At 57.9% G+C, this 126017-nt stretch overlaps 1 protein-coding gene across 1 annotated transcript; it reads right to left on the reverse strand.

The window, feature by feature from the left end:
• Positions 1-18998: 18998 nt before the first annotated feature.
• On the reverse strand, positions 18999-89869 carry PPM1H (protein phosphatase, Mg2+/Mn2+ dependent 1H; the record flags this gene model as incomplete). The annotated part of the gene is made up of 10 exons (XM_084256190.1): positions 18999-19146; positions 24812-24963; positions 31499-31606; positions 32370-32433; positions 34952-35070; positions 36593-36677; positions 41613-41725; positions 45947-46288; positions 54557-54722; positions 89637-89869. 10 exons carry the CDS (start codon positions 89867-89869, stop codon positions 18999-19001), a joined length of 1530 nt encoding a protein of 509 aa, XP_084112316.1.
• Between the last annotated feature and the right edge of the window lie 36148 nt (positions 89870-126017).

The raw sequence follows: 126017 nt of genomic DNA on the forward strand, positions 1-126017 counted from the left end.
GTGTGTATAATAAATGGTACAGTTCTGTATAAAATAGTTGCATTTGTTATTTAAATTTTAAAAATATTGATAATGTTAAATGCTTGAAGCTGTATTTATCATTAATACAAAATTGTTTGCTTACATTTTTATTTATAATTTGACTTCAGTGGCACATATGCTCACCATATGATCGTGCAGTTGGCTAATTGCTTAGCTAAATGTGTTTACTAGTGACTACTCTACATCTGCTCAGAAAAGTCATGTGAGCACAGCAGCAGGAGTTTATGATTTCCTTATTTTGCAACTTCGAAATATAAGTTATTAATACGTTGAGATCTAGTGTAGCACTATGATTCCATCATACCTCATTTCTTTAAATCTCTTCCCCAACTTTCACAAAAGTCTGTCTGTTTTTATATTTGCTGTCTGGATTTTAAAGACTTTTCATATTTTATATTTCTACTGATTTTTTTCTCCATTGACTAACCATATTTATCGCTGTCTTTGAATTATGACCTGGGCAAGGTGATTTTGGATTTCCTAAAATTTTGCCTGTGAGGATTTATTCATTTCAGTGCTTCATTTTGTAATGTTTTCTGAAGAAGAAACAATAACTATGCTAGCCCACTAATATAAAACATGTGTATTCTAAAACAATGAGAATTGTATTTTTGAAGATAGTGAAACATTTAGTGGTGCAGTGAACTTTCTGTCATGGAGTAAAATGCTAATTTTGTTCCACTTTCATATTCTAGTGAAGAAGAAACGTGCTCTTGAGTCCGTTAACTTAATTGTTTCTTAAAAAACTGACTCGCCTGGCTTACTGTATCTTTTATTTAATGGATTATGGTATTATATTTTTCTTCTGAGTTACATTTTTCATAATTATGTGAAGACTAAAAGATGTTTAAAACAATAATTATTCATAAGAAATCATAATGGTCTCAGTATTATTTCAGTGTGCTCTAAGGTCTTTGATTTTAGTAGAATTTATAAATTTCAGTCTCTCCAGAATAACTCGAATAACTAAGAAAAGGTAGTTGAATTGAATAATGAATGAGATACAATGTTGAGGCTATTGTAATTGTAAAATTATTTTGTTTGCACTATTATCTGTAAACATGTACGGTCTTTTTTGAGGGGACATTATTTTTATTTATACAGATTAATGAATTTCTATTTTATAATTCACATAAAATTAAGGTAAAATATAACATTACCCAGAGTCTATCTTCACCATTTTCCTTTAAAGAAATACGTGGAAAAAATCAATCAAGCTGTGTATTCGGTGTATTTTCTATGTTTGGATATGTTATATTGGTATTAGAAAAATCTGTATGTCACTAAAAAGTGTTACCTAGAATAACAAGGGTAGTGCTCAAGAACCATGTTAAAAATATGGCTGTGAATTTACATGATGTAAAAAATATTTCTGCTCATGAGAAGTAATATAGGTCAGTTACAGTCGATCTCCAGTGAAAGTTAGCTGAGTCAGGGGTATGCAGGGCATGTTTTTAGAAACTAAGTTGTTTTAGCTAACACTGTATTAGCTGTCACTACCGGGGCCAGGCCCCACAGGCCAAAAGATAAATGTAGTCAGTGAGTTAATGCCATGCAGTGTGGTCTTCAGTGCCGGGCTCAGTGAAAGGCGACTTGGACTGCTCCCTTGGGCGTCCTTTTTTTTTTTTTTTTTTTTTTTTTTTTTTTTTTTTAAAGATTTATTTATTTATTTATACAAGCACTGGCTACAGTCAGAGGCACGGGAGCCAGAGCGGGGAGCAGAACAGGCAGAGGGACCGAGGTACACTGCTGGGGGGAACAGCGGGCACAGCAGGAGAGGTCTGCGCGCCATGTGGGACCCTCGCCAGCGATCAGGGATCGAACCGGCACTGCAGAGGCTGTGGGCAGCTTCACAGCCCAGGGCTCAACCACTGCACCACCGGGGAGGCCCTTGGGTGTCCGTTTTGACAGGGTTTTCCTCCCATAATATCTCTTCCCACCCTGAGGAGGTAATTCGTTTCCCGGAGTCAAACATTCCTTAAGGATCGTCCCTGGGGAGGTTGACACATTGCTTGCCAGTATGAATTGGGTTCTTCAGTGGCTATTGGGGTGGCTGTTGAGGTGACTGTTGAGACGGCTGTTGAAGTGGCTATTGAGACGGCTATTGAGACGGCTGTTGAGGGGGCTGTTGAGACGGCTGCTGAGGTGGATGTTGAGATGACTACATGTAAGGAGATTCAGAAAGGAACCTCCCAGAGCCAAGATCATTTTACAGCACGACTGAGACTGGAGCTAGTCTTTGAACTGCCCTTTAGGATGTATATGGCCAGTGCATGAGCCTCACATCGTCCGCCTGTTTCCGCTCACTGCCAGCACCTCCCGTCTAGGCGGCGGGAAACGAGGCCTGTGCTAACAGTGGGATAAAGTCCTTCCTGATGGTCTTTTCCCCAGTGTAATAGCTTACACCTCAGTTCTTGTAATGCTGGTGCTGCCAAAGAGGAAAAGAGAGATGATACCACTTCTTAGGAGAAGTTTAGTGTTTCTCTGTAAGTAGTGTTAACGTTTTGTTAGTTTTATCATACACATCTGTGTGTAACATTTACTAGGTGCCAAAGGGGGGAAAAATAGCAAAAAAGTTTGGTTTGGAGAGAACCTCTTTTTACTCGCTTTCATTTTAAATTTCATTTTCTTAACAGCTATGTTCTTATCTTAACTGTTTTTCCCCTAAATGATTACTGATTAATCGTGCTGTATTCCGTTAGGTGATGTGTAGCACTAGAAGGAAGAGATGAACCATTTAGCTTACATGTTTTATTCAGAAGAACCACATTCACTTAAAATCAATTCTTTAGCAGGCAAATGGCAAGGTTATTTGCCCTTTCCCATGGTAGCCTTAGAGTATTTCATTATATTGTTCATCCTTTGGTACCACTAGTGCTGGGCAATCACTGGGCCAAAGGGGCCGTTAAGAAACTTAGGACAATAAGACATAAATGATTGAACAGTGTTAGCAAACAGCTCAAGTATCAAAGAGGTTGTCTTTATTACATTCATGTTAATAAAAGACCGGTGTAGTTATTATGTAATCATGAACCTAGTCTTCCCAAATGTAGAATAATTTCAGTTGGGCAACTAGATCTTTAAGAGACTGGCATAGGTGAAATCTGTCTAGCTAAGGCAGAATACTTTTCAGGAACCCACCTACCTGTGATTACTACAGACATTAATAGTTGTGGTTTAGAAGCCCCAGGGATGAATCAATGTCCAGGTCTAAGCTATTTGTCCAGATTGTGGCCCACTCTTTTTTATAGGAAACTACCACCGATTTGGACAACTATGGTCAGCAGCCTCGTGGTTCTTTAGATTTCTACATATTAGACGTGGTGTTTTGGAAGACATGCAGGTCTAGATAAGTATCGAATTTCACTATGCTTGTGTTTCTGGGTTGTATTTACCTGCATCATTAGCGTGGATTCAGCTTTGTTTTTAATTACCATCCAAGAGAGAATGGGAGTTCATAACACATGGCATTTTGTCAATTTATATATTACGGGAAAACAATTTTTAATAATTTAAAGTCACTTGAATTAAAAGTTTTCTAACTTTGGCAAGTAGAGTAGTGCTTTCAATATGAAATGAGAAGTTTTTTGTAGACTGGGGAAGAAAGTTTTATCTTTTTATCCTGATTTATATAAAACTATTTCAGAGAAGTTAGATAAATGTCAATTTCTTGTAAATCTCTGGATTTTGAATGCACTAGCAGTGTTGGTTCTCTTTAAAGGACCATGCAGTGAATCCTTTTGTGAATATCAATAAACTTAGTCATCTTGACTGATTGTGAGACAGGAGTAGAGGCTCTACCTCTTATTTAATTTGAGGCATGTTAACTTCTCAGCCTTTGTTTCCTTATCTCTAAAATATGATAATAAATTACTGATTATTAGAGAAAAAATACATAAATACTTTGAATTTGGAGTTGATTTCATATTGGCATTCAAGTAATGTATGTAATTACTCAAGCTGTTTGGTAAATGTCTTGTTATATCCAAATTGAGACTTTATGCATACATACAAGAACTGGGGTACAGGCCAGAGGTGTGGGGGGGGCGGGGTGAGAGGATTCACCAGAGACAGAGTAGGGAGCAGAACAGGTGGATCTACTGAAATCCACTGCTGAGCGGAGCAGCAGGCTAGTCAGTCAGGAGAGGTCTGCTGCGCCATGTGGGTTGCTCCCTGGCTGGGGATCGAACTTGTGCTACAGAGGCTGCCGATAGCTTCATAGGTTGCATCTTAACCCCTTGTGCCACCAGGGAGGCTCCAGATTGAGACTTTTAAACTATATTTTTCTCCTGCATCACTTTCTTCCCTTCCCTCCCTTTTTTTAATACTAGGTTTACCTATTTTTTTTTTTATAATTAATCATGACTTTTCTCTTTTTATTCCTATTTCCGTCTGTGTCTGCTTTTTCTCCATTAGTTCCTCCTCTTTTCTCACCTGTGGCCATAGTTGTTTTTTTGAAAAGGTGAAATATCCCTGCTGTTTCAAAATAGCTAAAAAATTTAAGTTACTGTAACTATGGCTTCAACTATCTTTCTGAATTCACAGGACTCAGCAGCCAGGATGTTCACAATGGGATAGCGATAAATAAGATGAGTTCAGCAGCTAAACTTAGAAAAGTCTACGTGACAGAGAGATTTTACTTAAGAGTCCTTAAAATCTGTTTACATAGATTTGTTTGTTTTCATTTTGTTCTCTTTGGGGGGAGGGTGTCTTTTTCTTTTGGAGCCAGATGGTTTGAACTATTATAGATTTATGTTATATAAATATTTATTGATTTATATAATATTGGTACTGTCTAGGAACCAGTTGAAACAGCACATCTACTTCAGCTGTCTCTCTCTTTCTGTTGCAAAGGAGCATTTTTTTGGTGTGTTACAGTTCTCGCCACCACATCTTCCTAGGGCCTCTTTGCTATCCGTGTACGTGGCTCAGTGATGCGGAAGTCAGTCAAAACATTCCTGATTACTCCATGAGATTGAGAAAAAGAAAAAGGAAGGTATCATACCCTTGAACTTTTAAGACTATTTTCTGCTTATGCAAATTTAGCTACAATTAACTTTTCTCTTAAACTAACATAAATAATGCAACCAAGGATGATCTGACAATCCATGCCACTACTTGGGAAACTCTCGCGATAGCTAACAGTTGCTTCTTTATATGAACTGTTACTGGATGGGAGAAAAATTCCAAATCTGTAATGTTGTAATCTTATTTTTTTTTTTATCTAGAAAAATAAAAAAAAAAAATACTAGGTTTCAGACCCAACTGTGCAAATTGCATTTGCTTTCCAGCTTTGACTACCTCTGTGTCTTAATTTTAACACGTAACATATAACTCCCATATCCTCAGGCAGTTACCATATGGTGTTTGTCAGACTGGATATATATATCTAATTTTGTGAGATTATTTTTTAGCTCCCAACACAGTTCTTGAAAATAATATCATCGTTGTTACACTCTCCTTACAATTTTTATGTTCTTGAGATGTATCAGCTATGCACTATAATCTTGAGTCTCTTGGCCTCAAACCTAAATTTTTTTTGTGGCCTAGGACAGCTTTTTTGCAAAAACTGCAAACTTAACAGCTGTGACTGCATCAATCCTTAATTTCCTGACAGTTACCACTCAGCATGATGTTAGGTTTTTAATTATGTTCCTGCAGCTCTTGTTTTCTTAGAATAATTAAAAATCATAACCACTTTAAGAACTTACAAGGCCATAAGTGATTTTTTTTTTCTTTCCTATACTTTGTGCTTCCTCTCATTCTCGTGGGTTCAGCCCATCAGTGACACCCCCCAACGGTGACTTTGTTAAAGACTTCTTAAGGTAGGACTTCATACTCTTGTGTTTAGGACGGTCAGTTTAGAAAAACTTCTATAAAGTAGAATAATGGAGATGTGTTTTTAAGAACTTTGTTGAAACAATACACAGAATGAAGAAAGTGCACAGTCCAGAGGATATTATGAAATACATCTCAGCAGTTTGTAGAGAAAATAGATTTAGAATTGTATGTAAAAATTTTGGATCTCGTAAAAAAAAGTCTTCATATGGAGTAGACTCAATCATTTCTTCTGTTTTACAAGTATTATTCCATTTTTTTTAAAGATTTATTTATTTATTTACATAAGCACTGGGCACAGTCAGAGGTGTGGGAGGGTGAGAGGATCCACCAGAGCCAGAGCGGGGAGCAGAGCAGGCAGAAGGACCGAAGGACACTGCTGAGGGGAGCAGCGGGCGGCAAGAGAAGTCTGCGCGCCATGTGGGACCCTCGCCTGCCGGGATCGAACCCGCGCTGCAGAGGCTGCGGGCAGCTTCACAGCCCAGCGCTCAACTGCTGCGCCACCGGGGAGGCCCTATTATTCCATTTTTAATTTTGTGAAACCACTTTTGAAACTGACTATAGTAAAGCCAGACTGTCCCTCCACCTCTCAGAGAAAAGTAGTTTAAAATTTTCTTTTTGAGAACCCAAGTTGGGTAATAAATGTATGATGCTGAAAAATTCTGATGTAGAACCTATAGCCGTCGGGGATAGTTGTAAAATTTCCAATTTTAATAATTTCTGGAATACCCAGTGTCTGTTACCAGCCGGGGCTTTGCCGATACTGCCCCTTTCACGCCTCGCAGTCGTGGAGCCGGGAGGTGTCGCCGCACTTGCTTCACCGAGGACGCGAGCCGGGCTCAGCGGTTGAAGGAGCTTGTCTGAGCTCCCTGGCGCCCGTCTCGTTACAATGCTTTGCCTCAAAAGCAGCTCTTCCATTATAACATGCTAGTTTCATGTTTTACAAAAAGGATTCTCACTCTAAAACCCAAACCTCACCAAAATAAATTGGAAATACGTTTAGATAATCACCGTTTCTATGGCTCGGCGTTGGACGGATACATTTGAGCACAGGAAAGAACGTCAGGTACCGTGGAGAGATCAGCGGGCGCCGCGCTGTGTTTATCGCGGGGCCGTGGGAGCCGCGCGGCTGGCGGCAGGTGAGGCAGGTGAGGCAGGTGAGGCCGGGGCCGCATCACGAGGAGCGGCGCGGCGGCGGCGGCGGGAGCGGGAGTCGGGCCGGGCTCCCCAGACCCCAACCCCGGCCGCCCCTGACCCGAGTCACCGAGTCACCGAGCCCGCTTCGTCTCCTGCGCCGTGGCCTGGGCGGGTCGCGCTTTGCCTCGCGGGGTGGTCGGGCCTAGAGGGACGCGGCGACCCGGGCGCGCCTCCCGCGGGGTCGGGGGAGGCAGCTTCGCGCGAGTCGTCAGGCCAGGGGCGGAGCCCGCGCCTCCCCGAGGCCGCCCTTCCCGGGGCCGCGGCGGGCGGGCGGGCGGGCGGCGGCTCCCCGCGCTCCTGCTCGGCGCCACCGACGTGACGCGTCGCGGGGAACAAGCGGTGCCCGCGGCCTCGCCTCGCGCCGCGCGGCGCCCGACGGGGGGGGGGCGGGGGGGCGGGGCGGGTCTCGCGGGGGCGTTTCCCGGGGACCGCGGCCCGGCCGGCCGCGGGGGGTGGGCGTGACCGGGCAGCCGCCCGCTCGCTTGGCCGGGCGCTTCCGCTGGGCGCGGGGCCCCGGGCGCGGGCTCTCGGCGGGCCGTGGGCCGCACGTCGGGGAGCCGGCGGGGCGGGGCGGGGCGGCCGGGCGCGGGCGCGGGGCGTCGCGAGCGGGTCCAGCAGGGCCGCGGGCGGGTGCGGGCGCCGGAGAGGAGAGGCCGGGGCCGCGGGGAGGACGCCCGCCCGCCGCGCCCCCGTCCCGCCGCCTGCGCGCGGGCGCACCTGCGGCGGGCGCACCTGCGGCGGGCGCACCTGCGGCGGGCGCACCTGCGGCGGGCGCACCTGCGGCGGGCGCACCTGCGGCGGGCGCACCTGCGGCGGGCGCACCTGCGGCGGGCGCACCTGCGGCGGGCGCGGGGACGTCGCGCTGTGCATTTGCTTATATCCGTGATTTCGAGCACCCAGACACGAGACCTCGCACGCGACAACGCGCCCGGGACGGCGTGGGGGGCGGCTCTGGGCGCCCGGGACGGAGTGGGGGGGCTGGCGCCCGGGACGGAGTGGGGGGCTGGCGCCCGGGACGGAGTGGGGGGCTGGCGCCCGGGACGGTGTGGGGGGCTCTGGGCGCCCGGGACGGAGTGGGGGGGCTGGCGCCCGGGACGGAGTGGGGGGGCTGGCGCCCGGGACGGAGTGGGGGGGCTGGCGCCCGGGACGGAGTGGGGGGCTGGCGCCCGGGACGGTGTGGGGGGCTCTGGGCGCCCGGGACGGCGTGGGGGGCTCTGGGCGCCCGGGACGGCGTGGGGGGCTGGGCGCCGAGACTGTGGTTTTGGAGGGAAGACGCCCCGAGGCGGCGCAGAGCTCGGCCCACGCCCCGCCGCGCGCTCCGGAGTCCGGGGGGCACGAGCGGGGCGCCCAGGGACATCGGGATTTCACACGGGGTTTGGGTTTTAAATTTATTCAGGCACATTAGAGCCGGGGTGGGCGGGCGAGAGGGCGCCCCAGAGACAGAGCGGGGGGCAGCGCGGGCGGCTCCACCGAAACCCGCCGCCGAGGGGGCGCTCCCGGCCGGGATCGAACTCGGGCCGCAGGGGCCGCGCCTGCCTGCGCGCCCGGCCCGCCCCCGCGCGCCCCGTCCCGCAGCGCAGGGCACCCGCGGCGCGCAGAGCCTGCCGGGAGCGCCGAGTCCGCGGGGCGCCCCGGCTCCCGCTTCCCCCGGACGCGCGGCGCCGCCCGGCCCCGCCCCGCCCCGGCCTCCGGCCCGCCCCGCGCCGCCGCGCCGCCGCGCCGCCGCGCCTGCGCCACAAAGCGGGCCTGCGCAATAAAGCGGGCGGCGGCCCCCCGGCTTCCGCGGGCTGGCGGCGGCGCGGCGGGCGGAGCCTGGACGGCGGCCCCGCGGGCGGGTCGGAGCCGCCGGAACTCGACGCCGGCCGGGACGACGTGTCCGCTGACTCGGCGGTAGGCGCCGCCATCTTCTCGCGGGCCGGGGCCGGGGCCGGCTGGGGGCGCCCCGCTCGGCTGCGAGGGCCGGGGCGCGCGGCCTCCGCGCGCGGGCGGGACGCGGGGCCCCCGAGCGGGTGTCGGGGCGCGCGGGGCGGTCGGGACGCGCGGGGCGGGCGGGGCGCGCGGGGCGGGGGCGCCGCGGCCCCGGATGTAAGATGGCGGCGGGCGCCTGCGCGGTCGCGGGCGGGAGGCGCGCGCCTGCCGGGGCCGGGGCGCGCGGGGCGCGGCGGGGCCGGGGTCCGCGGCGGGGCGGGCCCGTGGGTGCGGCGCGGGCCCCGGGGCTCCCGGCCGGCGCCCGCCGCAGCCGCCGCCCGCCCGCCGGGGAGCGCCCGGGGGCCGCCGGGGAGCGGGCGGGGGCGCGGCCGGAGACGCGGGAGCCGCTCGCCGCGGGGCGCCGGCCCCCCACTCGGGCCGCCCGCCGGGCCCGCGCCGCCGCCGGGGCGCGCCGGCCGAGGACGCGGCGGGCGGGCGGGCGGGCGGCGGAGGACGAGGACGAAGCGGCGCCCACGCCGGCCCTGGCTGAGGTAGTAGTTTGTGCTGTTGGTCGGGCCGCGACGCCGCCCGCTGTGGAGATAACTGCGCAAGCTACTGCCTTGCCGGTGCCGGAGACGCGCAGCGCCGAGGACAATGGGCTTTGTGCGGCCGGACCGCCGCCCGCGCGCCGCCCGCCCGCCCGGGCCCGGCGCGGGGTTCACGCGCGAACTTCGGGCGCCTGAAGTTTCCTGGGAACTTCGCTCGCGCGCGGGAGACGGGCCGGCGCGGGCACCGGGGACCCCGCGGCCGGCGGCTCCTGGCGGGGGCGGCCTCGGGGGAGCGACGTGGCCTCTGGGAACTCGGGGTTCGCGCCGCGCGCCCGTGTGGAAGGGGAGGCCGAGGTGGCGGCTGCTCTGAGGAGCTGGTCGGAGTCGGGGCGCGGCTGCGGGGGCCGCGGGGGGCCCCTGAGGGCCGGCGCGGGTGAGTCAGGTTCGGTCTCGCGCAGCGCTCGGGCGCCTGGTTCACAGCTTGCTTAGGGGAGTCGCACCCCGACATCCCCACTGCGCTCCGGCCGGCCGTCTCCGCCCGCCGCGCCCGGGCGGGGTGAGTCCCCGCGGGGCATGTGGGGGTCAGCGGCGGGTGCTCGCGCCCCAGGCGCCGCCCGGCCGGGCCTTCTTCCCGCTGAGGGGGCTGCGGGCGGGAGGCTGCTCCGCGCTCGGGCGCCCCGGCTCCCCCGAGCTGCCTGCCCGCCGCGGGGCCCCGGGCCCGGGAGGTGGGGTGCGCGCCCCCCGCCGGCGCCTCCTGGGCTGGGGCTGTCCGCGGCGGGGGGCGGGGGGGAGAGGGGCGGGGGGCGCGGGGTGGTCTGCGCTGGGAAAGGCCGCGGGCGGCGCGGGCGCTCCCGGGAGGGGCGGGCTGGGCGCGGCCTCCGCGGCGGGAATGCGGGGCGGGTGCGCGGGGGAGTGGGGGAGCTGCTGGGCGCCCCGGGGTCCCCGCGCGTCCTGCGCCTCACGACTTGGGTGGTCAGTGGCTTGGGGAGAAGGTCGTCCCGGGCGGGCGAGGCCCCGAGCGGGGCGCGGTCGGGACGCTCCTGGCGGAGCCCCCAGCGGAAGTCCCGGGGAGCCCCGGGCGGGCGTGCGGAGGGGCCCCAGGACTGACCCCCCCTGCGCTGGGCCGCGCCCCCGCCGGAGCCCCGGCAGAAGAACTGCTCACGAGGGCGTCGCCCCAAAGGAAAGTGCAGTGAGAACCCGTGAAAGAGCCGGAGCCCCACTGAGACCCCAGCGCGGGCCTGTGGGGGGCGGCTGGGGGGGCGGGGGGGCCTGAGTCCTGAGCCCGCGGGTGGCCCCGGGCGCTCAACGGTGGGACTGAGGTCTCGGGGCGACCCGCGCCGCCGCTGGTGCGGCATCTCCGACGCCGGGGAGCCCGGGGCGCGGGCCGGCGGGTTGGGGCGGGGGGCGCGGAGCCGCCCTCCTCCCGCGGCTCAGAGCCCCTTTGCACCCCCATGGCCGCACCCACCGTGCGGATTCGGGCTTCGGGCTGACCCCGAGGGGACGCGCGCCGGTCCGGGCTCCGGGCTCGGGTTCTGCCTGTCCAGTAGAGCCGAGTCGGGGTGTCCCGGGGCGGGCCTCGGGAGACTGGGCAGCACCGGCGTCGCGGAGGGGAAGCTGGGGCTGAGGTGCCCGCGGCCGCCGGCAGCGCGGCCCAAGCTGGTACCGTCGTCGCAGGGGAAGCCCCGCGGCGCTCGCCGGGCCCAGTGTCCGCGCCCTTGGCCGGCGCCTTTACACGGACGCGGCCGGGAGCCCCCGGTGCGCCCTGAGCCGTGACAGACAGAACCGGGAAAACTCTTGAAAACAAACAGTGACGTGCCCTTCCCGGCCCGCTGACACCGGGAGTACGGACGCCGCGGCCCGTCCCTCCTCCTCCGGGAGTGACCTGGGTGCAGGACACGCGCGTCCACGGGCGCCAGAGCCGCGCACTGGGTTTTTTTTTTGATTTTGTGTATGCTACAAGAAGTGGGGTGCAGGCCAGAGGTGCGGGGGTGAGAGGACTCCCCAGCAACACAGCGGGGAGCGGAACAGGTGGATCCACCGCCGAGGGGAGCAGGGGAGACAGGAGGGGTCCGCCGCGCCGTGGGGGTAGCCCTGGCGGGAGGGAAATCGCGCTGCAGAGGCGGCGGCAGCTTCGCGGTGCTGAGACTCAACCCCTGCGCCCCGGGGAGGCCCCTGGCGACTTTCCACCTTAAATGTTGTTGTGCAGAACCCGGGGTCGGCCTTAGAGCCACTTCACCCCCGTGTACTTCTGACAAAATTCTGAGCGGCGCGTTCTGTCCCGCCCGGAGGGTGCGCGGGCGAGACGCGGGCGCCGGGCGGGCCCGTGAGCGTCGCTGTTTGAAAATGGCCTCAAAAGCCGCTTCCAGGTGTTCCCGGGCCCGCGCAGCACCCGCGGGGCAGCCTTGGGACGCGGGGCTTGGGGGGAGGCGGCCACGCCGGACCCGGCCGTGTCCCGAGGACCCTCTGTCCTCGCGGCGCCCGGGGCTCGGCCCCGCGCCGTCTCTGGGGCGTCCTCCGACCCCGCACCCCCGGCCTGCGCCCCGGCTCTGGGTGCGTCGACCCTGTAGCAGGTGTCAGCGAGGAAGGGGGTGTGCTGCGCCCCGAGCGCACGGGGTGGGGAGGCCCCCGCGGGGGCGGCGGGCAGCGGCGGGCGGGCCTGGCGAGAACCTGTCCTTGAGCCGCGGGGCCGAGGCGCGGGCGCGACCTGCCGCCTGCCCTGGGCCCGAGGCGGGGCTGTTCTTGGGGGGCCGCGCCCTGAGCCGGGGTCCCGCTCGGAGCCCGCGCGCCCGCTCTTCTGGCCGCCTCTGGGGGCGCCCCCCGGCCGCGGGCACCAGGGCGGGCGCCCCGGGGGACGGCGGGAGCCGGGCGGAGCGTCCCGGTGTGGTCCCTCGCCCGCCCCTCCGGGGGCCGCGGCCGGGAACGGGTGGGCTCGCGCCGGCGGGCGGACCCCGAGCTGATGCCGCGCCGCTTCTCCGCACCCCGCGTGTCCGCTCCCCGTCCCCGCCCGTGGGGTCCGACCCCGGGGTGCGGGCGGCGTCCCCTCCTCCCGGGACGGTTCCTCTCCTCGGCCTGGCTCGCGAGCGGCCCCCGCGCCCCGAGGCGAGGCCGCGCCAGCACGGACGTGGCCGTGGAGAGCGGCCCGAGCGGCCCGAGCCTGCGGGGGGAGGCGGCTGCGGGGACACGGACCCGGGGGGGAGGCCGCGCGCGTGGCCGGTCCGGCCCTCGGCGCGCCCGGGCGGTGGGTGGGTGACCGCGGCTCCCCGCGAGGAGCCTCCTGCCCCTGCGGCGGGTGCAGGCTGTGACCCTGACCTCGACCCCCGGAGCACGCGCCGCTCTGCTCGGTGTCCTTGGACTGGGCTGCGGCTCGTTGTTTCTCCAGCGGGGGAAACTGTTCCACAGCCACAGCGACAGGCTAGGGCCGCGCAGGTCCCTCCGCACACGCGGGAACACGCGGCATTGCCACAGGCGTCCTTCTCAGGGCTCTGGAGGTTAACCAAAGCGCTATGATGTTTTTTTTTTTCCTCAAAGATGTATTTTTATTTATGCATACAAAAGTGGGGTGCAGGCCAGAGGTGGGGTGAGAGGACTCACCAGAGAGCGAGCGGGGAGCAAAGCAGGCGGAGCCACTGAGATCCACTGCTGAGGGGAGCAGCGGGGAGTCTGGAAAGGTCCCCTGCGCCCTGTGGGTGGCTCCCTGCGGGGATCTGCAGGCTGCTGCTAGCTTCGTAGTGCTGAGGCTTAACCCCTGCACCCCCAGGGAGGACCCTGTAAAATGCTTTTCTTCCTCTGGAGAAGGCGAGGTCTGCCTCTTCCCGCGGGCTGCAGACAGGGACGGGTCCTGCGTGAGCACTTTCCCTTCAGGTCTTCCCGGCTCCCTTGGACTTGAGGGTCCCTTTGTCCATTTCACAGTCTCCCTTTTGGCCTCAGGTCTTTCCTTGAAAGTGTCCTTGGTCAGAGGTCACCTTGAACGGTGCTCCTGGGTGCCAGGCGCAGCCCTCCCGGCTGTGCTAGTTCAGGTGGAAGGGAACGCGCGCAGGTTGGACTGTTGAGGCCACGTTTTCGGAGCGAGGGAGAGGCAGAGGCAGACTGCTCGGCGTCTCCCATCCGAAACGCGTGTCTTGCTGAGGTCAAGGCATTGCAGATCATCTTGAAACAAGCCGCCATCGCTTTGGCGGCATTCGTTCCTGCAGGGATGTGTCAGGACAGAGGCAAAGCTTAAAGATAATTATGTCAAACAATTCAAAGCAGCCCAATGCCCAGTTGTAAACTGGTCCTCGCCCAGCAGCCCACCTGCAGGGAACTGCAGAGGCCCTGGGCTGTTAGCTGAAGTTTGGGGTGACCAACGTGTTTGTTCTCTGAAGCGCGCGTTTCTCCCTGGCCAGGGGTGGTATTTGCTGTTGCACAAGCACCCACGTGCCGGGCGTGTCGGTAATGGAGGGTTATACGATGACCCCGATGCTGTAGCTGGAGAAGCGGGTGGTTTGGACCAGGCTGCTATAGCTCTGGCTGCGGAGTTGACTCGCTCTCCTGATGTTAGGAGACGTTTCTGATCTTGTCTTCAGAGGCGCTGACTCTTCCCCACGGGAGAAAGCCCTCCCTGCAGAGATACCTGGCTTCATGCACGGTGCCTGGAAATCCGCATTTTAAAAAAAGATTTGTGCAAACAAGAGCTGGGGTACCAGCCAGAGATGCGGGGGGAGGGGGGTGAAAGGATTCACCAGAGACAGAGCAGGGAGCAGAACTGGCAGACGGATCGAAAAGCACTGCTGAGGGGAGCAGCGGGGAGGCAGGAGGGGTCTGCCGCGCCCTGTGGGGAGCTCCCTGGCCGGGGGGTCACACTCGTGCTGCAGAGGCTGTGGAAAGTTCACAGTGCTGTGCTTAACCCCTTGCGCCACCAGGGAGGCTCCCAAACAATTACTTGCTTGATGGGTTCTTGCAATTGCTTTTGACTGAATCCAAAGCTCTTTGGCCTCGTTCACATGAGACAGGTAGGGCAGTCACGGGTAGTGACTTCATGACTCCATTTTTGAAATGGCTTCACAGGTGTCACCTTCGTCTTTTTTGTTCATTTCACATCAGACAAGATCAGGCCACATTTTCATCAATTAATTGCTCTGATCAACACATAAAGGTTGACTTTAAAAAAAAACAAACTGTAGAACAAGTCCTCGTTCAGACTCTGTGGCAGTAATCATGGAGTTGAGCGTTGGTGACAGAGTCCAGATGGCCCATAAAGTCTAAAATATTTACCCTCGGGTGGGTCTGAGTGTGTTGGGCCTCAGTATTAACTAACCCTCGGGTGGGCCTGGCAGGTGATAGTGCAGGAAAGACGCTGACAAAACGTGCCGTCGGCCCCTGAGTCCAGGTGTGCGTCGCGCTCTTCACGGCCAGTCCGGTTTCATCCGTTTGCCCATGAACTCCCCGCTTCATTCTTTGACACCGTTCCTGGAGATACATTATGAATTCCGTCTGCAGATATTTGCATGTATTTTGAGGCACAGAATAGGAATGATAATACTCCTTCTCATGTGCGGCAGCCACGTTGCTAATTTCCTTGGGGTTCCGTCGCGCCGCGGATGGGTTGGTCAGGTTCCCCTGACTTGTGTTAGGACTTAGTCTCCAGGACTTAGGAATTTTATTTTTTTCACCTAAAGCAACGAGAGTAGAGATTTCACAATTCTCCAGACTCTTCCCCCCTACTCCACCCCAACGCCTTTTCTCATTGACCAACTCAACAGGGAGGCAGTGTCTGGGTCAGAACCGCTGCGGCCACTAGTTTCAGGCTCCATAAATTCTCTAGGTCGAGTCAGGTGTCTGCTGACTAACACACTCACATTTAAGGGTGTGAAATGACTTGGTTGGGGACGCTTTGCTGCTGTGACTTCACTTTTCCTGAACTCCCCCTCCCGCCCCGCGGCAGGGCCTTCTGAATGGGCTCATTTATTTTTTCTTTTTAGTGACTAGATCTGCAAAGTAAATTTTTTTAAAGGGTCAAAGAGAAAGCTCAGATTTGTACACAGATTGAGAGGAATGCAGCTCTCCAGTCTGCACTCAGGCCTTCCAGAATCCTGGCTTTTTGTCCCCTCAGACCAGCAAACTAAGCAGGTCCGCTCCCTGGAAGACAGGCACGGTGTTCAGTCCCCGCCTGGCGCCCAGTCACGCTCTCCTCCAGGCAGCCTCCCGGAGTCAGTCCCGCAAAGGCAGCTCGCTCGCGGGAGAATCCCACCCCGCACCCCGCACCCCCACCCCGCCGCAGAGCCGAGAGGCCGGAAAGGTGCGTGTCCTGTTTCAGGGCTCCGCCGGCGGGAGCGGCGAGGAAGGCGGATTGACTGCAAGGCTGTATTTTTCAGTCTGTCCTGTCATTCACGCAAGGGAAAACTGATATTGCAGTAAGGTTGAAATATTATGGAGAGAAGGGATTTTTTTAAAAAAGATTTTATTTATGCACACAAGAGCTGGGGTACAGGCCAGAGGTGTGGGGAGGGGGGAGTGGGGAGAGCGGGGAGCAGAGCAGGCAGACTGACTGAAACCCACTGCGGAGGGGAGCAGGGGGAGACAGGAGGGGTCTGCGGCGCCCTGTGGGGAGCTCCCTGGCCGGCCGGGGACGGAACTCGTGCTGCAGAGGCCGCGGATGGCCCCACAGTGCGGTGCTCAACCCCTTGCGCCACCAGGGAGGCCCAGATGAGGATTGTGAAATGACACACATTTTTACAAATACGCACGCACACAATTTAAAGACCGTCTTCTTTTCCCCCGTCACAGCCTCCAACTCTCCAGCAACGGTCTTGGGAGCCTGCGACTCCCTGGACTGTGTGGGGCCCCTCCGGGGCGCACGGGAGAGAGGACCATAAAGTGAACCTCCCCTCCCGGTGCGCGGCCGGGGCGTCTGGCCAGGTCCCGAGGAAGCGGGGGGGGGGGGGGGTGGGGGGGTGGGGGGGGGTGGGGGGGTGGGGGGGGGATGCCCGTCCCCGCGCGTCTCGGCGGGCCGGGGGAGAGTCTCCCAGTTAGGGACGCGCCTTCGCCGCCGCTGCCCCGTCAGCTCCGGCTCGGAGCCGTCTCCGCCAGGTCCTCCCGGGCCGCGGCCCTCGCGCCTCGGTCTGGCCGCCCGGCTCCGGGGAAGGCGCCCGTCGGCGGCTGCGGACAAGAGGCGCCCCCGCTCCGCGGCCTCCCGGGGCAGGAGCGGGCGTGAGGGCGCGAGAGCCGGGCGCGGAGTCACTCCCGGGCGGGCTCCGAGGGCCGGGGACGGCGGAGAGGCCGGTGCCGGCCGGCGGCGCCCGGGACCTGGAGCTCGTGAGCGGGGCCCGGGGCCTCCCGGTCCGCAGGGGAGGGGGCGCCGCCCTCAGGTCCCCGCGCCGGGGCGGCCCCAGGTTTCCGCCCGCGGCGGGGAGGGGACCGTGGCCCGGGGCGCGAGCGGTGGTGAGGGGCGGGGGCTCTGCGGCGAGGAGGCGCGTCTTCTCCGCGCGCCGCTCCTGGCGAGCCCGGGAAGCCGCGGCCGGGCGTGTCTCTCCCGCGCGGGCGGACCCGGGTTATTTTCAGCTTCTGGCCGCGGGAGCCACGCGGGACGGCCGGTTCCCATGTGCCTCCCCGCCGGGGCCACCCGGGAGACGCGCGCCTGGCGAGCCGGCGGGGCCGAGCGGGCGGCCCCAGGAGACTCGGCTCCCCCGCGGGACCGGGACGCGCCTCTGCGAGCTCCTGGCGCCGGTCGTGCGGCTCCGGGCGGCCGGGGCACCGCGTCCCTGTCCCTGGCGGGCCTTGGGGTCGGCTCCCGCCCTCCCGCGCCCTCGGGGCTGCCCGCGCGCCCGGCGCCCCCCCCAGGAGTGTCGCAGCGACGCCAAAGCAGGGCACGCGCGGCGGAGAGGCCTTGCACACGCGTGTGCGTTTATTTTAAACGTCTTGAGCAGATACATTTCTTCAGCTTTTCCAGGGAGCATCGCGCCTAAGTTGCAAAACAGAAAACAGAGCCCCGCGCGCGACCGTGCCCCGCGGGTCCCCAAGTCCGGTCACCGTGTCAGTCACGGCGCCCCGCGGGCCCAGGCGCGGCCCCTCTGACAGGGGAGCCCTGCCCGGCTCCGTGGGCTCCCGGGAGAAGCAAAGCAGAGCGGGAGTAAGAGTGACCTCGGCGCTCCCCACACACACGCGCACACGCGCACACACACGCGCGCACACACGGCGCCCTGGGGCGGACAGCAGGGTCCCCGCAGCCTCGCCCGGTCACTGCGGGCAGAAAACCTCCCCTGAGATGCGGCGGCAAAGTTAAAGCTATTTACACAGACACCCGGCGGGCGGGCGGGCGGGCGGGCGGGCGGGCGGGGAGGGCGGCGCGGCGGCCGCGCGCGTGTCCTGTGGCCGGAGCGTCCCCGCCTGCTCCGCCCGGGTCCGCGAGGCGCAGGCTCCCGCCGCTTCCTCCGCGTCTCAGAAGCTCTCACCCCGGAGAGACGCTCCGGCCCGCACGTCGCCCGAAGCAGGCCCGCTGGAGCCCGGGAGGGGCGGTCCTCGGGCGCGCGGGGACCGCGCCGGGCCTCGCGGGCGAAGTCCGCTGGCAAAGGAAGAGGGTGACCGCGGGGCGAAGAGGCCAGGACTTGAGGAGCGCGGGGTGGGCCTGGGCGTGCCGTGCGCTGCCGCGTGGCCAAGACCTGAGCCCAGCCCGTCCGGGTCTCCGCCTGCCCCGGGCCTGCCTGCAGCGGACGCTGAGCCGGGCCGGGCGGGCGCGGGAGCTGCTCCACGCTGGGGCCCCCCGCGCCGAGTACTGCAGAAAACCCCTCTTTTTTGGCTTTGCCCTATTAGTGAATACCTGGTCTGGGGTGTTCCCCCTCCCCCCCCAGAACGCTAGGCGGGCACCTCCGTCTGCGCCGGGTGGGAGGGGCGGCCCGAGGGGCTGCGCCCGCTGGGCGGCCCCCGCAGGGGGGCGTGGTGCCCGGTGTTCCCACGACGACGACGGGCCTCTCCCGAGAGAGCGGCCGCGCCCCGGGGTAGCGCGCGGGCCGGCGGGGGCGCAGAGCCACACTCTGGTCCCGAGAGGCCTGAGCGCCCCGAAGGCGCGGCCACTGCCCCTCACAAAAGGGCGGGTTCCGCCTGCTCCCGGATCGTGCCAGGACGGAGGAGCGCGGGGGCTCCGGGGTTTCCCTGAGGCTGCCGCGCCCGGCTCCAGCCCTGCGGCCCCGCCGTGCGCCCAGAGAAGGGCCGGTGTCCGGGTGTCGGGGGGCGGCTCTCCAGGGGCTCCCCCGCCCCGCTGCGGGGTGCGTCGGTCCTGAGGGGCGGCCACGCCCGGCGCCTCGGGCCGTGCCCTTGTTCTTCCCGGCGGGGAGGGCGGTTCCGTCCGCGCAGCGGGCTCGGGAGGGGCCGCCTGGGGCGGGCGCTGGCTCCAGAAATGAGGTCCGGTCCTCGCGGGGCCTGCGGTGCGCCGCGGGGGGAGCCGGGGGGGCTCGGAAGGGAGACCCCGCGGGCCCCCGCCCGGACACGAGCGCCTCACGACGGCGCGTTCCCGGGGGCCAGGGGGATGACGTAGACGGAGATGTCGTCGCCCGAGCCCAGCCGGTCGTGCGCGATGCGCCAGCCGCGGTCCTTGAGCACGCCCCGCGCGCGCATCACCAGGTCCTGCGCCGCCAGCGTGTACCTGCGCGGGGGGGCGTCAGGCGCGCGGGGGCCCCCCCGCCCCCCAGCCCGGGCCCCCCGCCCCCCAGCCCGGGCCCCCCGCCCCCCAGCCCGGGCCCCCCGCCCCCAGCCCGGGCCCCCCGCCCGCCCCCGGGACGAGCCTGAAGCGCTGCGGGCAAATCTGCTCTGAAAAAGGGAACTGGGGCGCGGGGGGTGGGGGGGTGGGGGGGGTTGAGCCCCGCCCTGCGGAGCTGCCCGCCGCCTCCCCAGCCCGAGCTCGTCCCGGCCGGGAGCCGCCCACGGGGCGCGGCGGACTCGCCTGGTGCCGCTGCCCTCAGCGGTGGGGTCAGGGGATCCCCTGTCCTGCTCCCCGCTCTCCCTGGGGTCCTCTCACCCCCCGCATCCCTGCACCCCAGCTCTTGTGTGCACGAATAAATCTTTAACAATAAAAGGTGACCTGGCGTAACGCTGACGCTGCACGATCACAGGGCGAGGAGGATGTGAGGGTTTCGGGAAACACACGCCTCGGCCGCGTGGGGGGGTGCCCCCCCCCAGCAGGCCGGGAGGGCCGCGTCCCCCCGGAGCACCCGCCGGCTTCCCCCGGGGCGCAAGGGGGGAGCAGACGTCAGCGCCCCCACGCCCACGCTCCCCTGTGCCCCAGCGCGTCTCCCGCATCCCCGGCGGCGCTGCCCCCCCAGGGTGTTGGGGCGCAGGTCCCGAGGGCTGCGCGGCCCGTGGAGCCTCATCTCTCGGGCCGCGGAGAGGAGCCCCCCACCCCCCTGCGCCTCCAGCCTCCACCACGCTCCACGCGGCCCCCCACCCCACGACGGCCCGGGGCGCAGCCGAGCGCCGCGCAGCGCCGGGCTGTGCGCCCCGACTCCGGGTCGGGCCTCCGGGGGCTCATGCGGGCCCCGGCGTGAAGGCGAAGCCAGAGGCGGCGGGCGGTGGGGCGGGGGCGCCCGGGCCGGCCGCGCGGGGAGCTGTCCGCGCCTCGGGGTGAGCGGCGGCGGGGGGGGGGGGGGGGGGGGGTGCGGGGCGCAGCGCCCGCGGGGCGGCCCCTGGGCGGGGCGGGGCGGCGCTCCGGGGACTCTGGCTTCTCCGCAGGCGCCTCCCCGGTGTCCCCCACGGGAGCTGCCCGGCCGGGCCCTGCGGCCTGGGTGCGGGGGCGCACGCGGGGCGCACACAGCTTGGGGGTGCAGGGAGCAAGTTAGGGCGGCGCTAGGCGCAGCGGAGGGGGGCGGAGGGCTGGGCCCCGCAGGGCGGGGGTCGGGGGTGCCGGCGCTGCGGGGAGCTGGGTGTGGCGCGGCCGTGTGAGCTCGCCCCTCGCGGGGGCTCCCTGGGCACAGTCTGGCTCCGGGGGCGCAGCTCCCTCCCCGGCCCGAGCTCCGGCTGGCTGGCCGTGGGTGGGGGTACGGGCGAGTCTCCAGCTGCGGAGGGTGGGGATGGGGGGGGGGAAGAGGGCGTGGGGGGAGGTGGGGCGGGGCCGGGGGTTGGGTGGGGGGCTGGGGGGCCAGGACCGGCCGTACCCGAGGGCAGGAGGCTGCGGCCAGGACAGGCGGGTCCCTGCGCAGGGAGAGTCGGGGCCGGAGACGGGCCCCGCGGGGCCTCTGCCCGCTCGGGTTCCGCGGTGACCCCAAGCGGCCGCCGCTCAGGGACCCCCACGTCCCCGCCGCGGGGAGCCCCGCCTGGGGGCCCCGGACCCCAGAAACGACACCACCGCCACTGCCCACGGATGCGGGGGTGCCTTCGCCCCCCCCTCCTCCCCGCCAGCCGAGCCGGGCAGCGCGCAGCCCCCCAGGACTCGGCTCTCCCCAGAAGACGCGGCCAGGCGGACTCAGGCGGCCACGGCTAGTGTCGGGGGATGCGGGGGCGGCGCAGCCGGGTCCCCAAACACTTGCGCATGAAGGGGGCCCCCGCGGGACAGCGATGCCGGGTGGAGCCGCGCCCCGGGGCACCCCTGAGGGGCCGTGAGGCCGAGGAAGGAGCCCCGGGGCTGACCCAGCGGCCTCTAGGCTCCCAGCGCTGGGTGCCGCGCCGGGGCGTGCGGGAACAGACAGAAGGGGGAACCCCACACCCTACACCCCACACCCCCACAGGCAGCGCTGGCCTCCAGCCCTCCTGTCCCCCGTGGCGGCCTCGCCCTCAGGGTGGGTGTCCGGCCTCCCCCAGCGCCACGGCGGGCTGGGTCTGGGGCCCTGAGAGGCGGCCTGGCTGCGCCCGGGGAGCGACCTGCTCTCCCTGCAGAACAGGAGGCGGCTCCCCAGGGTCCCCACGCGGCCTCCATCCAGGCAGCCCCACACCACAGTCACCTCCCCTCTCACCTCAGGGCCCTCCGGCCTCCCCGAGCAGCCCTGCGCCTGCCGCAGGGTCTCGGCCGCCCGGACACTCTCCCGGCGCTGACCGCGGGTGACAGAACCCGCGGCCCGGTTTGTGGGGCTGCCGGGACAAGAGCAGATCAGCTCGCGGGCGGGAGGGCGCTGCCGGGACAAGAGCAGATCAGCTCGCGGGCGGGAGGGCGCCGCCAGGCAGCCCCGCCGGGACTTGGGGACCGAGTCCCGTGCCTGGGGGCCCCGTGGAGACCGCGGAGCCTCCTGCCAAGTGACACGCAAATACGCGGAACTGCCACACGCGAGGCCGCGGCCGCCGGCTCCCCAAACACGCGTCTCAGACGGTGTCTCTGCCCTCCCGGCAGGACGAGCCGGGCCGGGCCGCCGGGTGGGACAGGAGGGTCCCGTCGCGGAGCGGGTGACGCGCGCCGCTTCGGCCCCGCATCCGGCGACCGGGTGTCCTGGAGCCGAGGACCCCGCCGCTCGCCTCCTGCGCCCGTCTCGGCAGGACGCCCGCCCGCTGTGCTGGCTCGTGGGGCCCCGCGGCCCGGCTCAGGCTCCGCCTCCGGATCCACGCGGGACACCCGGGGACGGGGCCTCTCCCGGAGGACTGTCCTGCCGCTTCCTCTGCCTCCGCAAAGCCCGCAGCCCACGAAGGCGGGGCCGGCTGCGCTTTCCAGAGTCCCTCCCAGCGGACAGCCCTGGGCGCGGAAAGCCCCGCTGCCAGGCCCTGCGCACTCCCTGCGGCTCGGAACGGGCCATCCCGCAAAGAAGGAAACTTCCCCCCCTAAGTTCTGCTTGTCTGAGATTCCACACACCGACCAGAATCTTCCTCCTCTGGATCCGGTGCTCCACCTTCACCAAGAACGCAGCCCCGCCGCGGGACGCCCTCACCCGCCTCACCGGCCTCGTGCGCGGGCTTTGGTCCAAGGCTTTGGCCTGACCTCTCCCCGGGAAGACAAACTTTCTCTTTCCCATGCAGAGCCCGGGAGGCCCTGGAGCTCCGAGGCAGCAGCTCTCCGGGACCCAGGGAGGACACCCCCAGGTCGCTCCCTGGAGGGCAGGCCTGTTGCCATGGAGACAGACTGGCTAAGCCAGGCCCCACGGGTCCCTCCCTCGGGCAGGGCCGCCAGCCGGCTCTGCAAGACGTGGCCCGAGGCATCACAGTGAAGACTGGCGAGGAGACGTAAACACAGAGCAGGGCTAAAAGCTCAACAGGAGGCAAATACATCCACATTCAAGTGACAGAATAACCCCATCAGTGCCTGTGCGTGTCCGCAACATCCGAACAAGCCTAGGCAGAGCGAGAGGTCTTGCTTCACGTTTTTCCAGAAGGAATCCTCTTGGTGTAAAATACACAAAACACGCAAGATGGCAACAAACACAGCGATAGCCACGGGCACGCGCAGGGCCAGGCGCCATGGCTGTCCCCAGAGAGAAGCCACAATCACGAGGCAGCTGAGCGCTCAGAGCAGCACCCGGGCGCTCGGCCGCCAGTGCGCGGAGCCAGCCTGGCTCGGGACGGCACCCTCCCCGGGGAGCGGAGGCTGGAGGAGCCCCGGAGCGGACACCGCGGGGCGATGCCACCCCCGAAGCCCGTCCTGGAAACTGGGCAGCGGCTGTGAGCCGCACCTGTGACTGGGGATGTTTCCGACGGAGGGTGGGTTTATGCTCCACCGAGGACCGGATGTGGGGCTCCGTGCTAGCAGGACCCCGTGTTACAGACGAGGAATCTCTGGCACTGGGAGGTCAGCAACTTCCCAAGGTCACAAGCCAGAGGCCACAGCACTGGGATTAGAACTCAGTTCTGACCAGATTCCCCGTCAGACTACGCGGCCTCCGGGCTTTACAGCCCACGGTGCACAGCAGGTGGCAGCGTGAGGAGGACGGGACAGGCGCCTCGACCAGGCGTCTGTCACCAGCTGAAGGGCCCAGGGTGCGGCCAGTCCTGTGGGAAGCTCTCCGGGGGCCTTGGCCTTCTCCCCAGGTTCATTCCCTTGCTCTTGGTTGTAACTAATAGCTCTATCCCTAAATAGTGTATTATTAGCTTTTTACCTTAAATAAACAGAACCGTGTATTCCTCTGTGACTCGCTTGTTCAGTTTATCGCTGTTTTGAGAGCTGCCCCGCTAGCGAGCCCAGCTTCGGTCCATTCCCTTTCTCTGGTCTTTGCTTACTCGTGCTAGGATCGCAGGGCTCCCAGATTTTTATTTATTTTTTAAAAAGATTTACTTATTTATGCACACAAGAGCTGGGGTGCAGGCCAGAGGTGTCGGGGGGTGAGAGGACTCACCAGAGACACAGTGGGCAGCAGAACAGGCAGATGGTCCAAAAACACTGCTGAGGGGAGCAGAGGCCGCGGACAGCTTCACGGTGCGGCGCTTAACCCCTTGCGCCACCAGGGAGGCCCTCCCAGTTTTTTAATAAAAGCAATTCTGTGGGTCTCTTTTACACACCTCAGATCTGACTAGCGTCAGAATCACCTGGAAGATTTGTCTAAACAAGCTCCTGGGTCCTCCCCCTGGGGCTGTCGTGGCCGATCCAGGGTGGAGCCTGAGAATTCTCTGGGCCGTGGTCGGGACTCACAGGTCAGCTCTCCAGCTCACAGTGTTCCCTGCACCACTGCTGACGGGAGCGGTCCCCTCAATTCTAATCCCCAGTTTGAAAATTCTCACCTCCCAAACGTCCAGTTCCTTATTTTAAAAAACTGCAGTCATTACAATGGCCTCTCGTCTTTGTTCGTGTTTCCAGCGCTTTTAAAACATCTCTGCAATGTGCTGTCGTACCTATGTATGTCTTGCTGACAGGGAGATCCAAGAACAAAGTATTTAAACACCCAGCTCTGCTGGCTGTCTGTCTGTCTGTCTGTCCGCTGCGTGTGCTCATGGTGACTCGCTGTCCTGTGTCTAAGTGAGAGCTGCTTTCCGCAGAGGGGAGTTCTGTTTGTCCTGAGTCACCGAGGTCTGGCAGGATGCTCTAAGAGACACTCAATTTAATCTTTTTCTCTCTCTGCAATGTGTCTCGAAAGTAACCATTTCCCAATAAATGAAAGCGTGAGGGGAGCATGTGCTGTCGCTCTCAGGAGGCTCACAAACCGGCTGAGGATATGGAGCAGCGCCACGACAGACGCAGCTGAGCTAGTTCACCCAGCAAACCCTTCACCCCCGAGCCGGGAGTCAACTTAAGGGCGTCTGACGGCGCAAGCACCTGGGTCAGAACCGTGGTCCCCTCCGCACCTCGGGCGCTGACCCGCCCCTACCAGCTCGACGGAGCCCGGGATGTGGACAGCGCGTGACCGCTAACGGGGTCACCACATCCCAAGGCGTGCCGGCGAGCAGCCCCGGCCTCGACGCGCACCAACCTGTGAGGGTCGTCGGGGTCGCAGTTGGGCAGGAACTGGGCGATCGCTTCCGCCACCTCCTCGTTGGACAGGACGTCCCAGAGCCCGTCGGTGGCCAGGATCAGCACGTCGTCCGCTCCGTGCTCGTATTTGGCGAGGTCATAAATTCTCACCTGGAAAGAACACACGACCCCGTGCTTAGGAAGGTGGGGGCACATGACCCCCCAACAAGTCTCCTCTGGTCCCCGCTCTTCCCCTGCCTGGCCGCGAGGCCCTCGGAGCCCAGTGGGGTGCTCAGGGGCGCAGTGAACCCCGGGGCCGGCGGGGCCGCCTGTGCAGCAAGGCAGGTGCAGACGGGGCAGCTGGAGGCCCGGCGCACACCCTGGCTGCGCTCAGGAGGCGGCCCTGGGAGCCGACGAGGAGGAATTACATGAAAACTTGAAGCCTGAGATGGAGCTGGGAGGGCGAGTGGCAGTGGACACCGAGCTAGAGAGGGGAGAAGCCGGAGGCGCCCTCTGCACATCCAGACCTTCCGCACGGACGCTCGGTGAGGGCCCGCGCCGTGCCGGGCGCCGGCAGCCGGACAGCCCCAGATCCCTGCCGAGGAACAGCCCGTGGGCCGGGAGCCGCAGCTGCCGACCTGCCGGGTGACGCACCTTCCCTGTGCACGCGCTCGGCTGCCTCTGGCTTCCCCGCTCTGAGGAGCGAGGGCTGGATCCACCCTCCTGAGGTCGGCCTGGTGCTGTCCGGGGCCCGGGAGCCGCAGTCCAGCCCAGATCCCACAGGACACGCTGAGCCACGCCCGAGGCCTCTCCCCTCTCCAGCACCTGGAGCCACGCGGACACCTCGACACCCCCAGACACCGAAGACAGCAGAGCACCTGCCGGGGAATGAGCGTCCGAGCTCCTTGGCCTCCAGCCCCTGCCGCCAGCCCCCGCGGCCTCAGCCTGCAGCGCCCAAGGCGGTGGGCGTGCGTGTGGCGTGAGCACACCTGGGCCCGGGGGCGGGCGGCGGGAGGCACGGCCTCTCCTGGGCACTCCTCACGCCTGTGAGACGCCACCGAGGCTCCCAAATCCTCTTGGAGGCTGTGACCTGGCCGGCCCGGAGCGTCACGCGGCCCACGAGGGGGAGTGAAAACCCAGCCTTGCTGGGCTGACTCTGCGCTCATCCCGCCCCGAGAGCCGGCGGCGGGCGGGGAGTTCCGCGGCTCCTCACTGCCCGGCACTGCACCCCCCCTCCGCTGCACCCCCCCTCCCCGTCCTGACCTGAGGGCTCCGCGGCCCAGGCCCTCAGCCCAGCCCTGCAGCTCACGGGACTCCCCTCCCTTCTGGAAGCCCGAGTGAGGCTGTAGGCGGGAGGGGTGGGGGGAGCTGCCACCCCGCCCGACCCCTTCCCGTCCCCCCATTTCTAAGCGCCCGCGGCCACTCAGACCCGCCCCAGTGGACGCCACACTCACGTCTCTGCGAGGCCTGCCCAGGCCGGGACGCTCGGCCTCCTGCCGGCCTGTGCACACGGCCTCCACCCCGGCAGGCGCAGCAGGCGCCCGTCCGCCCCCGGGGCTTCGGGGACATGCGCTCAGGGACAAGCAGCCGCAGTGTGCACGCTGCCGGCTGCCCCCAGAGGCCGACGCGGCCAGCAGCCGCCTCGGCAGGCCCTCGGGTCACCCTGGAGGGGTCTGCACGCCAGGACAGGACGCGCTGGCACGCGGGGAAGGGCGTGGCTGTGCCCTCCGGGGTCAGAGGGGGCAGCGGGGCCTTAGTTCACCACAGACCGAAGGCCCCGGGGGCCGGGATCCGCCCTCAGCCCCGGGCGCCTGCCATTCGGTTTACTCTGCAGAAGCAACGGGTCCTGCCCGACTTGCTTCCTGGGCCCGGCGGGCCCCTCTGGACAGGCCTTCCCGGGCGTGAGCGCGCGGGGCCAGCCGGGTCCGCTGGGTCGGCTGAGGTGCAGAGTCTCAGTCCCGGCGGCGTCTGCGCCCTAACCGCGCCCTCGCGAGGCTCAGCCCTCGGCCATGCACGGCTCCCCGGCCAGGGATCCCCCGCAGGCCGTGAGGAGGACGGCAGGGTCACTCGCGGGCTGCCGCTGGCAGGGCCGCGGTGCATGTTGGTGGTACTTGGGCCCCAAAGGGCAGAGAACAGCAGAGGCGGCGAGCACGTGGCGCTCGGGTCAGGCGGGAGACGCGGCGGCCAACGGGAGACTCGTCCGCCGTCCAGGCCCCTGTCAGGGGCATCTAGGTGCGACCCGCATCCCGCGTGACTGCGGGGCCCCCTGGAGCCGGCGGCCAGACTCCCAGGGCGGCCGCTGCCCCCTCGCCGCGGAGGTTTGGGTCGTTCAGCGGGAGCCGCCGGCCCAGAGCGGCCCGGGGGCCGCACAGAAGCAGGCCCGGCGCTCCTGTCCCGCCGCCGGTGACCCTGCCCGACCCCGCCGCCCGCGTCTCGCGCACCCGTGGACGCGGCCGTCCACTCCCCAAGTGGCCGTCATTAGCTGATAAGGAGCCGGTGGCGGCCCCATCCCCGGAACCTCTCAGGGTCTCTCCTGCCAGCCTCGTCCCGCCCTCCCGCCACCCTCCGAGGGACTCGGCCAACCCCGCGCTCACAACTGGACTCGCGCGCTGACCCGAGGCGCAGGGCGGTGCCGAGGACACGCTTCCAGAAAGGCCGGGCTGGGCGCGGCCGCGAGCGCCTCCCACGGGCCAGGGGCTTCGGGGAGTCCAGGCCTCCGCCCTGGAGCTGCCCCGGGTCAGACCACAGGCCCCTCCCGGAAGCCTCCTGCTCCCCGCCGGGCCCAGCCTCAGGCCCAGGAAGCCTCCGCGGCGCCCAGGACCGAGGCCTCCGGCGAGCCTCCGTGGATGGGAGACGAGACGTGTGCCAGACACGCCTGTCTGCAAGGAGGGGGCGCGCTCAGGGCTCCCCGCGGCTCCACCCCACACCCCGCCTGCCGGGAGCGGGGACGCCAGGCAGGAGCAGCCACGCGTTACGCGCCTGTGTGGGGGGAGCCGCGGACCACGCCTGGCTTGGCGGCTCCACACGGTCGCGGCCATGGAGCTGGGCGTCCCCTGGGCGGCGTGAGGGGCGCGGCGTGACTGGCCACAGCCTCAGTGTCTCCCTTGAGGTGACCGTTAGGACGAGGGGCCTGGGGCTGCGCGGGGCCTCCCGCCCGACAGGTCCTCCCAGGGCGGTCACACCCGAGGCCCCACGCGGGGCGCCTGCCGCGCGGCACCGGACGCCTGCTGTCCCGGAGGCGGTGGCCGTCCACGCCCCCACCCGGAGCCGGCTGCCGGGCCGCGCGCAGCAGTGCACGCGCAGACACGCCACGGGAGGTTCTTTCGGCGTCTGCAGACGAGATAAACTGACCCTGGCGAGTGAAACCGCCGACAGCCTTCGAGAAAGGCTTTAGAGCAAGTGCGGTATCAGGGCCCAGGCCGAGAGCGCACCCCGCGCCTGCCGCTCGCCGCCCTCCCGCCAGCGGCTCCCTCCGGAGCTCCCACGGCTTGTTCACCAGAGTCGCGGGGGCACTGGCCGCACGGGCTTCGTCCACCCGCGAGGGCCCCGAGAGTCTGCCGTCACTCAGCTGCCTTGCTGTGGAGAAGAAGAAATCCCGTTCGGCGCCAGGCCCGGGGTGCAGTGTAGACGCTCTGAGTCGTGTCCGTCTGCTCAGGAAGCAGGTGCAGCGAGGCCTGGCGGGACCACGTCCCCCCGGAGCCTGCGGTCACGGGGGGGCTCCGTCTGCGCCCCACAGCAGGGCTAGCATGTCCCCGTGAGTCTCCAGAACGCCCTGGTCGCCTGACTCGCGGGTAAGGACATGGCGGCTTCGCTCCTTTGTCTTCGGAAGCCGCCCGCTCCGGCCACCGGGAGAGGAAACAAGCGCCGTGCGCGTCTACCTTGTGGGGCTTTTCACAGCGACATGTTTTCAGGGGTCCCGGGCAGCCGGGTGCGGGGGCTGGAGTTCAGGAACTGAGTCTGGGGTCTTCATTTTTTGCCTCCGGGGAGTCTGGTTCCAATGCCAGGAGAAACGGTCTCCAGAGAAAGCAAACCGCGGGGGAGCCGCGCAGTCTGAGGTCAGAGGCCAGACAGGACTGCGGAGGCCACAGCAGAGGCGGCGGGAAGACCTGCGGCCGGTGGCGCAGCTGGCAGGGGCTCGATTTCCACCCTGGCCCCAGACAGAAGACGACCTCGTTCCTGGAAGAGCCCAGGGGCTGCAGGCAACAGCACGGCCTTGGGGCGGGGCCTGGCGAGGCCCGTTCAGCGGAGCCCGGGCTGGAGGACGGGCCTGCTGGGCGCAGAGGGGCCAGGCTGAGCCCCGCGAGGCGGCAGAGAGGCGCAGCTGGACGGGACGGCCCGGACGCGCGCGCGTGTGTCCCCGCAGGAGACGCTGGAGTCCCGAGCGGGTGGGCCGGCTGCGCCCCTGCACGGCGGAGGCAGCGTCTTCGGCTGTTACAGAGCCAAGGCCGAGGCCCGGGGGGCCTCTGCCGGGGCCGCGTTCTTGGCCAGAAACTCGGCCCGAGCCCCGGGAGACGGGGGGCGCCTGGCGAGCTGGCGGCCGCTCCTCGGGCCTGGCAAACGCGGGGTTTTTCCAGCGCCTGGTGTGCAGCGAAACCAAACCTGGGTTTGGCCAGAAACCCTTCCCTAATCTTCCGGCCCCTGTGCACTGTCCGTGTAAATCGGATCCACATGTGTCTGATTTATTTTTATTGAACTCATCAAAGTGAATTAGGAGCAACAGTGGCGCACGGAGCCGATGCTGGTTTCCAAGAAGATCCTGGAGCCCGTTTTCTCAGAACTGAACCATCGCTCTCCCCCAAGCGTCAAAACCGCCAGGCTGAGCTGGGCCTGACGTGCAGAGCCCGTGGGAAGCGACCCCTGCCTGGCGCGCTCAGAGGGGAGCAGGGCACGTGCCCAGCGAGGCTCCGTCCGACGCGCTGGGCCGGCTGGCGGGGAGCAGGGCCAGGACAGGGAGGGCGCCGCTGTGCACGTCCTTAGGTGCTTGAAAAAGCACCCCGACTTCTGGGCGCCCGAAAGTGCCCGCGGCCTCTTGTCAGCGCACAGCTCCAGCGCTGCCACCGTGAAACGCATTTCTTCCTCCGCTGCCGTCCCCCAGGGGGGCAACCCGTCCCCGCTCCTCTCCGCCCCCACCCCCTTCCCGGCCCCGGCTGAGTTCTCTCCACCGGGAAGCGTTTAATGTACAACAGTTTCACTCCCCTGCAGAAGAAGGGCCTCGGGATCCACCCTGGATGGCATTAGGCTGAGCGAGAGGTGGACAATCTCGTTTCGCGCGATTCCGCCTGGCCGAGGTTGCACACGCCGCAGCCAGCACGGCCTCTCCCAGATCTCGGGCCCAGGCCGCCAGAGCCCTCGACGCCGAATTCACGGGCCCTTGGGCGCTCTCCAGAGAGTTACCTGGAGCGGAGTCCGTGTCTTCCACAGGCCTGACTGAGACTCGGGCGCAGACGCCGCGCTGCTGCTGGACAGCCGTACCCCGTGGGGCCTCGTTCCCTTGCCCGGGTCTCACTTCCCAATTTGTCCGACGAGCATAACCACCACCTTACCCACAGCGACTGCGAGGGCCGTCGGGGCCGTGTGTGAGGAAACCGCGCTGTCTGGTCCAGGCGAAGCAGCCACCAAGCGTTGTTACTCTTAGAAAAGCTCCACACTTGACTCAGTTCTGCTGGTTTCCTGGGAAAGTGCCTCCGGGCCCCCCCTGGGGCGCAGGGTTACGTCCCAGCACTATGAAGCTGTCGGCAGCCTCTGCAGCACGAGTTCCATCCCCGGCCAGGGAGCTCCCCACAGGGTGCAGCAGACCTCTCCTGTCTCCCCGCTGCCCCCCTCCACAGTGTGTTTCGTCAGTCTGGCTGTTCTGCTCCCCACTCTGTCTCTGGGGGATCCTCTCACCCCCCCATATTTGGCCTGCACCCCAGTTCTTGTATGCAGAAATAAATAAATCTTTAAAAAAGAAAATCTGCCTCTAAACTACTATTAGTTAAACTTTTCTGTGACGTAGGAGCAAAATCTTTTCCACCTGGTCTGTCATGAAATCACAGCGGGTTTCTCTTTCTAGCCGGCAGACACTGCTGCCTGTTTTACAAGGAATCTGATTTTTTTAACCCAATAAGGCGTTCACATGTTCTCAGTTCACTTCTCCCAACAGCAACGGAGCGAGACCCGCCGTCTGGGTCCCTAAGTCTAACGAGGGGGCAAGTCGACACAGGACAGCAGCCCAGAGCAGGACGTGACCACGCCAGGGACTCCCCGGCAGGGGCCAGGAGGGGGTGGCGTGTGGTGGGGGAGGACCCAGGACGTCTCCATGGCTGAAGCGTTTGAATTAAACCCTAGCAGGGAAGAAGCTGGAAGGTCACAGCTGGGGGGGGAGGGCATCGTGTGGGGTCACCCAGGCACATTCGGGAGGCGGACAGTCCCGGGAGGACAGCAGGTGCCTGTGATACGCAGGGGCGCGGCCCGCTGGAAGGCCAGGCCCAGCAGCACCGGCCTTAGGGGCCCCGCGGAGGCTCCGGCGTGATCCACTGAGGCCGGGGTGCAGGGGGAGGGTCAGCGCGGCTGCTGGGGTGCACCTGCCGGCCAGGGATGTGGGCAGGGGCAGGGCAGGGCCTGGGGCAGAAGCTACACAGCGGACACACGCGTGGCGCCAGCTGGCTGCTGCCTGGAGGTGGGATGGAGGTCAGGGAGGAACAATCTAGAACAAGCCCCTCGGTACCTCCGGCGCCGAGGACAGGAACGGCTTGATGCAGATGTTGGAGTCGTGCACCTTGAGGTCGTGGTCCCCAAGCCCCCTGGTCACGCCGATGGTCGCCATCACCCGGGCCTAGGGCGGAGCAGAGCCGTTAGTCGCACAGAGGCAGCCCCGCCGCAGCTGCCGCCACAGGCCAGGGGAGGAGACGCCCCTGGGCCCGCCCGTGCCTGCCTCTGCCCCGACTGACTGACGGGGGAGCCGGCGCCAGGACCGAGGTCACTGACCGCAGGGGAGGGGTCCCCGCCCACGAGCTTAAGGCGACGGGCGGCCGCCTCTTGTCAGCTGCGTCAGAGGCTGAGGGAGCTGGGTCTGCACGCCCGGTCGGACGCCGACGCCCGCGCTCCTGAGTCAGAGCAATCGACTCCAGCGACATCGTCCGTCTATCCCGTGACACCCCGATCTGTATTCACCTCAACCAGCTCTGACGCTGCCCCCACGACAGGCATAAAACATAAAGTCGGGGGCAGCCCCCGCGCGGCGGCGCTCACCTACCACGCTTAGAGGCTGCAGAGGGAGCCGCGCGGCCCGCAGCCTCCCCTCCTGCACGCGCCTGAGGGCAGGAACAAAATGTCACTTGGCTCCAAGGACACAGACCCCAGGGGCTGAGCCGCCCCCACAGGCTCTCTCTCACCCGCCAGCGCTCTGAGACAACAGTGTCATTACACGAGCGCTCACAGTCAGCCTAACCGATCTCCTGGAGTATCAAAGAGGGAATTTGTTCAAACAGCTACTGAGCACCTACTATGTGCAGGTGCCACGCAGGGGAGGGCGGGGAACGCACAGATGCCGCGGCGACCCAGACGGGCCTGCTCTCGCGGTGGGGGGCAGAGCCTACCTTCTTGCCTTCGCCATATATGAGGGGGAACTTCAAGTCATCGTCCTCAATGGTTTTGTAAGCCCTGCGGGGGAGAAACAACATGTTTTGACAAGGTTTGCTCTCCATGAGTGACCCGCCGCCCGGACGCGGCTGCCGGAGGCATGACTGTCCCGAAACGCCACCCGCCCTCGGCGCTGCCGGTCTCTCTACGGACTCTCTCCTCAGGTGTGTCTGTGCGCACGTATATTTTAGACACCACCAAGGCTTTCTATGCTTGGAGACACGGAAAATAAGCTGGCGTGTTCACAATTAGCAAGACGGGGAGCTGGGAGTCTGTCCTAAGCCGTCGGTGTCTGTCCTAAGCCGTCGGTGTCTGCCCTAAGCCGTCGGTGTCTGCCCTAAGCCGTCGGTGTCTGTGTGCTAAGGACGCACCCGGCAGTGCTGCGGGGCCCTTGTCGTTAATCAGAAACTGTGAGGCGCAGCCGAGCCCCGAGCCGGATGGCGTGTGACACGGCTCGGAGAGCTGGGTCTCACCTCCAGGGGGTGTTTGCACCAGAGCAGCCTCAGGTGGGGCTGGCTGGGAGGGGTACCTAGAGCACGTCTGACCTCAGTGTGACACTCAAGGCTGGCCGAAACCTCTTTGTCTCAGAACAAAGTGAGACGTGGCCGTTCGACACAGAGAGAGAATATCCCGCGTGTGCTTCATGGTTGAGTGCAGACGCGGCTGCCAGGCCCCACGGCCTACACAGCGGGGCGGGCCAGTGCAGCCAGCGCAGCCCGTGTCTCGCGGTTCTGCGAAGGGAGTTAAGAAATCGACCTACGCGGCGCCCAGTTACTAGCCAGGCCTCCCGGGACGGAAGCCTTCCCGGGCCGACTCCTCGTCTGCAGAGCAAAGATAATGGCGCGGGATGTCAAGAGCTCGGCACAGGGCTTGGCGGGAAGCTCTCAGCGAGGGACGGCGACCAGGAACACGGAGTCGACCATGCACATTCGACAACCTGTTCTCCCGGCGAACACAGGGCCAGCACCGCCGATTCGCCGCTTGAAAGGAGTGTTTGGAAGACCAAGGGAAAGATGGGCGGATTCCGCCAGGGCAGGGGCGAGCAGCAAGACGCTTTTCTAAAACAGGGTCTCCTGCGTGCAGGAACAGCTCATCTGCGCAATGCCTGCCCCCGTCCCAGCCCTGGAGAGAGCGGGGCCGCTGGGGAGAAACCTGACATCACATTTATGGAAGCTCTTGACATGCAGAAGAACGAACCCCAACTTCAAAAGAGAACAACCCCCAAACGAAAGCAGGTCAATCCTTATTATCTGGGACAATGTTCTGAGGACATTCCTTGCCGGGGTGCAGACGCAGGGCTGCCGCGAGGGGGAACGGCGTTAGGGAACGGATGTCTGGCACTGCGCCTGCACAGGCCGAGGGTCGAGAAACTCGTGCTCGTGTCAAGGCAGTTACTCGGGGATGGAATTAAAAAAAAAAAGCTATATTACCTCTTTCCCCCAATTAAAACGAAGTACAGCTGCCTGAACTGCGGGGTTTCGGTGTAACAGCAGCGCAGCTGGGCGCTCACACGGGCGCTACACAATGTGGGACACCTTCGCACGAGTCCCTTGCAGGAATCCCCATGACGAACACGCTCAGTCTGATGAGTCTGGGGCTCAATAGTTGTCAACTTTGGATGCATATTCATCATTAATCACCCGGGAGGGTTTCTGTGGTGGTTGTTTAAAGCCCCGATTCACAGAGCGACTGGACAACCGAAACGAAAGGAATCCCATTTTGAAAAGAAGAGAAATTACCATCACGGTCAGACACGATTTCTCTGCCTGTGACTACAGAGAGCGGAATTCCTACACGCAGAAATGAAAAAAAAGAAACTAGGAAGGGGTGGAGTGGCGGGAGAAGCTGTTGTGTTTGGCTTTAGTTTTCTCTTAAAATGAAATCCTGGGGCCGGGTCGTAGCCCACAACGATGACCGCCGGCCGCCTGCCTGGCGCGGGGCCGGGCACCACGGGCTCCGGGAAGCGTCCTGGGCCGCGTCGAGCGCGGGCATCGCCTCTCCCGGGCATCGCCTCTCCCGGGCATCGCCTCTCCCGGGCATCGCCTCTCCCGGGCATCGCCTCTCCCGGGCGCTGGCGCGGAGCCCGCCGGACGCGGCCTGGTGCGTCTGAAACGCGTCTGGGGAAGCAGGATGGTCCCGGCCGAGATTTTTCATTCCGCTTTGGGTGCGATGAAGTGAGGGTCCCCCTGACGGCCCTCCCCGGGGTCCTCGAGAGGATCCCGTTTCCCGCTTCACCCTCGGAGAGCGGGTGTGCCCCACGTAGGCCACGTGGAAGCGGAGTCGGGACTGGGCGAGCCCGGCTGGCTGCACAGCCTCCGGCCCACCTGGCCCACCCCGCGCTTCCGCGTGACCCTGACCTCAAAAACCCCGTTTAATGTGTTCGAAAGTCCCCGACTGCTCCTCTGTGGGGGAGGGGGGGTCGCCCGGCTGCAGGGGGATGGGGGGGCCTGAGACACAGCGGCAAGGCCCGGCCTCGGCAGGCCCCTCTGTGGCTCTCCGGGGCGCGGGCCCCCCGCGGGCGGGCCGGGCGCGTCCTTACCAGCCGGTCATGTTGAAGTCCCGGTACAGCATCTTCTTCCCGAGCTCCTTCCTCTGCACGCGCCGCGGGAACTCCAGGTGCGTGAACTCGTTCCCCAGCAGGTGCGGCTGCATGAACGCCTGGCAGCAAAGGGAGCGAGAGAAACACGTAGGCAGAGGGCGGGGCGGGGCTCCAGGGGCCCCGCAAGCCCCCCCGGCCGCATGATCTCGAAATCCAGACACGCGGCTCTTCTTTGAGGACAGACTGAGGCTCTCAACACAGCGGCAAACACAGCCCAGGGCTGCGGCTCACGCAGGGCGCGGCCCGCCCTTCGGGGCGAGGATCCCCGGTGGCCAAAGACACGCTCCCACCGCGCGGGCGCAGGCGAGCCACCCCAGGCGGCTTCCAAGTTCACATCCCAGATGCTTCCACTTTCCCGAAGGGCGCGCTGGGCGGGCAGGAGCAGGCGCCTGCTCACACCCCCACCCCTGGCCTGGCCCTGGCAGCGCATTTAACAGAAGCAGACGGCCTCCCCCTCCCCGAATCCCCGTGCACACGCGTCCAGCGTCCCGAGCAAACAGCCCTGTCGGGAATTGCCTGGAAACTACGAACAGCCTCGTCGCCACCTTCCAAATGCAAATCCAGCTCTTTAAGGACGCAAGGTCCTTCGCGAGCTTCTCTCTCGTCCCCAGGAGTGAAGAGGCCTCGTGGGATGACCCAGACGAGGCTCCCGCGACACGAGGTCTAAGGCCGCGCGTGGCAGGAGACGAAGCGCGCGGGCCCCGTCGGGGCGCCCAGGAGCGGCCAGCCGGGGCAGCTCTTAGGAGCCAGGCCTGGCGGCCCGAGCTCCCGCGCAGGAACCGGATGTTCGGGTTTGAAAAAATGAAGCAAAAATGTGAAGTGGCTGAGACCTAAGCACGCGTGGGTTGGAATCACTCGTGAAGATTTCTCTGTCTCCGTCTGTCCCGAGACTCTCGGAGCAACGAGACCCGGACTGCGCAAGGCGGCGCCCGCTGCGGGGCGGGGGGCTGCCCAGGCTCTGTCTGGTCAGCGGCCGCCAGGAGAGGCTCACCCCGAAACACGGGGCCAAGCCGTGGCCCGGAGAGCAGGAGCCCCGGGAACCACCTCACGGCCGTGAACAGGCGTCTCCTGACAAGGGCGGCGCAGAGACACGCGCGCAAACGCTGGAGTCGGCCAAGCCGGCTCGTCGTGCCCCCCCCCCCCGCCACGGCTCAGCACCCGGGAAGAGCGGGGGGGGCAGGCCCGGGAGCACGGGCTCTGCGCCCGCAACACCGCACGCATCCCACACACCCCACACCGCGCGCACCCCGCACGCCCCACACCGCACTCACCCCGCACGCCCCGACACCGCGCTCACCCCACACACCCCACACCGCGTGTACCCCGCACGCCCCGACACCGCGCTCACCCCGCACGCCCCAAGCCGTGAAAGGCCACAGCCCGCCCCGTCTCAGGCGGCCGCAGAGGGAGTTACAATCCACGGCACGCAGAGTCAAGACAGCGCCGGGCCGTGTGACGGGGGTGTGGGGGCGTCAGCACCACGAGCTGTGGGGCCGCTCCCGAGCCAAGAGCAAAACGTTCCTCCTCCAGGCAGCCCCAGCGCCTCTCCCAGCGCCCCAAGCCGGCCCGCGGGCCCCTTACCAGGTACTGCAGCCGCTGGCGCTCCGTCTCGGGGGTGAACTCGGAGGACATGGGGATGATCTCTCCGTTTCTGATGATGATGGCCCTGGGGGTGGGGCACTGTCAGCTGGGGGCTCCGCAGCCCCGACTCCGACTCGCGTCAGCTCCCCGGACCGGCTCCACACACACGCGCGGAGCGCCCGGGGGACACGACGCCTCTCTCCGCAGCGGCACGCGGCTCTGGACCCGCACCGCGCCGGGGTGTCGCCCTCCTAGGCCAGCGCCCTCCAGCCGGCGCGTGGACTCTGGACTCGAGGCCTGGCTTGTCTGGCGTGGCGGCCTCCAGAACCGTCAGCTCCCCAGCCCGGCATCCGGCGACTGTGGATTCCCTTGACTTTAATCTCCATAGACGTCACCTTTCCTGCTGAGGCTGCGGGAGAGGGAGGGGCCCCCTGCCCTCCCCACACACTCTTTCTGCTGCGGACGCAGCAGCAGGCCAGCGGCAGGGCTATGGCCGGCGCTGACGCCCCTGGGCAAGCGCCATGATTCCTCCCTCCCCCGCTGGCGGCGACTCCCCGTGACAATGCGGAGGCGCAGATTTGAGGGCTCAGCGTCTGCACAGTCCGACCGGAGCAGATGCCTGCAGCTGCTCGGAGCTGGCCGTCGGGGCCTTTGCTCCTGCGCACGTGGGTTCATCCCCCGCGTCCAGCTCTCGCGCCCCCGGGCAGCAGACAGCAGGGGTGTGCCCGGAGCTGCTGGGCCCCAGGCGTGTCCCTCCCTGAGCTGCCTCCATCTCGTGGCAGTGGCAGCCCCCACTGCCACGGCTCCAGGTTCCCGGCACCCCAGTGTTGGTGGCCAAGAACACGGGCCTGGCCTGGGAGGCTGCTCACGCCTGGGGTCGGAGTCCAGACCAGCTGCATCACTGTCTCTGGGGGTCTTTCCCCTGCAGCGGGAGCCGCTGGCCCGCGGAGCAAAGTGCTCTGGGCCTGGTGTCTTAAAGAGTCCTGATGGCTCCGAGCTCCACCCTCAGCCCGCAGCCGAGCAGCACGGCTGGGAAACGCACACAAATGCACAACGCAAACATGTAGGAGGCAGGTTCTCCAGTGTCCACCCTTTCTGGCAGCTCCCCCTCAGGTTATAACCTGAGCGCCCAACACCAGGTGTAAACACGGGGTTAAAGGCTGATGCTCCAGCCCCCCCCCCCTCCCGGCTCAGGAGACCCAGCGGTGCTCAGTGATGAGCTCTCGCCTGGCCTGGGAGTCAGTGCTGACCCTGTCTCTGGGCCTCGCCTGCAGAAAGAAGGGGTAGGATCAGATTCCTGTGCAGTCTTTCAGGTCTAAATTTAAATGATTCTGGAAATAACGCACACGCACAGGTGCACATGCACATGCACACGCACACGCACACGCACACGCGGGGGGGGGGGTGCACAGGCAGCGACTGCAATGACTACTTTTCTCAGGAGCTGGGAATCATTCTGTAGCGTCAGCACAGAAGTGCCAGGACAGCAGCAGACACGGTCAGTGCTTCTCTGAGATCATCCAGGACAGCGAGGCCGGGACCGAGCAGGCCCCGACGCAGCCCCGCGGCTGGCACCAGCCTGCGCGCGGCGGGCACGTCTGGCGCTGCGGGCGAGTATTCATGAGAGGCCCCGGGTCCCCTGCACCCGTCTTCAGCTGAAAGGGATTTGAAACGCAGCGTGTAACCGTGCATCTCCAGAATGGAGGAGGAAATCCTGCGCACGGTGACAGCGAGGAGCCGTTTGGAAAACCTTTTCTGACGGGGTGTATCAAGCCCAGCGCCCAGGGTGCGGCCCGCGGTGTCGCCAGGCGTCAGGCCTTGCGAACTCCGTTCGGATGCAGCAGCGGCTCCTTCAAAAGCATCAGCGACGCGTCCAGGGAAGGAAAACAGGCCGGCCAACAGGAAAGGCCGGGTCGGCACTGCCAGAGCACAAGGGGTGCCGGTACCACCCACAGGCGTCACAGACAGCTCAGGGCAGCCTGGGGTTGGTCTCAGCCCCGACAGCCCTTTTCCGGTCCAGGTAAAAGAAACGCTAAAGGCAAAGTTTCTATGTGACCTTGAGGAATCGACAAACCGTTCCATGACCATTTAGCTGACAGTGAAGAGCAGGAACCAACATACGGAAACACGAGCAAGATAAAAATGTCTGCAATGTCCACAAAACTCAGCCCTCGGCCTGCGGTCGGCCTGCGCGTGGCCGCCGGCGGGGACAGTGGCGGTGGCTGCTCCTTGGAGGGGGTGACCATCCACTTGCACCCCGGGGCCAATTCCAACCTCAGCCGGGCCGGGTGCCCACAGGGGAGTCGCAGGGACGGGCCTGAAGCACCAGGGCTCACCCTCGCGCGCCAGAGCCGTGAGCCGCCCAGGGGGTCTGCTCCGGAGAGGAGGCTTGTGGGGGACGACGAGCAGGTGCTTCTCAGTACCTCAGGGACTGTCACGTGGCAGAGCGACCCCGTCTGGGTGGGAGGGATGACCTTCATCCTGTTTGTCTGTTCTCCGCTACGCAAGAGCACACGGCGCGTGCGACAGCGGCCAGGTAGTGAACAAATGCTTCATGAAGAAACGGGCACAAAGTCACCCCGCAGGGAGCGCTGCCTCACACCAGAGCAGGTGCAGGGCTCGTGGAGGCCCAGCTGGGCTGGCCACGGCGAAGGCGGCTGAGAAAAGGCGAGGCGGGTTGACTGAGAAACACGAGAGCCACACAGAACACGCCATGGGGGGGGCTCTGTAAACTCTGACACGGAGAACGAGGAGACACGCGAGTCGGTGTGAAAACTAAATGCATGAGCCCGGTGTCCGCAGGCGGTCCCGGCGGCCCCGGCGGGGAGAGTCTCCTGACCCGCAACTTCCAAAGCCCCTTTACTGCCTGGAAGCCGCCGGGAGAGCAAAGGGCGCCGGCCGGGCGCTCACAGGCCTGGCGCGGGGTCCAGGCTGCTGGGCAGCAGCGACTGCGGGCCTCTTGTGCAGCGGAACCTCCCAGAAGCAGTGACCCGGACTCCACAGCTGAATCTTGCAAGAAAGAAAAAAAAAAGACCCGGATGTTTGTCCTCGGCCGGGGAGCCGGGAGGTTTCGGAGAGGGCTTTGCTGGAAGGGGCTTTGTGGCTCCTCAGCGACGACCACGGCTTGCCACGGTATCAGGTTGGAAACAAGTCACAAAACTCGAGAGCTGAGGGAAGATGACAGGCTGCCCAGCCCATCCCAGCACACCTGAGTGTAACTGTAAACGCCGTGGTGTGTGAGGGCGCGGCCACACACACACACACATGCACACGCCCGCGCACGCACACGCGCACACACGCACACGCGCACAGGCTTACAGAGCACGCTGACTTGAATCCAGCATCTGGACGGACTCGATCTGGGGAGAGAACATTCCAGGCTGCGCGGGAGGCGCTGAGCCGGGCCTGCTCCAGCCGCACCGAGGGCTGACCTGAGGAGCCTCCCCTCCGCGCCGTCGCTGACCTCGCGGGCTGAGACCGCCGCGTCTCGTCTGAAGTGACGAAGAGGCAGCGGGTGGGCTTGGAGAGAGAGCGGCCTCCGAACCGCAGCCTCACCGGCTCAGGGAGGAGACGCAGGAGTGGCAGCCAGAGACACGAAGGCTCCCTGAGCCTCAGGCGACTCCCTCGGCGCCCCAAGTGGCTGAGACAGTCCACGTCCATCAGAGCAAAACCCGGGGCTGACACGCCCTGGACTCTGAGGGCCCCGCCCGCCCGCCCTCAGGGTGGCCCCGAGCCCGCGTCCTCCCGAAGGACCCAGCCGGGAGCCTCCCGCGGCTCCAACCACAAAACCCTCCTCGGGGCCGCCCCGCTGTCTCCCCGCAGACCTGGGGCTCCCCAAGAGTCAGCGGGAGCTGGGCCAAGGAGACCCTCCCACAGGAGGCTCTGACGCCAAGTCCACTCTCGGACAAAGGGGCAGAGGCCCGGAGCGCCGGACTGGCCGCCGAGAGCCCACAGCCCGCGGGACCTCCCAGACCCCCGCGCTGCTGGGACGTCGCTCGGCTCTCCGCCCTCTCTGTCCGCTGCTCTTTAGAGCCGGGAGGGGTGCCCGCTGGGAGGGGTGCCCGCTGGGAGGGGTGCCCGCTGGGAGGGGTGCCCGCTGGGAGGGGTGCCCGCTGGGAGGGGTGCCCGCTGGGAGGGGTGCCCGCTGGGAGGGGTGCCCGCTGAGAGGGGTGCCCGCTGGGGAAGAGGCTCCTGCGAGCTGCAGTCTCTTCCTCGGTCAACGGAGGTGAAATGAAGGGGAAATCCCTGACGGCCTCCCAGGGACAGAGCGGAGCAGGGCGGGCAGGAGCGGGATGGGGCGGAGGAGCAGGTGCCCAGGCCGAGGAGGACGGAGGCAGAATCCCGAGACCCCGGCGCCGGGGAGCTGCTCATCCCCCGGGACCCGCCGGGCGAGGCCAGTCCTCTGACAGCGGAAAAGGCCCCGCCGTGCGGACAGCCCGCCCCGCCTGTGAGGCCGCGGTACGACACTTTCACACAAAGCCTCATTTTAAAATCCCCTTCCCCGCCAGCGAGGAAGCGTCCGCTCTGCGAAGTGAAAGCGAACACACGCCGGGGCTGGGGAGAGTGAGCTCAGCCGCGGTCTTTGGCCCAAAGTCCACCCCGAGGCGCCCAGAGGGGAGGCGGCTGCGGCCTCTAGGGGAGGGACACGAAAGGAGAAACTTCTGGGCTCCGGGGAGGGGCTTGTGCAAGTCACTGAGCAGAAGTGGAGCCCGCTGGGGTGTCCTCCTGGGCCCCCATTCAGCCCCCCACTCTCATGTTATGCCTCTGCCACGTCTGCATGAGAAACCGGTTCAATGTCAAAGCCGCGCGCGCCGACCGGCCTAGGCCAGTCCCAGCAGGAGGCGCCGGTGTGGACGGGTGGGGGGGGGTCACCTCCGCCTGCAGCTCAGCCGGATTCTGCTGCCTCAACTTCTCTCCGGATGTAGCGGAAGACCCAGCCCCACGCACGGGTATTTTATGGCTCATCGGGAAGAAAGCGACCAGCAGGCGCCAGAAGACCCGCCGCCCAGGGCCCGCTCACCTGCTGTCCCCGGCGTTGGCCACGTACAGCTTGCCCAGGAGGCAGACCACGATGAGCGCCGTGCAGCCGCCCGAGATGTTGTACGAGCTCCGCTCCCGCTCGATCTGCAGGTCCTGCGGGGGAAGGGGAGGCCGCATGGAGGGCGCGGGCCCCGGCATCAGACGCCCCCGCGGCCTGGCTCGGGCTGGGGGCGCCCCAACGCAAGGACTCGACAGCCCTCGGCCCTCAACGGACAGCAGCACTCGCGGCACCCCCAGAGGGCGCGGGGCTCTGCGGGACGAGCCGCGGCCGCAGAGGCAGCCAAGCCCGTGGCCCCGGCCCGTGTCTTCGGCCCCAAGTCTCCGAGGAGGGCCCGGCGGGCTGGGCCAGAGACCGTGTCCTCCCGCCGCCGTCAGCAGCCAACGCCCCGCCTTGCTGACCAGGAGCCGCCCCCCGCCCCGGCTGACCCGTCTTCCTCCTGCCTGGACCGTGCCGGGCGCCTCCGCCGGAAAGGCCGACACCGGGGCTCCGCCTGGGCCCAGCAGCTGACACCGAGCCTCACGGGGCCTCCGTCCCTCGGTCGCGTCGCCGACCTCGCTGCTGGGACGCGGGGCGAGGGGCCGCCCGCAGTTAGCCGGCTGGGGGCCCGGCTCCCACCCAGCGCCGCCCCCCCCAAGGCTGCGCTCCCCCCGGCCGGGGGACGAGAGCGACAGAGGCCTGGACTCCTGTGAGCCCCGGGACACAGACCCGCAGGACCGAGGACGAGCGGCAGCCGGTGTCGTGACAGCGCCGCGGCCGCCAGGAAACCTGAGCTGGTCCGTAAGCGTCAGGGGGTGAGGTCAGCGAACCCGCCCCTGTCGCTAGTTCCAGCGCGCCCCCCGCCCGGCTCCTCCGTTTCTCCTCAGATGCGGCACACAGCCCGCCCCGCCGGGGCTGCCTCGCGGCTCACCGTGGTTTTCCAGGACGGAAGTGACCAGCAGACCCCAGACGTCTGCCCCCCGGGCAGGGGGTCCTTTTTAAAAGTCAATGAAATTATGGGGACAACTGCCAAATGCTCTACCAGTAGCACCAATTTGGAATGTTCCCCATTTTCATTGCCAGGGAACCCCAAGACAGGAGTCCAGGATGACCTGCTAGCAACACGCACGGACGCCACCGCCTTTCCACGTGTGACCCCTTAAGAGACGCAAATGCCCGGGCCCAGGGCGGGGCCACGGAAGCCTCTGCTCCCCCAAGAGCCGGGCGGTTCTCCAGGCCGCGCCCCGCCGAGCAGGACGGCGTCGCCCGGAGCTATGGCTGCCAATTCTGCATCTAAGCCGGGCTTATCTTTAAGGCGGAAACAGGTCCAATTTTCATAACTTGGGGCTCGGGGGCTCCCCTCTGCCGCGGGTGGACGCCGTGACGGAAAGAGACGCGAGCGAGCAGAGACGCCGGCAGGAAACAACTTCGGCCGAGGAGACCTCGCTCGGGAGGGCTGCGGTCGGGCCGAAGCCGCAGAGAGGCCGCCCCGGCAGGCCCCGGGGTCGCTCCCGCCCAGGCCAGGCTGCGGGGCGCGGGCGTCGCACGGCGGGGGGGAGCCAGGGCCGGGTGGTTTCGGCGGGACCCGGCGGCCCCCTGGTCGAATCACCACGGGCCTGAGCGCGGCTGGCGGGGTCGGCCACAGATCCTGACTGTGCGGGCTCCGGCGGGGGGGGGGGGGCTGATCCGGCTGGCCCCGAGCACGAGCCAGTCCCGCGTCGCGACGGGGAGGACGCGCTGGGCGCTGCCCGCGGGCTCGGGCGCAGGTCGGGGCCACGCCGGCCCCAGCCCACTGTAAACGCGGTCGCGCCCGCAGCCGTCGGGGCTCGCAAGCCGCACCGAGCTCCCCGGGCAGCCTGTTCCCCACCACCGGGGGGTGAACCGCCCAAGGCTCGTGCCAAGCCGAGGACAGTCCCCACCGAGGACGCGATGAAAGGAAGACACGTGGCCGCCGCAGGGGTGAGAGCATCGCCACGCACCTCCCTTCGCGACACGCGAGCTCCCACGACAGTCCGCACGGCGGTGAGGCCGTGGACAGTCACGCTGCCCGGGGAGGGACCCCTCGGGCCGGTGGGCGAGACGCCAGCTCCGCGGCCGGCTGCGGGGAGGTTCCTCACCGAGGCTCGGCTCAAATTCCCGCTGACCCCGACGTGCCGGCGCCCAACGCGGCCTCAGGGAGGGGGAGCGGCGGGGAGACCCCGCCGGGACGCAGGGACGCAGGGACACTCCTCTCAGCCACATCCACGGCCGCGGGCCGCACGGCACAGAGTCACGACAGGTGGCCGAGCGGCTGCGCGCGAGCCGGGTCCCAGGGCGCTGGGGGGAGGCAAGGCCTCAGGCCGGCGTCCCTGAGATTCTGCTCCTTGCGGCGGCCCTGGCTCACTTCCCACCGGGGACGCGGAGGACGGGCTCACGGTCTCGACACGATGAAGACAGACCCGAGAGGAGACGCGATGAGGAGCCGCCGCGTGAGCCTGCACCCGCCCGCGGGCACGGGGCCTACGGGGGGCTGGCGGGCAGGGGTCACCCCCGCCCTGGCCGCGCCGCGCCGGGCAGCCCCAGGTCAGAGCGGGCGGGGAAGGCCGAGCTCGCCCAGACGCCCGCGGGGTGAGATGGACTGTGCTCTCCCTCGCGCCCAGAACCCCCACCCTGCCTCTGTCAGGGTGGATCTCACCACTGGGACGTACTTTTCCCCCAGAAATGGGTAATGTTTATTCTGGGTGGAGTTTTTGAGTCTTTTTAACCCGTAGTGATATTTCACTACCCCTACTTAATGCTATTTAAAAATCTTTTAAAAAGAGAGAGACTGGGCCTCCCCGGTGGCGCAGCGGTTGAGCGCTGGGTTGCGAAGCTGCGGAAGCCTCTGTGACGCTGGTTCGATCCCCGGCTGCTCCCCGGCCACCGGAGGAGGGTCCCACATGGCGCGCAGACCTCTCCTGCCGCCCGCTGCTCCCCTCAGCAGTGTCCTTCGGTCCTTCTGCCTGCTCTGCTCCCCGCTCTGGCTCTGGTGAATTCTCTCACCCTCCCGCGCTTCTGACTGTGCCCAGTGCTTGTGTAAATAAATAAATTAATCTTAAAAAATAAAAAATAAAAAATAAAGAGAGCGAGAGACCGCATACGTCCATATTGATATCACACCTGACACAAACATCCCAGAGAGACCTGATCTTCCGCGTGTGGGCCCGGGGGGCCAGAAGATGCCGCCTCGGGACGGCAGCCCGACGACCGAGCAGGCGCTGCGGAGAGACACGGGGCGGGAGAGGCAGCTCCGCTCCCCCCGCTGAACGCCACCAAGGGCAAAGCCCAAACGAAAGGCAACGTTGCCTTTAAAGACGCTGGGAGTCCCGCTCTGGACGTGAAGGGGCAGCTGCGGGCGGCTGGCGAGGCAAGCTTGGAGCCGGGTCGGGGACCGGGTCTGCGCCGGGGCTGGGCAGCGGAAGAGAGAGCCGCAGGGCCACGCTGCGGACGCGACTCATCTCCTTCCATCCCGAGTCCCGTGCGGGTGACAGGAACGGCCAGACGGGCAGCCCCGGGCACACAGGGCGGGGGCGGAGGCGGGCCGGCCGCCGGCAACCGTGAGAGGGAAACCCCAGGAGTGGCCGGGAAACCCGACTCTTGCCTCTGCACGGCGGGAGCGGGTCGGGTCGGGGGCAAGACGGGGTCAGGAGCACTCGGGGCCTTCCAGGAGCCGAAGCGTAGCTGGAAACCCTCCCTGCCCAGCAGCTCGCGTGGGGGAAGGAGAGAGGAGGCGGCGGGAGCCGGCAAAGTCCTTCCAGAAACTGAAACCGAGAGCAACCGCAGTGGTTCTGTGCCGGCCCGAGACTCCCGCGGGGCCAGAGACTCCCCCGGGGCCAGAGACTCCCGCGGGCCAGAGACTCCCCCGGGGCCCGAGACTCCCGCGGGGCCAGAGACTACCCGGGGCCAGAGACTCCCCCGGGGCCAGAGACTCCCGCGGGCCAGAGACGAGGCGGGCGACGCGACGCGGCGGGGCAGGTGCAGGCTGGGCGGCTGCTGGGACAAGCGCGAGGCTCGCAGCAGAGGCCTCGCAGGGTCAGGTCCGGCGGGTGGCCCGTGCGGGCGCGAGGGCCGCAGAGGTGGCGCCGGCAGGTAACCAGGTAACCGTCCCCGGCCCTTCCATGAAGCCACCCCGGACGGCGCTGGGGGTCAGGAAGCCGCCGGGACTCCCGCCTCCAGTGTGGTCTCCCCTCTGCTGCCTCCCGCATCTGTCGGCCTGACCCCCCCCCCGCACCACCTGCCCCGAACCCCCGTCGGCCTGACCCCCAGCACCACCTGCCCGACCCCGGCCCCTCCGCGGCGGCCCCCCGCCCGGCACCTACCATCTCCTTGAAGGCGCTCTCCAGGGCGCCGACCACCAGGCACTCGTGCGGGATCTTCTTCTCGGTGAAGAAGCGGGACGGGGGGGCGCCGGGGGAGCCGGGGGCGCCCACACCTGCGCGCAGGGACGCGGCCCGGGTCAGCGTGCGCCCGGCCGGCGCGCCCTCCCGCTCCTCGCCCAGGCAGGCGGGCGGCAGCGCGGCCACGTTGCGCAGGATGTCCACCACGTCGCGCAGCTGCTCCGCCACGTGCCGCTGCAGCAGGCGCGACGCCACCACGGCCGCCCCCGAGCCCGCGTGCCCGTCGAACAGCGACCAGTAGTGGCAGGACACGCCCTCGGACTCCTGCGGGGAGAGGCACGGTGAGAGGCCCGTCGGGGCGCCCCCGGGAGGGGGCCCGGGGCTCTGTCTGCGCAAAGGGGGGTCACGACGTGGCAGGAGGACCCTGGGGCGGCACCCCAACGTGTCACTGCTGGTGGCCCCCCCAAAGCCGTCCTCGCTGACCTCAGCTCCCTGACTTCCCCACGCAGACAGGAGTGCCCCCTCCCAGCCGTGACCCCAGCGCTGCGCCTCCTGTGAGCCACCCCGGGGAGGTCCCTGGCGTCTTGAAGGACAGGTCAGCCCACTGTGTGGGTTCCTCGAGGGAAGGGCGTAGCCCCGCTCCCCCCGCGGGCTCCCGGGTAAGCCCACGGGGTAATTCTCGGGTGACGCCCTGTTTTCTCCATCCCGAGCGCCTGAGGCCGTGTTTTCCCGGGGACGCCCAGGGGCCACCGGGACACGGGGCTCCTGCTCCTGCCCTCTCCGCTTTCGGGCCCAGCCTTCCCGGTGTCCTGGCACCCCCAAGCCCAAGACCTGCCCACCCTGCGCAGCGCCTGCCGAGGGGCTTCCAGACTGGGACGAACCACGCCACGTTCCCGGTTGCGGGAGAGGGAGCGGCCCGGCCTGACCCGGACGCAGCGTGGGGGACGACACCGAGTCCTGGCGGAGCCGGCGCCGCACCGGCCACCCGGCCTCCCTCCCCAGCTGCCCGCGGCATCCGACCCCAGCATCCGACCCCAGCATCCGCCGGCGCCGAGGTCGCCCCGGGAGTGCCGTGGCCTCAGGGCCGGGCCCCGCGCCGACCCGCCCACACCAGCGCCCACGCGACGCGGAGCCGAGGGCCCACGGCCTCCCGCTGCCGGACTCGCCCGTCCTCGCTGGGGCCCACGGCCCGGGCGTCCGGCGCCAACACTCCGTGCAGCTGGGCCCGTTCCCCCCGGGACGGCCCCAAGTGGGGCGCAGGGCGCGCGTGTCTCGCCGCGGCTCCTGTCGTCAGCGCCCGGCCCTGGCCCCGCCCGGGGCTGCAGAGGGGGGTCTTTCTCTCTTATGTTGGACAGCGCCGAGCGGCCCCTCCGGTGCACACACCAGCCTCCTGCCCTGCTGCCCGCGCGGCCGCCGCCGGCTCGTGTCACGATGCTGCAGGGGGACCGGCCGCCACCGGCCCGCGAGCTGCCGCGCCAGCCAAGCACCATCCTCGCCAGCGGCGCGGCCGCAGAAGGGAGGGTTTCTGGCTCCCGGCTCTGACGCCCCAAAGGCCCAGAGGCCGCCCGAGTGCGTCTCCCCAGCACGTGCTCCCGTCCCTGACTTTCCCTAAACCCAGGCACGTCTCTAAGGAAGCCGCCGCGGGGCAGGGAGGGAACCGGACCAGCCTGGCCGGGCCTGGGCCCAGATCCCCGTGCGCCCGGTGCCGCCACACTTGGCCGTCGGGCTTCCGGAGTCACCGCCCGAGCCACGCGGCGCCCCAGGCTGGAGCCTCTGCGGTTGTGAAGGCCCCTCCGAGAGCTTCCCAGCAGGAACGCGGCATTTCCCGCAACAAGGCCAAGCGGTCAGTAGCCGCCACGGCCACAGCCACTTGACAAAGCAGCCGAGGAACGTTTAGCCCGACAAGAGGAAACTCGGCTGGAGGAATTCCAGGGCCGACGCCAGGCGGCCCCAACATTCTCCTTCTCAGAACACCGCTGCTACATAAACCCTCTTTAAAGGGGTGCAGGCCGGAGGTATGGGAGGTGAGAGGACTCCCCGGAGACAGAGTGGGGAGCAGAGCAGGCAGATCCACTGAAACCCACTGCTGAGGGGACCAGCGGGGAGACAGGAGAGTCTGCTGCGCCCTGTGGGTTGCTCCCTGGCCGGGGATGGAACTCGCGCTGCAGAGGCTGCGGACAGCTTCACGGTGCTGAGACTCAACCCCTGCACCACCAGGGAGGCCCCTGCACAGCTGATTTTTTTGATGGGAAAATAATTTTCACAGCTAGAACTGGTAAAACAAAGAAAGTGTGCTTCTTAAAGCTGGAATAATCCGGCACTGCTTGATGCAGGAGGCCAGGCCGTACCTGTAAAGCCACCACCTCTGCAGACGGGGCCCAGCCTGCGCGTTGTCCAGTTCCCGGGGGTCCTGGGGAGCAGAGAACGGACCCCCGGGAGTGACGGCAGGGGCTGCCCGGCAGTCAAGAGACCCACCTTCTCGCTGCAGCTGCTGCGGGCTCACTGTGCGGCCAAGGAGGCGGCATCACAGCTCCCCCACAGCCCAGCCCGCTGCGAGCCGCGCTCCTGCTGCTAAAATGGCACCTTCGGGATAACAGCCTGTGGTTTCACTCCCGTGGGAGTCAGAGACACAGAAAAAACCTCTAGATGCTGACGACAAGCGGTTACCCGGGGGCGGGCGGGCGGGCGGGGTCCTCCGCCGGTGGTGGATGCAAACCCGCCCTTGGTGGCAGGGGCGGTGCACACAGCCCTCAAGGGGTGAAGCGGCACCTGCCGCGCGGCGTGGCCACCAGCGCCCTCGGCCGGGAGGCGGCGAGCGCACCCTCTCGCGGTGGCTCACGGAGAGGGCGCCTCCAGGCCCACGCGGGGAGCTGCGAGGCAAGAGGCGGCCTGGCACGTCTGTGCAGCCCACGGAATGCGGGCAGGGCCGGGCTTCCCCTTCGTGCCTGCAGCTCCGTCTGCAAAGCCCTCCCCCTCGCCCCTCCCAGGTGGCCACCCCCCAGCGGGGCACACGGAGCTCAGGGGGGTCAGAAACAAGAAGAAAATTAGAAATTCATTCCTATTTTGTCACCGAAAGCCAAGAAGCTAAGCTGGGCTTGCCTTCCTGCTCCAGACAGACACTGGGCCCTCGTGGGTGAGGCCCCGTCCCGGTCACCACCCACCTGGAGCTCTGCCGCGCCCGAGCTCTGCCGCACCCGAGCTCTGCCACGTGGGGAGCCGCTGCTGGCCTTGGGGGTTACGTGACTAAGTTTTTAACTAAACTACCCCTCATGGAGTAGACAACAGGCTTTTATAAAATCCCTGCAAAGACACCGCTGACAAAAACACGAGCCACGAGGGCGTGCTGCAGCGGCGGTGCTCCCCAGGGACGGCCGGCTGGTCCTCCCTGACAGCCTCATCTCCAGCCGGAGGACCCAGGCGCCCCAGGAGACTCTGAGGCACAGAAGGACACTTGCCGCCGCCACGGCTGCTGACTGTGCCTTGAGGTGTCAGCTCACGGCGGCAGAGTCTGCTCAGGAGACAGTGAGTGAGCCGCTGCGCACACGCAGGACGCCGCCGGACAGCAGCCTCCGCCTGGCAGCTGCTGCTATTTACGAAATTGCCTGTGATCCTTTTTGCCTTGACATTGTTTTCCAAGTTTAAAAAATGCTTGGTGATTTAGGCCCATGACTGTGACGGGTCTGCGGCGGCATGGCTGTCTCCCGGGAAAGGAGCTAACCGCGGGGAGACTCGCTCGGGAAGCTGCCCACGACCGAGGCCGTCGAGCAGTTATGCAGCTTCTCAGTCAACAGGGACGACTGCTAAATAGCTCTTAAATAGGAAATCGTAACAAAAAGAAGAAAAGATTTAGTCTCACATTATGTCGACATTAGATGTGTCAACATTCGGCATGTTGAGTCCTTCACTCCTGACTTTTCCAGAGAGTTTGACCCGCCGCCTGGCCTCCATCCAAGCGCCACCTTCCAGCTCTGCACCTCGGTCTGCGCATCAGTAAAACAGACAACACTGCGCACCCCGACATGCGCTACGAGGAAAAGGAATTACTACTGCAAAGCACTGGCATTGGTGCCTGGCAGCTGAATACGTTTTGTTTTTATTTTTCAAAATTTTTTAAAGGTTTATTTATGCACACAAGAGCTGGGGTGCAGGCCAGAGGTGTGGGGGGGAGTGAGAGGATTCACCAGAGACAGTGTGGGGAGCAGAACAGGCAGACTGACCAAAGTACACTGCTGAGGGGAGCCGCGGGGAGACAGGAGGGGTCTGCTGCGCCCTGTGGGTAGCTCCCTGGCCGGCCAGGACTCGAACCCGCGCTGCAGAGGCTGCGGACAACTTCACAGGTTGTGTCTTAACCCTTGTGCCATCAGGGAGGCCCCATTTTGTTTTTCTTTAAAAAGAAGCAAATCTCAAGAGTTCGCCTCCCTTGCCAACGCTCCTCTCTCACGAGCTGCGGGGAGATCGTACAAGTAAAATAAGAAATTTCTGCCTCGGCACCATTTATTTTCCTTTCGCCTTAACATTTGCCACGGCGGGGAATCAACGATGGGAGCGAGTCTGGGCTGCTCTCTCCGCTACACCTCGGTCAAATCTGGTCTTCGGAGGAAGCCAACACCCACCGAGGAGAGACCTGGAAGGTTCCTCTCCCCATATTAACCTGGACGATTCCTGGATGTGGCGTCGCCCGTCCTCATCACCGGCCGGAGTTCTAGACCTTCGAGCAAAGAGGCAGCGTCTCGACAGGTACCCTTGCACCCCCGCTTCAAAGACTGAGGAGACAAATAGAAATGCCATGTTTTCTTGCCATGCGGGGGACAGCGGTCTTGACTACGAGGGAGAATTCAGAGTAATAATCACGATGAGAGGCACTAAGGGCCACCCTTACTGTTGTTACAGCCGCACGGCAGGAGCAGCCGCCAAGGAGGGCCAGAGTCCAGGAGGGAGGCCACTGTGGAGCCTGAAGCAGCCTTTGCTTAACATTCTGGGTGCGAGCATCCTTCTAGAGAGAACCGATGGAAAGAGGTGCAATTCTGCAGCTCAGGGAACGCAACCAGTCCCTTCTCATTGCGATTCACCTCTCCTGCCCCACGTGATCCTTTTGCCTCGAACCCCCCCAGTGCTGCCCTGTCCCCCGCTGAGAAAGATAATCAGCTTTCCTCGCCCCTGCTGATGAGCCTGGCGTGGACACAGCCCTCTCCTGTTTCTGTAATTAGCCCTGAGCGGACGCGCGGCGCGCGCACCTGTGTGTTCTGACAGCAACATACGGGCGCCCCGGAGGAAGCGGACTCGGATGCAGGAGGCGCAAGATCGCCTCAGCTGGACACAGCCTGCTCCACGGGGAGTCGGATGTGGGGGAAACGTGCCTGGTGATTGCCACGAGGCCCTGTCCCCCACCCGCTCACCTGAAGTCAGGCTAGGCACCGAACCCCAAGGTTGCAAGGTGCCCCCCTTAGCCATGGGCTCCTCCCTCCTCAGAGAAGTCAGCTCGTGTCCCCGCATCTCTCTCCTAGATGACCCAGTGCTTGAGAGCTGAGAGCGAAAGCTCGGGGAAAAGCCGTGTTCTCCTGGAACGGCAACCAGGGCAACAGACTTTGCAGAACCCAGCTCGCCGAAGGAAAGAAAACCCAGCCATGGAGGCTAATTCCCGTACATCGTGACCGGGTTTATTAAAAAAGGCTTCGGTCTGCGTGTCCTTTGGAAAGACGAATGCTCTGGAGCCCCTTCTCCCCAGCCACCCACTCTCTGCCCAAACAACTAGAACCACGGGAGCGCTGACAGCTTGCACACTGCCCTGGGGGGGCCATGCCGAGCTGCCCAGCGACGGGCTCACGATGCTTTTCCCACGAATTCCCCGATGTGGGACACACACAAGAAAAGTTCCCCCTAACTTGCCATAGAACGCATCCTCCCCGCTGCAGAGACACCCATCAGAGACTCAAACTCCTCTTTCCCAGTCCTCGAAAGAAGAGCTTATTAGGGGCCTCCCTGGGGGCACAGGGGTGAAGTGTCAGCACCAGGAAGCCGTTGGCAGCCTCTGCAGCGCGAGTTCCATCCCCAGCCAGGGGGCTACCCACAGGGCGCAGCAGACCCCTCCTGTCTCCCCGCTGCTCCCCTCAGCAGTGGATTTGGGTCAGGCTACCTGTTCTGCTCCCCACTCTGTCTCTGGGGAGTCCTTTCACCCCCCCGCATCTCTGGCCTGCACCCCAGTTCTTGTATGCATAAATAAATCTTTTTTTTTTTTTTAGTCTAGATCCATCACCAGATGTTCTGCAGGAGCGACTACCATGTTCTCCGGCACGTCTTCGGGCTACAGTGCCCCCGTGCAGAATCCTGTGAGATGCTGACAGCCGGGTCTTCTCTAAGTTCCGTGACTTCTTTCAAACAATGCTTCGTAAGCGCCTGACTTTTTTTTCACTTTACATAAAGATGGAAACTGACATTCCTCTTCTGTTTCTTTCTTATTCTTGTAAGTAAGGGACGCTTGTCAAGAGCTCAGCCTCACACTGTTGAGCTCAGCCTCAACAGTCCTTGAGCGAACGCCTCACGCGAGCCCGAGAAGCGGAACGCGGCCCGGCATTACTCCAACCACCTCAGAAAGTTGTCATTCGTTTTAAAACAGGAGATAAAACAGACTTCTCTGACGACAAGATCGCCGGCACTAGTCGGGGGAAACGGATCTCTAAGAGCTGGCATGAGGACTGGCTCCACGTTGACTTAAAATCTTTACAACAATTCACAATCATCCACAGTAAGGAAAAATCATCTCATCGCTCCCCACACACCCACCGTCACTCAGCAGAACTATCATCAGACATAAAGCTCCACCTCCACGGGGTTCCCGGCCATCCTAGGACTCCTCGTATACACAATATTCTCAGGCTAATTCCTCTTCTCATTGGGAGGTTCATGTCACCGAGCTCGGTAGCCGAGGCGGCAGGTGGGAGCAGGTGTCTCCACACAGGGGCCTCCCAGGCCCAGCACCGGCCGGGCGGAGTCCGGCTCCATCCTGAAGGGCTCGTCGTCGTGTTCGGCCTCGCTGACCTCCAGGAAGGGATGTTTAGAGGTTGCTCCTGCCTCCATTTCCAGGAGGAACTTAGCAACGGGAAAACTGTCATCACCACCCGGGCCTGGGCCTGGGCCGAATGTCAGCGCTGAGACTTTACGTCCCCGTGCGGGGGAGAAACGCCCCGAGAGCCACGGGACGTCCCCGGCCCCTGGATCCACGCATCTGGGCTGTCGTGACTTTCTGAGCCTGTCCTCAGCACAACTCACTCTTCAAAGCAGGTCTGCCACGCGGGCATGACGAGAGGGGCGCCGCGCCCGCCAGCGCACAGAGGGACACGCACCACACCCGTGGCTGTGTCCACGGAAGCGAGCAGAAGCGAGACTTCCGAGTGGCCACTGTGGGCAGGCAGCAGGGATGAACACAGCGGCTCCACGTCCCCCGCGGGCGGCTGGACCGCACACCCCCAGCAGCCGCCTCCCGGGCACGGGCGGTGACCGCTACTAGGAATCGTCTTTGCAGGAGGAAAGCGAAGTTCAAAGAAAAACTACCCTAAAGTGAAGTCGCCCGGAGCTGGGCTGCTCTGTGATGTCTGACTCCGGAGCCACCTTTATTCCCCCTCCCTTCTCGTCCTCCACCCCTCAGCTCTTCGGGAGAGGCCAACGCAATGTTTCTTTCAGTCTCGAAAACAAGAATAACAACCCACGTGGCGGGACAGACCTCTCCCGTCTCGCCCGCTGCTCCCTCCCCTCAGCAGTGGATTTCGGTCAAGTCTGCCCGCTCTGTCTCTGGTGAATCCTCTCACCCCCACACCTCTGACCTGCACCCCAGCTCTTGTGTGCATAAGTAAATAGATCTTTAAAAAAGACAAAGCAAGAATAACGCATGAGCATCTGCAGGCCGCTGTGGTGTTCTGAGTCCAAACTGAAACTAACAAAACCAATCCGTCCTCTGAGTCCCTCAGCCTAATGCAACGAGACATCATTTCTCAGCCTATGAAGAAATTCCTAGAAGTTTTATCACCTTATAAAAACCCGTCTATAAAAGTAGCCTCGGATTATTACCAAACGGGCACGTTTAGGTCACCCTGCCCCAGATTCCCTCTCTGTGGAGCTAATTAACCCGCCGCCAGCAGACGGGCCAGCGTGCCCGAGCCTCCTCTGCGTGTCTCTTCAGAGCTCCAGGGCTGCCAGGCCTTGTTCTTCAGAAACGAGGCAGCGAGAACCGCTCTGAGGCTTCTCAGCAGCCTCTCGTCTGCGGGGTGGCCCCGGGGCGCGGGGCTTGGGCCAACGGCGAGCGGGCCGGGCCCAGCCCCAGGGCAGGCGGGCGGTGAGGAGGGGGCCCGGCGGGCAGCGCCCCACGGCCGGAGCCCCAGGGGTCCCAGAGACCATCTCCACAAAACCTCCAGCGGCTTTTTACAGCCTGGACGGCGCACGCACCAGCTCCTGCAACAAAACCCCCGCGCTGGGCGTCACGAAGGCCCAAACGCCAGCTCCTCGCGCGCGGTCAGCTCCCATGGACCCCCGCAGCTGCTCCCAGACGGGCCCGGACTCAGCCCCACGCCTCGCCGCGGGCCGGCAGGGAGGGGGCCTCACCGCGTTCTCCTTCAGCTGCAGCCCCTCCCCGTTGGGGAGCGAGGACCTCCTGCGGGACGAGTGTCTGTTTGGGGTTGGGGGGGCCGCCCCGGCTTTCCTCTTCACCGTGAGCACCTCGCAGCTGGCCTGGTCTTCGTTGTGCGTGCTCTTCCCCGCGTTGATGACCCTGGAAGAGAAGCCAGGAGAGCCGGTCAGCGACCCCGAGGGCTGACCGCTCAGGCCCAGGGCCGGCCGGCGTCTCCCACTGACCCGAACTAAAGCTGCACCTGCTGTGAGGACGCGTGGCCTCCAGACGTGATGTCTGAGCAAACTGACTTTAAAAAAATGCAGTTCCTCTAGCACACACTAAGACACGCACGAACGCGCCGCTGCGCGCAGTTCACCTTCGCACGGACAGGTGCTCTGGCGGGTGTGCGACGCCCTGCGGGAGTCAGTCGCTCTTTTAGCAAGAGCAACAGAGACAGAGCCGCTGGCTCGGCCGCCTCTGCTGCTCTTCTCGGAGTGATGAAGCGCAAAAGCACCGCCGTGCCCTCACAGAGCAAGGCAGGAATTGATAGCGCAATGCAAACCCCAAGGGGACGGAGGCCAGAGCGCACGGCTGCCACGCCCCTCTCGCTTCACACACGGGACTGAGTGCACCAGGCTTGCTCTTTTCCAATGATCTTGGATCCTCTGTCTTTCCTCCTGCGCAGGAAGACTCATCCCTCCGCATCCCCGTCTGAGCTGACAAGGCTCTGATTTGGCCACATGATGATATCACAGTATGTTACACTGCTTTGGCCTAAATGCTACACTTAAAGTGGTTTTTTTGAATTTATTTTTTTTTTATTTGTGCATATAAGAGCTGGGGTGCAGGCCAAAGGTGTGGGGAGGGGTGAGAGGACCCCCCAGAGACAGAGCGGGGAGCAGAACAGGCGGATCTACTGAAACCCACTGCTGAGGGAACAGCGGGGAGACAGGAGAGGTCTGCTGGGCCATGTGGGCAGCTACCTGGCCGGGGAGGGAACTCGTGCTGCAGAGGCTGCAGACAGCTTCACAGTGCTGAGACTTCACCCCTGCACCACCAGGCAGGCCCTACACTTAGAGTGTTTTTAGCACAGGAATGCTTCAGGAAGACATGCTGCCTGCCTCCGACACCTGCTTCTGGATCAGGACTGAACTGGGGGGGGGGGGGTGTTTCAGCACCACTTTCTTTTTTAAGTAATTAAGCAGCAGCTAACAGGGATTTCCCAGCAGAGAGCTCTGCTTGATTTCCCATTGGCTGTGTTTTCTTTCCAAAGCATCAACAGTGTCACAGCAGGTGGTGGAGAGTGTGAAGGAGGCAAAACTCAGTGGTGAAGGGGGGGAGGTGCCTTTTTAAGGTCAGGGAAGTGGAAATCACCCCATTTGCTTTAATCTGGTTGTGCACCTTCGTAACAGTTAAAGGCATTTTCCAGACCTTTTAAGTTAAACTCTTATGTTCTGAAACAATTATAGATTCAGGGTTAACTGTGAAGGCAGAGTCCCAAGCATCCTTCGGCCATCAACCCCCTCCCCCCCGCCCCCAGGACACCCCAGGACACCGCATATAACTAAGCACAGCATCAAAAGAAGCAACAGTCAGCCGCCTGCAGGCGTATTCAGGTTCCATCATTTTTTCCACATCCAACAGGCTTTTAGAATTGGGAACTGCAAAGGCCAAACTATCATCGCACAACACCTGCTCTTGCTTCACAAAATTACATGTCCAGAGTTAAACTGAGACCACAATTTCCATAAAAGTCTTGCTCAAACACACGTTTATAAAAACTACAGCTTACGGCACAGCTCCTCCAGCTCCGATCCCTCCTTTTATAGCACAGGGAGTTTAAGCTCCTGTTGGCTGAACCGGCTCCTCCCGCGGCCACGTGGTGGTAAAGCCTGAACTGAAACTCACTTCGCCCAACAGCTCGCTCCCGGCCTTCACGCTCTCTGCCAAGGACGTGAAAGGACCATCTTCCCTGTACCTCAGCCTGCTTGTCAGAGGTTTTTTCCTTTTCAAAATTAAAATAAAATGAATTAAAAAATCCCATATAGCTCTCCATTAGCCAACACATTTGACCACAACCGAGCAAAAACGGAGCCGTGGCTGCTGCAGCGTTTCTAGAGCCCTCAGGTGGGCTCCTGTGTGGAGACTGTGAGGCCACATCTACTCTGGTGTTGATCAGACTCTCTGGGGCGGAGGGACGCAGGCAGGCAGAGCTCAAGTTCTCACTTTTTGCCCCACCGCCAGGCTGCCCTCTGGGGAAGCGAAGGCCATCTCACGCGGTTTCGGCATAAAGGCAGTTCTTGAGGTCAGAACAAGGTTACCTACTCGCCCCCTGTACCACTTCCACATCTGCTCCCCGAGTGAGGAGTGAGGTGATTTCCCCAGGTTTCCAGCCAGGGAGGGGCTCAGGGTGCGGCTCGCTTGACCCCCAGCCCAGCCTCTGGCTACACAGACGCAGAGGACGGTGAGGGCCAGGCGGGAGGAGGAGTCGGGCAAGTCTGCGCAGGCCTGGATTCCCTCCCTGCCTCAACGGCCACTGCACGGCCCCACAGGGAGCCTGGAAGGAGGCTGAGGCTCAGCTCTGCCATCTCTGCACAGGCCCAGGCTGAGCCCCGAGGTTCGCGGCCGGCGCTTGCCAGGCAGAACATGCTTGCCGGCAGCGCTCCCGCACACCCGTCCCGCACACCCGTCCTGGGGACCAGCGCGGCTGGAGGGGGAGGCTGGACGCACCGCAGGCCTCTTCTCAGGCACCCGGGTTGCTACGGAGCAACCCCGATATTGTATGGAGTTAGCTTTAGGACAGCCTTCTCCCCCAACAGGGTGACTTCCCAGGCCCCGCGTCTGCAGCGGACAGCTGGCCAGAGAGACGCCATGACCCGGGGCCCCTCCGAGCGCTGCCCCGGGGAGCTGAGCAGGAGAGTCGGGCAGAGAAGCCGGCTCCTGCCGACCGCCCCTCCACGCTGTCCTCTGTGCCGATCCTGGCTGCTATTTCTGGAATTTGGCATCATCCTGACCACCGGCACCTCGATTTGTGCTGCAGTCAGGTCTTTTTTTAACAACAGAAAAGCATCACTGCTCTTCCACAGCCACACGCCGGGCTGACTCATCTGCCTCTGCTGTTCGCAGAGTCCACGAAGCTATATAATCACAGACATCACGAACAGGGCCCCTGAAAGGGCTTTATCTTCTCTGCCTTTTAGTGGCTATTAAACCCCAAAGCTGACTTGACTGCATCAAGAGACCCTAAACACTATTTTCTACATAAGAAGCCCAGGGCCCGAGGTCACGCGGCGAAACATGGCAGAGCTGTGGACACACTTCGCGCTTCTGGTTCTTTCTGCCCCAGCTCTCGGGCTTATTTTCCTGTCGTGGATCTATTCTTATCAGCGCTTGGCTCAGAGGCCGGACGCACTGACTCATCCGAGCTGGAGAGCCGGCTCTTGCGCGGCCACTTCATCTTGAATACCGTGTGAAAGGCACTAAGGAAAGAGAACATCAGAAATGTCAACCCAGTCAGAAGAGGCAGCAGCAGCCCTGTCAGCCTGGGTGGTCCGATCTCCGGTCATCCGTCATCGTCCAGAAGAGAAAGCCCTGTTGGTCTAGAGTCGCGGCCTTTTCAGGAAGCCCAGCTCTTCCCCCGCATCTGAACGGGTTTTGCATTCCTTGCCCCGTGCGGAGTTGGGAGAAAGACCTGATCCTCCGCAATTGACTTTGGCTTTAAAAAGCTTGACCTCAAGTAACTTATTTTTCCCCTTCCAAGGCAAATGCTTTATTTATTAAAAGTAAATGAAACCTTTCGTTCCTCTAAGAGTAAGCTGAGAAAAACTTTGTTTCTGACAATAAAGTCAGTAATTTTTTTCAATGTAAACCAGTAGCCGCATCATTCCCTGCTTGTCTTACACGTCATTTAGCGCGAAGCTGAGATCAAAAAGAACAGCTATGAGATGTGCTTCTTTATCTAAACAATACCCACCCCAGAGGCCCTTTTCAAAGACTTAAAAAGAAATGCTGGCAAACCACTGAGCCCTCTCTTTGCTGACATTATTTTCCCAATTCCTATGGCGTAAAATATTTTCGCTGACGTGACATTGGAGGTAATAATTCCGAGTGGTTAAGAACACAGGCTACCCCCCCAGAGGGAGCACAGTCAGTGTTGACAGATGTTTGTTGAATGAATGAATGACAGAAATCAAAGCTGCTGCTTCCTAAACGTGAAGAAATAATGTAACATCCCTGCCCTGCAACAGTGACAGTCTCTTACACTTAAAATCTATGTGCCTAGACTGTTTTTAGCATTTTACACGGGATTAACTCACTTAATCCTCTTGTTGACTCTATATTGCTACTGCTGCCGCCTTTTAAAAGGTAAGTTGCTGCTCATGGATGGCAGAGTGGCTGAAGTGTTGATCTTCTGCCAACCTCAGTTCCTTAGCAATGCTGCACGGATGACGTTCTGGGAGTTCAACAATGTGTGTGTGTTGGGAGTGGGGGGTTTTCCTCTTCTAAGTTAAAGAATTGAGTAATTTTAAAGTTAAGATTAAAATTCAGGTGGGAAAAATGTTGGAGGCCCAGGGGCAGACCAGCCGCGACCTCTTCAGTGTGAAAGCTTAAAATTCTTCTGTCTCTGAGAAACGGGAAACATTTGCCCTTGGAAGCCACATGACCACGTAAATTCATTTATGGATTCATTAGCCTCCCAGTCTACCTTCGATTAAATGAAAACACATAGACTTTCCTCCTGCAAAACCAGGTAAGTACAGAACTTTCAGGACTTGGAAGCCCAGCGTCTTGTTTGTTTCGGATACGGCTTGAAGGCAGGTCCTGAATAGCAGGTGTGAGTGCGGCTGTGAAATCTGATCTAGCAATTACAAAACCTATTTAAAGAGAGCAAGTGATTCACTCTGTGCTATTGTCCCATGTGTGTGTGGGAAATCTGTTTCCTTCTTTCTATTGGTGAAATACTCTAGTCACAATTTTTTAAAAAATCATCTGCCTCTGAATTTCAGCAGCAAAGTCCTGCTTTAAATGCAACCATTGAATTATCAAGCATCTGCCTTCTCGTCTGCTCAAAACGATGGGTACGAGGACACTCACCTGGTTGAAAGGACACCTGTACAGGTCCCTCCTCCTGAACAGAGACAAGTCAAGCACCCCAGCATTCTCGAGCAGCAAGTCCTTGTCACAAAGGCCCCCAGCCAGAGGACTTGCCATGGGACCATTTTCACAAGGAGTCATAAAGGACAGGCGGAGAAAGGACAGTCACAGGCCACCTTTTTGAAGAATTCTCACATGTGCTGAACACCGGACAGTGCAACTGGGCCTGACCCAGCATCAGGGGGAACACTTGAGCCTGGGAACTGTCTAAGTTTGTCTTCACGGAGAGGGATCGCGGTTGGGTTTCACGGCCTGTGTACACACAAGTACCTGACCTGACGCTGAACTCCCTGAACAAAGATACAGAGAAAGGGATTGACCAGGTCACACGCAGAAGCGAGGGCTGTGTCCGGCAGGAAGGTCATAAAAGGGGCTCTCCCCACACGGGTCTATTTGTAATCGTCCAACAGACTCAGCCAAGTCTCCGTTTCTTTGCCGTTAGCCAATAAAATTTAACTTTTCTATTCTCAATCCTGCTCCCCCCAAATCAACCTGAACCCCGTCTAGTTCCTGGAAACCGAGACAGATGGGAGGTTTTGCGCGTCTCGGCAGCAGACTGCAGAGAACCCTTTTTCTCGCGAATGCCAGGGGCACAGCGCTGGCTGCATCACGCGGGCAGCGGGTGCCTCCGCCTGGCACCAACAGGTCAAGTCTTCCATGAGCAGAACACGCTGCCCGTCCCCAGAGGCAGCGCACCGAGGAGAGGCCGCAGACGCCGGCGCGGTGGTCAGCCTCCCTCGGCCGCGCCGGTCTCCGCTAACCTCCCGCTCCAGCCGTGGGCTCCGGGCGGCGCAGGTCAGGAGGCGCTGCTCGTCAGAGAAGGGCTGCGCGCATGCAACGCCCTCGCACGAGAACCACCTCACCACCTGGGCGCGTGGCGGGCACTCGGGTCCTACTTGGTACCGGCACGTCCAGGACAAAGCCGGCGCCTCCTCTGCCGCGCCCAGGCAGCTTCATAGGGAGCGGGACAGAAAAGACTCTCCTTTGCCCTCTTCCTCCCCTCTGCGCCTCTGCCTGTTTCAGGGACACGGGGTCGTGCGGCCGCCCCCGGCACCCACGGCCTGCAGGTGGCAAAAGTCCCGGAACCCAGACCGGGACCTCGAGCAAGGCCGCTGGCACGTCTCAGCCCATCTCCCGGAGTCGCCGCACGCTCGACCCTCCTGGGCCAGCATGGGAGGCTCACGTCACACACGGCATCGCCCGAACAAGAAAGTCCCCCGTGGCTACAAGGCCCCGCCCGGCTGCTCCCCCAGACCCCGTCCTGGAGCTCGGCCTCCTGGGCCTCGAAGGTCAGCCCCCCCGGCCCGAAGACACGCGGGGGTCTGCTTGGCCGTGTCTCTCGGTTATGATTGTTCTGTTGCTTTGTTTTCAAAGGAAACAAAGGCTTGAGCCGTTCAGGCCCACGTGTCACGCCAAGGTCAGTGCTGCCGGCAGGCGGCGATTCCAGGGCCCGGGAGGAAGCACGTGAGGCCGGCAGAGGAAGGCGGGTGCTGCTGGTTCGTGACGACCGAGAAGCAGACGCCCGGGGCGGGTGGGTCAGCGATGGGACCAAATACAGTGATCGGCTCCTAAAACCCCCGCCTCGGCAGGGTTTCCTGTGATGCTCTGACGTGATTACTGACCACCCCGACAGGCTGGCACAGGAGGACAACTCAATTCCCAGCTCCAGGGGGTGCATAAGCTGCCTTCTGGGTGTGCTGGGACCAGCTCTGACTGAGGAGCCCAGCCTCTGACAACAGCCATTAGCAGAAGCAGCCGGAACATCCGTCAAGAATAACAGCTTCCTCCAGAGGCTTCAGCCAGCCCCGGGCGGGCGGGGAGGCCATCCTCGCCCTTCAGTTAACACTTGGGTGTGAGCAAGGGAGAGAGCAGTGCGGGGAATGCCCTTCGCTCTGCTGCCTGCTGCTTTCACAGGCTGGGGCGACTAGGGACCCGCCCAGGCGAGAAGGCAGGACGAACCCGGCCGAGGAAGTGCACACACCGGCCTCCCCGTGCCTCGGCCCCTGGGCACTGGCAGGCGCTCGTCAGTCGGGGCTGGGGCTCGCGTCACATTCAGTCCAGACAAGTGGGTTTTTAAAAATTTTTGCCCACAAAGTATTTGTCCACCGGGGACATGGGGAGTTTGGGGGACGTTCTGGGAAACTGTCATGGTGACTGTCCTTTCTTCGCCACGCACACCAACGCCACTAAAGATCCTTCACACCGCGTTTACTCTGCTGATGCGCACACGATGGCCTGGGGCCCTCAGAGCAGGCGCCTGTCACAGTGCTGCTCCCTGGGGACCCCTCAGTCACGCACTGACAGTACCTCTGGGGTTCCTGTTGCGGAGAAACAAGATTCCAAGGAACATGCTGGTCTTCTAGCTTCTTACTCTCACCCAGCTCTAGCCTCTGAGCCTGTGGAGTCTCCTGACAACTATGACTCGGGTCGCCCACCCCCACCTCTGGGAGATGGACTTGGTTCCGGCCGTCATTACGTCCGCCAGGCACCAGTCTCCGAAGCGGCTGTCCTCTCCCTGCAGATCAAGGCAACAAGGCCAGACTGACCTCTGCTGACTGTGACGACAGCTGTGTTCACGCTCATGCTCACTCCAAAGGTTTCGGGATGAAATGGAACCCGCAGCCGTCACACAGGAGCGTCACGACCTGGCCTCATCCCTGTCTTCAGCCTCCCCGACTTGCCTCCTCACGCCCCGTTTTCTCAGCCTTAAAAACTGCCCTTCTTGCTACACACAACTTGCTCACACACGCGTCCCCTATTTAGCCCCTTGAATATCTTTGATTTTCTGTTTTAATTGAACAAATCCAAGCTTATTGGATTAAAAACCTGTATCCTTTGAATAAGTGTTTAATATAGAGTCCGAAAGCTTACCACAAGGACACCGCGGGGGGTTGAATTCTGGAAGTTTAGTAACTAGAGCTAATCGCCTCTCGCAGCCGTGGCCCCGGGAAGGGGGAGACTTGCATCCATCTCAGAAATTGCTGGAAATTCCAGCCCCTAAGTGAGGCAGCTGTTTACCATCCTTACTGCATTTCCATCTAGAGATTAAAATAGACTCATTGTTCCAGAATCCTGGTTTGTAGGAAACAGGCTCTAAAGGGCTGGGAATGAATTTAATAGCAGAACCAGAAGCAGGAGAGAGGAAATCAGGAGGAAGAATTTTTCTTCGTGAAAAATGCCATGAGGGTAATTTTCAATTCATTACACTCCTAACTTGCAAGAGGTTTTTGCGCGCTGGTTGCAATATAAGCTTTCTGCATAGAGATGCAGTGTGGATACGTGGTCTGAATTCATCTGTAGCTGATGAAGGCATGAAATCCACACAGCCTACGTTTTCACAATGCTTTCTAACTCATTAACATACTCCTAATGGACTAGAGTCCAAAAGTTTGCAAGATGCCTGATTAATGTAAGACATTTTGACCGAAACAGCATTACACCCACTTACGGGCTGAAGGAGACATTCCACTAAGCCATAACCTAATAAAGCACAATACCCAGTGGCTACCAACGCAACTCACGATGCTGTTTCTATGGAAAAGAACATCCATAACGCCAACCCCGCTTGTCTGTGACGGTTCTCAAGCTCTCCTGTGCCCACAGGTCATCTGGACAATATCTGAAAACATGGGCTCCTGGGCCCCACCCCGGAGACTCTGACTCAGTGGGCCCAAGGCAGCACCTGGGGGAAGCTGCCAAGTGGTGGCGAGATGTTTGCTTTGCTAGTGACTCTGGTTATCACCGACCTGGATGAAACCTGGAAGAACCAAGAACTGGAATTCCCTTCAGTGAGGACATGAGCCTCAGCCTCATACCACTGAGTGAAAGAAGAGTTTGTGACAGCCCCCAACCCCCCATATCTAAGACTTTTTTTTTTTGCTCCCTAAGGACTAATTTTTGCATCCTTGGGGGCTTCCTCAGCCCTGTTGAGAATGCACGACATAGAAGATAGAGCAATGCTTTGGCAATAGGGTCATTTAATGATCAAGTATAATTAATAAGCTCCACGTAGTAAAGAAAAGCGTCGCAGTGATGCAGCTCCAGACCACGCTCCACGCGCTCCCTCGTCATTCCAGGCCTACCTAACGCCACTCCGGTTCTCTCATCCCAGAGAACTGCACTCAGTTGCAGCTCCCATAGATTTTTCTGTCTCCTCCAGAGGCGCCCAGAGAACCCCTCACGTCACAGTGACGTGTTCAGGGACCCTATGAAACTGACAAGCGCCCGGGGAGCACGAACTCAGTAGTGCTCAGCGCAGAAGTTGGTACGTGGGTACAAGGAACATACTTTCTGCTATTAAAGTCCCCAGTGGAAGGAGAGCGACGCCGGTATCATCTCACCCCCATGAGATTAAAAGACATTAAAAGACCCCCAACAACGTGTTGGCGAGGAGGTGAGAGAAAGGAGCCCCGTGACATCTGTGCAAACGTGAGCTGGTAAATCCGTCTGGGAGCCCGCTGGACGTACCTGAAAAACACTAAAAAAGGAAAATCCGCATGATGCAGCTTCCTCCACTCTCGGGCCTCACTGCGAAGACCATGAAACCATCAAGACAATGTCCCCTGCGCCCCGCTGTGTCCACAGCAGCATTATGCACAGGAGTTAGGCCACGGGAACAGCCTAGAGCCCATCAGTGGTCAGAAAACGTGGTGCGGCCAACCGCGGCGTCCTCCACGGGAAGCATAAAAGGCTGCCGTTTTCGATAACGTGGGCGGACTCGAACAGGCGTCCCTGCAGCCAAGGCAGGACAGCAACACCTCGCGGGCACTGGAGACAGTTCAGTAACGTGCAACCCTGTCAGAAACTGGGGGGCGGTAAACATTCTGAGGGCTCTGAGGTTAAGGGAGAGGAAAGCACAAGGGGACAGGAGGGGTGGGGGAAAGGAAAGTTTAAAAATGAAAGAAAAAAATAATAAAGGCACCAATGGAGACCGAAAGTCCTTTCTCTGGCTTAACAGAGGTTTAACAGGCAAAGCTGTGGTCACTGCCCGGCGCCGGCCCGCGACGTCGCCAGGCGGAGAAGCCCGTTTTCGATGGCTTTCCAGGCCCGACGGCACAACCCTCCTTCTAAAAGGAATTTCCAGCAACCACCTGCAAATACGCCATCTCCCTCCCCGGCTGACCCCCAGCAAACAGCAGCTCTGGGTAAACTACAATTTCTGTGCGGCCCACCGGGTGGCCCCGGCTTTAAAAGCTGCCCCCCAACATCTCCCGCCACGCTGCGCCCCCGACTCTGTCACTCAGCAGAAGAGAAACGTGAGGTGTTGCTAACCCGACCCTTCCTATGGCCGCACACAGGCGGGAAGGGCAAACACGGTAACTCCAGGCCCGCTGACAGCTTGACTCCCCAGCCCGACGCCTTCATGGTTTAACTGCTTCGGCAAATCAGAGGGGTTTTCAGGGCCTCTGCCGGAGAGGCGCGGGGGGCGGGAGAGGCGAACAGTACAAAATGTGTTTTTCTAGTAATAGAATTTTAAGAATCTGCTCTAACAGCCAGTGGAAGGATTTCAAGCCTCGCATCTCTCATCTTCACACATAAAACACTTCCATTAACTTCTCCATAGTTGCCTCACATGATACACAAATTAGCTGAAATGCTGGAGAGCCAAAAGCTAAGTTAGTCATAAGCAGCTGAAAACGATCCTGGTGGGAAACACACAGATTCCCCAGCCCGACAGGGTGATTGCCCTGCAGTATTGGCGGCGCGAGATCCGGGAGAGACAACGGGCCGGCCGAGCTCGGGAAAGGGAGTGAGTCCGGAGACAAGACTTCGGGAAGCGCGGGCTTCCGTTCCAGCTCCCCCTCGATGTTCGCCCACAGGCCACGGGGGTAGGTGTGTGTTCAAAGCAAGGTCGGCTCACGCTCTCTCACACACTCACACGCACACACACGTGCGCATGCGGGACGCAATTTCACAACTAGCTACGGGGCAGCCATGCTGGCCTTCCTGTCCCGCTCCCCACAGGCCGACCCGCTTCAGATTCTATTTTCAAAAGGAGCCCGGCCGCGGCCTGCATCGTGAACAGCGCGACGCATCCTCCTTAACGACGGTCCTGGCCCCGTTTGGGAGGAAGTTAACGGTCTCGGCAAATGACAGAAAACGATCCTTTCACATCTGCAGCGAGGAACGCCGGCTGCGAACAGACGTTCACGCCAGTGAGCCAAGGGGAGGCCTCACTCCCCTTCCAAGTTCCTGCTGCTCCTTGTCTCGCGGGATACTCGCAGATGAAAAGCCTTCAACACGGTGCGTTCATTCAACACTGTGAAGTTGGGAAGATCACCTGAGCGAAGAGAGTCAGAGCGACCCTCTGGCACCAGGCTTGGCACCAGGCCCTTCGAGCCCTGGCGCCCAACCCACCTCCGCTGCCGCCGGGGCGGGGGGCGGGGGTGCTTCCGGCTGGGGTGTCCTCCACAGGCTTCTCTTCCACGTCTCAAGGGGCATCCACTAGGCAGAAGCGCTGGGTAAGAAGGCCAGAGCACGTGCTCCCTGAGCTCCTCACCAGCACGAGAGGCTGAAAGAGAAAGTGTTACAGCATGCGCTGCACGTTGGGAGGCGAGGGGGTCGAAGGGAACCAACAACTGAAACCTCCCAAAGTCTTCCTTACAGGGCCACGCGCCTGGATGCATATTCATCCCAGGAAACAAGAAACTACAAAGCAGGTGCACAGCTCGGCAGCTCTGAAACTGATGACCGTGAGCGGGGACCATGGAAATGGTACAAGGAGGAAACTCAGTGACAGAAAACGGCGCCAGCCGGCCAAGGGCGCCCTGGGAATCCCCTGGTTGTGGATTCCCGAGCCCTCCTCCCCGCGCCGTCCCACAGCTTAGCTGCCGAGAGGTTTGGCAGGACACCAACGTCCTTGCACATATTAAGATTAAATTCACACCGGGCCTCCCCTGGAAACGTGACCCACGGGCCCTCGACCCCGAGCCACGCGGAGCCCCCCGGTCAGGTGGTCCTTCTCTCCACAGGGCAGGCGGACGCGGCGAAGCTCCGTTTCCCGCTCTCGCTCCCTCGGCACCCGCCGGCTGCGCCTTGTGGCAGCGCCGCGGTGAAAATTCAATGGTGTTTTCATGGCGTTTCTTGTTCTCCAGGGCGGAACAGTCATCGCGCAACCCCAAGAGTTACTCAAAGCTTTAAATTCGCTGAAATCCCATTACAGAAAGTGGATTCCACCCCCAGAGCCGCTGAAACACACGTCACTCCACCCCAGCCCCGCTCCTCACAGGCCTGTCTCTCCAGAGCCGCTCGGGCCGTGGCAGCGGCTTCCGCGTCTCCGCGGGGCTGCAGAGGCGCGAATTCCAAGTTGGTTTTTTGTTTTGATTATTTATTTTTCACATCATTGTTCACTTTTCAACAGTATTTGCTCCCCCCGCCCCGGCCCGGTGTCGTCCCGTAGAATCTCCTTCCCCAGGGCGCCCGGGCACCGGCACCCAGGTTGGCGCGGGCCGGAGCGTCCAGGGGTGAGGACGGAAGGGGTTGGCGGGACGACGGGGATCCCAAGAATGATCAGGACCCAGTTGATCTGACCCTTCTCCTCAGCGTTCCACTCGGCACAAGAGTTTTTTTCCATTCTTATGAGCCAAGGTCTACGGGGACGCCAAGTGCCCCCTCCGGGCAGCGATGTCAGCATGTGGGGGGCCGTGGGCGGGGGGCAGGGGTGGGGGGTGACTGCTGGTGTCGGGGACTCTCCGAGAGGACGTCCAGAGACGTGGGGGGTCTCCTCTCTGCTTCCTCTCCCTGTGTCTCCTGACCTCAGCGGGCCCCCCCAGCCCACCCTCCTGACATCGCTGATCCCACCAGGGTGGAAACAGCCCCCCGTCCCCTCCAGCACCCCGTGCTGCAGCGCTGACTCCAGCACTTCCTGACGCCCCTAGTCAACACTTGCCACGGTTCTAACATTTGTGCACAAATCCCTCGACACCCTCCCTCCAAAATGAGGCCTGATGCCCCTTCCCGAGTGTGTGGGGCCTTAACCTCCCCGTAACACAGAGAATGGGGTGCAAATGCGGACAGAGGAGGGGAGAAAAGGCACCAAGGCCTCCCTGGCTCTTCTCTGGATCATGCCCTTGGGGGAAGCAGCTGCCATGTGATGCGACAAGTGGCAAAGACCTGAGATTTTCTGCTAAAAATGAGCACAAATTGCCAGTCACGTGTAAGGCACATCTTTTTTTTCTTTTTTTAAAGATTTATTTATTTATTTATACAAGCCCTAGGCACAGTCAGAAGCGCGGGAGGGTGAGAGAAGTCACCAGAGCCAGAGCGGGGAGCAGAGCAGGCAGAAGGACCGAAGGACACTGCTGAGGGGAGCAGCGGGCGGCAGGAGAGGTCTGCGCGCCATGTGGGACCCTCACCCGGCGGCTGGGGATGGAACTGGTGCTGCAGAGGCTGCGGGCAGCTCCGCAACCCAGCGCTCAACCGCGGCGCCACCCGGGGAAGGCACTTCTGAGGGGCGCCCTCCAGCCCCGGCCAGGCCTGCAGATGACCTGCCCAGCCCACACCTGCAGGGAACCCCGGTGACAAACCTGTCAGAGCCACTCAGGCCCGCTACGCGCAGGCTCCTGGCCAGAGAAACCACGAGACAAGCGTAGGTTTGAGTCGCTAAGAGTGTCCTTTGTCGAGCAAGACTCTCACCTTAGGGGTAAGAGCCTCTGAGGTCAGGCCCAAACCAGCACTTTCCTGCCTTGCTCCCCATCCCCACCCTCCCCTCCGGACTGGGCCAGCACAGACTGGGTGCTTCACACATGTTTACTCAAGAAATACCTCCACGTCCACCTGCCTGGCTCACCCACAAGCCAGAGCAACCACACACAGAGGAGTTCCCCAGCTCCTCTCGGAGCTCGCAGCTCGTGATGTGTGACCAGCCTCCTGGGCGTGCGGGTGTGTTATTACTAGAGCCCCTGCACCTGCAGCCTTGCATGGGGCTCAGACTTTCAAACTGGCTGTGCTGACTGGATGCCAGCCCAGCTCCCAGGCCTGCACCCCACGCGCTCTGTGCGCTCCGCAGACAGCCGCCCGCGGGGCCCTGAGCAGTGGTGACCCAGAGCCCGGGGACTCTCGCCAGGACTGTCCCCTCCGACTGTTCCTCCCTCTCGTCTCTCCTGCTCTGGGGGTACCGTCCTGCGTCTCCCCACAGACCCACGCTAGTGCGAAATAGAACTCCGGGGAAATGAAACGTGCTCTGACATCACCACAGCCGACAGCCTTCCTTTACACCTCCCCGAAAGGGCACAAGGGCACACTGACGCCGCAGGAGACAGTCTCCGAGTTGCTCGCGACGCCCAGCCGGCAGGGTTGGCGTAAACGCGCTGCCCCCCCAGCCCCAGGCTGCGGCAGCGGCTGTGACGTGCCCACGTTCCCTGCCAGGACGGTGCTGGGCAGTGGGTTGTCTTCCCTTTGCCACTACAGTTCGAGTTCTCACTTACGCTGAGAACCCGAAGTCCACACGCAGCATGGGGCCCTCTCACCCACGCGTCCCGAAGAGGCGAATTCCTGGATGGACAGTAAATCAGCGGTTGCCAAAGCTGGGGGTGGAGAACCGGGAGTCACTGTTAATGGACACAGAGTTTCTTCTGGGGGTGATGAAAAGCCCCTGGACTGGGGAACAGTGAGGGAGAATAATGTGGAGCAGGGAAATAAATAAAGTCAATTTTGCACAGTTTGCAAAATCCTGATATAAGCTCTTACTGAGCTTTGGATACTCAGATCTATAGAAATAAACGCAACATTTTACTTCTTGTCAAATGTTTCACCATAAGCTCCCATCCGGCTTTTGCAAGCTCATCAGAATTTCTGAGATGAAGCACAAACATGTAAATTGGGAGGAAACCACTTCAATGATTTTCTGCTCTCCCCTAAAAACTCACACAATCTACGATGTCATTTTAATTCCCAACAAGAGACAGAAGTGCCACATGTCAAAGCAGTATTAGGGCCAGTGCTGCCAACACAGTGCCTGAGAAGACAGAGATGCCCAGGGCCCAGACAGTCCTGGCCACCACCCTGAGCTCCGAGACCCCCAGACACAACACTGGGCCGACAGGACACAGTCACCGTCACTGGGGGCACAATGAGCTTCCCATTGAGCCACAAAGCCACCAATGAGGTGCTTTAATTCTTTTTTTAAAGATTTATTTATGCATACAAGAACTGGGGTGCAGGCCAGAGGTGCGGGGGGTGAGAGGATTCACCCCCCACAGAGTGGGGAGCAGAACAGGTGGAGCTACTGAAACCCACTGCTGAGGGGGGCAGGGGAAGACAGGAGAGTCTGCTGCACCCTGTGGGTAGCTCCCTGGCCGGGGATGGAACTCGTGCTGCAGGACAGCTTCATACGTGCTGAAACTTAACCCCTGCACCCCCCAGGGAGGCCCTGCTTTCTTAATTCTAAGACGTGATATCATATTTGAATTCTTCTGAAATCCAGATGAATTTTACAAATGACAGATTCAGTGTGATGCCGTCTTCTCCACCAAAACACTGTCATTAAACTTTTGGTACAGTTTCAAATCAACGGATGTCAACAGTCTGCTCAGATGATGCTGGCTCGAGGCACACGTCCCTGCTCCCTCTCCCCGCAGGTGCTGTGCCCTCCAGCACGATTTCTCTGGGCTGAAAAAGAATAATGGCATTTGCATACCTTTTAGCAGTTGCCATGCCAGAATAGTTGCCTTCTTGCCAGCAAATATTTATCAAAATCCACTACCCTTAAACCAACCAGGATGTAGGGAAATTTTTCCCCCAAAGGGGTTTACAAATTCGTATATAACAGTCACTGCATTCCTGAGTCCTCCGGCTGCGACTAAAATGTGTTGCCGAGAAACTCACAGATAAACCAGGTGCAGAGGAACCACTGCAGGCAGTTTTCGAAAGAATTCTCTCACCGTTTCGAATTTAAACTACTTTCTGCACATAATGCCTTACACATCCCCGAAGCACATACATTATTTTACATATATTATTTCACTCAATCCTTCCTGGGAACAACCCTGGAAGATAAACCAATTGCAGTATTTTTCTTGCCAATCTATTTTACAGTAAGGAAATAAAGAAACAGTTCACATTTGTGCTAAGGCCACAGACCTGGCTGTGGCAGAGATGGAGCCGCACGGCAAGGCGAGGCTCGGCCCTGAGCGTCCCTGCACGAAGGCAGCACGGGCCCTGGGCAGGCGGAGCCGGAGCACCTGTCTCCCGGCCCACACGTGCTCTGCCAAGGGGGCCGGGGCACACAGGACAGGCAGTGAGGACCCCCCCGGCTCGCACGCGCCCCTCGGCTCCTGACTTCCATGCCTGGGTCTGCTCTGTCCCCGGGAGTCTCACTGGCTCAGCTCCAGGCCCGTCGCTCCAGCACCGTCTGCTCGTCACTCGGAGACAATGACTGAAGGCAAGACGGTGCTCGGCCACGCGCGCCAGTTCTAGGGCTTGGGGGCCACGGAACCTACTCTTGGCTTCTTTAAGCAACAATTTCTTCAGACAGAAAAGAATAAACGAGGGTCTAGGAGGAAAGAAAAGGCCGCAGACGAGCCGGGAGCAGGCTCGGGACAGGCTCAGGCCGCCCGGCCATGGCTCCAGCCTTAATTCCCACAACTTTGGGCTTTTCAGTGCCGACGCTGTTGGCGAACCTTTAAGGAAGAAATCAGAGGGAACCGAGTTTCTCCAGGGCCTCCCTGAGGAAATTTCCACGATATTCTTGCCCGACGGGCAGCGGGGGCAGAACCAGCCAGCGCGCCCAAAGCGCGGTGGTGCGCGCCCGGTGTGGGGCCCTGCGACCGAGCCTCGCCTGCCACAGACCTCGCCTCTCGGCCTGCAGGACACGCGTGTGCGCGGCCTCCCGGAGGCAGGCGACCCGCGCGTGGCGGGAGCGAGGGGGCGAGAGGGGACGTCTCATCCCAGAGGGTCAGGACTGCACAACCTTTACGAGCTGGGGAGATAGAGCCGGGCTCAGTGGAAGGCCTGAGCTTGGGCTGCTCAAAACAAAGAGGGCAGCTAACCACAGGAGGAGAGGCGGAGGAAGGAGATGAAATGACAGGACCAGAAACCGAAACCAAACCACCTCCACCGGTTCCGGCCGACCCGCGAGGGAGGCAGCTGGTCGCCAGCGAGGCCTGGCTCCACCCCAGGGCGGTTCGGGGAGACAAAGGTGGAGACGCACCGGCTCGTCCTATTTCCAGGCCAACCAGGTCCCTGGCTGAAGGGTGTGGGCAGCGCTTCACGGGGGCAGACGGGACATCCGAGTTCCCCGTCCCCCTTCAAAGTTTCAGGTGAGACCTGACCTCCAGGTGGGGTGTTCGGAGGGGGGGCTCCGGGCAGGGTCATGAGGGTGTCACGAGGGTGGGGTCCTCGTGGATGGGACTGGTGCCCTTTAGAAGACCCCGAAAGCTCCCCTGTCCCCCGTCATCTGAGGACCGAGGGAAACGGTGCTGGCTGGCTCTCGCTCGACAGCAGATCCACAGGAGCCTTGATCTTGACCTTTCCAGGGTGTCACATTCTGGTGAGTTGAAAAATCATCCACTGGGGGCCCGTGGGAGGGAAACCTCAGCGGAAACAATAGGCCACGACCGGCTGCTCATCGCAGAGCAGCTGGTTTCAATTTGATGCTATTTTTGCCTCATTTAGTTTCTACTCGAGACGAAGCCGTGTTAACACTCGGTGCCTTGGGCGATGAACCGTGTCCCGAGAAGCTCTTGTGTTCCTCGGGTGGACCTCACAGGACGGCCAAGAAGGACCGGTTTTGAAAGAAAAGTTCTGATGTTTTTAAAAAACAAAACAAAACACAAAGGTATCTGTGGGTGAGCAGGCTCTGGCGTCGGAAACCGGTCCTCCCCGCCGGGGGGTTTTGTTGCACAGGCTTGACTGCAGTTGATTGGCACCGATGCCCGCCCTCTTGGCAGGAGAGGGAGGGAATGAATCACGTTTAAGATGAAGAGTTTCTTTCACTCTTTGTTTTCCTTCCCGAGCCTCTCCGGGAGGCTGCGATGGGTCACAGTGCTGAGCTATGATGAGCCAGAAGTTCACCTCTGGCTGCACACGAGGATGTTCTACGGCCCTTAAAGCGGCACTCGCGGCCGGCATCCTGTGCAGACCAATGACAGGGACATCGCTGGGCAGTTCGGGGACATTCCAGAGGACGCCTTCAGAGCGATGCGTGGACGGCCAGGGAGGGAGCCTGGATGAGGCATCTCTTCTAAAGCCACTTCTGCTAGGGCCTCAGAGCCTCAGGGCACTGGAACTTCTTACCGAAGGTCTTGATTTTTCAAGACCTACAAACGTTGAAAAGAGACGTCTGGAGAATAAACTGAATTTTACCCTCATCTGAGCAGGGGCATTGATTTAAAAAGAGAAAGGTGTTTAAAATCCAACAGCCATGTGTGTAAACACACTTCTGTGACATAATCTGGAAGACATCTTGCCCACGGAGAGCAGACTAGCTTGGGAAACATGGTTCCAAAGTAGTCAAAGGAAATGAATGTGCAAGCGCTGAGTGTCACCCCACCCCCCCCCACACTCTCTCTCTCTCTCTCTCTCTCTCTCTCTCTCTCTCTCTAACCGTGGACATTCCTGCAACAACCACCTGCCTCACTGACGCCAAATTTACACCCACTTGTAGTTTCCGTGACTTTCTAGCTACACAAGTTCTTCGTTCCAGTATTAAATCATGATTTGATATTTTCAAATGCAATAAATTTCAGCCTGAGCAGGGCCAACGACGGTCATCAAGGCACATCCTGCGTCCGCATCAACAGCCACAGGTGCTGACCGTGAAGTCGCAGTGCTGGCTGGCCAGGGGCGCGGGGGCTGGCCCTGTCATTGAAAGGAGGAGAGTGTCCGTCTTGGGACAGATGGAACCAAGTGTCTGAGGCAAAAATGGATGTGCCTTAGGCTATATGAAAGGTCACCTCCGAAGACGGACGGCACAAGCCTCCCCCCCACCCCCCCCCCCCCCGTGCACACTCCTCCCATCAAGAAATCTGCGTCCCCTTCCTCGGTCCGCTCTCAGCCCCGGAGCACGCGCAGCAGCGATCTCTCTGCCCAGGACAGCCTCACCCTGCATCTCCCCCGCCTCACCCGCGCCGCTCACAAGCAGGGGCGTGAAGTCATCGCATGCAACTAGCTGCAAATGGGGGTGGTAACCACTTCTGCATTTCCCTATTCATGGGCTCATGACGGATGCAAACTGCCTCTCAGCTTCATGAAGTGAGTTATTACAGGTGGCACAAGTGAGCACAAACTCGGTTTTCCCTTTAAAACTGATCCAGCTGCTTATCGAGAAAATGTTTTATAAGTTAATTAAATATGGAGCAGAAAGTCCTCCATGCGGGCACTTTTAATTAATCCTTCATTATAAATGCCCACGGATGTCCTGCCAGTGGGCACGAGCAGCGTGGGAGTCCGAGAACAAAAGGCACAGAGGCGGGATAAGCCTCCACGCCCCGTTCTGTTACTTCCAAAATTTTATAAACAGCTTAAAAATACCTACCTTTATGGCAGGTTTCAAAACAGCCAGCGCAAACACAAATCCGCGCACAATTCCTCCTTAATTTGCTCCTCTCCGTCCTTGCGTGTTGCTAAGAGACTGTCTTTTTCAAGGCTCAAGTACACAGATGTTTCCAAATTTAGAAAACAGGCAGACTCGCAAAAAGCAGCTTCAAAAAGGCAGTCAGAGGTAAAATTTATTTGTAATGATCAACCCACATTTCTCCATTCTCCAAATACATCACGGGATGTTTGGATAACGCGAGAAAACTTAAAAATGGATCCTCGGGGTGAGGCGGTTTCCTTAGTGCATACATATTAAAATAAACTCTGTGCTGTGTCTCCACTGCTTGCTCAAGGGGAAATGAGAGAAAAGTTGACCTTTCACTTAAAGAGAAACAGCCCTCGCTGGTTGGAGACCTTCACCCAGGCTTTGCCCGGCCGTGGTGGCTCCTGACAAGGGCTCAGGGCCGACGCCAGCAGGGCGGCCTGCAGCCAAAGCCCAGGACGCGGCGTGGGGGAGACGGCGCAGGTCACCAGCGGGACACGCGCCCACAGACACGCTTCCTCCTTGCTGTGGAGACTGGAGCAGCCGGTGAGTCCTAGTGTTAAAGCCACACATTAAAGAAGGATCACGGTATTACAAAAGCCTTTACTCTTGCCCTCAACTTTCCCGCGCCATTGCGCAGGTCATAACCACCTGCAAGGGCCGGGGGAAAGAAACAAACAACCCAATGGGCTGCTAACAGCTCATGAGCCAAGAAACCCAACACAAGGGACGTGAGCAAGGAAATCAACACTGAAATCAGAAGTGGCCCCGGCAGTCTGAGCGGCGCACCCCTTGTCCGAAAGGCTGCACCCCAGGAGCGGGTATGTCCCGGAGTACCCGTCCCCCGTCACGGGAAGCCGCAGGCGGGCCAGCTCTGTGGAGAGAGGCCAGATCAACGGCCTTCACGGAACAAGCAGCAGGCACGAGAGCCAGCCGTGACGACAAACCCGGACCCCCCTGCACGCGGCCGCGCACTCTGTGGCGTGTGAGCAGCTGCCTCGGAGAGACAGGCCGGAGCAGAGTGACAAAGACCAAGCGCAGCCTCCATCCTGCCGTCGGGCGGGTCCTGTCCTTTCTCTGAACACGGATCTCCCCGGGGAAGGCGAGGTGTGGGGAGCAGCGGGCGCAGGCGGGGGAGGGAAGCTACGTCTGCTGAGCCTCCACTCGCATCCTCTCCTCCAACCCCCACGACGCTTCTTGGCCGCACAAAGCCAGGCGGAGGCCCGGGAAGGCGCCGCAGGCGGGACTGAGCCTCTGGCCTCTGGACCTGCGCGCCACCAGCAGCTCGGGCTCTCCTCACGCGGCCTGCAGCCCCGAGCAGCCCCTGCCCGCCGCGCCGGCTCCGCTCCACGAGCCGGGATGCCGCCGCCAGGTCACGCCTCGGAACGCGCTTCCCCCGCAAACTCTCTGGCCTTTTCCCCTCACGGCCACCTCCGTCCAGACAGGCCCCTGGGTGTCTTCAGGGCAAGCCCCACGGCCACAGAACGCGCGAAGCTGGCGCGGCAGAGCCAGGTCACCTCTGCTCCCCGCAACCCGAAACACCCCCGTGGCCGGTGCCTGCTCGGAGCGGGGATTCCAGTTCTGCCCGTCGGGGCCTTCTTCGAGCCGCGGGGAGCCGGGACGTGAGCACTCGGGGCGCTGTGTCCCCAGCGGCGCCAGCCGCGTCTCCAGAGCCCCTTTTTCAAAGCCCCGAGGAGGTGAGTCTACATTTGTGATGAAGCACGACAGGTACCGGCCGCTGAACCCAGTTAGTGCTCATGGTTCTATTTTTCAACGACTTGGCTTCGAGAAAGGCTGTGGGCCATTAACAACGGGACTCACTGTCCAGTGTCACAAACGCTCCCCCTTCGCGGAGCGAGCCTGAGGCCAGAGAAGCCGCGGCAGTTGTGTCCTCCGGCCCCGGCGGCCTTTGGGGCACAATTCGGCTTCTGTGCTGACGGGAACCGCCAGGAGACGCGCCGCGGACGGACGACAGCTCCACGGACGCGCTCGCCGTGCACTGTGCGGCCCCAGCGGCCCCTTGCGGGAAGGGGGTCAGACAGGCCCGAGCAGCAGTGTCCTCGGCGAGGCCACCTTACCACTCCCACCCAGCCCCGCCCGGGCAGGCCAAGGCCCACAGCACCCACAGCCAGCGGCAGCGTGCGGTCTCGGGGCGCGCCCAGAAGCGGGCGCCCAGCCTGGCTGCCGGCGCAGGACGGAGCGGCGGGGACAGAACTGAAAGAACAGGCCCGTCAAGATCACTGCTCAGGAGCCAGCTGACATGGGACTGCGGGGTCGAGACTCTTTTTAAGAGGATCCTCAGTGTCTGGACGAGAACCGGGGAACAGAAGGACAACTGGAAAATGCCGCGTAGAGTTGACGCGTCCATATGCAGCCTCCTTCCTGGGCGATGCATTTCTGAAGGGGCTTCCTTTTTCGTGGAGCTTCCAGAAGGCGCTGGGCACTGCCCCCCCCCCCAGGCGTGCCGCTCTGGCATGCGGGGTATTTCCAGCGCCATCCAGCGAGGCCCTGCAGGCTCGGAAGACGCTGTCCGCACTCCCTCAACTACCTAGGGGAATGCAGACCGAGGGTCTTATCCAGGATTTGGGTTTTTGCCAAAAAATAACCTTCCATTAAACAACCCGCCTCTCCGTGGCAGAGCAAAAATCCACCTGCGGCGCCCCTGCTGTTCCCCTCGCGGTCGCCCTTGCGCCTGTGAGCGCCCCTCTCCCGGGCGCAGCCCTCCTGCCCGCGGTCCTGAGCCCAGCACAGCTCCGGCTTTGGAGTCTCGGTGTCGTGCCGATTCCCTGTAGACAGGCCATACATTGTTTCTTTTTCTGCCGCTTATCTGCCTGGTGCTGACGTGACCATCTGGCCCGTCCAAGAAGAACCCTGGATGGGGGAAACTCTCTTCTCTAACACCCTCCGCCATGAAGGGCAGGCAACGCTCAACCCACGACTTCCAGAGCAGTCGCGGCGCTCCAGGAGGCCAGAGACGGGCCTGGAGGGACAGACACGGCCCAGCCCAGCCGCCCGTGGGCATCGGAGGCTGTCGATGTGAAGGTGCGAGCCCAGGGCGCCCAGGCCTGAGGCGCCCCTCGAGGGCACACTGCGAGGTTAGCTTTGTTGATTTTAATGAGGTGTCGTCTGTTAAATATTTATGTAGGTGGAGAAGGTGTGGGTGAGCGCGGGCAGCTGAGAGCACCAGCTCTGGCGGAGGGGGAGGGCGCCGGCGCCAGGAGGGCCTCGGGACACCTCACGCCCAGCCAGGGAAGGACGCGTCAGCCGATGCTCTGCGAGCACGGCCTGCAGCCCTCGCCCGGCCGGGGACCTCACACGGTCCCGCTCCTTGGGACCAGAGCGTCATCAGGCGCAGAAGCTTCGGGCGGACACCGGCGTCGGGTGACGGGCGGCCTGCGGCCCTGGCAAAGCCGACAAAACCAGGGCTGGAGGGAGGAGGCTGCTCAAAATCTCCCGTGCAACAAACAGAAGACACGGGCAGGGGCGTCTCCAGACACCGCGGCGGGGGCTGCCGAGCAAGGACGACCGACAAGCGACCCGCGGGGGACCCGCGCTGTGGGCTCAGCTGCTCACACTGTTTGCGGCTCTGAGCAGCTTTCTGCAGTTGTGGAAATGCACGACTGCACTGTGGCCTCCCTGGAGAAGAGCCAAAATCTGCATCGCTCTAACGCTGGACGGTGTGGAGCAGGCTGGCTGCGAGACTCAAACAAACGACTGCAGAACGGCCCCCGAGGCACGGGTGTTCCAGGGCAGGCTACGTCTGTTCCCTGCTTCCCAATCGCCGGGTCTGCGGGCGCTGGTCATGGCTGACGATGCGCCGGCGGGTTACGTCCACGACCGGGTTTCAACAGCCTGAAGAACGGCTGAAGAAAACGATTTTCAAAGTTCGATTTTGGATTTAGGAGTCCGAGCACCAAAGTAAAGCAGCAGAAGGTGCTTCGTCTCGGGAACAAAAAGCCTCGACAGGAAAGAATCTAGAAAGTGGGTCAGCCACAGATGCCCGGGGGGCGTCATCTGCATTTCTGCTCGGAAATCCCACTTCTCTCATCACAGAAAACAAAACGCCCGATGACAGGAGAGAGGAAAACGCCGCGGGGCGAGAGGCCTTCCCGGCGTGGCTGCTGAAAGCTGGACGTGCGAATAACTGGAAATGAACCGCAGCGGACCCCAGCTCCGCCCGCGGCGTCGATGCAACCGGACGCGGACGCGCAGCGTGAGAGCACATCCCTGCCCGCTCAGCCTTGAGGTGACAGGAACCAGGAAGGCGGCTGGGCCGGCAGCAAGAGGAGGCCAGGGTGGAGCTGAGCCGTGGGCGGCGAGGGAGGGCTCGGGACGGCTCCCTGGCCGCTGCTCCTGGCGGGGTCACAGCTCCCCGCCAACTCCTCTGCCCCCCAACAGCCCCCACCATGTGCCACGCTTTTCCTTTTCCAAAGCGGACTATGTTCTTGCTGACCCTCCCCTGCGTCCCCCCTCCAGAGCCGGCGCCTGGGGGCCCCCAGCGGGGGGAGGACCCGGCCACGGCCCCACCGAGGACCACAGGTGCCGGCGCTGGTGGGGAACGTGCCCTGGTCCTCTCACCCCGTCACCGTGAACCCTGGCAACTGGAGCTCGTCACCCGAGCCCCGCAGGTGGAGGATGTGTCTGAGGAAATGAGCAAATCGCCTGGGGTCAGCCGGTGACCTGGTGCCCAGGCGGCCGCCCAAACCAGCCGGCCTCGCCACTGTCCCGCGGCCGCCGGATCCCTGCCCCTCTCGCCCGCTCTCTACGGCTCTTTTTCAGACAAAAATGCCACATTGAAAACCTGAACTCGGAAGCTGAGCCCCACCCCACCCCGAAAGGCCGGCCCGACCAACGCCAGGTCCAGCTGCACTTTCTTTTCTGACGAGTGTTTCTCTCACAGCGCTGCGCCGCCGGCCTGGGCCTCGCAGATCCCGCGTGACCGGGAAGCCTGAACACCTGCCTCTATCAAGAGAGGGCACAAATATTCCTTCCACGTTTCTTGGTTTTGTTTTCTCAGCAGCCAGAGTGGCGAGCGCAGCACCCAGCCCCCACCAGCTCGGGTCTGAGACGGCCCAGCGGCTGCGGAGCACCGCCTCGCCCTGACGGCCGCACAGCCCCCGCGTCCAACCAGGACGGAGCAGAACGACTTCAAACCAGCCTCTGAAGCTATTAGGGCAACATTAATTAAGATCGTTTTTAAAAGCTTGAGGCAGAAGAGAAATTAACATCCCATCTATTTTAAAATATAGTGCAGAAGAGAAAAAAATAAGTGTTGAGGACGAGCAGAGGACAAACTGCTTGACTGACATGTAATTACAATCACAGTAAACAGTTCACCGGGGACTGAGTCTTGCTTATTTTTATTTCCTTTAAAAAGGCCTATCTGGACAGCAAGAAAAATAGATTCTACTAAGCAAAAGTTCTCTATATTCTGGGCATATGTAAGTACAAGAAAACAATCAAGACTAAGGCTGGGCAGGATGTCCACTGCGAATTCGATCCCCAGCCAGGGAGTGACCCACTTGGCACCCCAAACCTCTCCTGTCTCCCTGCTGCTCCCCTCATCAGTGTGCTTCGGTCAGTCTGCCTGTTCTGGTCCCCACTCTGCTGGTGAGTCCTCTCACCCCCTGCACCTCTGGCCTGTACCCCAGCTCTTGCATGCATAAACAAATATTTAAAAAGAAATGTGGAGGGCCTCCCTGGTGGCGCAGGTGGTTGAGTGCAGCGCTGTGAAGTTGCCTGCAGCCTCTGCAGCGCTGGTTCGATCCCAGCCGGCCTGTGAGGGTCCCACGGGGCGTGGCAGACCTCTCCTGTCTCCCCGCTGCTCCCCTCAGCAGTGGATTTCAGTAGATCTGCCTGCTCTGCTCCCCGCTCTGTCTCTGGTGAGTCCTCTCACCCTCCCGCGCACCTGGACTATACCCCGGTTCTTGTATAAATAAAAAAAATAAAAGTGGAGCCTTCCAGAGCTCCAGGGCCCTGCTCTCATTACAAGCTCTACTGCCTCAGTGATTCTACCGGGAAGTTACTATCTGGTAGTTATTTTCCTGCAGCAAAAGTAAATTCTCCTCAGATGTCTATCCCCGCCAAGCCCCACCAGGTCTTACCTGAGAAGCCAAGTCCCTCCCACATCTCTCTATTCAACACATGACATACAGATGCACATTCAAGAGCAACCCAGCAGGATTCCTAGAGCCGCAGGCTCCTGTCACCATAATGAAGCAAGGACAAATACAGGGACCTCCCAGGGGCCATGGCTGCAGACCTAAGTGTTAGCAGCACCCCCTCTCTCCACTGAACCATTCTGTCCAGTGCCAGGTGGCTCGGGGCCAGGTGGCGCATCTCTCTGACAAGCGTGTCCACATGTGCACCTACAAGGTGTCACAGAAATATTTTCCAATTCTCAGAAAATCACTTTCATACTGTGGAGTTTTACTTATGCCAGAGTCTCCCTCATGGGCCTGCTCGAGCCAGCGTCCGTTCCTCCAGGGTTAGATCAGGTCAGCCTGGCCAGTCCCGCCCGCTTCTCCTGACCCGGCAGAGGACGCCCCTGCCCCACGCCCCCCGCTGCATTGGCTCAAGTGCTTTCTCAGGGCACCGTAGTGCAGGGATGCACATCCTACCTCCGCTACGCGCCCTGTTCCCTAGTCTTGGAAACAGGCAATGCTTTTCCTTTTTAACCTTCAGAACTTGATATCAGAGGGGGCTTAATAAATGTTAACTGACAAGAAATTGAATTAACTTAATGTTTTGCACCTGCCTGGCTGAAACAAGGCACTGCTTGCAGCCAGTATGACTTGTTAAAACTGGACATTGTTGATATAGATTATTTTCCTTATAAACATAATTTTAATAATCAAACTGCTTATTCTGCTAACATGACACAATCTAAATAATTTCAGTTTTGGTGTCTCGTCCATCACACACTCTGAGAAGCCCGACTCTCGTGTGGAGTGAAAGGTAGATGGCTCACCCTCCACTTACCAGCGCGCACCCATTTCGCCGTGCAACAAAGCAACTGCTTCGTTTCCTAACACACTGCAAAATTAGCTTGGCAGATAAGGTACATCAACGCTTGGAGAGAGGCCACACAATCGGCACATCGCAGGGAGGGTGTGTGACTGACTTTCAAACCTAAAAATACACAAGTTGAGGGAAGTGAGTGGAGCGCACTGACTTGAATACACCCTATTTAAGTCGCGACGACCCGACTATCCGTTAGGTGCTGCAGCGGTGCTGGTATGAACAAAGACACTGAAAAGTAAAATAAATCAACCCTAGGAGCGGATGAAAAGCACTTTAGGGCGGAGGCTGATGCAGGCAGAGGCCCAAGCACTCCCCGGTGACCTTCGCAGGCCACGGCCGCTGCGGGTCCTTCGCACCTGCACTCAACACCCGCTAGTTTCCTCTACTTCGGGGAGCTGCAGCCTATTAAAGGGCAACGCATGAAGAACCAACACTGATTAAACAGAACCACTCCCAGCTTTGTGCAAATGTCCTGCAGGGACACATTTTAAGTAACAAGCTTCCTGGTGCTTTGAAAATCCAGCTGGATTTACAGGATTTTTTTTTTGAGCCAAATCTCAAGACACCGTGTCCTTCACTCAGGTCAGATATGCTGACAACAGGAGAATGACAGAGCGGCCACGGGCCGCAAGAACTACAAGGTATTGATTAAAATGACATCAAGAACAGATGCTTTCCACAGCCATTTAACTGCCAGCGCAGAGGACATGAGCTGTGCTCCCCCAACGCACCATTCCCAGAGCTTCCGAGAGGGCCTCCGCCACCCACCGCCGGCAACTTGGGGCTAACGAGGGGGCTAAATCCAAACCCAGTTGCGAGCATCATCCCGACCCAGTTGTGATCCATTCTGGATCAGAAGGAAGTGCCAACCGATTTCATATTTTTTCAACTTTTCATTCACTCTGCAGATTTACAAGCTCTCGTTTGGCTATACTCGAACCATGACTCAAAAAAAGGACATTTCTGAGCGGAGACAGCAGGAATGAATTATGGTGGACTCATCACCGTCCTAACTTTACCTGCTGCAGTGATAACCATACTTCCACAACGTAGTTTCAGAGGAAACTGTGCAGTGCTTGAGGAGATGCAAATTGACACTTCCAAGATAATCCTCTGTCTGCTGGTCCTACTTTCTCTAGACCGCAGCCATCCCGACAGGCAGGGTCTGAGGGCTTCCAGTCTTCAGGTGGATGCAACAGGACACAGGAGACCACGACAAACTCCAAAACTCCAACCGGCTTAAGAAATACCCCGGTGGACCTGCCTGTCAACTACACAATAATATAACTAGGTGACTATCAAACTGGAACCATCTTGAATGAAAGGGAAATGGAAAATGGCTTAGAAAAATAAAAAGGAAACTACGAAGGTTGATCCCCTATTTGATGACTATTTCTTCTAAAATGCCTTCCATCACCCTGGCAGTGCCTGGCGAATGAGATGAAATAAATGAGTTCACGGAGCTGAGGAGCAACAACATCTTATATTAAACATGTATCAGAAGTTCACTGGGACAAACTTTCAAGCCGCATTAATTCTAAGCTGACCTGATTCTCCCATTCTAGGGCAACTTTAGGGTGAGGAGGAATGTTGAGAAGAACTCAACTCCAGACCTTCGCTGGCCCAGATCTGAATCCTAGCCCTGAAGCTTGCCAACAGGTGTCAGGCATCGCGCTTCCACGAGCACTACATGCATCACCACACGAAAGATTCAGCTCGGGGGGAAAAAAAAACCAGCCACAGATAAAATCATAATACTTTTTCTTCCAAGGGTTCACTGTTCGGTGATAATGTACTTGAAAATGCTATAAAAGCATTCTGTTTCCTAATAACTGAAATAACTAAGGTACTGAAATATTTATTGACTAAATGAATCTTCTGTTATGGAATCTTATTCCAACTGCACACCTGCAGTCAGGGTCTATAAAACAGGTGGTATGTTCGCTCTCATTCCCCCCTCCCCAATTTTTTCCCTTCTGAAGTTGGCTCAGAGGAGTTTCTGTGACTTGCAACTAAGGATATGAAATAGCTGAAAGAATTAGGAATATTACCTAATTCTAAACATATTACCAAATAGAAGCCAAGCAGAAGATTATATCTGACCACCTAACTACTAAAGCTTTCACTGCAAACAAACAAAAACCCAAGAGGAAAGCTTAAAATGAATACATTAAAAAAAATCACAACAAAAGAGGCAAAGTGCTAATAGTCTTACAATATAAAGAACTCTTATATCCTTATAATTATCCCCAATAGAATAGACAAAGCAAAAAAAAAAAAAAATCCCAAGATAAGTCAGATGTTCAGGAAGCTAATAAATATGAGACCAGATATAGATACATAATTATATATAAATGAGACTGCACACGTATATAACTCTCTACCCTCTTTGATAATCAAAGAAAAAATTACAATGAAATGTTTTTCATCTATTAAATAACTGGCAAATAGTTAAGACTTAACACTAACATAGATTATAATCCACTCTGTGGGCTGAAGAGCCAATGGCATGTCCTTAACCAAGGTTTCCATGTCTAGAAATTCACCCCAAGGAGACAAGTAGATTAGCTGAATAAAACATGTAAGGCTGTTCACCAGAAGCCGAAAAGGTAAATCTCCATGTCCAATGGGAGCTTATTAGTGGCGAGACCCTCCAATGGAGAGTTAGGCAGTCACTCTACCACCCACCTGGAGAGGAGTAAGTCACATATTCAGAGGACATATTAACATATGATCACATTTTAAACAATGCACATATATCTATAAAGTCTGGAAATACACAATCCAAAATATTAATGCCAGCTAGTGGATGTACAATTTTCGCTCTGTCCTTTATACTTCTCACTATTCTTCATTATTTGGATTTCCCATAATCCAAACATATTCTATTATAATCCAAACATAACTGTATTATTTGGATTTTTAAAAATTTTTTTCACTGCAAACAACTGAATGGGAAAAACAAAGAATGTCTATAACTTTCAAATAAAGAGCCTTAGGCAACACTGACGAAAACCAGCCAACAGCACTAGAGGCAGGAGTCAGGCAGAACTAGGTGAGAATCTGGGATCCGCCACTCCAGAGAGACTGCAACGCTGGACAGGTGAAACTGACTGCTGCTGCATTTCTCAGAAAATATCCCCACTTTTAAGTGACACGTGTACTTCAGCTCAGTCCTGCTTCTCCTGTATCATAACCCAAGGACATCTGCTCCTTCTCTGGTCAGCTTAGACACAATCCATTGCGGGAGGTCACAGAGGTCACACACAGCCACTTGAACAGGCTCCCCGATCCCAATTTTTTAAGTGAACAAGACCCACCTCTTCAACCAAACTTCGGCCACACTTCTCGGGACCCTCTCTGTGACAAGGCTCTCAATGCTGGGGTCCTGGGGTCCATGTCTGGCCTCACTGCACGGTCTTAGTAAGGAATCTGCTAATCAGCCCATGGAGGACCCCGCCCTGGATAGCTGATCAAGCTCCTCATGCCCGACTTTGATGCACAAGTCCTGGATCTATCTTTGGCAACAACCCCCCGCCGTTCGAGTCCCCGGTCAGCAACTTTCATTCCATTGATCTCCTCACTCTGCTCTAAAATGGCTGTGCATGCCCAGTTGTCTCTGCTGTGTCTGCAGCCAAGTCCCAGCTTTCTGCCCCTGTGGCAACTGTCTGGAAAAAAAAAAGAAAAAAGAAAAACAAACCCAAAACCCAAACCAAAAAACCAAGTGTTTACTATTTACTATTTCACAAGTGTCAGAGTAATTTTTTATTCAACATATATATACATATATAAATGCCTTGGGACCTCCAGGTACACAGAGCTTGTCAACTCACCCCACTGCTGCAGGAAAGAGCAGCCTGCTTCCCTAGCATGACGCAGAGGCTCAAAATACTGAGCTTTAACATGGCCCAGAAGCATTAAACATCAAAAACAGAACAGACAAAAATCCCCAGGGCTGGTCTTTTTAAAATCTTGATAGCCATGATCTCACTTAAATTAAATTTTAGAGAATGACATGAAAGGGGCAGACTACGCCGTGAAACGTGCTTGCGGAGGACAATGTCCTGCACCGTGGGCGGCTGGGGCCGGCCCGGCCGGGGCGGGAGGCGGGATCGCACGCCTGACGGTGCAAAACGAGGGAAGCAGGTCAGGGATGCTCGTTCCTGCATGAGGCTGGCATGAATTCAAGAGGGAAATGTCAATCCTCTGTTCAAATTAGGCAAATTAGAGAAAACTGTAACGGCACTTGGATTTTTAATTTCTACCAAACATCAAGAATCTAGAAATAGCTCAGAGTTCTTGGAAAGCAATTCCAGTTTGCCGTCCCTGCAAGTCACCCACTGCTGCTGCCCGAACCAGAACCGGGAAGCACCTTGTCACGGACCAGTGTCAGGGACGGGGCTACACACAGACCCTCTGAGGGTGAAATCCTCCGCCTGAAGCGCCACTGAAGGAAGCCGGTTCATCTTCCTGAGAGAAGGGATAGCCCAGAACTCCCACACAGCACCAGGCATGACTTCATTATGTTAGATCTGAAAAACGAAGGAGAGCTTCGCCATCTGCTTTCCAATACAAAATTAGTGTCTTCCGCAAGTTACCAGGGAGGCAGGTAACATGTGCTGTCACTTTGGACGTTGGATTCGCCTGCAGTTGAGCGCCGTGGGAGACCGTGAAGGAGCTCCCGTCCGCTTCTTCCCAAGCTCATGCAGTCAGGAGCAGCACGCGTCCTCCCGCCGCAAGTCAAAGGGAAGTTCCCAGGCAGGTGTCTGCAAGAAGGGAGGCCAGCTCCGGGGAGCAGAGGCAGGGGACTTCTGAGCTTTGGCACAGGAGAGAAACTGGGTTGTCTGTCATCACCACTGCGCAGCCAGCCAGTGAGCCCTGCTAACGGCCAGTGCTGGAGGCCACACAGCCTACAGGTCCCAAAGTGAATTCAAATACTTGTGGACGGCCGGCTGGATTTAAAGAAAGATATTTCACCTCATGTGTCACCACTTTGAGCATCATGGGACCCAAGGAACACACTTTGGGTGTCCCCTGATACCTGAGTTTTAGGCACAAATTCCATGTCCGTTTGTAACTCCAAGTCCACGTGGTCACCGGCAGGAGACAATCGGGCAAATGGGTCAAGAAGAAAAAAGGCCAGATGGGCTCCTGATCCACTAAAAACTGCGCTGACCACCCCACAGTCCCTGAAGCACAAGGACCCCATGGGAGGGGTTTACACCGGTGGAGAGAATAGAAATCCCCGCGTGGGGATCTGGATCAGACGACGCTTCCAGGGGCGCTTCCGCGCGTCTGGGGAAAGACTGTGGCTCTGCGGTCATCTGTCACCACCGTCCTTTCCAGAGCTCTGCCGCCTAGCAAATACTCCTTCATCAGGGGACGAAACTTTTCAGCCTTTGAAACGCCAGGAAATCCCCCCCAGCTCGACGCCAGTAAACATGGAGCAAGTGCCGTCCAGTAAACATGGAGCTTCTGAGCCGCCAAGCTATACCGCCATTGTTGAAGCTAATTTTTCAACCCTATAAGCTACAGGGCACTTCTCATTCAAAGGGATTTCTAATAAACAGCAGAAATAGACCATTTCTCCTTAGTATTTCTTTTTTTTTTTCCTCCTTAATATGTCTACTGTCCCAAAGGTCATCCGCACTTGAGCTCAATCACTAAGTGACGCCAAGTCTCCCTCCCCAGCAAGCTTTAGAAATGGGCTCAGTTCCAGAGAAAGCAAACCACTCCTGGCTTGGACTGCAAGCATCCCCTCCCATGCACACTCGCCCCACCTCCTCAGCTATCCTGCTCCTCAGATCTCTGCCGGAACAAAGAGGACGGTCTCCCTCCTCCCAGCAGACCCAGGAGCAAAGGGCAGCAAGGGGTGGCAGCACCCCCGGACCACAGCCAGTGGACCCCTGTCTGCTTCTCCCCTTTTCCGTGTCAGCCATTTTGATCATTCAAGACGTATTCTTGCAAGAAGATAATTTTATTAGCAGGCTTGAGGAAGTTGTGCAACGCAAGGAGGTGGCAAGACGTTAGCGGTTTCTCCTGGCACAGTGGATGCCGCCGCGTCACACACTCTGAGGAGGAAGCTCCGCGTTGTGGGTCTGGAGTCTGACTGCTTGGGGCCAGGCCAGGCTCTGCTGAGGTGGCGTGTCCTGGAGCAAGCGGCGGCCCCGCTCTGTGCAGCCTCAGCCACCAGACAGGCGCCGGCTTGGAGGGTTGGTGCCAGCTTGGAGGGTTGGTGCCGGCTTGGAGGGCTGCGACTATCAAATGATCTAATGCAAACTTGGAAACAGTGTAAGTACGAAACCGAAACTGTAAGCTCCATGTTAGATAAAACTACTATGTGTACATTTTTAAATAATGTAATTCTGGGGCCTCCCTGGTGGCGCAAAGGTCAAAGACCCAGCACGTCACAGCCACTGCAGTTTGATCCCCGCCGGCCAGGGAGCTACCCACATGGCGCAGCAGGCCTCTCCCGTCTCCCCCTGCTCCCCTCAGCGGTGGGTTTCAGTGGATCCCCCTGTTCTGCTCCCCACTCTGTCTCTGGGGAGTCCTCTCACCCCCCCGCACCTCTGGCCTGCACCCCAGTTCTTGTGTGCATAAATAAATAAAGATTTAAAAAAAAACCAAGAATGTAGATCTGTGTGACTGGCTTGGAATAAAGTCCAGGACAGTCTTTTGTGAAGACACGACGGAACACCAGGCGACGGTGCGTGTTTTGGAAGAAGAACGCGCGCTGCTGCAGGTGCTCACAGGATCTAGACACCACACCCCCCACACTGCGCAGGCTTCGGGGTGCTCACATCTGCGTCCGGGTCTCTGCCCGCATGAACGAGCATCCTCCGCTGTTACACCTGCTGCTGCAAAATTAAACATTCTGCAGTGGCCTTTGTGACCTTCGGCCTCACCTCTTATTTCCAGGCCTCGGGACGCGGAAGGTCCTGAAGCGCCCAGGGCTCCCTCCAGTCCCTGACCCTCAGCACAGTCGGGCCACGCCGCGCGCCCACGGCGCCCCGACACCCCGGAAAAGGGTTTCCCTGCCGTCCCTCCCGCCCGCCCCAGGAGCTCCTTCTGCATCCAAGGCCGCCCCGCTCCGCCCCTCGCGGGCCCTTCCTCCCGCGCTCTCGCCGGTTCCGCCCGGCCCTGCGCCCGCCCCGGCCGCCCCCCAGCCCAGGACGCGGCTCCGGACGTTGCTCCTTCGTCCTGTAAGTTCCAGACGGGCGTCTGCACGGGGGTGTTTAGTTGGAACCGCCCCGCGCGCCCCCAGGGCCGCCCGCCCAGCTGCCCCGCGCCCTGCGCGCTCGGTTCCCGGCTCCCCTTCCCGGGAGTCCCCCCGGGCCACCCCCCGCTCGATGCCGGCTCGCGGGCGCACCCCGGGTCGAACCCTGACACCCGCGCGCCCCTGGACCCGAGCTCGGGCCGCGCGCGCGCCCGGCCACCTGCGCCCCGAGCCGGCGCGCGCCCCGGTCAGCGTCCAGCGCGCGTCGGCGGAGCCGGTTGGTCCCGGGCGAGCCAATGAGCGCGCGGGACCCGCGGCCGGGCCGGATGCTGCGCCCGCCGGGCGCGGGGAGGAGGCGCAGGTGCGCCCGGCCCGGCCCGGCCCGGCCCGGCCCGGCACGGGGGGCCCAGCCCGGGGCCGCCCCCGCGCCCCGCGGTCACTGCGGCCCGGCCTGCCCCTCGCCCGCCGCGCGCCTGCGGCCACGGCCCGGGAGGGCGGGAGCGCGCGGGGCCCGGGCTCGCGAGCCGGTCAGCGCCGGCCGGGGCGCAGCTGGGCCCGGGGTGGGGGGCGGGGGGGCGCCCGCTCCTCGCGCGGCCCGGCCAGGCGGACCCGGGCGCGGGGCTCCGCCAACGGCCGCCCGAGTCCCCGCGCGTGGCCCAAGGCCGGCCCGGCCCAGGCGCGCCCCCCCCAGCGCGGGTCAGCCGGCCCCGCCCGCGCCGCCCCTCCCGCCGGACAGCGCCCCGGGCGGCCCCGCGGGTCCCCAGCGCCGGCGGAGCTGCCGCAGCGCCCTCCTGGGGTGCCCAGCCCGGCGGCTCCGCGCACCCCGCGCGCCCCGATGCCGCCCGCCCGGCTGGCGGCGCCGCGCCCTGGGGGGGCCGTGTCCGCGGAGCCGTCCCCGCCGAGGCCTGGCGCCGGCAGCCGCGGGGAGCCCGGGCCGGGCAGCCGGGGCGCGGGAGGGGAGAGCCGGGGGGAGCCGGGGGGAGCCGGGGGGGGGGCTGTGGGGGGCGCCGCGGGGAGAGCCGGGGGGTCCTGGGGGGCCTTGGGGAAAGCCGGGGGGAGCGGGGGAAAGCCGGGGGGCCGTGGGGGGCCGCGGGGAGAGCCGGGGGGCCGCGGGGAGAGCCGTGGGGGGCCGCGGGGAGAGCCGGGGGCGCGGGGCACTCACTCCGCGTAGCCGGTGGCCCAGGGCAGCCGGCGCGTCTCCTTGAGCGTGAGGATGGGCCGCGCGATGTGGTCGGCGCTGCACTCCACCTCGTCCGGCGACAGCCCCAGGAACTCGGGGCGCCCGTAGGGGAAGCGCAGCGGCAGGTCCGCGCCGCCGCCGAGCTCGGGGCCCGCGCCGCCGGCCATGATGCCGCCCATGAGGTTGGCCACGGCCGCCTTGACCCGCGTGAGCATCGTCCCGCGGCCGCGCTGCCCGCGCCGCGAGTGGGGCCCGCGCGCCCCCCGCTTCCGCCGCCCGCCCGGCCCCCGCGCCCCGCCCGCCGCCCGCCCGGGGAGCGGAACTGAGCGGCGCGGACGCGGCCGCCGCCCGGCCCCCCGCGCCCGGCCGTCACGTGGGCGCCGGCCCGCCCCGCGCACCCCGCGCCCGCCCCGCACCCCGCGCCCGCCCCGGCCCCCCCCGCGCGCCCGCGCGCCCCCCCCCCGCCTGCCGGGCCGCCGCGGGGGGGGCGCGGGGCGGGCACCTGGCCGGGCAGGTGGGGCGCGCGGGGCCGGCCGGGCGCGCTCGCGGGGGAGCGCTGTCCCCGCGCCCGGGGGCGAAGCTGGGGGCGGGGGGCGGGGACAGGGGGGCGGCGGGGGGCGCACCTGCGGGACGGGCTCGCGGAGCTGCAGGACCCGCGGCCGCCTGGACCGCCCCGGACCCCGGGCCGCGCTTACCCCCCCTCCCCGTGCACCGCGCCCCGGGGCCCCCGGCGCACCCCGCGGCCACCCGGGGAGCTCGCGGGCGAGGCGGACAAAGGCCTCGGAGGGAGGCGGGCCCGGGACGCGGCTCCCCCCGCCAGGCCGGGCCCCGGGCGCCCCGGCTTCGCCCTCGCCCTCCCGCGCGGCCGCAGCGCCTGCGGGGCTCGGACACCGGGACCTCGAGCGGACCCCGCAGCCCCGGGAGCGGGGACTGTGCGCGGAGACAGGCCTCGCCCGGGAAATTTTGGGGTGAAGCAAAAATGTCTGAAGCACAGGCGCGCCCCGGCAGGAGCCGCGTGTCCGCGTCGGCGCCCGACCCCCTGCGAGCGCCGCGGCCGCGCGTGACCCGTGCCCGGCTCCTGCCCCGCAGCCCCCCGCCATCTGCTTGGCAGGACTCGGCGCTGCGCCGGGTTTCTGGGGCGCAGGAGGAACACAGGCCCCCGCTGCTTCTCGCGGGGGGGGGCGGGGGGGCAGCAGGTGCCGGTCGGGAAGGCGCGTCTCCGAGGGGGGCCGCAGCCCCTGCTGATAGGCCAGGCCCGGTGAGCCTCGCGGAGCCCCAGAGTTTCTCCCTGGCTGTAATGCTGTCCATTTATTTTTTTTTAAGATTTATTTACACAAGCACTGGGCACAGTCAGAGGCGCGGGAGGGGGACAGGATCCACCAGAGCCAGAGCGGGGAGCAGAGCAGGCAGAAGGACCGAAGGACACTGCTGAGGGGAGCAGCGGGCGGCAGGAGAGGTCTGCGCGCCATGCGGGACCCTCCTCCGGTGGCCGGGGAGCAGCCGGGGATCGAACCAGCACTGCAGAGGCCGCGGGCTGCTTCGCAGCCCAGCGCTCAACCGCTGCGCCACCGGGGAGGCCCCCCCCCCCGTAATGCTTTTTAAAAGGGCGTTTCCCCCCCTCTGGTTTTTATAGGAGGCACCCGGTTGAATACACCAAATGATTATGTAGAGCACCACAGTGTCCAGCCCTGCAGTGAAATCCTTTTCCTGCCAATTCTTTTCCTTCTTTCCACAGGACAGAAATGTAATTTTATCTTGGCTCTTCCTTTTTCTCTAAAAACTGGGGAGCAGGATTCTAAATGATGCAAAATCTAAATGATCAACGAGGTTCTTCTCCACCTTTGGTTTGTTAAAGTGTGGACTGGGGGGGGGGGGCTCCCTGGTGGCGCAAGGGGTTAAGCACGACACTGTGAAGCTGTCCCCAGCCTCTACAGCATCAGTTCGATCCCCGGCCAGGGAGCTACCCACAGGGCGCAGCAGACCTTTCCTGTCTCCCCGCCGCTCCCCTCAGCAGTGGGCTTCAGTGGATCCACCTGTTCTGCTCCCCACTGTCTTGTGAATCCCTTCACCCCACACCCCTGGCCTGCACCCCAGCTCTTCTACATAAAAATAAAATCCTAAAAAGAAAAGAACACATCCTACTTTTAGCCAGCTTTTCCTGTCTTGATTCTTTTATAATTTCTTCTCTTAATGCTTGTGGCCTTGCTCTGGCTCCGGGACACTGGCTCACCAGTTTGCTCTTGTGGACCCAGAGCCGCCTGATCTCTAAGCTGGTCGGATGAGAAAATTCTCTGGCTGCATTCCAGACTTTGGGGGATGAACACCAGGCTGAACTAGTCCTCTCGCTGACCTGACTGAAATGTTTGAGAAGTGCCCATGTGGGAAGCGTGTGCTGGTGGCCTGGCAGGGACACGGAAGCGCAGGGAATGCATCAAATGAGAAAACACACAGTGGCTCTAGAGCGCCGACTGTACGGACACACAAGCCAGCCACGGACGGGCCTCATGGACTGCATCTATTCAGACACGTAGGAAGTGTCTCTGGCTCTCGGACTTTCAGGGCTTACGTTGGTGTGAAATCCCAAGTACCCGTCCTTGGGGCGGATGTGTGAGTCGTCTGGCCCACACGAAGCTGTAGAGCAGGAAGCAGGATGACCACTCCGTCCTGACCACCTCGCACACTGATCACCCAGTAGGTCTCTGCGCATGTGGCTGTCATGTGCAACGCAGGGACTGAAAAGTGTAACAGCTGTTTACCTAGATCAATATATTTATGCATAAAATAAAATCTAGATTCTTGGTAGTGGTATTAAAAAGTATCCAGGTAATCTTTACTAGAAAAATACAGAACATCTTTGCTCTTTGCCCTTCTTTGTATTGTGTGATTTTACATAGTTTCTTTTGTTTTTGAAGATTTATTTTTATTTATGCACACAAGAACAGATGTGCAGGGGTGAGAGGACTCACCAGAGACAGAGCGGGGAGCAGAACAGGCGGATCCACTGAAATCCACTGCTGAGGGGAGCAGCGGGGAGACAGCAGGGGTCTGCTGGCCCTGTGGTCAGCTCCCTAGACTGGGGATGGAACTCGTGCTGCGGTGGCTGGTGATAGCTTCCTAGTGCCGAGGCTTAACCCCCTGCACCTCCAGGGAGGCCCTGATTTTACACAAGTCTTATTGTAACGGTTAGGATTAGGGCACGAGGTACAATCTTTCAGAGCCTGAGGCTTCGTAAGGTTTGAATTTGACTCGGGAATCGCCACTCATGTATCCCCCAGGCAGCTCGCATTCAGCATGTCACAAACAGAATCTGTTCTCTTCCCAAGACAGCGTCCCTCCTGAGCCTGTACCAGCCCCCTCTGCAGTCTGGGAATCCTGGGGGTCTCCTCTGTGGTTTCCTTTCTCATTTTCCAGGAGCAGTCTGTGCACCCGTCTCGTTGATGCTGTTTCCCAAATATGTCTCGAGTTTGTCTCCTCCTGACTATGCTAAAGCTAAAATTTTGCTCGTTTTCTTTATTTTAGTCTATTCAGAATTTTTCCTGGTGTTCGGCGGAGCTGTCTTCACACAGCCGCTGGAAGGAGGTTTTTTTTTTTTTTAATAGGGGCATGTTTTTATTTATTTGTTTGTTTGTTTTGTTTATACAAGCACTGGGTACAGTCAGAAGCGTGGGAGGGTGAGAGGATTCACCAGAGCCAGAGCGGGGAGCAGAGCAGGCAGAAGGACCGAAGGACACTGCTGAGGGGAGCAGCGGGCGGCAGGAGAGGTCTGCGCGCCATGTGGGACCCTCCTCTGGGGGCCGGGAGCAGCCGGGGATCGAACCGGCGCCGCAGAGGCCGCGGGCAGCTTCTCCACCCAGCGCTCAACCGCTGCGCCACCGGGGAGGCCCCGGAAGGAACTTTTTAAACTCAACACCTGGTCACCTTCCTCCCTCCCCGGTGTTAAACTCTCCATTGAGCCACTGAGAACCCCTAGGCTGACCTTCCTGACCCTCCACTGGTGACCTTCCTAGGGACATTCCCTCCCTCCCCACAATTCTGGGACGTGGCTTGGCCCACTGCCTCCCTGTCTGAAACCCCACTCACACCTTCTTCTCTTTTGCCAGAAATGCCCCCAGCACATGCTCTACCCCTCCCCCCGCACCTAGTGCTAACTGCTGTGTTTTTTTATACCACCCCCCAATCTTCTCAGCAGTTAAAAACATTCTTCTCTGGATTCCCAAAGCACCTTTATATAACTCAGCTTACAATTATAGCCTCTCACATTGTGTTATAATTATCTGATTCCTGCAGTGTAAGATGATTGGGAAAAAAAGAGGTGGTTTCTTTTTTCTCTTTGAATCTGCCGTGTTTAGCGTATGGTGTACGTCAAATAAAGGTCGGATAAATAGATGAGTAAACTGATGACTGCCGCGGGGAGAAATGGCAAGAAGTGTCTTGTCTAAAGTTCACGTTAGAAGAATTTTAGTGACATTCTCTAGTGAAAGAAGATGGAAGTAAACGGTTTATAAACCTAGGCTGGTGACCAGAACATCTTAATTTGGGCGCCCAGAACTTACCAGATTTAGTGACAATGTCCTCAGCATTCAAGTGAGGGGATACCATATGCCGAAAATCATTTTATTTAATACATCTGGAACCCAAGACTGTGTCCTAACTTTGAATAGAATGATATTTTGCATCTCTCTATACCTAATGCCATTGGCCTTTTTACCCCAGCATCAATATGTGGGAAATACCTGTGACTGAATTTTCAATCATTTCAAGATAGAAAATTCGAATCAATTTTCATAAATACTGTTTTTTTTTTTTTTCAAAATACCACCTAGTAGTGATTTCTGTCTGGAAATGAACACTTATTTTTGTCTCTCCTAGAAAATGATTTTTTTCATTCTTTTGATTTTCATGAAATCAATTGAAATTGTCCATAAAAACAATGGAAAAATATCTTTAGAAATATTTCAAATGAAAATAATCTGTGTGCCCAAGAGGCACGTCTTGAGAAGACCTGTTTTGAACAGCTCGGGGAGAGCGATCCACAAACTTGAGTGATAGCATGAAAATTAAAAATCAAATTAAGTTTTTAAAAGAATGAACCTGGGTTGTTCTAAAGGTAGGAGGACCTGAAATGATAAAAACCCCCAGAGGAAAACCTTGGGGAGATACTCCTTGATCTTTGTCCTGACAGTGATTATGACACGGAAAGCATGAGCAACAAAATGAAATTTTTTTGAGATGTGACATCAAACTAAAGAACTTTGCACAGCAAGAAAAAAAGATCAACAAAATGAAAAGGCGAGCTAAGGACTAGGAGGAAACGCTTGCAAACTACACATCTGACAAGAAGTCAATACCCAAATATACCAGGAACTCCTATCCCTCAATAGCAAGAAGGGGAAGTCACCCGATGAACAGTGGGTAAAGGACTGAGCAAGTATTTTTCCAAAGAAAACACTCACGTGGCCAACAGGTGCATGCAGAGCAGCTCACCGTCACGGATCACCAGGGAAATGCAAATCAAGACCGCAGTGAAATGTCCCCTCCCAAGTGTTAGAATGCCTGTCGTCAAGAAAGTAAGAGATTAGTGCTGGGTATGTCGGTGGAAGGTAGCCCTTGTGCACTGCTGGGAATATAAACTGGTATAACTACTATGGAAACAGTATTGAGGTTCTGGGAAAAATTAAAAATAGCACTAACATATGATCCAGCAATTTCACTTTTGGGTATAGAGCAAAAGGAAGCAAAATCACTACTTCGGGGTGCTGTCTGGACCCCATTCATTGCAGCACTCGTTACAATAGCCAAGATCTGGGAACAGCCCGTGTGCGTGGAAGGTGAGCTTGTAACGAAGCTGGGACCTAGACGCGCGTGGACTGTCACCGTCCACACCAAGGAAATCCTGCCGTTTGCAACACATGGGTGGGCCTTGTGCTCAGTGGAATAAGTCAGGCAGAGAATGGCAAACTCTATGTGAGTTCACTTACGTGTAGAATCTTTGCAAAACCAAAATCATAGCTACAGAGAACAAACTGGTAGTGAGGGTGGGGAGGGAAGTGGGTGGAGGTGATGAAAGTATACAGATTTCCAGCTCTAGGGGAAAGAAGCTCATGTATAGCGCAGTGACGACCGTTGGCAATACTGTATTGTACATTGGGAGCTGTTGAGAGAGTGGATCTGAAACATTCTCTCCGCAGGAAAATAAAAATTAGTAAGTGTATGAGGTGATGGAAGTTAACTTATTGCTGTAATCATTTCACGTATATACATATATCAAGCCATTATGTTGTACACTTTACACATACAATGACGGATGTCAATGATATCTCAATAAAGTGGAAAACAAATAAAATGTAGCGGGAGAAGAAGCCTGAAGACGCTTACTGGCCACCAGTATCCGTCTGCGCCTCAGAGAAAATGTTAATGCGCTTTTCCAGCAATGAGTCGAACACTGGAACTTTGTGGACCAATTTGGAAATTTCTATCATTGAACTGTTCTAAAATAATATACTTAAAATGCTACCACTTCTGGCACATAACAGACATTTCATAAACTGTAGGGATCATTTTTTACTGGGAGATCACTGCGCTAGAGGCAATTAAGAGTTTGTTTCTCGTCTCTACGCCGGCGAGAACCAAACAAAAAAGACACCTTAAAAAAAAAAAAAAAGATAGATAAGGAGTTAACTCACTCGGTCCTGTTTCCAATTCCAGTTCTGCAGTCGGCGTGGCCTTTTCTTTCTTACCTTGACTCCATTACTCAGGGAAGATTTTTTAAAAAGCAGCTAATTCCCTCCATCCTTCTTCTTTATCTCACTCCATGAAGGGTGTTGACTGAAAGGGGAGCTTCGAGAACAAGGCAGGTTTGCTCCGGAGTTAAATCTGTGTAGCAAAGGGCGACATGAATCACGATTCTCTCTTGCGGGTCCGCTGTTGTGCCACGTGTTTCTCTGAATGATTATAATTTCCAACCTCAACTAGAATCAAACAGAAGTCCAGAACCTGGCAGATACCCAAGACCAAGGGTATTATTCAGCAAATCGATTCACTGGTTGTAAAAAATCAGAACAAATATTAACTTGTTACTGTATTTAAAAGTCACTATTCTTCAATATACATGGTGTGGGACACTGAAGGGATTTTGAAGCAAGTGTTTGTCAACGTTTACTGATTTTTTAAACCAAGTGCTGGATTTTTAAGGGACCCTTTTATCCACAGTTTTAAGGACTTCCTTTGTCAGATTTACAGGTGGTGTTCCTGTTCCTCTCACAAATTCTTGTAACTTTTCCATTTTTTCAGCAAGACTGAATCACTTTCTATGACTCTAGAGAAAACAGGATGAGCTTTTATCATGAAAAACCTAGGATATGTGTAACCTGATCACACTCTAAGATGATTTCCCACCCATTCTTTCCTAGAACTTTGTCCTTCTGCTTTTTGTCATGTGAGGTTGTCTTGGGTTTTTCCTTCCTGTTGGTTTTTTATTGTTCCAACTGCTGCGCCACTCTTTCTCGGGAGAAGCATTTTTGTTGGGAAACATTCTTCTTTGTGTTTGCTTGGGGGTCAGTAATGACGTAGCCGCCCACTTCCAGGAGGGTGGCAGAACACAGGAGGCAAATACGGTGAAATGCAACAGTTTGGCAAGAACTCTGCGGTAGACCAGTTTTCCTACAGAGCCTAAACAAAGACACTTCTGGATCTGTTAGATAAAAGTGAATTCTGTTTTTGACCCAGGGAGATAGTATCGCCCTCTCAGACAGCCGGCGAGATCACCAACCCCTGCATAATCTCAGAACACTCTGGAGGGGAGTTCCTGGCTTGGAGCCAATTGGTAACGAGGGACAAAACTTGCTTTTGATTGTTGCACAACATTCGGTTATCTCAAATCACCAAGAACGGTGACTCCAACAACTGGTTTGTTTTATTGAGGTTTCTTGTCAATAACTGGATTAAGTTAAATAGGCATCAGTGTTTTGGCCAGGCCGGCAGTGTGCCTCGCTTTCTTTGTAAGGAAGGATTTTTAGGCGTGGATAAAAATATAAAGCTTCATATAGGATAAAGTTGGAAACAAACCCAGTCTTCGCTCTGGAGAATGCGAGAGGCAAAAGCTGTGCAGTACTCCAGGGGTGTCCCTGGTGCCTGCTCTCTAGCTGCTGCGAGTCCGGCCCCGGAGACCACCCGGACGCGGGGCTTGGCGAGGAGGCTCTCCCGAGCTCGTGCCCTCGCGGGGCGCCCTGGTCACGCAGACCTTCGTGTCAACACTTGCTCTTTCCTCAAGTTCACCTGAGCTTTGTCCCCTAACGATGACCTGGATCGCCAAATTTCTGCTCTTCTGCTCCGGAGAGAAAGTCATGAGCTACTGTCTCAGCCCTGGCTGTTGAACGCTGGCCCCGAGGACACCAGAACGTCTTCCAGAGCGGCTTCAAATTGACTGGAGATAGAGTGCAAATGATTTTTCTCAATCCTTATGAAGAAAATGTGTTACGGATTTGGAATTTCAGCGAGAGGCGGCTGTACCTCCTTCCCGGGCCCTGCCGGAGGACTGTCTCACGGCACCTCCCGGGCACCGCTGCCTTTTCCAGGGAAATAAGCCATTGCTTGTTGCTGTCGATCCGGGCTCACGCCTGGCGATGCTGCGTGATCACACAGGTGTTTGTCTAATAGAGACGCAAGGGACTTCTGTCAGTAGAAAAAGAAGTCACCCAACGATGATGGTTTTATTGCCCTGTAGGAGATGAGCCGTTTCGGTCTCTAATCTCTCAGTCTTCCCACATTTTATCCCCATCCAGTGCCTATAAATACTCAGTTTCTCAAATGTCCCTGGACCTGGCATGAACGCCCTTCGGATTCTCTCTCCAGTTACGTTTCAACACCTGTTTTTTCTCTGCTTCTCCAAGAGCCATGTTTTTGTCTTTTGAAAATTATACTGTCCGCCCTCCACGAAGGTCCAGGCAGGCGTCTCTCTTCTGGGTCACTCTCAGGAGCTAGAAAGGCCTTCAGTCACTTTTGGTAAAAAAACGGTTCAAGTTCAGCAGCCACACCTTTCTCTGGATTATTGAAGAGGCTCGTGAAGACACAACTTGCTTCCTAGGATGGAACAAATTGCGCTCTTCACAGTGTTAGCCCAGAATTTGTTCAACAAGCACCACATGTGGGACAACTTGTGCCCAATCACTGACTAAGGTTTTTCTGAAGAGGAGGCAGAAAGTGAATGACAGTCAAGAGGCATCATCTGACGGGCACGAGACGCGATTTCCTCAATACTTTCCGGTTCCAACCTCGAAGCCCCATCAGATCCAGACTGTTGGCTCCCACCGCAGCCCCTGATCAACATCAGACTGATCACGTTTCTCATTTCTTATTCTCTCCCCACCTCATGAAGACTCACTCAGCAGTTCACGTGGGAACCAAGCAGACTGGTGTACTCAGCACAGGGCTGACGGGAGATCAGGGCTCCTGGCCGTGACTCAGTAACACCAGTCACTGAAACTCTAGTTAGAGCTGCTCTGATGTTGCCCTCGGCACAAACCAGATCCCTTACCCAAGGCAACTTGACAACTGTCATAGGCATTAGAGATCGACTAGGGTCAACCTGATGCTTGATTTTTTTTTTATTTTTTAAAATTAAAACCTTTAAAAATAACTGAGAATCATCTTAAATAAAACTGATAAAAGTTAGCTAGTCTGGTTGGTCACAGCCAAGATATAGGACCCAGAAGTCCACCTGTTCAGCTCTCCCTTTTTTTCTAAGTTATCTCTGAAGCCTCCGTGCACTGTGCAGACCATGATTTGAAGGGCATCTTGGCCAAACCTTTCATTTTGCAGAAGCGATAACTGAGGCCAAACATACCCGGGCGGGGAATCCGTAGTGATTACCACCAGAGTTTATTCAGACTCTGTTCAGGGCTTTCTGAACATGTTAGGAAAATTATGTTTGACCTGTCTCTCCTGGTCTAGCTTGGAAATGCAAAACCCAGAATATAGAACTAGTCATTTTCCAGTGTACATATTCCGCATAGCACTATTTCTATAGGAAAACGCATTCATAATAAACTAGGATCTTCAAGGACAAATCTTCCCAGGTTAGTGAATGAAACAGAGGGAGAATTGAAAGACACAGATTGTTCCTATGACTTTCACTACAGTGACTGAAAAAAAAATCAAACATCGTAACTCAAAATTTCTGTCTTGATTCAGAAAGTCATTAGAATATAACAAGGTCAAAATGAGTATTTTGTTGTTTCGAGAAGGTAAGACGGATCCTTTTAAATAGCCAATTATGTCATTATGCCCTCATTTAGTTATTTTCAGTGTTTACCTTTCCTTCTGTAAGATAAATGCAAGGCTGAAAATGTCTTGTTAAAAGTCCTTTAGAGAACTATGAGTAAGCTTTCACGAGACGACTGGAAAAATAGTTAACTCTTCACCTGCTTTTCCCACAATGTGTTTAATTCAAGTGTCATGGTTTAAAAGCTACAGAGATTCTTTATGTGAGTGATGTGAATATTGGGTGACTAAATCAACCATGTGATGAAATCGATATTATCGTCAAGAAAAGCACAGTTTCGTGAGGACCTATTTGGAGGGTCTTGGTTGACCTCATGCCATCCTGGAATCCATTGTTGAGAATTATGATCTAGACGTTTCAGTCCATGGCAACTAACCAACCTTGAACATACACTGGTTCCCCCCTAGCACCCCGATGATCTATACCCTGGCCCACTTACTGAATCATCTCTGACAGTAAGAAGAGTCCTTTATTATTTTACACGGCTGTCACTTTCTGGTCCCTTAGATGCTAGTTCCTTCCAACAAGGTCCTGTTGCTCTAAGTTGGTAAGTTAATCTTGGAAACTATTTTTCTCCACTATTTAATCTTACCCATGGTCTTCAGATCAAATAGGAACATTTCAGCCCATGCTTCAAGCCTTCTCCACCTGCGTGATCAGCCTTCTGCGGGTCTGATCACTATCGTGTATCACGTCTTGCCAATCCTTGGCCCCAGTCTGGGACCGTGAGTCTGACCCAGGGGATCTTTTCAAACCGCTTCCAACTTGACTTGAACTGGAGCTTTGTGAGAGACCAGTGAGGGGATGGCCATGTCCTCTCTACTCACTCCCTTTCCCGTTCTCTCAACCCCTGTGTTGAAGACCTTATCACTGTACAATAGTAACAGTGGACACAAGCAGTGTCATCCATTTCAAAGCTCTTGCTGTCCGTCACTAAATAATTTCACACGCATCATCTCTGCTAAAACATGTCTGATGAAACGATGACAAAATTAGTAACATGGATGTTGTTTTCTCCATTTTATGAACAAAAAAATGGAGGCTCAAAGAATTAGGAAATTTGTACAAAGGCATGCAACAGTGTAATGCCAGAGCCAAGAGCCGACAGTTGCTACGATTCCAAAGCTTTTGCCCGGGACCTCACATCATGCTGTTCCCTGCAGGTGGTGGGGCACCGCCAGGAGGCGGGAATGTGAAAATCCAGCATCTGTGCCACAAAGTGGACTGTTGAGTTTGGTGGACCAGAGCTGCTCACAAACCACTTTCCCATAAGGCAGAGTATGAAAAATTCTGGAAAAGCCAATCTAAGGTATAGCCTAAATCTGAAGGGCCTCCCAGAAGCCATGATGTGTTACTATTGAAAGAGAGAGAGCATTTTAATGGATATCTGAACATTCAAATCTACATGCAATTTTATTATGGCTGGCATTGTTTATTTCATTTTATTTTTATTAGTTTTCAATTAGAGAAGTCTTTTAAAGCAAGGTTCATGTATCTGTATGTCCCAATATCACATAGCAGTGTTTCAGAAAACAATAAGTGATTATCACTTCGCAATAAATATTTTTTCACAAAAACAATTTAATCACTTTCCAACTTAAATATTCTGAAATTTCATTCTTATATATTCTTTTTTAAAAAAAGATTTATTTATTTATTTATGCATACAAGGAACTGGGGTGCAGGCCAGAGGTGCGGGGGTGAGAGGACTCCCCAGAGACAGAGTGGGGAGCAGAACAGGTGGATCCGTTGAAATCCACTGCTGAGGGGAGCAGCGGGGAGGCAGGAGAGGTCTGCTATGCTCCCTAGCTGGGGATCGAACTTGTGCTTCAGAGGCTGCAGATAGCTTCACAGTGCTGAGACTTAACCTCTGTGCGCCCAGGAAGGTTCCCAATAGTGGATGTTAATTTTGAACACAAAACAACAGAAATGGGAAGTCACCAGTGACTCTAAGCCTTATTTAGCTCCGTCTTTACACTCAGGTAAAGTCTCGTCTCTACTCTGCAGATGCGGAACCTGAAGCTTAGCGAGGCGGCGACTGCAGGTCTTTAGCTGGGAAGTAGTGGAGCTGGGCCTTGAACCCAGGCTAGCCTGACTCCTGCGGTGGCGCCTAAACCACAAGGCGGCCCAGCGCCTTGGCCCCGGCGCTGTTCCTGTGAAGCTGAAGTTAGGTCTCCAGGTGTGTCTGGTTGTTCAGCACCTACCGTGGCCCCAGAGTCCATGAGCAAGTTCCACCCCTAGCGGATTAGTCACTGCGATCCTGCCCCTCCAGCCGCAGCCTGCTCCAGCGTCTCCTGCTGCCCAGGCCGCTGTCCCACGCCCTCACTCTCTCTGGTCACGAAACTCTCCCTGGCCAGCTTGATGTCCCTCCACCTTGGGCTTCTGCCCAAAGCACTGCTTTCCCCACTGGCATTTCCAGGATGGTCTCCTCTGGAATTCCAGAGCTGCTCCTGAATATCTGTCCTCTCATATGTTAATTGACTCTTTACCACATAAAAAAGTTAAAATCATGTGATTTCCCACGAGGAGGGAGAGATGTGTGGGGAAGACTCCCGGCATGACTGTCTCGAGCTCGAGCTCGCTGCTCTGTGCCCAAGTGGGAGGGAAATGTGTTCACAGGCGCCCGCTTGGAGGCCTCCTGGCAGGACAAGTTGTGATGGGTTAGCGCCCGACACTTGGCCTCCAGGAAACCTTCCCCACGATTTATCTTCTTCGACCTGAATAACTCAGTGTCTTCACATCTCTTTTTGCAACCCACGTGAATTGACAGTGAGCAAACGCTGTCACCTTAGCAACCGGCGCTGAAAGTCCCTCGGGCGAGGAAAGTCCCCACTGGAGAAAATGATGACTGGGCTGTCAGCCGGCACCAGGTCTCAGCGCAGGGTGGGGCTCACAGCGCGAGGGCGAGAAAGTCCAGCTCCTGGCTGCAGGCAGAGGAGAAGCGAGCGAGAGACAGAGCGACAGACCGACAGAGTGACAGGCGGACAGAGAGGCTCGGCGGAGAGGGAAGCTGGAAGCCTCACGTTGGACGAGGGCTGCTCGGGTGCAGCGAGATCCTCTCCAATTTACACACAAATCGGCTCATTCTCAGAAGACTCGATGCGCGTGAGGACTAAGAAGAGGCTCAATTTTGGGTTAAGATCTTAATAGCGCAGGGCAGAGGCTTTGCGTGAAGAAGACAGAGGCTCGAGGCCATTTCCCATGGATCTCACGGGCGAGGAGATTTCCAGCTGATGTCGGCCTTATTTCTATCACACCGCAAGTGTATTTCCTCTTCTTCCATTTATTTTCTTGCATGAATTTCACTTTCTTTGCCTGAAAAATCCTGCAGTTCCACCATTTCCATATATTGGCATTTTACTCAACTTCAATCTTATTTTTCTGGAAACCTCGATCATCTCAGCACAAAGTGAACTTCCTCGTCTATGGTGCCTCTATTTCCCATTTTTAAGTTATATTTACGCTTCTAGAATGCATGAAAGTACAGGAGTATGGAAGAGACAAAGGGCAGGAGGAAAATCTCTAGGTGGTGAAGCATCTGTTCTTGTCTGGATTTTGCAGATGATTTCAGAGGCATTTGCCTTATGGTATTGCACCCCTTACACATAAGCAACTTGCTGCTTGACAATTATACCCCAATAAAGTGCTTAAAGGAATTCTAAGCCCTTTGAGGCTGAAACCATGACTTTTCCTTAACAGTTCTTTGAAATGCCTGGTAAAATGCCACATACCCTCTGAGGACTAAACAAATATTTATTGCTATTTTTTTTGACTCAATAATAGTTGAGCCATTTTCCCAGAATCATGAATTTATGGTGATTTTCTGACATCAATAACAGTTCAGTTAAGACTGGCTACTATTTATTAAGCTTCACTTATGAATAAACACAATAGGAGCTGTGCTTTCAAAGAGCTCATAGTCAGACCAATACAACATATCCAGGAACTTCCTATTTAACAACAAACGAAATTCAGTAAATTCTATAAAATTCAATAATTGAAGAAAAGATGTAATCAGATTTGTTTTGCAGCACACAATTTAAATATTTGACTGACTTTTGTTTACCCAGTAACTGCAATATTGGATGATATTCAGGGAGAATTTTCATCAGAGTTTCCTGTTTAGAATAGCAAAATTATTTACCATTAATTAAGCACAAATACCTCATGCACAAAGCACTTGGTAAAATTACCCTAATTAACCTTACAACAATAAGGCGGGACTAATTAGCTAATTTAGCAATCCTTTTAAATAATGAGAAACTAAGATTCAGAGAAATGAGGATTCAACCAAGGTCATGCAATCAGTAAGTGGTGGACTTGAGATTTGAGTACAAATCTGACTTCAAAACAGTTTTCTATCTTAGGGGCCTCCCTGGTGGCGCAGGGGTTAAGTCTCAGCACTGTGAAGCTGTCTGCAGCCTCTGCAGCACGAGTTCGATCCCTGGCCAGGGAGCTACCCACATGGCCCAGCAGACCTCTCCTGACTCGTCCGCTGCCCTCCCAGCAGTGTACTTCAGTCAGTCTGCCTGTTCTGCTCCCTGCTCTGTCTCTGGGGAGTCCTCTCACCCCCCCAAACCTCTGGCCTACACCCCAGTTCTTAGATGCACAAATATTTAAAACAAAAAAACAAAACAAAACAAAACAAAAAACCCTCCACTTACCAATCTGGAGTAACTGTCATTCTCCGTGGTCTCTCTACACTGTGTATGCAGGTCAGTTTCAAATTTCACCCAGAAAGCTCTGGAGGTTTCAAATCAATGCACAGTGATGCCAACACCTCCATCACATCACATGCTTCTCTTCTTTTGTGGTGAAGACGTTTAAGATCTACTTTCATAGCGATGTTCGCAAGAGTGGACAAAGAACACGTGGTATGTCTGTATACAGAAATTCAACCAAACGACAGCAAACAGTTGACATTTTTACATCTACCACAGAGAGACAAATGCCGGCTATGACCCATATGTGACATCCAGAAGAGCTGAACTCACAGACACAGAAGGTAAACAGGAGGTAGAGGGGCTTGGGGGCCAGGGGAAGGGAGAGTCGTTGGTCAAAGGGTACAAACTTCCAGAGTGAAGATGAATATGTTTTGGGGACATAATGCTCAGCATTATAGCTAATGATTAGTTAACGAGCATAGTTAGTGATTATAGTTAACAACATGTATGTACTTGGAAGCTGTTAAGTGAGTAGATTTTACGATTTCCCCCACTTTTAGGAGGTTCCTCAAACTGCTAAATATGGAGCTTCCATATGATCCAGCAATTCCACTCCTAGGGATCTACCCAATGGACACAGAAACATCAATTCAAAGGGCGCCTACACCCTTATGTTTAGAGCAGCACTATTTACAATAGCTAAGCTCTGGAAACAACCCAAATGCCCAAAAATAGATGACTGGATCAAGAAGATGTGGTACATATACACCATGGAATATTACTCAGCAATCAAAAAAGATAAACACATGCCATTTGCAGCAACATGGATGGCGCTGGAAGGGATCATGCTCAGCGAAATAAGCCAGAAAGAAAAAGAAAAATCCCGGATGGTCTCACTCATAGCAGGAATGTAGAAGCTCCAAATAAGGAATCAGGGGGGAAAAAGTCATTATAATAAGTGAAAATAAAAATCCTCAGGCAGCGATAAACCAGAGCCATTCTGCATGGGGGGAGGAGGGAGTAGAATCAAAACAGAGGCGGGAAGAGCACAGGGATCTTGGGGACGGGCTGGGTGAATGGGTGGTGGGAATTTCGCGGGGAATATGACTGAGACGAGAAGACAAACATTGTACAGAAGTGAAGAACAATGTAAAAAATATATAAAATAAAAAACATAATAAAAAAGATGTCCCCCACTTTTAACCTGACGGATGTGCCCCTTGTCACCAGCAACAACCCCCTTATTGCCACCGATCGTGTGATGGCTTCTGGGAAGGCTCCTGCAGCCAGAGGCAGAGCCACTTCCCAGCTGTGCGTGGGAGGAGCTTGCCTCCCGAGCTGAGTGCTTCCAGAGTCCTTCTTCCCGCTTGGCATATTAAATATTTATTATTTATCGTCGTCTCGTTACATGGAAGTTCTTTCCCTGTAGTTATATTTTCTCTCTCGCTGCTACTGTGCTGCTTGGGAGAAAAGGACCGCTTCTAAAAAAATAATAGATTTCAACTGTTTCATGTCTCTCTGCTGAATCATAGCTTGGCAGGTCCAGAACACCGTCCTATTTAATAATCAGCAGGTAATTATCTTATCTGGACCTCACGGCCTCCTGTGCTCCTGAAGCTTGCCTGGGGGGGTGGGCCCAGAGAAGACCCAGCATGGAGGAAGCTGCCCCAGGACGGGGTGCTTCACTGGGGTAATTAACGTGGCAATCAGCTTAGGCTTCTGATGTGGTTTCCAGCCTGCGAGGGGAATTTGGAAGCCATCTGACATGAGAGTACTTGACTTCTAAAATTATACCTAATGCAGACTAAACACCAGCAAATCTATTCGAGGGGGATTTGACTTCCTAATGCAGGCCTCGCCTTAGATAAACAAACTCATTGTCATACTTTAGCACTGTGCTCAACTCGCCTCAGAGTCCCCCAATTCCATTATAATTAATTATTTATTGAAATCCATCTGTGCACTTGACTCTGAACAGCCATAAATGAAAACCGAGGCCTTCCCGAGGGCCCTCCCACGCTAAATTCTGTTGGTTAATATCCTGGTATTATTGGACAGTGGATTGGTCTATAGCTTAAAAAATTCTCTGAAGCTTGCATGATCACGAAAACCTTGAAGAGTGATTATCTCTGGTATTAGCTCTAAGTTAAAGACTCGTTTGTTTCTTGAGTTCCTAATATAGTTGATGGTAAAGCTCTTATGTTATACTTCAGAGTATTAATATAGACGTTTGGCTCATTGATTAAATGATTAGATTAATAATAAAATAAGTCACTTGCCTTAACAAAGGACAAACCCCATTAAGGAACGCGCCTGTGCTGTCAATGTCTGCGAGAAGCTAGGCTGCTGCGGCAGTTTTGAACCGTGCGTGACGGGTGTGAAATAAACCATCAGAAGCTTACGTTTCGCTAACTTCGGCTGAAGGTCCCGCCCCGGGAAGCCACAGCCGTGCTCCGAGACATTGCTGCTGAAATTACGGTCTGGTTAGCAGCAAGGCAGGCCTCCCCGGGAGTTTGTGCAGGCCACCCCCAAACCTGTGGAGTCAGAGTCTGTATTTCTACCAAGGTCCCTAGTGATTTATGCACTTTCACGTCTGAGAGATAGTGGGTTGTAAACCCACATTGCACTATTTAAATTCTAGGGCCCTCATTTGGCAACCATTGAGACTTTGTTCCTAAATTGAGCAGATTTCAAAAGCTGCAGCAAGAGGAAGCTGTCAGCTCTTCCCCCCGCAGGTCTCCTAGTTGAGCAAGCTGGTCTGGTGGACGGTCAGGGCTGGCCCTGGAGTAAACGGCTTCAGGGAAGTCCATCCAGGCGAGACCCAAAGCCCCATTTTGAACACCCCAGGCCTCACCTGATCTAATTAACCCAAGTGGAAGGATGGAGAGTGGTTGGCCTGAGGTCTGGGGTCCGCTCATCAGCAAAGGTCACCGTAGCCCTCGTGTTCCCCTCGCTTCGTGCAGGGGAGAAGGTCAGTCCATGAGGACTTAATGGCACAAAAGCCCTGCTTGGGAGCTCCCTCGAGTCGAGAATTCAAATGAACGTAAACAGCCCGATGAAGTCATCGCTCATGAGCTTAGTTAAATATCACGTCATGATCTTTTATACATCAGTAGATGTAAATCTTAGTTTTTCCCTTCAGCACATCCGATGAGCAGTCATCGACCGGCCCTTTAACCACGTGGAAAGATTTTTCTCTTTCAGAGGAAGACACATCCATCCCCTGATAGGGTTTCGAGGAGCTGATTTGTTTTGTCAACCCTTTTCCTCTCTCGGGTCTCAGCCCGGAGGTCCCATCGCTGGCCTTCTGTTGGTGCGAGCAGCGGCTGCTGTCTTGAATTCTCATTTCAGCGCGAGCAGCTTCCTCTCTCTCTCTGATGTTGTGCAGAACGTATCTGCCTTTTAAATTGCCTGATCCAAACCTTCCTTGCTGTATGAATTTGCCACCCTTTGATCCTTCTCTGCGTTTTTCGGTATCAAAAAGCTGTGGCTGAACAGTCGCCGAATTCAAGGATGCCCAGCACCTGTGGATGCATAAAAAGAAGTCTGCCACGTCTGGCATGTTTTCTCTAATCAGACCGCGTGCATTACACGAACCCTGCTTTCCCCTTATTGCCAAGTCATGTTAAAGGAGAATTAATAACGAGTACCTTCCCCTCTAGTCAAAGCACACAGCACCTTCATCATCTTAATCATGAGATCCTTTTCAAAATATCATGGTGCAACATCTCCTTCTAAGTAATTATCACTTTTAATTTTCCATGTTTGTAATTGTTGCATTTCTGTCCATGCTCTTATAGCATAAGGTTGGTGTGTCAGAACATGTCTAGATGTCACGTCTTTATTTCTAGCACCGGGCCTGGTGCCTGGCATGTTGCAGATGATAATTAATCTGTGCTGAATGAATTTAAGCTCCCCAAATATTTTGGGAGTTTCTCTTCTGAAATTGTCTTCAAGCCAGTTTCCCAGCAACAAGAGAAGGGCTTTCTTGATTTTCTGTCTTTTTTTTTTTAAGATTTATTTATTTATACCATCACTGGGTACAGTTAGAAGCGTGGGAGGGTGAGAGAATTCACCAGAGCCGGAGTGGGGAGCAGAACAGGCAGACTGATGAAATACACTGCTCAGGGGAGCAGCAGGCGGCAGGAGAGGTCTGCGTGCCATGTGGGACCCTCGCCGGTGGCCGGGGATCGAACTGGTGCTGCAGAGGCTGCGGGCAGCTTTGCAGCCCAGGGCTCAACCGCTGCACCACCAGGGGAGGCCCGCTTTCTTGATTTTCTTTGGAGAACATCAGAGTAGCTTGGCCTGCCTGCTGTTTCCCTCTCTCTCTCTGTCTTCTTTGCTCTACTTAGCACGGCCCAGGTGGCATCCTTCTCTCTCTCAGTGTCATTGCAGCGACCACGGACCACCGGAAGTTTCCCGGCACATTGCTCAGGACGCTGACCTGGCCCCCCTCTGGGGCCTCCGGGGCATGGAGGGACGGAGGTAATGCTCAGTGCACTGCCTCAACTCATCCGGGTGATGAATGCCCCGTCATTGGCAAGAAAGCCTGAAGCAGGCGTGATGAGCTAAACCCTGTAAGTGTGCGTTGCTGAAAGTTTAGGACTCAAGTTTTAAGTGAGTTCGTTCTAGCTGGAACGGTGTAAATTGAGCTGATGGTGTGACTAGTGATTACAGACAGCGGAGGGAGGGGCTGGATTTAAACAGGACTATAATTGCCTTGTTTAGGCATTTCCATCATGTGCAGGTTCCCATGAGTCTACACTGTGTTTGCTCTCGTAATCAGAAGAAGACACACAGCACACAGTTTTGTATCCAGAGGGAGGAATGCTCTTAAGTCATTTTCAAAACCATAACAATTAAGAATGCTTCCAAAACATAAAATGAAGTTGCATGAATATATAATAAAAATATACGATCGTTAAGGTTAACGTGCTGACAAGAAAATCCCTTGGAATTGCTTTATTGTGAAACTGATGCGTGAAGTCATGCAGGGCCCTGGTGCCGGCGCGGGAGGCTCCTGCTTCCCAGAGGTCTGTCTGTGGGCCAGGGGCTCGGTTTCTGCATCTGCTGTAGTTCTTCCCTCATGGGTTATGAAGCATCTAGAACAGGTACCTAGACGCGCCATATTACTATTGTTTCTTATTTAAAACAAGCCGCGCATACATTATGAGAGATTTCAAAACATGGTGCAAGTCTGATTCAGCAGAGCCCACTTACGCAGCTTATATCTGAGAAAAGGAAGTGATGGTAATTTACTTGCTGTCGAGAAGGTGGGCCCCTCCTATGACCACATTCACCCTCTATGAGCCGGCACTCGGGTGCATTGATGCAAGGGTGGTGTCTGCAAGCGCGCGGGCAAAGGAAAGGTAGCGAGGCTGGCCAGCGACTCGGCGAAGAACGTGTGTGTCCCGGCGAGCTGGTGACGGCGATGATGTTGTTGGGGGTGAACACCTGCTCAGCTGCTAGTGCACTCGCTGCGCGACCTCGGTGGATCCCCCAACCTCCCCGAGCCCCTTTCTCATCTCTGCGACCAAGAGAGTCTCTACTTCACTCAATTGCTGTGAAGTCATGTTTGTAAAAGTATGTTGTGAATATTATTTTGGGGGGTTCAGTATGCTAGTTCCACCTGGGGGCTCCCTGGCACCTGCATTTCCCTACGCCCCTCACCGACATGTTCCCTGTTCCTCTCTAGTCTTTCCCTATTGTTCACGTTATCTGGGGAGTTGTTTAACTCAGCCCCGACATGGAGGACACCCAGGCCTGTGGGGGTTCCCAGACACCCTTCCCACTGGAGGCCCCAAGCGTTCAAGGTACTGAAAGTCAGGGAGGGGGATGGTTTCCAAAACTCACTGAAGCAGAGCTTCAAGAAGGTGAGCGACCTGACTCCAGCTGGAGAATAATCAAAGCAAATTGTCACTTCCTTACGAGCTACAAGCAACGGTGTCCTTTTTCTAGTGAAAGCCAAAAGCCAGAGCGGGTCTCTAGGTCACAGACATCTACTGCCCCTTCCATTTTGCCTTTAATTTCACTTTTCAATAAATAATTATCCATCAGCCAGAAAGGGGTCAGGCAGGAGGCTCACACAGAAAACTGGGGGTCATTCGTGTCTTTTAGGAACCCACGTTCAGGTGTGATATTTAGAGACACAAATTCACGTGTAGTCTGGGAAAGACTGTTCGCACCTCAGCAGAGACACACACACACACACACACACACACACACACACATACGTATTTGTTTTTGAAAAACAAAGCAATTTAATCACTTGGAGATATCTTTGAATGCTATAAACATCAACTTCTGAAGCTGGTGGTATTATTTAGCATGATCATCTGTAGTACAAATAACAGTTGAAGTTAAATGAAAAAGAATATTTTGCAATAGAAAAGATGAACTTTGGAAATTTTTCATAGTTTTTCATCGCCACAATTTAGTCATTGAGACCGCTCGGATTGTGTTTCCAAAGTAGCCGACTCCAGGTGCCTTCTTACAAGCCCTGCAGATGGGAAGCCTGGCTTCGCGAGCTTTGGCTATACTCACTCCCCACTTAACGGCAAAGACCGCGCATTTGGAGAACAGGTCATCGCTAAGAAGACACAGTGGTGACGGCCTCCGGCAAACACCTTCACGCACAGACTGTCATCGTTCTAACATCTGCCACTTGTTTCCCACTTACAGGGTCTGGACGTCTATTCTGTTGTAAGGCGTTCAGCAGATCACACGGCTAACCGGGTCTGCTTGTGTCGTGTCTTTCATCAGCCAGCCGGGACTTCACCCACATTTCTCTGCGTCTCCTTCATCAGCCTCAGAGGCTGCCTGAGCTGGGGCGCACGACGCCCGGACGGCTGCTTGTGACCGTCTCGTGGTTTGCCAGTTCCCGTTACTAGATTGTCTTCCTCTTTCTAGTGGATATGTGAGAACACTTCACTTAGTGGGTTGAAAATCCTTGTAGGAATAATATAGTACAGGTCAAAATCCAGGCTGAACGGGGACGTAGACGTTCTCACGCGTGAGGGAAACCAGCTGTGATCAAGGCTGTGAGAGGAGAAAGCAAGAGCTGAAAACTTTTCTCAAACAAGAATGGAACAGGGTCAAGCACCACTAGGGTGGGTCTAATTCCCTGCTCAGCGGAGCCCGGGCTGGCTCGAGGTTGAGGCCAATGAAGCTGTGAGAGAGCACTTGGGACTGGATTCTTTCCACGTCATCTGGGTTACTGTCATGAAAAGCAAGAACCGTGAGGGTGAAGTGTAGTTTCCAAGCAACTCTTCAGAAGCTGAGAAAGAGAGCAGGAGGGGTGGGCATGCGGGAGGGGAGACCACGAACACCCCACGAATCAAAATGCACGTCAAGTGAAAACAGTTGCCCCAAGACGGCAGCGTGGCCGAGCTTCTTGTGTGTTTTCTTGTTTGGTGAACAGCTGCCCGGTGCGGCGCGTTGCTCTCCCTCCCCGTGTCCCACTGTCCCGGGCCAGGCGTCTAGCCTGGCTTCAAGCGCCTTCCTGCTGGCCTCTCAATTTCCTTTTGCCTGAGACAATGGAGTAGAAAGGCAAAATCAGGCTTTTTTTTTTTTTTTTTTGAAAAGAAGAAGTAGAATTGTCTTTGTTTGCAGATGACACAATCTGACATGTAGCAGATCTGAAGGAACGTAGCAAAAATTATTGCTGGGACTGATGATGTTGGTTAGAAGGTCCATCGACAAAGATCATTTTTTCCCTAAGCGTTGACAGTGAATGATCCAAAAATGAAGTTAAGGAAATAACGCCACGACATTCACAGCACTGTCAAAAAGATGAAAACACTCAAGCACGCATTTAACAAAAGCGCAGAAGGTATAGCGTGAAAGCCATGAAAGCATGTCGGGGGGAATGAAAGACAAATAACTGGTGACGTATTTCATAGCCACGTATTGGAAAAATGTGATATTGCTGAGCGAGCAGGTCCCTCCAACTTAGCATCTCAGCTCAAGGAATCCTTGTCAACATTCCAGTAGACTTTTTTTGTGTTTTTGTAGAAGCTGAAAAGCAGATCCTGAAGTTTATAGTGAAGCGCAAAGGACCCAGAACAGCCAAAACTGCTTTTGAAGAAGGACACAGGCCGGGCCTTCCATCTCTGATTAGAATCAGTACATTTCCCCTTGTTGGCAACACTTGCAAATGTCTGCAAGGAGGAGGTGATAATTGACAGCTAAAAGTTTCCCAATTATTTCCCAATCGCCACGGATAATTGCAAACTGGGGGACACTATTAAGTAATATTCCAGGTTTCATTATTTGGATGATTTTAAGACCCCACTGCTGTCTGCTTCTTTATAAGAGAGCGGTTGTGGAGCTTATGCCGAGAGGCACTCGGAGGAGGTGGCTGCCCAGCTGTGGCTGCAGGCGGGTCAGTGTTCACCCCATGGGGCTGGGCGGCCCCTGAATTCGCCAAGAAGGGCTCCCTTGATGGAGGTTGGTGCTTCTCAGCTATTGACTTGTGGCATCTGAGAGGACTGCCTGTCACCTCGGGGTACACGCCGTGCGAAGTAGGCTCAAAACAGGACCCGTGTTCACCAGGTGTTGGTGGCCACGTCCTGTAGCTGGAGGGGAGCTTCCCGGCCCTCAGCCTCTCTCGGAGGTGGGGAGAAGTGAAAGCAGGCTGTCGAGCTGTGCGCTCCATTTGACTCCCTGCTCGACCATAAAAGCCATTTATTGGCGACCATTTCCTGACGGGCGTGAAGAATGTCCCATGTCCCGTGCTCACGCTGCGAGGAGGTGAGCGGCGGGGGGCCCAGTGCACGGAGCTTACGGAGGAAGGAACTGAAATTAGGAAACACGGTACCTGGCCCAGGCCGTCGAGTCATCAGAGCAGTTCGGGAATTTTAATCTAGTTTTTGGAGCCAAAGCCTTCACTCCTTCTGATGAGAAAATACGTTCCTGAGCACATGACCATGATGCAGATGCCCGCAGCCCGTCCCGCCCGGGTGCAGTGAACGCGCCAGCGCCGGCGTCACCACCCAGGGTGCTCACTGGCAGCTCCTCCCAGTCAAGAGCCACGGCCGGGGCCTCAGCTCTCTGATCTACAAGGCCGGGCAGCCGCCAGCGGGTCTCTCTCTCCCAGGCCGTCCCCGAATGCCTGCCTCCTCCCCCCTGGCCTGGCCCCCTCGTCTGGGGACTTGGCCACAGATGGCTGTGCCTGCTGGAAAGCGATGGTGTCCGTGTAACAGACACGGGCGTGTATACAGGGAACTCTTGGTCTTCAAACGGGTGCCCACACCTCACGGGGCTGCCCCCGTCTGGGGCCTCCTGCATGAGCCATAAAGCTTCTCCTGACCCCACCGTTCCCGAAGCACCGCTGGGCCTTCCTCTGCCGGGAGAGGCCAGAATTCATTTCTCCAGCACTTCTAGTCCGTCCCAATCGTTCTCTGGCTCCTGAAGTCCGGGATCGCGTCCAGCAGATCTCTGTACATCACAGGCTGGAATTGGACACCCAGAGCCAGAGACCCACGTTTAAATAATTGCTTGAATAAACCCCCAACCTTTGCGTCCCACGGGCGTCGTGCACGGCTGCGTCACAGCAGGGAGCACTTCTGTCCTGCAGACGCGTCTACCTTCACCTCATGCTCCCACTCGATTAAACCTCCTGATAGCCTGTACCTGTGCCATAAAGATAGCGAAATCTTATATACAGGAAAGGAATAAGAAACCGAGAGAGTTTCATAATTTGGGCAAGTTCACGGAGCTAAAATTGCAGAATCTTGATTCAACTACAGTCTTTGACTCTTGCCTGGAGCAGGGCCCTACCCTCTGCCCTGCAGGGCTCCCTGCAAACTTGCTGAGTCCTTCCTGCCTCCCGCCTGTGGCTGCACTAGCTGCTGACGTGCTCACACCATCTTGACGAATCCCTCAGAGTCCCCAAGTCTTCCTTTTTACAACATTTTCCTTGCAATGATTTTATTTTATTTTTTTTAATATTTATTTATTTATGCACACAAGAACTGGGATGTAGGCCAGAGGTGGGGAGACGAGAGGATTCACCAGAGACAGAGCAGGGAGCAGAACAGGCAGACAGACCAAAGACACTGCTGAGGGGAGCAGGGGGCGAGGCAGGAGAGGTCTGCACGCCATGTGGGTAGCTCCCTGGCCAGGAATCGAACTCCTGCTGCGGTGGCTGGCAACAGCTTGATAGCGCTGTGTCTTTAACCCCTGCACCACCACACAGGGCCCCTTCAATGATCTTAGAAATAAAGTTTCAGTTTGGAATCCTCCACAATTAGAAAATTTTTCCCCTGCTTACCCCTGAATGCAGCTCTCACATGCTTACTCTCTTATCCTGTAGCCCCTGCTAGCACACTTACTACTCTCTCCTAATGACTCACACAAGCCAAGTCTTATGTGTACCACATTTCTCCATTTTCAAGGCCCTCTTAAAAAAACACCCTGCCTCCACCTTTAGAGAAGATATGACCCAGGATAGCACAAAATGTTGTTTGATATCCTGTCGGGAGGCCAGATCAGAACTCTTACTTCACAGAGACAAGATGTGATGTCCTAACAGTGGGTTCTGCTTCCAAGGTGAGGAGTAAACACCAGCAACAGATGCTCTCTCAGCAAATAACAATCTTGTTTTTATTCCATCTGTGTGAAAACCATCTGTCACAGAGCAACAGTAAACAAAAAATAATAAAAAATAAAAGATTTTTTTCAAACCAAACATGTATTCCTGTCTTTGGTGAAATATGCTAATTATAGTTTAAATATTGAGAACTATAGGCAAAATAAAAATTTACATTAATATTACCGGTTAAGCATTTGGCGTTAGTTTCTAGAAAAGGTGCAATTATCTAAATAGAGGTGATGAAACTACAGATAAATAGTCAAAGAGAAGAACAGTGAGCACAGGGAACAGATGCTAAAAAAAAAATCTCATTTTTGTCAAACTTCGTGTTTAATACCATGTGTTGAAATTCTCTCACTCATTTAATTAAACACTGGCACATAATTTCTTACATTCAGCTATTTATTTTAACGACTCTCCACACAGAAAGACTGGAAGTTTCGAAGCCTAGCCATAAATACACTACATTCTGTTTTATTACTGCTTATTTTGCTAAAATGCTACCCTTTCAGAAGCATGTTTTAAGTCAATTAATTTATGGGGAAAATATAAATAAAATTTTAGTACATTTGCATTTTGTAAGAAAACAAACAAAACTCTAGGGAAATGATATTCTTCATATTCCACTGTTGCCCTTACTATTGGTCAACTTTTAAAAATATTGAGAAACTGGCAATTTTTCTTAGTTTGTTTCCAGTAATTTAATACTGTTTAAAATTGGTCCTTTTGGGGGGGGGGCCTCTCTGGTGGTGCAGGGGTTAAGCACAGTGCTGTGAAGTTGTCCGCGGCCTCTGCAGCACGAGGCAGAGGAGCCCAGCAATGGACTCAGCACGGAACCCACAGGAGTGACGCCGACACATGTTCGATCCCCGCTTTTGGCAGCCAGAGTAGGACTCGCCGCTTCCTCTGACTCTCTGCCTTCCCACTGCCCACTCTCCCAACACTCTCAGAACAGAAATTAACCAGTGAGTGGGAAAGGAGTGGAAGGAACAGGCTGCCAGAGCTTCCAGAGTAGACATCCCCACACAGCTCTGTGGAGGCTGGGCGTTGCCTTATTTGCAAGTTGGCCAACTGCAGCTTCTTGGATGCTGGTAGAAGAGGCAAAGTATCCGGGCGAGAGACAAAAGGACAGTTGATCACTCGCAGCAACGGTATTTTTATTCTGATTTTCCAAGTTTCAGTCTCTAAGGGTGATGTAGAGGCCCAGATTATACCTGCACATGGACTGGGGGGGCTAGAGGGGAAGGTATCTCGTTCTAGGGAATAATCCAAATTTTTTTTTAATTTATTTATTCATGCATACAAGAACTGGGGTATAGGCCGGATGTGTGAGAGGATTCACCAGAGACAGAGTGGGGAACAGAACAGGCAGACGGACTGAAATCCACTGTTGAGGGGAGCAGCGGGGAGACAGCAGAGGTCTGCTGCGCCATGTGGGTAGCTCCCTGGCTGGGAATCAAACTCAGGCTGCAGCGGCTGCAGACAGCTTCATAGTGCTGAGACCGAACCCTTGTACCACCAGGGAGGCCCCTGTAATTGAATTCTGTAAATACCCAGTATTGGCCGTAAGAACCTGGGGAGCAGAGCCGGGGCAGGTCAAAGCCATCCAGCACACAGACTACTCAAAGGAGTTGCTCCCTGGCCGGGGCTTTGTCATTCCCGCCACAAGAGCAGGTGGCCCCACAGGCGGTGAAGGGGCAACTCACCCGTCACATCCCTGAAATGCATACCCAGGAGGTTGTCCAAGGTGTTTCCTTGTTGCAGAAAAATCAAATGCAATTTTGCCACTGATTTTATTTCTGAAATAATTTAAATGACTCTTTAAAAGATACCAGGCAAACACAGGTAGGCATTTCTTTGTCCTGAAGAAGAGCTGAAAACTGTGGGTAATCTTGAATCCTCAGGTTAGCAAACACGACTTTCACTAGCATATATGACTGACTGGTGGCTTGGGGAAACCATGGTTTTTTAAAGTGTCACAGTGATGATTATTTTTTTACTGAACTTGGGGGAAAGATTAGGTTAATGGTGAAGAAAAAGATGAGGCAGGAATCGGTTTTGCTAATTCTTTCAAAAGGTTTTTGCCTACTCTGCTCTTTCCCATCTAGTTCTTTATGGTGTAACCAATCGACCTTGCAGGTTGATTTAAAAGAAAAATGTTTTGAAAGCTCGTCTAGATTTGCAGCTATCGACTGGAATCTACCCCTTTTCCCTCCCTCCACCCCGCAAAAAAGCATTCTACCATGCAGGACTGTGGCTGAAGTCATTATACCTGTTATTATCAAACACACATTTCTTAAAACTTAAGGGGTCCGTTCTCGTGCTCACACTTTGGAAGGGAAGCGTGTCAGCACCATGTTCTTCCTGATGTCTCCCTGAACATGTTACAGGGTTTGGGGGGCCTCTGATCAGCGAGGCAGACATTCTCTAACATGGTGAGATGTGTACTTAGTATGTGTTTTTCCTGAAGGAGACTTTTTTTTATTGTTTTGTTTCTATCTCTCCTAGAAATAATAATTCCCTTTCCAATATCACTTGAAGGTCACTTAAAATCAGGCTGCTCAGCCCATCTTCCAGCTCTGCGTAGACTTGTTGGCTGTTCTGCTTGTTCATCCAGGAGGAAATGTTGTTATCTGTTCTAGGGCTGACCTTGACAAGGAAGCTGATCACCTAAGTGAAAACAGCCAATTACACTCATTGGCTAAATCTAATATATTGTTGGTTTCTCCACTCCTGAACTGGCTCTGTGACCCCAAGTTCAGGACAGAGATGCTGAAGGGATTTTGCTCAGCTCGTGTGTGTGTGTGTGTGTGTGTGTGTGTCTGAGATACAGACTTGTAGCTAAATTTCATTATGTAGAACAAAGTTCCAAATGCAGAATTTTGTTTATAAATGAACAATTAAACAAAGACAATAAATAACAGGTCTGTATAATTAAAATATGCTGAATTATAAATCAGTCCAATAACATAAAATGGTATAGCCGCTGGGAAGGATTAGCAGGTCCTCAAAAAGTTTAACACACCACCCAACACAATCCAAGCCTCCCACTCCCAACTATCTGTTTAAGAGAAATGAAAACATGTTTCATACACAGCATGAACTTTCACAGCAGTGCTGTGAATAAAAGCCCTGAAGCTGGGAACAACCAAATGTCCATCAAGCTGTAAATGGATTAACAAAATGCAGGTGCACCTATTCAGAGGATTATTATTCAGCATTAAAAAGCAAATTACTGACATACGCAGTAATATGCAATATCTCAAAAACTGCAGGCCAAAGGAAATGTGCAGACGCTCTCAGTCGCCCACTGGAGCTGCTACAACAACAGAGATTCCTTTCTCACTGTTCTGAAGCCTGCGGGGTCCAGGGTCAGGATGGAGCTGAGACTGGGAGACATGCTTCCAGGTTCCTTGCTGCAACCACATTTGCACAATGTCACTAATTCATTGTCAGCCACTTTGACCGTAAAAAAAGACAAATCATGACAAACAATAAAGGACATTAAATGAAAATGGATAAAGTGAAACACATTTTCATTTTGGTTAAAATTCTTCCTTTGGTAAGAGGCATCCCTGACGCGCACGACTGGCAACGCGTGTCTGGATCCCGCCCCCGTGTCCCACCACACGCCAGGCCCTGCGTGTCATCAGATCATCTAGGCCAGATTCTGCGCCAAATACCGAAATTCCGTCTCCCTCGTATTCCCCACTGCCGAACGGCCAAGAACTGTCACCATTTTCAAGGAGCTGAATACTAGTTGGGAAACACAGAACCATTTCTCATTTTGTGGGAAATGAGGAATTTGGTTCTTCTACTTTGCCTCTGGCTTCTGAGACTGCGCGATGCGCTGGTCAAGGCTGCACTGGAGGGCGAGCTACGGTATCTAAATCAGCTCAGGACTTGACAGTTGATGGCCTCAAAGGCTGCCACGAAACACCAGCCGCCTCTTTCAAATTTGTCATAATTTGGCAAATTTTTGGTTTGACAGGTGGGAGGAAGGACGGCTCACCGAGGGATCTGCGAATTGATCGGTTGTCATTCGTGACACAGTGTGCAATATGGCTCTGCGCTGCCTTGTTTCACACTTTCAGCAAGTTTTATCGCCTTATTTTTAGAATATAAAAATGGATGTACTGCATCAGTGGAAAAGCCAGGCTTGAAACCAAACTGTCAACCAATTATGTTGTCTATTGCAGCAAAATTGCCTTGTAGGGACGTCTCTCCCCATTCTCTGAGGGTGGCATTTGTGGCACCTGGAGCGATCACGGGTGCCTGAGCCTCCTGCATGGGTGAGGTGGAGTCATGAGAACCCAGCGCGAAGGACTCAGTTGTTGCTTCAAAACTGGGATTCAGGTTCTGAATTGATGTGTGAATATGGAGAACAGAGTGCCGCTGTCAGAAAGCTGGATCCAGGCGTGAAAATTGCGGCTGATATTTCCTCCTTTACCAGTGGGTAGCACAGATAAATGTCATTTTTGCCTTTAGTGCCTAAATGGTAGTGACTTGCAGAAGCGAGCGCCACCTCGGCTGTGAGCGTCCCCCGGGGTTTGGAGGTTACTCCTCACTGTCTCTCTCTCTGGAGAGAGACGTTTGCACCATACTGGTATGTCAGTATTCCACTGTATACCATACAGCTCCGCACAGCTCCTCCGTTACATATATAATATTGATATATTTATATTACGTATACATCAGAATTAACCTAAAAATAAGGAACAAACATGAAGGGGAATCAAACATTCGGGGGGAATGAAAGAATTGCAATTGGGGTACAGTTTCAGATAGAAATCACTGTGTTCTGAGCGGGGATGAAAGTGGGAGTGTTGTGGAGAAGAGAGGAAGACGAGGTGAATCGTGAGAGTTAACTGGCACTCACAGCCTCGGGTATCCTCCTCTGCATAATCGGTTACTGATGCTGCCTCCCGGCGGTGCCCAGGGGCATCATCCTTGTCAGCAGGATGTGGTTCTCCTGCTGGCCTCTCACATGATGGTTCAGGACACAGTTGCTGCTTGGCCTGGCCCAGAGGTCTGCGGCCACTACGGACAAGACGACGTGGCCGTGGCATCCCTGGCCCTGTCTAAACCGCCTCGCTGATGTCACGCTATGGACCCTCACGCGGTCCTCCCCGAGCCGCAACAACCATGAAAACCTGTAAACCTGGATCCTGCAAATCACAGACCCCAGCAAGAAGAGGGAGTTGGAAATCGGTGAGCTCCAGGGCCCGCGAGTGCCCCAGCAGGGGACTGGGCAGCTGCCTGGTGTCCGTCCCGAGGACTGAAGCTGTTGGAATGTCAGTCGCCACCCCGAGCCCCTTCAGGACCACAGTCTCTCTCCTCGGTGCTGCTGTCGGAGTGTCACGAGCCCGGAGCACGGTCATTCCCCTACATTCCCTGTGACCCACGCCTCTCAGGCGGGCGCCCAGATCCCTCCCGCAAGGCCCCAGTGTGGGCCGTGGGCTGGAGGGCCGGGCCCAAGACTCCACCAGGTCCTGCGGGCCCTGCCTCGCCCCGACACTCCCCTTAAACAGTGGGCAATGCGAGGATGGGTGCCCTGGAGGGAAGCCCTGTTCTTCGTAAGGAAACCTCAAGCCTTGCAGAAGACGCCTTCCGGGGGGCTGGGTTTGGCACGCGGACGCTCTCAGGGGGTGGCCGCTCCGGGCCCTCCAGGCTCAGCGGGAACTTTCAACACTAGCCTGACCCAGAATGAAAACTGGGGTCATGGAAATTACCCAGAGTGAGGGTTTTTACCCGAAAGAAGCTTTCTATCAGAGACACTGTGTGGGCGCGGGACAAGCCCCCGGTCGGGGGCCAGCCGCGCCTCACCACGTGAGCCACCCTGTTCCTCCCACGAGCCCCGCTCCTCTGTCCCCCAGGCCCCCAACACCCCCCACACCCCACCCCCACGGCCGGCACCGCATTGGCCAGTTCTCTGCAGCCTGGTCCTTGCTTCCTCCGGGGCGCCCACAGCGGGCTCCTGTCCCTCCGTCCCTGCCGGTTCCCGCTGTGGTCCTGCTCCCTGAGCAATGTCCCTGGAGGCTGGGGGGGCCCTTGAGTGATACAGCACGGAGGCAGCCGTGTGTGTGTGTGTGTGTGTGTGTGTGTGTGTGTGCATGTGTGTGCATATGCATGCACCCGTGGGTGCGCCAGGCTGGGCATGGAAGGCCCCTCACAGATGGCCTAAGACAGACGCTCCAACCACCTCTCAGGGGCACGGCCCCCCTGGGCTGGGCTAGGCTCCCCTCTGACCCCTCATGCTGGCTCAGCCTCCTCCGAGGGCTGCGTTCCAGGGCAGCAGAGGTCCCAGCACCTCTTTGTCCCGGCTGCCGTCTGCCCGTGAGCGCCTGGCACGCAAGCGAGGTCAGGGGCGCGGCCCAGCCGAGGCAGGGCAGGAGGGCGCCTCGGGGAGATTGCCATCTGTGCCCTCTCTCCCCCCGGCCCGCCGGGGCAGGCTGTGTGGACTGTGGGACTCTCGGGAAGGACCCGAATTCCACGGGCGCTCAGGCATGGGGAGACCTAGCCAGCAACGATGTTCCGGGGGGTGGTGGCCGCGGGGACCTCGGCGCACATGTTTCGGGAGCCCGTGACGCGTGTCTTCCGTGCACAGCACGCACCTCTGGCCGGTCCGGCCTGCAGTTAGGCGTTTCCCCCGCGATTATGACCTTGATTAATGTAGAATGTTCCATCGGTCCCATTTTACAGATGCGGAGACTAAGGCCCAGCAGTTCAGGTGACTCCGGGCAGCACAGCTCCTCGCACGCGCTCACCTGCGAATTCGGAGGCTTTGCATGGCTGCTCCCCTCGGGTGAGATATCCCTAAGGTTGTCGGCGTGAGTCCTCACGTTTGCTAGAACGGATTATTCTAGAACTGGGCAGCACAGCTGCCAAATGAACATACTTTCCCGGATGCCTTTTCTCTCCGAGATGAGCTGCCATCACGTGCCCTTGGGCGGCAGCAGGTGCTGCTTGGGAACACGGAACACCCTGACGCGTCTCCCCTTTCACAGCAGAGTCCCAGAATGCTCCCGACACCCGTCTTCCTTGTTCACAACGGCACCTGTGCGTTTCTTGGCTCCGGGTCTGGCTATGACTGGATGCAGGCCGAGCATGAACAGCCGCCCCAGCAGGATGGAAAGTCAGCTCTCTGACTGCAGCCCAGGGGCGCTGGCGCAGGACACCCCACTGTGACTTTCCATCTTGCTTTATAAAAATTGTCCCCTTAAAATTCTGCCACTTTCAGCTTCTCTTTTATTCTGTCATTTTCTGCCCAATAACATGCCATAGTTTTCATCTCACTCCAGTCATTAGTGTTCTGTGTCAGCCGAGCGTCACACGCACGGCGTCAATTTTATTTTTCCAAAGGAAATGTCAGAGGCTAAGAGATCAAGTTCTCGATAGCTGCAGCCTTTTAATCACACATAGTTTTTTTATTTAAGAGGCAACATTCCGGGCATCCGAAGAGGAAAGCGGCCTGGATCGTCCATCTTCGCCAACCCCTTTTCCATTATTTTCCAGCTAGACTGGCCTCTTCTCTGGGGATGGTCAAGTGCAGCTGGGCGGGAGTCAGCTGGAGGCTGGCCCGAGACATTCACGTCTGACCGGAGACGCAGCCTCCCCTCCCTGCCGTTCCCTTTTTTTTTTTTAATGATGGGAAGGTAATTTTCCTGGGTATCCACAGCCTTTATGACGTCAGAGAGAAACAGAAATCGTGCAAAGACATGAGAGGATTCCCTCTGGAGCACACGGCTTTGGTTCACAAAAGCATAATAAAACAAACCGTTACGAACTTCTTCGCCAAGGTTTGCTCTTAAGTTCCACTTTCCCCTCGTTCCTGAAGAAGTAAGTGGTTTAATTAAAAGACAGACGCACTTGCATTTAAAGACACACTTTCAGCTTTGCTGGGGTAGAATTCAGTGCGTGAAATCGGAACATGTTTACAGCCTGCAACGCAGCGACGCTGCAGACTGTGTCTTTAGATTCACATTCCGTGATGTTTCTGTCACGTCACTACCCGCCGCGGTCACTGTGTCGTCTGTTACACCCTCGGCCTTTCTGCATTTTATCAGGAGTTGGTGCTTTGCTCGGCATCTCCTCAGCTCCCCCAGCCCCAGCCCCGGGACCTGTGTGCTGCAGGGCGTGCCAACGGCACAGCCTCTGAGGAGAACAGCAAAGAGGCGCCTCAAGAAATCAAAAATAGAATCATCATCTGGCCCAGCACTTCTGGGTGAAGCCGAAGGAAAGGACACCTGCCTTTCACGGCGACGCCTGCCTCCCCAGGCTCATGGCACAGGGTTTACAACAGACGAGGGGTGATGTTCACAGGGAGAAAACACCCAAAAACTTGGCCTCCCTGGTGGCGCAAGGGGTTAAGAAGCAACCTATGAAGCTATCGCCAGCCTCTGTAGCACGAGTTCAATCCCCGGCCAGGGAGCTACCCAAAGGGTGCAGCAGACCCCTCCTGTCTCCCTGCTGCTCCCCTCAGCAGTGGGTTTCAGTGGATCTGCCTGGTCTGCTCCCCACTCTGCCTCTGGGGAGTCCTCTCACCCCCCAAACCTCTGGCCTGCACCCCAGCTCTTGTATGCATAAATAAATATATCTTTAAAAAAAACTCTAACACTTTAAAACTGGGTCTATTCCTTGAGAAACTCCCTCTCCAGCTGTCTGTAATGTCTCTACAATTGTGCTTTGGGGGCACATTTCGGGGGAAACCACCAGCGAGCGTGTGCAATGCGGGACGCCCCTTTGCCGTGGCCTCCACGGGCGCAGGTGCCGGAGCGCGGGCCGACGCCCACACGCGTGGTGGTAGGGGCTGGTTCTCTTCCGCGGCGCTAACAGCTGCGAGCTCTGCTGACTCCGGGCTGGACGTTCTCACACTCCCTGCAGACGAGAAATAAAGGATGGAGCCACGAGAGGGCCCGTGTCATGGTCATGAGGAGAACACAGGGTGAGCCGGGACCCCCAACCCTGCTGGCTGGTGCTCCCCGGCCCTGCGGGGCGCACCTTGTAGGGAACCCTGGGGCATAAACCAGCTCCCAGGGAAAGAGGGAGCAAGGCCGAGTGAAGGCCGCAGGTTGTTTTTTTTTTTTTTAGGATTTATTTATTTATGCACACAAGAGCTGGGGTGCAGGCCAGAGGTGCGGGGGTGAGAGGACTCCCCAGATTCAGAGTGGGGAGCAGGACAGGCAGACAGACTGAAATCCACTGCCGAGGGGAGCAGGGGGAGACAGGAGAGGTCTGCCATGCCGTGTGGGTAGCTCCCTGGCCGGGGATCGCACTCGTGCTGCAGAGGCCGCACGTTCTGATGCATTTTAGATTATTCCTTGCTCTGAGGACAGCCTCGTTTGAGGTTGTAAGAAAACAAAATATTCAAGTTCCAATCGGTTCCTCATTCTCCAGACGGGGAATGCCGGGCTCTTCAAACCACTGGAGGACACAGAAGGTCGGGGGAGAGCTTTGTGGGGGGGGGGGCAGCTGGCTCCTGCCAGTGATGCTCCCCACGCCGGCCCGGCCGCCTTGTCCGCTGGTTCTTACAGAACTAAAGCACAGAGTTGAGTTGAGGAAAACAAATGACCAACCCCGAGAGAACACTTTGCTCATGAAGCGCGTCGTTTCCAGCATTAACCATTTCGACCACAACGAGCCCGTCCAGGGGACCTGGAGCCCGGACACGGGCCATGCAGCAAGTTCTCGGTGCCGGTGTCGGGGGACCCCTTGGCCAGCGGCGCGAGCTCCCCTGGCGTGAGCCTCCTTGTCTGTGAGGTAAGACGGTGTCTGACTCAGCTGCGTCACCAGGAGCTTCGTTTTCCACAAACGCCATGTGGGGCCCGACCTCCAGACTAACCCAGCCGGGTGAGCCCGCGGGGGAGGCCGCTGCCTGGCAGGTGTGGGGGCCCCCGGGTGGCCCCTGAGCTCCCTGAGCTCCCGGACTCTGCGACAACGGGTCTTACCGTCCCTTCCCCCGGCCAGCCGGGGGGTGGCATATGCTGCCCGCGGCTGCTCTCTCGGGTGGGACCACACGGTCCTTCCAAGCCCCCGGGCAAGGAGAAAGCAGAGGGTTAGAAACGCAGATCACTGAGGCCCACGCGGGGGATCTGGAGGAGGCGGCCCCAGAGAAAGCTCGGGGTCTGTGTGTCTCATAAGCGCCCCCGGTTCTGAAGACACTGGGCAGGAGTGGGTCTCTGGGCACCACGGCCAGGCGTGCCACGGGTAGCTTCCAGGCTGGCGCCCGGGCCCCCGGGAGACACCGCAGCCGCCGAGCAGGAAGTGAGCGCAGCCCGGCCACATCCTGAGCCTCGTCGCCCTGACCCTTCCGGGCATTTCAGCCGCGTCCTGAGGCCAGGGGCCTGCCCGTCCTCACAGCCTGCTCCGGACGGGGAAGCGAGGGGCCCGGGGCCCAGCGTCTCGCCTCCAGGCCGGTGCCCGAGGAACCCGGCCCCGGTGCTGGCCAGGCGGGGGCTGCGGCCCGTGCTCAGCGCGGCCTAGTTCACCGCAGCCGAGATGGGGGAGCCAGCCAGGTGTCCGCTGGTGGGAGGGGATGGGCGAGGAAGACGTGTCTCACACGCACGCACGCTCGCACACACACTCGCACACACGAACACCTTTCGGTCGTGAGAGAGAAGGAAATCCTGCCATGTGCACAACATGGTGGCGGGCAACATGCCCAGTGAAGTGAGCTCGGCAGGGAAGACAAACACACGCGAGCCCCTGACACGTGGCGTCTGCACACCAACAAGAAACCGGGGAAGAGCTGACTGGGCTGCCCGGGGCGGGAAGGGCCGGCAAGGAGGGAAGAGCTGGCTGAGGCACAAACTCTCCTCGATGAGGCA

Source organism: Talpa europaea (genome assembly GCF_964194135.1).
Source record: "Talpa europaea genome assembly, chromosome: 15".
Lineage (NCBI taxonomy): Eukaryota > Metazoa > Chordata > Mammalia > Eulipotyphla > Talpidae > Talpa > Talpa europaea.